Genomic DNA, 144,179 nt, shown 5'->3' with positions numbered 1-144,179 from the left:
ACATAAGTCATGTGGACCCCTCTTCTGGAGAGTTTGTCATCTATTGGTAGTATGTCTTGAATCACCCTCCAAAACAACTGAGGTTTTGAAGGCGGTGTGGCGGGATCACATATGATTTAGCTCTAGTGGTTTTCCTGAGTAGTACTTGTAACATCCTAAACCCCAACTATTAATATAAAAGATAAATTTCACAACTTAGGATGTTACTCATAACACAACATGCAACTTCATAATATTTTTCAAAAACTTCGCAACGAAACTCAAAATATCTCAAAACATAAAATAATTATTTAAAGGAGATTACTTATAATTAAAAATCCAAACACGCACTCAAAAAAAATAATATGATATGTCCTCGATGTTACATATCAGAGCATATAAACCACTAAGAAGTGATAAATGTAAATATAAACGAAGACAACCTCCAAGGCTATCTCCCGACTCACAAGCAACTACTGTTGTTGAGTGCCTAATTATTTGTACTCTAGAGGAGCACATATGCCACATCAACAAAAAGGGGCGAGAATACACCTTACCAATAATAATGGTAAAATTTATCAACATAATGGTAAATAATGACAATTACAAATACTTCATTCACACAAAACACAATCACAATTCAAACAATAATGCAAATGCTAATGCCACATACCTATTCATCAAAAATGCATTGGTACCAGGTTTTTGGGGTCAGAGGTATGTTACTGATTTCCCATGTCTCTGGTTTCCTCTTGAACCATTTCCCTCTCTAGACGTGAGACCACCGTAGTCCCTCTCTGAACCAGACCATCATTGGATCGAAGACCTAGCTAACTCTAAAATATATGCATACATGATCATGTATAAAAGAAAGCATGTATCTAATTAATCATCAAAACATCTTCATCATCCTCAAAAACATCATCATCATAAAAAACATCATCAAAACATCATCGTCATCAAAAACATCATCATAATAAGGTTCCACTCTTGAACCAATATATTGCGAATCACGGGTTGTCACTATAATCCTTCCAGATTACTATCGTACCCCAAAATTTACCCTTCATTTTCCTACCTTTTGCTTAGTTTCCTTTGCATACATGGAATCATATTATGCATCATCATAAGTTTAACATAGCTTTTGCATTAGGTCACTGGCTCACAAGCATGGTCGCATTCTTTGTTTAATCTTAACATTAGGGTTTTTCACTTTGATTCAATTATCAACTAACCAAAGAATCATAAGAGATGGTACTTATTTGTTCCTTTGTTCATGTAGGTAACTATACCTCAATTCAAGGCAAGACAAGGGTTCATTTTGGCCAAGAAAAATGCAAGTGTGGTTCTTTGATTCAAGGATGGTTCATGTGTTTATTTTCATACCATTTCATCCAATCATCAAGCCATCCTCAAGATTATTCAAGCCTTAATCAAGTTCTCTTCAAGGTATGCTCATTCCATCACCATTTTGGCTTAGGATGCAAGAAAACTTCAAGTTGGCACAAGTTTGGTTGACCTAATTTGCAAGTATAGCTCACTTTTGGTCAAAGCTCGATAACTTCTTCTATTTTCAACCAATTGATAAGCTTATTTGTGACAAATGTTCTTATTTAGTTCCTCTAAAACTTTTCTTCAAGGCTCAAGAAACAAATTAACCCCTAAGGACCTCAATTTTGGAAGCGGCTAAGTTTCCAAAATAGGCTAAAACCTTGTTATGACCCCCACTTGACAGCCATGCCATTTTCAGCTCAAGCACCCTTTTGATCTCATTCCTTTTTCACTTTATCAGGCTTATAACAAAGTTCATTTGGCCCAAGCTTGACTCAAAATGCACGAGGGAATCAAAAGTTATGGTATCATGAACTTGGAGCCTCAAGATGCCCAAAATATGCCAAGACTGCTTGACCAAATGCCTGACCTAAAAGGCATGTCATGACCTCAATTTTCAACACTTGCCATTTTCACCTAAGGACTCCTCTTGAGTTGGTTCTTTTTGAATTGAATTCATTGCAATGAGATGAAGAAAAGGCATAAAGAAAATCACAAAATACACAAGTGGATTCCATTTGGCCTGACTTCGAACATGGCATGTTGAACTCTAATTTGCATGAAGCCCAAAATTTATAATTGCAGGTCATTTCTCATCTTGGGACCACTTGCATATGTGCAACTTGTTTCTGATTCTAAAACGCGTGCAACCCAAAACAAAACGACCAGGTTTCATCATTAATTCACATATTTCATGCTTCACTTCACACGAGCACCATTTGCTAAAATGTCAACCCCAATTCACACGAGTTCAGATCTGTTTGGCATGTGTGAGCTTCCCATTTCATTTCCTATAAATAAAGGATCATTTTTTCTTGATTTGCAAGCTTGAATAGCCAGAAAAACCCTGCCTCACTTGAACTCGATATCACTCCAAAACCAGTTTGTGGTTTCTTTAATTCAAACTCTTTCAACCTCAAACCTTTGCCTATAAAGCTTCATCAGCATCATCTGAAGCTAACTGCACCATCACTTTGCCTTGAAACCTCTTGCATCGTGCTCCCCACTTTTGCCATTGTTGACCTTTAAAGCTTCAACTGGAAAGGTAGATACGAGTTAAATCCTTAAGCAAACAAGTTACCACTCTCTTCGCATTATTCCACTGATCAAAAGTTCCCTGCTACCATTAATTTATATTTTGTATTAGTAATTTAATTTTACTTTGAACACTTAGGGTTCTTCGTGTTCTTGAGAAAAATTCTCCCTGCTCAGAGCCAAGCAATGGCTCTGATGCAGGGAGACATGAACGATGATGTGTTATGAAGCTAATTCCATGTTTGGGTGTTGCTAAAAACACTAGTTCATGTGATCTGCAAAATTGAACCAAGGTTGAAGACAAAGTTTGTTTCGCGCGCCATGGAGCCAAACATTTGAACTTGTCCAATGGGAACCTGACACGTGTGTTTTTCCAACGAGGTAGCCATTGGCGCCTTATTTTGCATTTTATTTCTTTTTCTTTTATTTTCTTTTATTCCTTATATTTCCAAATTATTTTCTCACTCATTTTTAATTCAATTTGATCCAAAAATTGTACACAAGGTCTCTAAAAATATTTTGCATCACATATATTTTTCTCACATTTTTTAAAATCATTTTTGCGTTTACTAATATTTTTATTTTATTTTATTTTTAATTTCCTTTTGCAATTTATTTTTTAATCATTTCAAAATATTTCTGCATCCAACTTTTGAGATCTATTCATGTGTAATATTTGGGACTTTGTATAATTTTCTTGGCCATTTCTTCATTGTTTTTATGATAGTATGGGATTTTATCTTTAATTTCCCAATTTAAATCATTTTAATTCCTTTTTATCTTGATTTTTAATTCAATTTTGTCATGCCTTTGACTTGGTTGATCAATGCTTCTACATTTCAATTCATCCATAGATGGTCTCTTAGGTCGATTCGATCTTCTCTAATTCAATATTTTGATAGATGATCATTTGATCATATTTTTGACACTTTGAGTTAGTGATAGACCATCCTTAAGTTGTGTCATATGTTTGGGTCCCTTGATTTACTTGATAGTGGATACTAAGTCAAACACTTGAGTTTGCTTTCATTTTTCCTTGTGTTCTCTTCTTTCTTCTCTGAGTTTTGAACATTGTGTTTCATGCCTTAAGGGTTTGATTTTGTATCAATACTCTAACATGTTTGCCACATAGATTGATTTCCTTATGATTACTAACTTGTTACACCTAACCTCCTAACATTTACTTTATGCAATTTACTTTCGTGTCTTTACTTTATGCAATTTACTTTTATGTTTCATTATTCATCGTCTCACTTCATACATTATTCATCCTGTCTTATTCATCTTATGCTTCTTATCTTGTGTTTGGTTTGCTTGACAAACTCGATGAATCAAAACATGATAAAATGGATAGGCTTGATCCTTAAGATCTATGCTTGACTTTGAATGATGATGCACATGTTTGGACTTAGGACTTAGGACTTAGACATTTGCTTGATGTTAGACTCATTGACCTCTTGGTCACTTGTACCGTGTTCACCTGTTGAACTTTTTGATCTTGTGATCTTATGATCTTGTCTACTGTCCATTACCTTGTGCCTCTGCTTATCACATTCATTTATTTAGGTTAGCACACCTTATCAAATACATGTTTTTCTCTTGGTATGCCTAACAATGAGATCTATGCTTAGTACAATTATGCACTCACATGGCTTTCTCTTCGGCTACCTAACAATGAGACATAGGCTTAGTACACTTTTACACCCACATGGCTTTCTCTTGAGCTACCTAACAATGAGACCCTATGTTTGTTTTGTATGATAATGCATTATGTTTTATCCATCTCATTCCCCTTGATTTAGCTTGATCAAATTCCATTTGATCAACTAGATCTTTTGACTTTGCACACATTCCCTTTGTCTTTGTCAAGTGACCATAAGTATCTTGGTCACTTGATGGGACTTGTCTCTATTACCTTGGAGCTCAAGTGTCCCAACAAGTACAAGACCTCGAGCTCAAGTCAAGGCATCATCCGTCTACCTCATCCCCATATAGCATCCATGAGGACTTGTTTCAACAACTTGTCAAACATTTACAAGGATTGCATGTCATGAGCCTTAAGCAATAGAGAACGGGTGAGAGGGAGCATTGTTATCCTTATTCTGAATATTTTGGGTATGGGATGAATGACTCGGTTGCTCAGAGTATTCATCTCTATTCATAGAATTTAGTGCAATTTAAGTTAATTCACCGTCAAGTCTGCAACTAGCCATATTGCCCCCATGTTAATACTTGTTGGTTTAAACACCCACCCATTTGGTTTAAACACCATTTTCCTTTTCTCTTTGGTTTAAACACCACGATTTGAGTTGACACCTTCATGGTTATACACTTCTTTATTGGTTTAAACATTATTCCTCTCTCTTGGTTTTGACATCATTCCCTTACCATGTCAGTCTCAGTACTTTGGTAAGATCCTTGTCATGTTAGTCCCGGTGCTTTGACAAGTTCATGCTTTTTTCCCTTACCATGTCAGTCACAATGTTTTGGTAAGATCCTTGTCATGTTAGTCTTAGTGCTTTGACAATTTCCTGCTTTTTTTCCCTTACTGTGTTAGTCTCAGTGCTTTGGTAAGATCCTTGTCATGTTAGTTCCAATGCTTTGGCAAGTTCCTGCTTGTTCCCTTACCATGTCAGTCCTAGTGCTTTGGTAAGATCCTTGTCACGTTAGTCTGAGTTCTTTGACAAGTTCATGCTTTCTTTCACTTGCCTTGTTAGTCTCAGTTACTTAGGCAGACCTTCCTTTTGATTTAAACACCACAATTTGGGTTGACACCTTCATGGTTATACACATCCTTTCTTGGTTTTGACATCATTTCTCTATTTCTTTTTTTCCTTGGTTTAAACATTGTTTCAATCATTTTATAGTCTTTTCCAGTTTAAACACCACCCTTGATCTATCTCTCTTCCAGTTCTAGTCCTCTGAACTACGAAGCTTCGACTTCCTTATTGCACTATGAAGATACGTAGGCACGAGGATGTAAATCCTTGGTGAGCACTTTCCTTTCTTTTCCCCATTTTTCTATCTGGTTCCACGAACTACGAGACTCTCACTTCCTTATTGTACTATGAGGATATGTAGGCATGAGGGCCTCAATCCTCCTCGAACACTTTTTTTTCTAACCCCTTTTCTATTTTTCCGGTACATGAAGATAGCAACATCCATTTAAGCAAGATCAATCAAAACACTTCTCATGTAGTACCATGGATGTGACGGGTGCTAATACATTCCCCTTGCATAACCATCTTCTTTACCTGTTTCTCTCTTCCCATTGGGTTTTATCGATATTTTACATTCCCTCTTTTGGGATAAATAAAGTTCGGTGGTGATTATGTTGTATGTTCGATCGTACGACGCGTTCGAGTATATTTTCTACTAGTTTCAGCTACTAATATCCAAAACTTTCATTCATAAGTCGTAAGTGTAATCCCTCCGGATTACTAATCTCCAAAATGACCAATAGCAGGTCTTCACTGTAATCCCTCAAGATTACTAATCTAAAAATAAATAAATAAATTTTTTCCATATTAAAAAGAGTAAAGTTATATTATTACTTAACAAATCTAACTCATCGAAATACTCAAAATTTCTCAAAAATCTATTATGTTAATTTAACTCAATAGAGTCCTCAATAAGCTCGAAAACAGCTCAACATCTCTCAACTCTCTAATTAACTCTAAAGTATCCAACACTATTCTAAAGTATTCAAAAGTACTATAAGGACAACTTTTCACAAGTGATAACTCCACTAACTTTAAGGGCTGACAGTTTAACTCAATTTTAACTCTTTTGATTTACCAACCTTTAATAATAAAAATGTTACTCAAAAGGTAACCTTATAACGTCAACAATGCTTCAAACTCAATTCAAGTGTATCCTATACTCTAATCTCCAACTTTAAATAACTCAAAAGCAACTCTGACAACTTTATAACAACTCTAACCAAATAAAATAGGATTCTTAAACTTATAAAAAAGGTAACAAAAGGTCATTGCACTTAAAATTGCTAAAAACTCTGGACCTAACTCTAAAGTTGTCTCACTTCAAAATAACACCAAATATTATAATATTATGATAAAATTATGAAACTCTCTAGTTTGAAATTTATTTAAATCCTATTTCAAATTCATTTGATCGCACCTCAAGCGGAGTTACAAAACTCCAATTCTATTCATTTCAGTTCAGGTGTATCGCAAGAATTCCTACATAAACTCTAAAAATGAGTTCCTGACTTCAAAATATCACGAAAAATTATATACTCATGATAAAATTATGAAACTCTCAAGTTTCAAATATTACTAAACTCTTTTTCTAAGCAACTGATGGCACCCCAAAATGAATTACGAAACTCAAGATACGCGTGAAACATATTGACCAACGCAAGACTAAAATTGACTACACCTCTGGTATACAAACCATCAAACTGCTACATTTTTAGAACCCTTAGACCTAATTTCTCTACTTCAAAAGGAATATTATCGCATTAGCTTTCCAACATAACTGATGACATCCCAAAAGGACTTATAAAACTCAAGTTCTGCTTGAAATAAGACGGTTAATCCCCTTTTATGTCTACCTGCAATTCTTTTTTGTGTGTGTTTTTCTCCTTATTGAACAAATTTAAAACTCACCTATTTGAATCTCAACCGCCCCCAAATGCTCAACAAGTTCTATTCCTCTAGAAAAAAAAATCCAATTTTCAAATTGTAGTACCCCAAAATTTGTCCTCTCGTTTCGCTTCTCATCTGACTTATGGCTTGAGACTCATTCATATTTTGTTTATGAGCATCATTCATGCATAATCAACACATGCTAACAAACGTCATGGATTCGAGGTTGTGGTTAATGGAAATCAGTATTGGGCTTGAAGATTATGGTTTTCCTCATCAGATAGGTTGAAATCCTAATGGCTCGATCCTTTGGAACCTTAACTCCTGAGACTTGTATCTTGACATTCATCTGTGCACCCTACCCTAATCCTTGATTTGATCTTATGGTATCTTGTGCTTGACCTTGTGGGTATTTGACTGGATGTCTAGATCCTAATGGTGGGTCATGTGTTTGAAATGTTGCTTGAGGAGCTCGATGATTTGTCAAGGATAATTGGTGTTTGGGTACTATGACGGTTGACTTTTGGACTTGGGATTCATCAAAATTATGGCATTGACTTTTGAGGTTCATGAACCATGTAACCTGCATTAAGGTGTTGGAAACCCTAGGTAGGGTCATGGCGTTGACAAATTGTTTGTGTGAGCTGCTTCTTGGTTTAAGGTCTTGGTTGTGGCTTGACTTTAAACATTGACTGTCAAACCCTAGACCATGGCTTGTTTCAATTAGTCCTTAGGTTCCTGCTTGCATTTAGTGCATTGGGCTTTTGGTCTTTGGTTTACCTTTGGCCCATTGAAATTCTTAACCCATTTTAGGTCATTCGGTAGTCGTTCATCCATGCATGGTAATCCATTAAGTCAAGGTGAATGCATGGTTTCTTAGCATTTTGAACGTAAATCATAGATTCGTCTAAACCAAGTCTTCATTCATTCAAAATCACTTCCATTACATTCATATATATCATGTTACAGTGTCCACATTCATACAAAGAGTTTACAAAACAAATTAATTTTTTGATTGTATTGAGTTTGGTTTATAGTTGATGTGTTAATCAATTCCTTTGGTCATTCGTCACTTATGGATAAGGAGACATTTTTTATTCAATTTGAAGTAGAAACTAGGCACATTCTATTATAGAATTTGCATTCGTTGAAACTTACATGCACATTTTGAATTGAACCGAGATTGGTTAGAATGGATACAAAGCTTGCATTGCATTTGCAAAGTATAACAAAAGATCTACATGATTATATAATGCATGGCATGATACATGTTGCATTTAGATGTTAAATGAATGTGCTTCTTGCAACCACCATTTTCCTAGTGTACCAAGCCCAAACTTCCATTTAATCATCCATCCATAATCTCAAAATTCATTTCTGGTTCTCATCACCAACCGAAACCTAATTACATGTTCATAGATTTCCTATACATAAACAAAACAAGATTTCATAATATACATTACAACAACCATACATTCAATTCAATTTCCGATTACAAGCCTTCGAATCTCATACATAAACCATCAATTCCTACACATTGCTAATAATATTCATAGCATTCCATTTGATCAACATTGCTCCATGACGTCCTATTCCAGCTCAGAATAGGGTATCAAAAAATTTCCTTTGTTTTCGTAGCATAACAAAAAATTACTAACAACAGTAACAAAACCAGCTAACTCTTTCTTTAGCATAACTAACACCAAACAATTTCATTTAAGAGGTAACTCATTGAATTTAGATGGAATTTCATAACAGATTTTTCAAGCTAACTAATTCCTAACTGCTTGTGAGTTTCAATGAAATTTCATTTGAATTCCAATTTCCAACCGACCTAGCAATACTTAACTAACTGAAATGAATTTGATAACTAACCTTGAATTTGGAATGCATTTGAGTTGCATTTGATAACCGAATTGAGTCCTATAAAACCCCAATTTCATCACCATTTCTTCTCCCACTCTTCAATCTTCACCATTTCTTCAATCATTCTCCTCAAACCTTCCTCTTCACAAAGGAGATCTTCATGATGAATCCCCAATGCTTCAATCTCCCTCACTGCCAAGAGCTTCATGATTCTTCTTCTTCAACAGCTTCATGGTTCTTCAATAGGCCTCAAATTGTCATTGCAGAGCCTCCAATCTTCACTATCAAAGAACCAGAAATCACTTCACAAGCAGAAGAAAATTTTACCCTATACCCCTACAATTGTACCCCCTACATTAAATTTTTTTGACCAAAATACCCTCATATAAATAGGGTATATTTTCCCTTTCAATTTTTTTTTACCATTTTCGTTGAAGACTTCCGGAGAAGACAAATTTTTGGCGTTTTTGCACTGTATACCAGAACACTTAAGAGTAAGTCTTCCGGTTTGGATATTTGTACACCGGAACACTTCTCTAAAGAGTTCCGGTTTGTTGTCTTTAATGGACACTGAACCGGAAGTCTTTTAGAGAGTCTTCCGGTTTGTATACTTGTATACCGGAACACTTTCTTCAAGACTTCCGGTTTGGTTGATGTATACCGGAACTCTTTAAGAAAGTGTTCCGGAAGGCTTTTTGTTTTTTTTGCTAACCGGAACTCTTCTTGGAAGTGTTCCGGTACGTATTTTTTTTTATTTTTTTTTAATTTTAATTATTTTTTTAACATTATTTTTGCAGTGGTTCGAAGAAGAGGTGCAGATGGCCGGATTCCAGTCCGCACGTTAGACCGGGGTGCATCTTCATCTGCAGCTGAGCCGACTGGATATCCAGGAGGGCCGTACGATACGTCTCTTTTGGTGAAGTACGAGCATCATGTTGCTCGACATATATGGTTCGGTGAGGTAAGTAAACGGGCTATATTTGAAAATGAATAATAGTTGAATATTTTATAATTTGTTTTCTAATATGTGTTTTAATTGTTTTTAGGAAAGAGGACCAAAGAAAGAGTTGAAGGTTGCCGGACATGGACTGAAGTTGACTTCTAGGGTTCCATTGGCTCTTCCACCACAGATGGAGAGTTGGGTATCTAGATCCGGTTTAGCTTCACTGCAGAGAACGAGTCTGAACAAGATAGACACAAATCTTGTCTCTGCATTTGTGGAAAGATGGCATCTAGAGACATCTTCATTTCACATGCCGTTTGGTGAAATGAGCATTACTTTAGATGATGTCGCATGTCTACTTCACTTGCCCATTAGGGGTATCTTTTGGAGTCCTCAGGGTGTGACTGAAGAGCTAGCTGTTGAACTTGTTGTTGACTACCTAGGAGTGTCACAGGGTCAGGCACAGTCACATGTTCGGAGCTGCAGGGGGTCGTATTACAAGTTGGAGTGGTTATATGATATATTCGTACATCATAGGGCTGCTTCCAGCTGGGCATATGCGACTAGAGCATATCTATTGATGTTGGTGGGTTCCACCATATTTGCTGATAAGACCTTTACACTTGTAGAGGCACGATACCTCCTCCTGTTTAGGGACTTGGATGGATGTTCAGGATATAGTTGGGGAGCAGCTGCACTAGTTACCCTCTACCGATATCTTGGAGATGCGTCCATGTACAGTTGCAAACAGCTAGGTGGATATCCTACTCTCCTACAGGTATATAATTTAATTTTGTTAATTAAGTGTTGGATTCATTTTATAAAATATTGTAACTTAATTTGTTTTATTTATTATGTTTTTATTTTGTAACAGTGTTGGATTCACGAGTATTTTCCAACTGTTGGAAAAAGAGGGGAGAATTGGAATCCTGCTGGAAACTGTGGTCTTCCCCGAGCGATTTGATGGTCGTATAGACAGGGAGTCCTGAAGGTCGATGATTTACGACCTATTTTGGACGAGCTGACACCTACCGACGTCATCTGGCGACCATTTGAGGATCATAGAGCATGGCGTGTATTTGATGAGATATGTCTTTACAGGGGCTGTTTGAAGTGGGGTGAAACAGTTGTTCCATACTTGCCTGATAGATGTTTACGTCAGTTCGGGTATAGGCAGTATGTTCCATCCCCACCTCTGGATTGTATGATGGCGATGAATATTGATGTTGATTGGATCAGTTACCATCAGAGTGTTGTCGATGTGATCGGTTCATCTTCCGTGGCCACCACTCCATCTGAGGTAGTAGACGGTTATCTGGAGTGGTATTATCGTGTTTCCCATCCACGGTTGGTCCCTCCCCATCGTGACGCTCCTAGAGAGGTACCCGTTCCTGTATATGACGCCGGGCCATCTGATCCTGATTGGGCTCGTGTATCTACATTGATTCGTCGCTATCTGAGACAGGTTAATGCTGAAGAGGAAGATCCACAGTTTTCTGATTTATTTGAAGCTTTGCATATTTCTCGTTCACATTGATTATATGTATTAAGCTTTGAATATAATAGACATAATAATATAGATTTCATGTTTTGATTACATATTTATGTTTTGATTACATAATCATGCTAATACAGGTGTAAGTAATTGCCAATGTTGCATACGTCCTGCAAATCCTAGCATCCAAGTAGTTGCTATATGAGAACGAAATTTCTTCCAATCTAATGTGACCGGTGGCAATGGAAACCCCTCTTTCATGTTAACCTGATAAAGTAAAATAATTAAAAGATTAAGTCATATAACATAAAATATTAACTGAAATAATTAAAATATTTAGACATATAAATACGTACCTGAACCCAATGATTCTGGTTAACAAAACCAATGCAATAAATAGAGACATTTGGTGAATGTGAACTTGTCATCGGAAAGAAAGTGATGCACGGATTGCCTAAACAGACAAGTACAACATTATAACGATTCGCTATCAAGTAACCCATATCTGGTAGACTCATCCATTTTTCAGGTGGTTGTGAACCAAACGATTCTATCATCAAAGATTCTCTCACAGCTGACAACCGATTAGAAAATAACTTGTCATACAAAGTTGACCTATCCTTGTCTATTAATTCCAACCCCAACTCTCTGCGAACCATTGACCAACCATCCTCACCATATCCATGCAATGATGCAATGACTCTAAATCCACAATTACCATCTGATTCAACATTAACTACATCTTCAATGTATGACCTAATATGATTAGGAAATTGAACAATGAATTGTGGTTACTTCTTTGATAATTTGATCTTCTTCGAAGTCTGTGATGGTTGAGATTGCCTTTGTGAAGATTGAGATGCCTTATCAACATACTCATGATACGAAGGGTCCCTATAAACATCATAATCTGCTGGTTTTTTCCCTTTCTTCTTCACTCCTCCTTTGGTTTTTATTTTCTCAGGTGGTGGACACAATGTTGTCATTGTTGGGTATGCTAGTTCACATACCCTACTCCTTAATGCCCTTTTCCCAATAACATCTAATGACCTAAATCGTCTCCACAACTCATCCATTGCAGCCGTCATATCCACCTCTGATCCATCATCTTCACCTATCTCTAACTCAACTTCCATAGTTAGTTTCCTCCAATGAACATGAACAGCATCAATGGGTATCGGTATACCACCTACTCTGTATCTTCCTAACTCACAAGCACAAGGTAACCCATAAGATGTTCTAAGAGTACAACCACATATTTGCCTGTTAGTTCCAACATAATCAACTCTCAATAACTCTTCAGCAATACGTCTCAAAGCAGCTCGAGATACGGAACCACGCAAATAACCATAAAAGGGACTTACGTGCGCGTGCTCAACTTCGTAAAAACTCTTTTGAAATGAAGCTCTAATGTTTCCCAGTTGTAACCTCAAGTTGTTATTCATGGCTTCCCAACATTTGACCATGTCACCTATACTGTTTCCTAACATCTGCTTTAACTTCCAATGAGCAGATTCAACCCTAAAAATATCAGATATAAAAAATACCATTAGATATTGAAAATATCAAATATTAAAAATATCAGATATTCAAAATAACACATAAAAAAAACATAAAAATAATATCAGATATAAAAATAACACATACAAAATTATAAGACGTATCGATTAGTCGTTGTGTTACCCAAATGTAGGACTCGATTAATCCATGCTCCAACAAATCTATGCCTATGTGGAGTCAACCATGTGTCTTTCACATAATTAATAAATCCACTATAATCAACACATGCTTGCTCAAGTTGATGCAACCGCTGACCATACTCAACCTCATCACTAGCCCAGACAACTTCCATCCATAATGTGTCTATCGTCTTTTGCAGGTCATTCACCACATGTTGTTTGCATTTGGCACCAACGTTTTTGTTAATGTGAAATCTACATAGCAAATTAATCGAGTTGGGAAACACAACTTCAATTGCTTTCATCAAAGCAAGATCTCTATCTGTCAAAATCACTTGTGGACACATGTCTTTCTTCACAAACAACTCTTTTAATTTCTCCAGTACCCAGCAAAAATTCTCTGTTTGCTCAGACTCCATATACGCAAATCCAACAGCAAAAGTCAACTCAGTCGATGTCATGCCAACAATTTCAAACAAAGGTTGTCTATATTTTTTTGTCTTGTAGGTGCTATCCATAACTAACACAATCGGAAATATATTCAACAACTTAACTGAATCAGGATGTGCCCAAAATATCTCTCTCACCACTTCCGAGTCATCCTGTTTTCTACTCCAATACACATATCCTGCATCCTCAATAAGCTTAAACAAATGTTGTATCTCACTCCTTGGACCTCTTATCTCTTTTTCTATCACACTCTTATGCTTGTATACTTGTGTAATCCGAGTGACATTCTCAGGAAACTTGTCTTGCAAGGAAAGCAAAATGTTTCTAGGTGCTACATGTCTCTTTGCCAAATCAGCGACATGTTGCTTCTCATCTGTGGTCAACCTACCAATAAACGAATGACCTTCTAATCTATCAGGTAAACCATGATTATGTAACCCACATTTTACATCAATCTTCCAACCAGATCCATCTTTCGCCGGAGTCGACCTGATTTTAAATGGACATCCACATTTCTTGGAAGCACTTTGGGTACCACTATCACTAATCTTGTGTTTCCCACCTTTATCACAACCAAATATTATTTTGTTACTTCTCCCTCTCTTCCCCGTTTCAGTATCTGAACGACGGATAATAACAGTTACTTTATTGTCGATTCCAACCTTTTTAATCCATCTGATAACCTCTTCTCGTGTACCAAATCTTTCCATCGTCATAAACGCATCAGTAGTATCTACACATATTTTGGGAAGATTTTCCATTTCTGTAAAAAAAAAAATAAAAAAAAAAAAAAAAAAAAAAAAAACAACGTACCGGAAGACTTTAGGAAAGACTTCCGGAACACACATAATGCATACCGGAACTCTTTGGAGAAGAGTTCCGGTATGCAAATTTTTTTGAATTTTTTTTTTATATGAACCGGAACTCTTTCCTTAAGTGTTCCGGTTTGTTTTTTTTTTGTGTTCCGGAAGTCTTTCCTAAAGTCTTCCGGTTTGGAAAAATACATACCGGAAGTCTTCTCCAAAGAGTTCCGGTGCGAGGGGTGTGAAAGTGTAATTTTTGCAATTTTCAACAGAATGGTAAAAATGAAATGGTAAATTGGTTAAAACCAATTAAGGATAAAATGGGAATTTTTAAATTTTTGTAGGGGTATGGGATTAATTGTAGGGGTACAAGGTAAAATTTTCCAAGCAGAACAAGAGAAGAAGAAGATTGAAGGATTGGTTCGGATCCAAGGCCCAAACGACCATTTTGTTGTTCGCACACCGCCGTGATGCTTACACCCCACAATTTGCTGCTCTATTGCGGAAAATTTACCTTGGGCCTAAGGCCCGTCCGCTTGGCATGACGGTTCGTTACTCGCACCCCCCAGCATGACCAGTTATCCATTTCTATAAGGTAACGAGCCTCTGTTGTGAGGCCCATACAATTCTCTCTTCTCCCCATTTTGTTGGTCCATTAGGGACTTTTATTTTAGTAATTAGGATTAAGTTTTTAATTGATAGAATTAGATTAATATGATTAGGCTAATTAAATTTTAGGACTAATTAGGTTTTTAGGTTTTAGCTTAATTTCTTTAATATGGGTTTTAGATTTCAATTAGAATTTAAATGTGGTTTAATTAGAATTAATAAGGTTTGGTTGGAATTAGGTCGATAGAAGTTAAGCCAATTTTCAAATATTAGGTTGAAATAGTTTTAGAGTTCGATTAAACTTTAGGCTAGGAGTATATTTTGATTAGAACCTAATTTTTATCCTTATGTCAACATTATTATGAAATGACCATTTTGTTCTTATGGGGTTTGCTTTGATATTTTAACCATATAATTATATGTTCCCTTAGTATTTTAACATAAAATTTTAATCAAGAATTATAACATGCTCCCTTAGAATAGCTTGATTAATTTCTAACCTTTAGATTAGGCCTAATTTTAATTTCTAATTTGTTTCAAACCCTATGATTTAATTTTGATCAATTAAATCCTTTGAACTTGTATAATCCCACAATCTAATTTTAGTGACCAAAAGATCCTTGGTCACTTAATAATACTTTTTTCTCTAAGTTATGGAGCTCGAAGTCTCAAGTCAGAATCTTCAGTCAAGGCATCCTTAGTCACATCAAGCAGCGGATTATACAAGACAAATCAAAGGTCACCACTTGGTAAATACGATTCAAATTGTACGAAGCGAGCCTTAAGTAGTAAAGAATGATGAGACGAAGTTTCTCCTATCCTTGTCTAGAGAGACTTTGCGTACAGGGCGTAGGTCCTAGCTATTCAAAGTGTTTGCCCTTATTCATAAACTTTAGTGCAATACGAATTGAATAAACTACCAAGTCTTCTTCATACAAGACAACATCAATACAAGGATCAACAATGAAGATCCTCCTCCAACAACTTGTCAGTTAAAGTATCATGCGTCATGAGCCTTAAGTAGTAAGGAATGATGAGACAGAGTTTCTCCTACCCTTATCTAGAGCGACTTTGCGTACGGGGCGTAGGCCCCAGCTATTCAAAGCGCTCGCCCTTATTCATAGACTTCAGTTTGATTCCTATCAATCGACTGTCAAGTCTTCTATTAATTCATCCTTCATTCTAATATTTCCACTTAATCATTCAATCATTCTTTTGCCTCCTTAATCACTTTGTTTTCATCCCTAGTGGGCTGAACTACGAAAACTCTGATTTCCTTATTGCACTACGAGGATACGTAGGAAGGAGAACCTAGTTTCTTCGCGAGATACCTTATCTATCAAGCTACCTTATTTATTAATCAATCATTCTCCATTCATGCAATCAATACCATTTTTTGAGATCAAATATCATTTTTCCTTAGATTCCATTCATATCCTTTTAGGACGCCTAATGAATAGTCCGCCTTGTGAACCAAGAGTTGTTTGGATTGTCCCCAAACATTTAATTTGTTGTGACATGAGTGGGTATGCCTAGTTTCCTCCACACCCTAGTCAATACCTCTTTTGCTCTTCGGCTCACGGTTTATCCCTTCATGGATCCAAGATATTATTCTCCTTTGATCTCAAACTGTTTGTTCCCCTAGCAAGTGATATATTCTTCCTTGCACCCAACAATACTTTTCTTGTGGGTCTCATACTCATCCTTTTAAGACGCCTAATGAACAGTCCGCCTTGTGAACCAAGAGTTGTTTGTGCTATGAAACCAAACACTTAATTCATTTCTTTTTTGGTTGTTCCAATATAGTGTTATAGGCCTTACTTGTTGGTTGATACCATTTTTACTCTTGGGTTCGAAGCCAGTTATTTCTGTGAGTTCCCTTGATACCATTTTGTTGTGCAAGTAATACTTTTCATCACTGTATATCTCCCTCTCTATTCTCGTGGTTCCACGAACTACGATTTCTCTGATTTTCTCATTGCATGATGAGAATACATAGGTACGAGGATGTGAATCCTTGGAGAGCATACTTCTAATTATTCCTTCTCCCACCTTAGGGCACCACTCATATCTTTCATAATCCAGTATCTACCTTCGATCATAAACCGTTCACTCCAGTGACATATTGTTTCTTTGAAACTAAAATACACTTTCTTTGGAATTCCATATATACCCTTTTAGGACACCTAATGAATAGTCTACATTCGTACCTAGAGTTGTTTGGATTGTCCCTAGACATTTAATTCCTCCTTTTTGGCCAAGATGCTTGTTTCCCTCTATGATACGAATCCCATTTCTCCTATGGATTCCAATATACCTTGACTTTTGGTTTCAAACTATACCTTTACAGTCACTTGTTACCAAATATTTATTTATGTGACTTTGGTCACTTCACTCCGTTCATCTCCATGATTCATTCATATTATATCTCCATTCACTTCATGTGATATACCCTATTCTTTGATCCAAATACAATATACCTTTATGCTCCATCGCGTATCTCTTTGTGAATCGAGAGTTGTTTGTGCTATGAAACCAAACACTTAATTAAATCTTTCTTCGGTTGTTCCAATATAGTGTTGTAGGCCCTCACTTGTTAGTTCATACCCGTTTTACTCTTGGGTTCATATTTTCACCCCTTGTTGGAGTTCAAATCATATTATCCTTTGATTCAAACCATACTTTGATCATAAATTCTTTTCATCTCCCACCACTAGTTCTTTGAACTACGGAGCTCTGAATTCCTCATTGCACTGTGAGGATACGTAGGCATGAGGGTCATAATCCTCACTGAGCACATTATCTATTTCTTTCCTTTTCCCTAATTCTTTTGCGAGTAATCTTTAGATATCACACTCATTCGAGCGAGAACAATCAAAACGGTTCCCATGGAGTACCATGGATGTTAGGGGTGCTAATATCTTCCCATTACATAACCGACTTCCTTACCCATCATATCTCTTTCCCCCAAGTTTATCGATGTTTTACCTTTCCTTCGGGAATAAATAAAGTTCGATGGTGACTATGTTGTATGTTCGAGCGTGCGATACGTTCAGGTATATTTCTGCTATCTTCGCAAATTTTCATGAAAATTCCAATTTTTGAAAAAGTTAGGTATTTTTGACATTTGGGAAACTTTGGAAAATATATCAAGCTTTTGAAAATTGAGGTATACACATAGTAATATTTTTGGAATAATTTGGGAAACAGGACCAACTCTATTATGTTAATTTAATTTAATAGAGTCCTCAATAAGCTCGAAAATAGTTCAACGTCTCTCAACTCTCTAATTAACTCTAAAGTACCCAACAATATTATAAAGTATTCAAAAGTAATCTAAGGGTAACTCTTCACAAGTGATAACTCAACTAACTCTAAGGACTGACAGTTTAACTCAATTTTAACTTTTTTGATTTACCAACCTTCAATAATAAAAATGTTACTCAAAAGGTAACCTTATAACGTCAATAGTGCTCCAAACTCAATTCAAGTGTATTCTATACTCTGATCTCCAACTTTAAATAACTCAAAAGCAACTCTGACAACTCTATAACAACTCTAACCAAATAAAATAGGATTCTTAAACTTATAAAAAAAGGTAATAAAAGGTCACCACACTTAAAATTTCTAAAAACTCTGGACCTAACTCTAAAATTGTCTCACTTCAAAATAAAACCAAATATTATAATATTATGATAAAATTATGAAACTCTCTAGTTTGAAGTTTATTTAAACACTATTTCAAATTCAGTTGATCGCACCTCAAGTGGAGTTACAAAACTCTAGTTCTATTCGTTTCAGTTCAACCGTATTGCAAGAATTCCTACATAAACTCTAAACCTGAGTTCCTGACTTCAAAATATCACGAAAAATTATATACTCATGATAAAATTATGAAACTCTCAAGTTTCAAATATTATTAAACTCTCTTTCTAAGCAACTGATGGTACCCCAAAATGAATTACGAAACTCAAGTTACGCGTGAAACATATTGACCAACTCAAGACTAAAATAGACTACGCATCTGGTATACAAACCATTAAACTGCTACATTTTTATCACCCTTAGACTCAATTTCTTTACTTCAAAATGAATATTATCGCATTAGCTTTCCAACATAACTGATAGCACCCCAAAAGGACTTATAAAACTCAAGTTATGCCTGAAATAAGACGGTTAATCTCCTTTTATGTCTACCTGCAATTCTTTTTTTGTGTTTTTGTCCTTATTGAACAAATTTAAAACTCGCCTATTTAAATTTCAACCGCCCCCAAATGCTCGACAAATTCGATTCCTCTAGAAAAAAAATCCAATTTTCAAAATTTCATGAAAATTCCAATTTTTGAAAAAGTTAGGTATTTTTGACATTTGGGAAACTTTGGAAAATATATCAAGCTTTTGAAAATTGAGGTATACACATCGTAATATTTTTGGAAAAATTTGAGAAACAGGACCAACTCTATTATGTTAATTTAATTTAATAGAGTCCTCAATAAGCTCGAAAATAGTTCAACGTCTCTCAACTCTCTAATTAACTCTAAAGTACCCAACAATATTCTAAAGTATTCAAAAGTAATCTAAGGGTAACTCTTCACAAGTGATAACTCAACTAACTCTAAGGGCTGACAGTTTAACTCAATTTTAACCCTTTTGATTTACCAACCTTCAATAATAAAAATGTTACTCAAAAGGTAACCTTATAACGTCAACAGTGCTCCAAACTCAATTCAAGTGTATTCTATACTCTGATCTCCAACTTTAAATAACTCAAAAACAACTCTGACAACTCTATAACAACTCTAACCAAATAAAATAGGATTCTTAAACTTTTAAAAAAGGTAACAAAAGGTCACCGCACTTAAAATTGCTAAAAACTCTAGACCTAACTCTAAAATTGTCTCACTTCAAAATAACACCAAATATTATAATATTATGATAAAATTATGAAACTCTCTAGTTTGAAGTTTATTTAAACACTATTTCAAATTCATTTGATTGCACCTCAAGTGGAGTTACAAAACTCCAGTTCTATTCGTTTCAGTTCAACCGTATTGCAAGAATTCCTGCATAAATTATAAACCTGAGTTCCTGACTTCAAAATATCACGAAAAAGAATATACTCATGATAAAATTATGAAACTCTCAAGTTTCAAATATTATTAAACTCTCTTTCTAAGCAACTGATGGCACCCCAAAATGAATTGCGAAACTCAAGTTACGCGTGAAACATATTGACCAACTCAAGACTAAAATTGACTACGCATCTGGTATACAAACCATCAAACTGCTACATTTTTAGCACCCTTAGACTCAATTTCTTTACTTCAAAAGGAATATTATCGCATTAGCTTTCCAACATAACTGATGGCACCCCAAAAGGACTTATAAAAGTTATGCCTGAAATAAGACGGTTAATCTCCTTTTATGTCTACCTGCAATTCTTTTTTTTTTTTGTGTTTTTGTCCTTATTGAACAAATTTAAAACTCGCCTATTTGAATTTCAACCGCCCCCAAATGCTCGACAAATTCGATTCCTCTAGAAAAAAAATCCAATTTTCAAAATTTCATGAAAATTACAATTTTTGAAAAAGTTAGGTATTTTTGACATTTGGGAAACTTTGGAAAATATATCAAGCTATTGAAAATTGAGGTATACACATTATAATATTTTTGGAAAAATTTGGGAAACACGACCAATAGGGTTGCTAAAAAATTGCACATAACCTCTCAAGAACTCTAAGGTATGAACACAACATATATATGCATAATTCAACTGTCAAGGTATCACAATCAACAACAAATAATGTTAAATCAACAAACAATAGCACTACGGTGACCCTAGAGGATTTATCCCAAATCCCTTTTGATTTTCAGAGCAACTCGGACAACGATAATCATTCATCAATCATTGCCAATAGGGATTTACTCAAACCTTATTTGACCAAACAAATCATAGATCGTACGAAAATACGGGAAACACATACAATACTCATAACGCTGATGGAAGGGTAAGGAACTCTCACCACTCTGACTACCTAAATCATCCATCAATAAGAAAATATCTCCCTTACCTGGAAATTGAAGCTTTCAAACTCTTGGTTATGGCTTCCTAGCTCCCTCTTCCAATTCCTTTGTTGTCTCTTTTCTCCCAGTTCACAGTTACACATACAGTAATATATTCTCCCCTCAAACTTTCTTATTTATTTTACCATAATTTTTAAAATATTTTCTTATTACACTATTGGCCCAACTTACTCAATTTCTCACCGATCCACCTCTCATTCTCAAAATATTCCAGTTTCCACCAAACTCATGAAATTTTTATTTTATTATTATTTTATTTAAATAGAAATTTCATTTAAATAAATTTTTAATAAACTTCTCCAAATTTCTATTTTCTCAATTTATTAATAAATAAATAAATTATCCAATTATTCCTAATGATTCCAATAAATTTTATTTTATTTTCTTGCTCTCAAATTCTATAATTTTGGTAATTATTAAATTATCAAATTATCAAAATACCCCTAAACACCAAATAACACAATTAATTCGAATATATCGAATAACACGCGTATAAACACGCCAATAATGAAATAAAATATTTAATTAAAAATTGGGGTGTTACAGTACTTGCTTTGAAATAATAGGAAATTTTAAGAGTAAACGAGCCATTAGGTTCAGGACACCAAATGCTTTTGTCACCAAAGTCATCCATTATCATGATTGTATTTTGGATAGGGTTAGGAATTTGTTGAAAGCTATTAAGTAAATACTATGGAATCTTGATCATTTGATCTTTAACAAAATGTCCAACTGTGGATTTCAAGTTATAATGCAGATGGGAGGGATTTATAAAGTTAATGCCAAAGATTGCCCACACTATTTATCTAATCAAAAGGTTACATTATCTCCATTACATATGAGCCATATATAGTTGGTTTTAAATTTTTCATAGGTGTCCTTTATACCACTATAAATTGAAGATAATATGTGGTATATGATATTACCTCTAGGTCTAAGCACCGTGTTCCTCAAAATATTTTCCCTATGGTCTTGAGAGTTTGTCAAATTCCAACATTACATGAGATTGACGACTATGTTTAAAGTAGAAATAGATCTAATGCCTAGACCACCTTTAGACACCTCTTGACAACAAGTATTCCAAGCAACAATGACAATCTTTATCTTTTGAATATTCTCACTCCATATGAAATTCCTTGTACATCTTTATATTGTTTTCATAAGTAAGGTATGCCAAGAGTAAACTAGCATGTTATGCATTTGTGTATGATAGTTTTGACCAGTAAAACTTTGCTTGCAATAGAAAACAATGAAACCTTCCAACCAGTACCCTTAACTCTAATCTTATTTGCAATGAATTGAAAATGCCAAGGCTTAGGGTTGTCTTTAAAAAAATGGTTCACTAAGATACATAAAAGATAGAGGCCCTACCCTGAACCCCAAATATTTTCCAAGTTAGAGTGCCTTTGGGGAGACAAGGAACTTTCATACATGATGGACTTTGCTTGGTTTATGTAATAATTAGAGTATTCAACATACTACTTGAAAATGGAGTTGATGACAAAGATAAAAGAGACAATACCTCACCTCTGATGAACACCATGATGTTATCAACATAAAGAGTGTGTGTGGGAGAGCCACAATATTCTTAGTGGCCTTTATGAGCTTAATGATGTTATCAATAGCTAAAATAATAAGACATATGTTAATCATATCCTCTGATATGCAAAAAACAAGAGGTGAAAAAGGGTCACCTTTCCTAACTCCTCTATGACAATTAAAGTAATCTCTTAATTGATCATTGAGAATTATAGATATGGATGCAAAGTGAATAATGCAACTCGCCTAATTGCAAAACTTTGTGCAAAACCGAAACAACTTGAGCATTTAATGACGAATTCCCATTTCAAGGTGTCAAAGGGTTTTTATATGTCCATATTCATGGCAATATTACCCTTAAAAGATTGCTTTTGCAATAAGTTAAATACGTCAAATGTTAGACAAATGCAATCTTTAATGGATCTACCATGAATAAAAGGCTTTTTACTCTTTGGAGCTTATGGTTGGAAGAATCTTTGCCAATCTGTCTGTAATGATCTTTGTGCTTATCTTATACTTGAAATTTTCTATATTAATATGCATGTAGTGTTCAATAGATGTTGCACTATCAACCTAAGGGATGGAAACCATAGTAAACTACTACAAAATAGACTTTTCATAACACCTATTTTACAACAGGATTCTTGTTAACCATGGTAATATTTTTTTTTGGTGCTTTTTTTTGTATTTAATAAAAGGCATTTCACAATGGTCATAGGTATCAATCGTGGTGAAAAATGGCGTCTGGTCATGAGTTCGAATCATAGCACCTACAATTTTATTTTTATTTATTTTTAAGCCACTTTTCACCACGGTTGGAACTTCCAACCGTCATGAAAAGTGGCTGTGATACGGTGAACTGACTTTGTGTTTTTTGCTTTGAAAAGCAATGTTGCGGATAGCAAGAGTCGCCACCGACTTTTCTTTTATCCAATAAGGAAAGGCGGAAAAGAACAGGAAAGACCTTGATTAGATTTTGAGTTCGGGAGGTACATTATACAAAGGGAAGGTGTTAGCACCCTTTGTATCCATGGTTATCCATGGGCTCTTAATTGCTTAACTCACTTATGTTTTCCTTGTTTGAGAAAGTGTTTGAGAAATGTGGTGTGTTTAGAAAATATTTTGAAAGGAGAGTTTAACTTTGTAATGATTCTTGTACGAATGTATACAAAGTATTTATCTCGTTTGATTTTGTTAGTACCTTAAGATTGACATTAATTTTGTAAAACAGATAATGTACCCACCCCTGTTGTTTTAATATGTTGGGTTGAAGAAGTTCAACATCTGGACCAACATGTCATGTAAGATGTCACGACATCGGGACTGTGACATCTCACATGTGTATCAAACTGAATCAGTTAATTCTGGTTTCGTTTGTGATTAATTAGGAGATCTGGTGAATATCCTATCTCCTATGTGAAGATCTTTAAGATTCAATCAGAATATTTGGTGAATATATTGGTGAATATACAGTTTCTAAATATGAAGATATTTTAGGAACTAAAAGATTGATTGAAGACCTTGATTGGAGCAGAAGATTTCTGCCAGCTCTGTAACAGCAAAGAAGAAGATTTGCTGTGATTTTTGAAGGCCCAAATCCAGTTGGGTGGTTAGGTTATAAATAGGAGATTGTAACCTAGGTTTTGTAAGCCTCAAACAATGTAAAAATTAGGGGTATGTGTGAGGTAAACCTCCCAACTTGTGGGAAGGTTACCAAGTGTTTCTCAGTGCTTGAAAGCATGAGATTATTTGTAACTCAAAGCCAGTAGGCAAGAGTGGTTATGTTCTTGAACGAAGTTGTGAAGCAAGTTCAAGTTGTTTAAACATTACATGGTACTTGTAATGATGGGAATGGAAACTGGAGGTTTCTATCTATGAGTGCCTAGGTATAGATTGCACTGGGTAGGGATTAAGTGAGGAGTTGTAAACGGGGGAGTTTAACTCTGAATTAATACTGCTAATAGTGGATCTTCTTCCTGACTTGGTATGCCCCCAGAGTAGGTAAAGTTGTACCGAACTGGGTTAACAATTACTGGTGTTTTTACCTTCTGCACACTATATTTTGTTTGTTATAACTCAGTCTATTTTGAGTCTGCTTATGAAGGGAATAACAGACCTAACACATAGCCTGCAGTCTGAATGCAAAATAGAATGTTATGACATTCATCATTGACTGCTAATACTGATAGTCTGGTTGGTCTGTTACAGTTCACCCATCTGTAATGCTGGGACAGGTGATGTTCAAATCAATGTTGTGACATCATTCTGACAACTGGGCAGGATCAATAAACATAAGGGCTATGTTTGATTTCTACTGTGTCTTTGCACTAGATGGATAAAGCTGGATGTTCTTCTTTCCATGGTGGTATATTAGCAGATGTCTTGACATCTGTGACTGAGTGCATATGAGTACTAGGCTTTAATTGTTATAACTGTCTTGCTGTATTAGTAACAATGTTGGATCAGATGTCATGACTTCGTGAAGAACATCTGAACTCTGACTATACCAGAATTTCAATTGGTATCAGAGCAGGCATCATGTTCTGTTTCTGGATGAGGTCCATGGGTGATACTTTCTGGTATCTTGCAAGGAGTTATGCCAGTACTGTTGTTGGAACCTGTGGAAGGTTCTGTGATTCCCCTTAATGGTCCCTTGAAGTAGGTGGTTGGACTATTCATAACAGGAACTATGTGTACCTGTCTCCGGAGGTTGGCAATTGGCCTTTATGTGGAACAGCTGTGCTAGTATTGAAACATATTCAAACTTGGTATGTTCTTGGAGGCTGATCTGGTGAAGTGTGTGGTCATAGGTTGAGTTGTATTATGATTTCCGCTGCATAATACCTGGCAAAACTCAAACTCTGATGTAGTTTCCCCTCATGTGGATGAAAGGCAGTTGTGTTCAAGATTTCATCATAATCTACTGAAGATGTCAAAGATACTTGAGTCTCCTCAAGTCCACTCATGATGACGTTCTCACTTCAGGATGGTAAGAATCACCTGATCACTGATTCTTTTACTCTCTTGGGTAGTGTATATGAAGACCTTGAAGACTTTCAAGGAGGATTTGTTCCAAGGAGGTGGAACTAATGTTCTATGCGATGTTAGAACATGTTGTTCAACAAGTATGCAGCTACTGGTTGAAGAGCAGATGTTTTTGGGTGTCAAACAAAGGGATACTTGTGTTTGGAACCTACTCCTGACCTGGAAGAGGAGACATTTGTGGGAGCTAAGTTGACAAGGGTAGGGTCAACTATGAGTATGCTCAAGAAGGTCACTTTTAGAAGTTTGATATCTAGAAGTGGAGCTGGTTGAAATGTGACATTGTGCAACCTCATGCTGTCTGTCTTGGATAGTTGCTTCTGGAAGTACTATGTTGTGTTGGAAGACATGTCCCCTGGATGTTAGAAGTCAATAATGGGGCAACCTGATTTCTATATCATTTAGGAGGATTAGGACCATGAATCTTGTAATTCAAACACCACACTCAGAAGTGGCAGTTCTGTCAAGGAGTGAGAATATGAAGATTCAGAGATTGGTTGAGATAGTATGCTCTGGCAATGCATACCTACTATTGACGAGTGTTGTTGTCTTTCACCAGTACTTATGGTCAGTTGGAGTCTGATTGGTGTGATTGGAGTATGTAGAGGTTTAACTCAGAGAGTTAGTTGCCACCAATAAGGGTGATGTATGTCATAGTGAGACATTTGGGTACAATGCATGGATATTGGTGTGAAGTTTCCATGATTGTTAATTTGAGGGGGAGTTTTGGTTAACCTCCTCACGTATTGGTCAGCCTAGGGTCTGGTTGGCTGTTGACCTGTGTCACATGGGTTCTGGTAGTTGTGTGACACATTTGCAAGGAAGAATTCATCTCTCTCATTCCTAAGGGTGAATTTAATCAGGGAAGTTTTTCAAAACTGTTGACACTAGAAGAGTATTTTTAAAGTATTCTTATGGTAGAAGTATCTGAAAGGAATATTGGGAAAGGATTTAAGATCAATGTCTACTTGTGCCAAGTACAAGTATTTAATTGATTATCCTTGGAGCTCAAGATAACTGATGTTTTTAAAGATGTTGGAACATCTAGTCTTCAAGACCCTATGCAGAATCACAGGAAGGATAGTACACTGGAGTATGATCTATCACTTTGGTGGCAGCAAAAGCATATGATCTCTGAAAAGGTTTCCTGGCAAGAAACATGTTCAACCTTGACGTGTACAAGAAGAAGAAAACATCATAGTCCTGATGGTGGTTACTTGGATCAGTTTACTTCTGATCTAGGTAAGGAAGTGCATTGGCTAATGCACACTGTGGAGTTAAGAATAAGTGGCAGCATTCTTGACATCATGGAAACAGCTTTGCTTGAGGAAGTGGAATCCTTGGTATAGCTGAAGGGACAGTTTATAACTGGTCCTTCTGAAGACTCATACATCAGAGTGTCTGAGGTCTTTGGAGAAGAAGCAGGGATTCATCAAGGTGTGAGCTTGGATGACTTAACTGCAAACCTGCAGGATGGAGGATGTTTACTCAAACTTGGTTCCACAATCAAGTCTATGAGAACATTGAACTCTTGTTCTGTGAAGGGAGGAAGTTCTTTCAAGTGGCAGAAGAAGGAGCTGAATTCAATAGCTAGATGTCAAAACACAAGGTTATGACATTTGGTTCAACATCAGAATCTTAGTTGGTGAAGTGGCACATCAACTTGAGATAGAAGGGTCTACTGGGTTGTAGATTGGATACTTCAAGAAGCTTGAAGGTATAGTCTCACTTGGAAGGTCAGAATATCTTTGGGAGAAGTCTGATAAACATGGAGAGGTCAAAGAATGGCATTTGACTTTTTTCATATGAGGATTCATGAAGGAGGTAATCAACCAGTGGCAATTGGTCTATCTCAGGAGTGAGTTCGTAGGATCAAGACAATCAGCTTATGGCAGCTGATTATTCTTGAGGAAGGTCTGAAACAAACTACTTTGAGCAGTAAAGTAGTAAGTTGAAGACATAATGAGGTGTTTCCTTTTCATCTCTTGGAGCTTGTTGCTGGAGTTGAAGAACATATGCAAGCAGGATTGTTTCAGAATGCCACTTACAATGCTAAGGCTTCTGATATTGGATGTACCTGCTGGAGCTAAATTGGAAGACATATGTTGCAGGATTGTTTCAGTTGACATACTCATTGTCATGGTAACTGATATGGTTGTACCTGCTATAAAAGGAAACTGGATTATGCAGGATTTTTTCCAGATGTCAGACCCGATGTCATGACATCCTGTACACAGAACATTCAGTATGAATGTTTGGTGTTTTGTGATTGCACAATTGGTGGCAATCATTGGTTGATTGAAGATATGGCTAGCTGGTGCATTCTATCAGGGATATCAACAAGATTTATTTATTTTCCAAGGAGATCTTTACAACTGATATGAAAAGATTTGATTGGAAAATATATTTAGGGTTTTCAAGTTGTCCAATGTTTCTATAAAAAGGGACTCAGAAAACCTGTTTGTACACACAACCAATACTGAGCAAAATTTAGAGAGAGAGCTAGGGTGTGTGTCTGGTTTCTTGTGGATCAAGCTTGTGATTCAGTGATATCTGAAGAATATCAGATGGTGTTATGTTGTTTTCTGTTCTGGTTAGAAGAGAGATTGTCACAGAGTGTGGATGTGTTCATCCAAGAAGGTTGAACAGAGGGCGTGTTCTTGAAGACATGAAGATGCGTCTTATGTTTTTCATTCATCAAGTGGTCTGGGTTCTCCTTGAATCAGGAAGTTTGTAAAGGTCCAACCTTGGGGTGTTGGATATGTTCTTCTCCAAGTTTCAAGAGGAGAGTTGGTTGCTCATGACAGGGGGAGTTCTGTCTTTGCACTGCAAGTAATCATCAAGCTTGTGGTCTATGTGTTCTCAGATAACAAGGTATGGCACCTTGTTAGTTAGTGGGATGATAAGGTGTGTGTCAAGGCTGAGTGAGCAGAAGAATGTCTGACCGGATGTCATGACATTGCCTTGGACAATATTGTTATTTCCTTCTGAATCTTCAGTCATAAGGAAAATGGAAGAGGTGCACAGGTGGTGTTGATATAGCAAATGTCAGTGTGGCATTCTGAATGGTACAGGTACTGGAGTACAGTAGCTTTTATGGTTGGTGAATGCACAATTTTAGGGGGAGAAGAAGTACCCTTGTGCATTGTGCATTTGTGTGTCTTACTAGTTGCATCCATAACTAGTAATTCTGTTGATTGTTGCACAGATTTAGGGGGAGGAGAAGTACCCTTGTGCATGTGTGTATTACTAGTAGCCATAGCTAGTAATTGTTTTGCTTCTGCTGCTAATTAAACTACTATTTAGTGGTTTAACTGCTGATAGTTTGCCTTGTGAACAAAAAGGACAGAGTGTTCACAAGATGTCAAAGGAGATGTCTTAACAGAAGACATTCTATGTCCCTGCTGGAAGTTGTATAAGGACATGTGGATGTATGGTGCTAGATGTCAAGCTACCACTAGAGGTGAAAAAGTGGACTTAGGGAATGGTGACAGGGAGAATACATGGAGAATGCAGACAAAAGCAGTATCAAATGTTAAGACATAGCTTGTAACATGTCTGACAGCATTTATGGAATAGTCTTGGAACTGCTATTTCTGGAAACAGTCAAGAGCTGTAAAAGGTATTCAAAGATTGCCTGGGATATTGGTGGTGATTCTCTGACTGATTCTCAGCAAATATTTATGAATCTTGACCAAGCATTTACTCCTACCGTTAATTCCTAAGCATGGTCTGGCCCATTTAAAGGATGCATCAGCACTCATCTTCTCACAAGAGCGACATTCCATTCCCTCTAAACCATGGGGTTTGTTAAGATTTGGGCATACTGCTCCTGGATCTGGTTTTGTGAAGGTGTCATTTGTAAATGTTTAGCTAAAAAGGGGGAGAGAAACATGGTCTTGAGGATGGTCCTGAGGATGAACCAGAAGCAAGCAACATCTGGTAGCAAGGAGAAGATGGATTCAAACACAAAAGTCACTAACTGGGTATATCAGTTGTGTCTTGTGATCTGAGTTAAGAAGACAGTTGTGTCTTGTAATCTGAGTTACATTACATATGTACTCAGCATTACATATTCTTCAGGAAGCCCTACTGCTGAGGGGAAGGGCTGTGGTGGAGCTGATCCTTGTACATCTTCTCCCTCATGTACACCAACAGTGGTGGTGGCATTGGGGCTGTCAAGGACAAAGAGGAATTGCAGACCCATATTGGGTTATTTGGAAGAGACATTGACGCAATTCATGCAAATGTCAATGGCTAACCAAAAGAGCAATGACGCGGCCATAAAAAATCTAGAGACTCAAGTTGGGCAACTTGCTAAGCAACTCGCGGAACAACAAACCGGTCCTTCCTTTTCGGCAAACACGCAACCAAATCCTAAGGAGTATTGTAAGGCGATCACAACGAGAAGTGGGAGGGAGTTGATGAGTGAGAATAAAAAACATATTGAGAGAGAAAATGAGGAGGAAATAGTTGAGGAAAATATTGATGGTGAAGTAGGAGTGTGGAGTGATGAGGAAGAAGTTGAAAAGAACAAAAATAATGGTGAAGTTGAAAAGGAAAAAAGTGTGGAGATTGAGAAAAATACGAGTGATGAGGTAATAATAGAGGGAGTGAAAAAGCCTAGATGGAGGAGTTCTAGAGTTGCAAAGGGAAAGGAGGTAGTGAGCGCTACTCCAATCCAAAATCTTCCTTATCCTCATGCCCCGTCCAAAAGGGAGAATGAACGGCATTACGCCCGGTTCATGGGTATTTTTAAACAATTACAAATCAACATTCCGTTTGCCGAAGCCTTAGAGCAAATGCCCAAGTATGCCAAATTCATGAAGGACATACTTACAAAAAAACGGAGGCACACGGAACCTGAGACAATCTTGCTTGATGCACGATGTAGTGCCATCATTCAAAAAACCCTCCCAAGGAAGGAATCCGATCCGGGACGAGTCGCTCTACCGGTAACCATCGGAGACACCTACATGGGTAATGGCTTGATTGATTTGGGATCTAGCATCAATTTAATTCCACTGTCCATTATCAAAAGATTGGGAAATGTTGATATCAAGCCTGCAAAGATGACTTTGCAACTTGCTGATAAATCTACCACTGCACCATATGGAGTGGCTCAAGACATGTTAGTCAAAGTTGATAAATTCTTCTTCCCGGTTGATTTTATTATTATTGATATGGAAGAGGATGATGATGCTCCGCTCATCTTGGGCCGACCATTCATGAAAACCGCACGCATGATGATAGACGTAGATAACGGTTTGATGAAGGTAAGGGTCCAAAATGAAGAGGTAGCCTTCCATCTTTTTGAAGCCAAAAAGCATCTCAATGATAAACATGATTCTTTCCGAATCGATGCCACAGAGGAGAAGCTAGTGGAGGTCGCAAACCAGGTCCATATTTCTAATCCTTCCGAAAGACCTCTTATCGGAGTCTACCAACTTTCGACCAAAACTAAAGAAAAAAGATGGAAGCATGGTTGAATGAATTAGAAGCTTGTGGAGAACTTGTCTATCATAAAGAGACAAGGGAAGGCGTGGATATGACAAATATAGTGGAGGAGCCGAAACTAGAGCCACATTTGAAATATGTGTACCTTGATGATAACTGTGCTAAACCCGTGATCATTAGCAATAATTTGTCCACAAACGAAGAGAATCAATTGATGCGGGTGCTAAAAAAGAAGGAGGTTGTCAAATTAGTGGAGGCCGGGATGAATTGTTCTATAGCCGACGGTGAATGGGTGAGCGTTGTGCAAATAGTTCCGAAAAAGGGTGGTATTAGATTTTATCGAAGGTTCATCAAGAACCTCTTGAAGACAACAAATCCCTTGAGGAGGTTGCACGATAAAATGGATCCCGGAAGCTCTAAAAACAAAGTGGCCAGCAGAAGCTGCACAATTCCGCTTGATGCTCCTCTGTGAGCATCGCACCGTCGAGCTTAGCCGACGTTAAACAAGCGCTAGTTGGGAGGCACCCCAACATTGTAAGTATTTACTGTTTTTTGTGTTGTGTTGTGTTGGGTTTCTTTGTGCTTAAACCATGCTGTATGAACATGAATTGCTGCCTTTGAAAAGGCAATTGCTGTCATGCTCGCTTGCTGTTCGCTAGGTGAGGCAGTAGCGAGCTGATTCGCTAGCTGCTCGCTAGGCGAAGCAGCAGCGAGCGCTGCATGACAGTTTTTATTTAAATCTCAGCAGGGCAACCATTTTTGCCCTAACACAACTTTGCTGTCTTGCAACCCTGTTGAGAACATTTTTTACAGAGCTCTCCACAATCTCTCATTTGCATCTCTCTCACTAACACTCTCTTCCTACTCGGTCGATTGCAAATCCTACTCACTTCACATTTCCAAATCCGTGTAACTAAAGTTTGCCCTACTACATTTTTCTTTTTGTTTGAACTCTAAATTTCCAATTTGAATTGCAATTAGGATGAGTGGAGTATGGGAAACATTAGGTGTGCATGTGGTAATTTGGGTTTTGCAAATTGGGATTTTAGGTTTTAGAATTGGGGATTTTAGGTTTTGAATGCAAATATGTAATCCCCAATAGCATAGAACGGTTATTTACTTGATAAATCATTAGGTTCTGATGTTGGAACCATTTGAGTATGGGTTTTGGGGGAGAATCTCTGAACATGCTGAAAAACCCCAAAACCCGTAAGGTTCGCTAGCACTCGCTAGGCGAACCTGGGGCGAGCGTTCGCTGCCACTTCGCTAGGCGAAGCAGCAGCGAGCATGTCAGTCTTTTGAATATTGCTTTGATGTCTAATCTGTTTGTTTGGTGTGTGTTGTTTCCTCTCATATTTTGCAGATGGAGTCAAGGTCTGGAGCGCCTAAGAAAAGAAAGGGAGCGACTACTTCCCGGACTATGCCTATCTAGTTTGACCAAGATAAGTTTGTCGGCCCGAAGCAGGCCGCCAGGTACATTTCTCTGGAGAAGCAAAAAATTCTTCCAGAGAAGCGATTCCTGATCAACCCACAGGGCACTAACAGAAATTTTGCCGGGTTGATTGACGCGAAGAAATGGGATCGGTTGATTAATCCCTTAGAGCATTACGACATAGCTACAGTGCGGGAATTTTATGCTAACGCACTGCCTGACGACGACGAGCCCTTTACTTGGGTATCTAAAGTGGCTGGGCGTCCAATAGCATTTGATCGGGATGCCATCAACCGAGTCCTTGGGGAACCGCTCCAGCTGGGAGCTGAAGAGAGGGACACATACCATACAGATTTACGACTTCACCGGGATGTTCCGGCCATTTCTGCCGCCCTGCTCTTACCAGGGAAATCTGTTGAGCTGAACCCATCTGGGGTTCCAATGAGGTATCACCGGGAGGACATGACTCCCATGGCTCAACTGATACTGCTTTTGGTTCTGACCAACATACAGCTGAAGTCCCACACCTCTACAGTGTCGATCCCAGTGGCACATTTGGTCCATTCTATCCTCACCAACGTCGAGATCGATGTCGCGAGGATCATCGCAAATGAGCTGAAGTCCGTGATCGAGAGCGGGCTAAAGTCGGGGGCTCGTGTTAATTGTCCCCTAGCTTTCCTGTGCTTGATCATGAGTTTGTGCATTCAGGCAAGGGTGAGACTTCCGTCTCGGGGTCAGGTAAGGATCCCGCCACCTATCGATGACCGGTATGTGGCCAAATATTGTAGAGCGAAGAATGCTAGAGGCAGTGCTGCTTCAGAGAGTACCAGGGCTTCTGATGGTCCTAGTACTTCTACTCCTAGACTAGATCCATACGTCCAAGCTGTGTGCAATTAAAGTTTGGAATGGATGGCGGCATCCCAGAGAGCCATGTTAGATATGCACGACTCTATGCAGCGGTTACAGCTGCAAGGAAGTGGTGCTCATGCTTTGATGACGCGTGAGCAGTTTCTGCTTAACGCCAACTGGCCTGTGGACACGCCAGTGTATAGTGAGGGGGTGGGCGCTGATGATGATGATGATGATGTTGATGATGATGAGGCTACCGGTTCTGATGTCGGTAGCGAGGAGGAGTCCTGAGCCCTTAGAGGGTTAAGTTTTTGTACTTTTCAGTTTTTATGTTTATTTCTATTTGTATTTTCGGATTTTGTATCTTGATTTTGGTGTTGTACTATTGGGGTGTTTTGTCCCCCATGAACAAATTTATATTTTCAGTTAATGTTATTTATTTATGTTTTTAAATTTGTTTGTTTAATAAATTTTTGGGTGATTAAGTGGCAAACCTTCTAGATTGGTTGCTCCTCAAGAAGTACCCAATGAAGGTGCATCCGAGCTTGGATGGCAATGATAAGAATAAACAAGTGAATGAAGCTAAGGTACATGGTTACCTCCGGCTAGAATTTTAGAATGCATTAGGAACTTTACTCTTTTTGGTAAATTGAATATTGTCTTTTTGCAACATAATTGAATGAATGTTTCATCTAGAACTTAAAACCACAAATTGTGAGGAAACCTCCATTGTACACTTAAATGCTGGATTCTAATAAGTTTTGTTGATTCATGTGATTCATGCTTTGTCTTTTATTATTGTGAAATTGTGGAAGCAATTAGAAATGATCAAGGCACTTGTTTTCTTTTTAGCACAACTACATCCAAAAACAACTTACCTGTGAGCAGAGAGAGTATTTGTTAACCCCTTTGAGCTTAAACAGTTGAATCTCGGCTTGAAATAAAGCGAGATCTCAAAAATCTTTTTTTTACAACCCGGAAAATCTTGATTATTGTTCTTTTGCCGTAAAAAGTTAAGAGCATTCACTTAGGGTGAGGAAGAAATAAGTTGGGGAGAACGAAAAAGAATCGGTAAGTACCACAACTCTTGAAAAAGAAAAGAAAACCGAGCAAGCATAAAAAAATATATGTATAGAAAATATAGAAAAGAAACATCTGTTTTGTATATTTGATGTGAAAGAAAAGAACAAAAATAGAAAGAATGAAAATGAATGCTTGCTTGGAAGAAAAATAGTGAAAAATAAAAATTGAGTTGTGGAATATGTGTTGTGAAGGTTTCAAATAAGAAACAAATGAAACAAAGTCGAGATGTGTGAATAATACTATGAATGTCTCTTTTGCATCGACACTTTCGTTTCAATGGCCTTAGAAATGACCCTTGTTTGTTAACCTAACCAAGCTTCAACCGAAAAGCCCTTAGTGATCTTTATGCTTCCACAGTATCATTTATAATTGTTAGACATTGTATGAATCTATTTGATTTCTTCATTGTTTGTTAGAGAGTGAGATTATTCCCGCGGTTGCAAACGCGTAAAATCTTCATTCCTTATTCGAAGAGGAGAGATAGGATGATTCATTCAGAATAGTATTGTTGTAGATAGATAAATATTTTGCATTGCTATTTTAGTTTTAGTTCTTGTGTATTATTTTATTCGAACCGTTGGAAACTTGTATATGCTGATTTCGCTTGTGTTTGAGCCGTTTATCCAACTTCGGAGAAACCATTTTCTTAAAGCAAATCCTCTTGTCCTTCAAGAGGCATACTTTGCTTGAGGACAAGCAAGAATCTAGTTGGGGAGAGTTGTTAGATACCCAAAAGTGCTTATTTGAGCCATCAATTAAGGGTATCTTTCACTCTATTTCCTTGCTAAATTGTCAAAATCACCTTTGTTTTAGATGAAATGCATTACATTGATAAACAACCTTGGTGCCTTTGATTTGTGTGTTATTGTGCAGGAAGAAGGCATGAAATAATTGAAATTTAAGACACAAGAAAGTTGGCAAAGGAACCAAAGAAAACAAGCATTCATCAGCATGCTCGCTAGGCGAAGGCTGTGGCGAAGCCTGCTCGCTAGGCGAGCGCCCAGCGAAAAGCTCCAGTAATATGTCAATAAATTCGCCAGGCGAGCTGATAGCGAAGGTGGTAGCGAGTTCGTTCAGTTTTGGTGAAAAGCGCAGCCAGCACTCACTCGCTAGGCGAAGCGCTAGCGAGTCCCCAGCGAGCATTCCAGTAGCAAAACCTCTCAACCTCGCTGGGGCGAAGGTTGAAGCGTGTCCTTCGCTAGGCGAAGGTTTGTTCGCTAGGCGAACATGACAGTTCAACAGACCCTGTTTCTCTGGGCGCAGGTGCCTTTGGTGCCACAATTAGACCCTCGCTAGGCGAGCCTTTCTGCTCGCCTAGCAAGCATGACAGCCCAGTACTACTCTATAAGTAGCAAGTGCCACTTTTGAGAGCCATACCTAGTTTTTACAGCATTTTTCCACTTTTGTACTTTTGTTAGATATTTTTACAGCATTGTTCTTGGGAGCTTTTATGCCCTAGATTTCATTTCTCTTCATCTTGTAACCATCTTCTACAAAAAGAAGGTGGATTCCCATCCAACATCGATTATCCGACTTGGATGTTGATCAACCTTCTTCCGAAACTTGCCGACCAAGCTACCATGAAAATGAGTAGCTAAGTCATCCATTTGTCAAGGTTAGATGTAGGTGATTACTAGCTTTGTGTGTAAATGTAAGGATCTTCATGTGTAAACTCTTTAATGGTAAATATATGATGAAAACTTCGTTTCTATTTAAAACTCTTTGTGTTGGTTTATGATCGAGAGATGTTTACCAACTCTTGACCTAGGTTTTCATCCAATCTTGTTTGTTAGCTAGAGATAGTAATGAATGATTTTGTTCACCATAAGGTTGAACCAAAAAGTTGTCATTTTGATAGATTGTGTTCGAGAGAAACAATGGATCAAAATGGGAAAACTCACAATGTGTGTTCGAGAGAAACATATTGGGAGGACTTTGTGAAATGATTTATCATCTAAAGGAGTTTATAAGAGTGTTGACCGAACAAATACATGCAAAGTGATCATCGAACCCTAACTTTGGCAATATTTCTCATTTATTCAAACCATAACTTTTACCGCAATTTATTACCTTTTTATGCAAGATAACGTGACAACCAACCAAAACCTTATTGTTACATTGAGTTAGAATTAATACAACCATCGAACGGCGGTGATATCTTACAATCCCTGTGGATACGATAACAAAAACCCGACACGTAAATTTACAACTAACAGTAGGCAAGAGTGGTTATGTTCTTGAACGAAGCTGTGAAGCAAGTTCAAGTTGTTTAAACATTACATGGTACTTGTAATGATGGGAATGGAAACTAGAGGTTTCTATCTAGGAGTGCCTAGGTATAGATTGCACTGGGTAGGGATTAAGTTAGGAGTTGTAAACGGGGGAGTTTAACTCTGAATTAATACTGCTAATAGTGGATCTTCTTCCTGGCTTGGTATGCCCCCAGAGTAGGTAAAGTTGTACCGAACTGGGTTAACAATTACTGGTGTTTTTACCTTCTGCACACTATATTTTATTTGTTATAACTCAGTCTGTTTTGAGTCTGTTTATGAAGGGAATAACAGACCTAACACATAGCCTGCAGTTTGAATGCAAAATAGAATGTTATGACATTCATTATTGACTGCTGATACTGATAGACTGGTTGGTCTGTTACAGTTCACCCATCTGTAATGTTGGGACAGGTGATGTTCAAATCAATGTTGTGACATCATTCTGATAACTGGGCAGGATCAATAAACATAAGGGCTATGTTTGATTTCTACTGTGTCTTTGCACTAGATGGATAAAGCTGGATGTTCTTCTTTCCATGGTGGTATATTAGCAGATGTCTTGACATCTGTGACTGAGTGCATATGAGTACTAGGCTTTAATTGTTATAACTGTCTTGCTGTATTAGTAACAATGTTGGATCAGATGTCATGACTTCGTGAAGAACATCTGAACTCTGACTATACCAGAATTTCAGATTTTGAAAAATGTTTAAAAAAATATAACTCGGCGATGATTCTGGTGCGAATGTATGCCAAGTGGTGATTTTCTAAAAGATATTATGAAAAGTGTGAGGTGTGAAAAGTATTTTAAAGGGTGAGCAAGCATTTAAGAGTTATACCTAACCAAGGTCTTTATAGGTATTTCCTATCCTTAGGAGGGTAAAACTGTCCTCACTATTGAGAAGTAAGTAGTCTTATCCTTTGGATGTAAAGGGATATCGTGGGGTCGTCGATTGGTCATTGAAGGAAACATTTGTAAGGATACCTTAGCATTCGAATGGACGATCATCATTTAATCGTAGGCTACACCGAAGGGTCATCGAGGGACAAAGTCATATATTCGAAGGCAACGTTCGAGGGACAAGGTTTATCTCGTAGGGACATTGACCTTTTGATCGAAGGGACTATGACTTATCTGTTTAGGGGTGATGATGATTTAATCGAAAGGGTCTTTGCTAAGGGTATCCCCACATTCGCGGGACATGACCGTAATATCGTAAGGCAATAAAAAGAGGGATAAGATCACGTATTCGAAGGCAATGTAATTAGCCAAGTAATCAGAATAAATCTCCACAATGGTATCCCACAAATAAAGTGGAATACCGAGCTACCTCTTCAAGAATCATGGGAGCCCTTACAAAAACTCAGCAAACATGTTAGAATAACGGGATGGGGCGCAATCAAGAGTTGCACCGAACAAAAGAATCATAGCAATAATAGTGTCAGGCAAACAGCGTGTAAATGCAATAGAAAACATGTCAAACAAATACAGAACAGATCAGAATGCAAACAGAAAAAAAATAACTACTGTTCGCTACTGCCTCGCCTGGCGAGGGCCTGGCGAACCCTCGCTACAGGTTCGCTTAGCGAGGTGCTAGCGAACGGTTGCGGGTTCTGGGTTCTTCTTTGATATTGGTGCGATTTCGGAAACCCCAAACTCTATGGCATCCATTACAGAAATTACATGATCGAATATTCAAAGTATTGTTTTACACGTTTATGCACATATAAACCCACATGCAAAACCTAATGATATTCGCCTTTCCAAATTCAACCATAATGCCTCACACATTTAGAAATTTCAAATTGGGAGCATAGAGTAGTGGGAATAGGGCAAACCTGATTGGAGGGATCGGACGAAGTTGAGTTGCACTGTTGGGTTTACAGAGCAATCTTAGGGTTTATGCCTGATAGGGTTGGTGGAGGTAACCTTTGTGTCGATGAGTTCTCTGAATTAGCTTCTAGGGTTTTCCCCGTTGTTTTTCTCTGATCTCCCGTTGTCTCCCTTTTTCAAATGAAGTTCTGGAATTTATAGCTGATTTTTTGTGTCTTGGTGGGCTCAGACTGAAGGCAATTCAGGCCCAGAATTTTTGTATATCCGCAAGCTTCGCTAGGCGAGTGAGCTAGCGAAGGGTTCGCTAGGCGAACACTCAGCGAGTGTTCCAGCGAATGCTCCCAGACTTGGATGAAAGCATAGCTAGTACTTACTCGCTAGGCGAGCAGCTAGCCAGAAGGTAGCGAGCATTCCGGTAGCAAAATCAACAAGGTTCGCTGGAGCGAAGGAGAAAGCGTGGGCTTCGCCTAGCGAAGGTTTTGCTTGCTTAGCGAGCATGACAGTTCAGGTCATCTTCTGGATTTGGTAGCCTGTGCGATGGATCTTTGTTCCTTTGAAAAATGGATAGACCTTTGTTGACATTATAATAATTAACAGGCAAATTTTGGGGTATGACAGCTGCCCCTGTTCGATATTCTTAAACCGAGAGAATTAGAATGGTATGTACGCCATTCGTGATCTGGAGGTGGAAGATTATTGAACACTTAGAATGCCCCGAAAATTTGCACTTGTTAATTAAAGGATAGTCTTGATGGAGATGGGCTTAAAGATGCCATCCAGAAAGTTTGATGATGAGAGCTTCAGAGTGCGTCGTATATTAGACCATATCTGGAGACATGGGTGTCCCACTGAGTCGTATGCTAGACTGTATAATGAGTCATCCATTAGGTGATATTAGGGTGAGCTGAACCTGATGAGATAAGGATCAGAATGGGTCATACGCTAGACCGTATCTGAGTAGTAGAATGAGTCGTCCATTAGGCTGTATCTAACGATAAAAAGTAGTCGTACACTAGACTACCTTTCAGAATGTACCGTACGCTAGGTAACATCAGAGTAGTAGAATGAGCCGTCTGTTAGGTTGTATCTTCACTGGGGATGAAAGATCAGAATGGATCATACGCTAGATCGTATCTGATTTACAGAATGAGCCGTCCGTTAGGCTGTATCTAGAGAAATAAGGATCAGGATGGATCGTATGCTAGATCGTATCTGAGTAGCAGAATGAGCCGTCCATCAGGCTGTATCTGGAGAAATAAAGATCAGAATGGATCGTACGCTAGATCGTATCTGAGTAGTAGAATGAGCCATCTGTTAGGCTGTATCTGGCGAGTAGTCGTACACTAGACCATATTTCAGAGTGTACCGTACGCTAGGTAGTATCTGAGTTAGCAAAATGAGTCGTCCATTAGGCTGTATCTGGAGACATAAAGATCATAATGGACTGTATGCTAGATCGTATTTGAGTTGCAAAATGAGTCGTCCATTAGGCTGTATCTGAGATAAAAAGTAGTCATACGCTAGACTACATTTCAGAATGTACCGTATGCTAGGTAGTATCTGAGTTAGCAGAATGAGCCGTCTGTTAGGCTGTATCTGGAGAAATAAAGATCAGAATGGATCGTACGCTAGATCGTATCTGAGTTGCAGAATGAGTCGTCCGTTAGGATGTATCTGATGATAGAAGGGGTAGTCATACGCTAGACTACATTTCAAAATGTACCGTATGCTAGGCAGTATCTGAGGGGATGAATATCCAAATGGGTCGTACGCTAGACCGTATTAGAACAGTTGAAGGAACCATACGTTAGGCTGAATCAGAATGAGCCGTACGTTAGGCTATATCTGATAATATTTGTATACGTTGTATTTGCAATAAATGTCTGGGATGGGCTTAAAGATGCCATCATTAGGAGGATATCAGAATGCTTGTCAGAATGAATATTCATATGGATTATATCTGAAAAATGTATCTGAATCTTGAATGTAATTGATGAAGATCCGTCTGAACGAATCTTTATTTTGACTGTATCAAGAGGATAATTAACCTGAAAAAAGAGTTAGCTTCATGCCATGTTATGATGCATGAGATGTTTTATGCTCTTGAAAATAAATGCGAACATTGCATGCATGCACAAGCTGTGAAATGATGTATGAATGAATTATGTGTCTGAAATTTTTTGTGATGGGAAAATAAATCCCGATATTCTGGTTGGAGATATTTGTATTGATGACCCTTTCTTAGCTGGGGATATTTGATTTCTGTCTGATGGTAGACATATTCAACAGAACCTGACTGGGGATAACAAAGATGACCAGTCTGTCTAGTAGGGCTAATTTCTTCTAGGAATAACCGGTTGTGCTGGGGAATAGGATTTGCAACCGGATTTGTTGGAAAGCATGGTTAGACCTTATCCTCGATCCTAAAGTCTTTTAGTAATTGCTATTCTATTTTATGCATGTTTTTTTTCCGGCAAACATCAATTATATTCACACGCATATATTAATTCGAATAAAATCAATGGACGTTTATGCAAACAAAACGGAGAAAGTAAAACAAAAGTATCTTTTTGGAAATAAAATTGTATTGATTTTGAAAGAGGGCCTATAAACAGGCAATTTTAATACAAGGAGACAGAAATCCTAGTAAGAGGAAATTGTCAAGAAAGCAAAGAAAAAAAACAGCTATGAGAAAAAGTCCTATTGATTTAAATTTTGCTACTGCCATTATGTCTTCAAGCATCTCATCCCTTGCTGTCGGATAGAAGTGATTGGCTTGCTCAGTCCCTTTGACTTTGGTGAGGCTGATCGAGAACGGGACATAGTCATACGCTTTAATCCCAAATTTTTGCCTGGACCGCCTTTTCAGGTTTTCAGTCCACCAGGATACCCTTTTTTGCCCAAGCCGCCTTTTCAGGTTTTCGACTTGCCGGGTGTACATTTTTATATGTTTATCCCTAATTTTTGCCCGAACCCTTTTGGTTCGCCGGGATGCCCTTACTTTTGCCTAGATATGTCAACCTAGCGGGTCATTTTTATGCGTAGTATTTTTTAACTATATCCGCGTTCACAGGATGCGGGAAATCTTCGTCATCCATTGTAGCAAGCATCATGGCTCCACCAGAGAATACCTTCTTAACTACAAATGGCCCTTCGTATGTGGGAGTCCATTTGCCTCTAGGATCACCTTGTGGTAGAATGATACGCTTTATCACCACGTCGCCAATTTGATACACCTGTCTCTTGACTTTTTTATTAAATGCCTGGGTCATGCGCTTCTGATATATCTGTCCATGACAAACAACCACAAGTCTCTTTTCATCAATCAAATTTATCTGATCGAGTCGAGTCTGAATCCATTCATCTTCATCTAAGCCTGCATCTTTCATAATTCTTAAAGAGGGAATCTGAACTTCCACTGGTAAAACGACTTCCATTCCGTAGACTAAAGAGAACGGAGTTGCCCCTGTCGAAGTGCGTACTGAAGTGCGATAACGATGAAGAGCAAATGGTAACATCTCATGCCAGTCTTTGTATGTTATTGCCATCTTTTGTATAATCTTCTTAATATTCTTATTAGCAGCTTCTACGGCGCCATTCATCTTTGGCCGGTACGGAGAAGAGTTATGGTGTTTTATTTTGAACTGCGTGCAGAGTTCGGTAATCATCTTGTTGTTCAAATTAGTACCATTATTAGTGATAAGTCTTTCAGGAGAGAGCAGGTTTCCATCTTAGAAATTAATAAAGTGGTATGATTCAACATATATTATCTTAGTCGGCGAGCATCCCAAGCCAAAGCACAACAAGTTTTCTCAAGCAGTGAGTATCTTGTTTCACAGTCGGTAAACTTTTGCTAAGGTGGTATATTGCATGCTCTTTTCGACCAGACTCGTCATGTTGCCCCAGCACACACCCCATTGAATTTTCTAACACGGTCAAATACATGATTAGAGGTCTTCCTTCAACTGGTGGCATCGGAATTGGAGGTTCTTGGAGACACTCCTTGATTTTGTCAAAAGCTTCTTGACATTCATCATTCCATATTATCTCTTGATTTTTTCTCAGTAATTTGAAGATGGGTTTGCAAGTAGTCAAATGGGAGATAAATCGGGCAATGTAATTCAAGCGTCCCAAGAAACCTCTGACTTCTTTCTTGTCTACTTCAGTACCCAGATTTACAATTTCGATTGATTCCTCATGCGGTTGTATAGTCTTTTCTTCTTGCAATAACAGTCTGGAAAGCTCTCCAGGTACTTCGCAATCTTCCTCACTTCCACCCTCGGCTTGGTAGATCGGATTTTCAAAGGCATAATTAACAGTAGCAGCATCATTACCAACAGGATCCATAGTGGATATGGATCTGCAATTTGTTACGTGAGTGTGTGTAAGAAAACATAGCTTATTTGAAAGATGACAGGAAAGATAAAGAGCGTAATATTTGAATGCAAAAAGGTTCATTGGTTTATTGAATGTGAATATGCTTATGAAAATGACAAAACCCTTGAACAATTAGCTATTGTGCCCCGGGTATGGACACAATGCTTTAAAAAATTACAAAATTTGAAACACTAAAATAGCAATAACAGTTACTCCTGACTAAAGGAGATCGGGATAGTGTCTTCAGCCTTCCAATTATTGAGTCTGTCACCAATCGTTGGGAAAATCCAGTTATCCAAGTCGTAATCGCTATCAGTACCTTCTACAGCATTAACAGTCTTGTCATGATTAGGCAGAGGAGCGGTGATGACATTAGGAGTCTCTAGAGGATCAAAATCAATCTCTCCAGCGTCGATCATATCCTGAATCTTATTCTTCAACAACCAGCAATCGTTTGTATCATGCCCGGGGCTATCGGAGTGATATGCACACCTGGCATTGGGATTATAACGAGGAGAAGTAGTATTGGGATTTGCAGGAGGATCTCTAAGGGTAATTAAATTTGCTTTTAGCATACCCTGCAGTGCTTGTGCTAAAGTCATATTGATCTTGGTAAACTACCTTCTTGGCCTGTCTTGTCTGTGTTGGAAGTTTTGAGATGGCGGTGCTGCAATCGTAACTGCTCCAACAGTATGGTCACGATTTTTCTTGTTATGACCCCTTTGACCGTACACATCATTTGATTCATTCTTCCCCTGATAGGACTTTTTGGTGCTTGCAGAGGTAGCCGTTTGTATCTTTCCACTTCGAATGCCGCTTTCAACATGTTCACCTGTCAATACAAGTTTAGTGAAACCCGATGAGAAACTTCCCAATAGATGGCTGTAGAATGGGCCAGTCAGTGTACCCATGAACATGTCCACTAATTCTGATCGGTCATAGGGGGTTTGACTCTGCCAGCCAAATCTCTCCATTTTTGAGCATATTCTTTGAAGCTTTCTTTAGAGCCCATAGTCATATTTTGCAGCTGTAGCCGGGTAGGTGCTAATTCAGAATTATACTGGTAGTGCTTGTAGAAAGTTGTCGCTAAATCAGTCCAGGTGCGGATGTTAGAGCTCTCGAGCTGATAATACCACTCTAACTGTGTGCCAGACAGACTCTCTTGGAAGAAATGGATCCATAACTTCCTATCAGTGGTATACGGCTGGATCTTTCTCACATAAGCTCTCAGATGCATCTGAGGACAAGACGCATCATCATACTTAGTGAAAGCGGGAACCTTGAATTTGCGAGGAATGACCACATCAGAGACCAGACCTAAGCTTTCGAAATCCAGACGGGGCGCCTTCTGACCCTCCATAGCTAGCATACGTTCTTCCAGCAACTTATACTTATCATCTTTCGGAGAGTACTATTTATTTTCATAATTTTCATAGTCGTCCTCAGGGTCGAAGGGATCAGCATTCTCATCTTCCGAATCATTTTCTGTCTCATCTTCTTTATCCTTCGAAATTCCAATCCTGACTCCTGGAGCCTGTCCTTTAAACCTTCTTCCCGGGTTAATGCAACTCACGGGTTTCTTGTCTTTCTTCTTTTCGAGCAATAGAGTCTTCAGTTCCTCCTGCCCCTTGGATAAGTTCAAGATCATCTCCTGGAATTGAGCATTCTGAGCCTGGAGATCCTTGACAGTTTGTTCGAGAGAGATTTTCCTGATTGGAGTAAAACCGTGAGAACATTGATCCTTTTAGAGTACCTGTTATGCAATGTTATGTTATGCTATGCAATGTATGAAATGTTTTCAAGGACTTTTGGAATTTAACTTTGCGTAAACCACCAAAAAGGGGAACTTTTATTAATAATTTCTTTAATCAATGTTCATTACAAGAAAAAATGAAAGCTCAAGTCTCCCAGGGACGGCTTCTTTTTGGGCGGAGATATGCATTAAGACTTCGTTCCTCCTTAAGCTGGCTGGTGAGCTCTAATACTTTCTTCCTTTCAGCACAGAACTGGATAAGGAATGATCTTTTCAGCACAGAACTGGATAAGGAAATATCCCTTTCCTCTCTCAACTGGACCCAAGATTTCTTCAATTCTTCAACATTGGTAGGCAGATCTGGATAAGGAATGATCTGAGGGGTACCTCCTTCGACTTTTGGTTCAACAATCAGAGGTCCGATTACAAGATATGGCATGATAAGCACACGAGCCCTGGCGCGAACCCATCTGAGATAAGGTTCCATAGGAATAGAGTTTTTCTGTCCTAAAGTACTTCTTTTCACCATGCCCCAAGCTCGTACAAACCTTTGACGGAGTCCTTGAGAATCGTTGTCATAGTCAAACACAGTGCCTTGGATAATTATTTCATGTGGACCATCTCTTCGAGCATAACCAAACTTCCGTAGGGCTAAAGCAGGATTATAAGTAATACCTCCTCTTATCCCCAGGAGTGGTACGTTAGAGAATTCTCCACAACGGTCGATGATGATAACATTTTCTTTGGGTTGGGGACACCAATGGATGTCTGAATGGGAGAGCAACATTATCCTTTGAGACCATTTCAAATTTTGCTCATTCTTCAAGACTGATTGAGGAAGGTGCGAAATAAACCACCTAGATAATAAAGGTACGCAGCACATGAGAATCCCTTGCCTTTTCATAGTACGGGTGTGAAGGGAGTGCAAAATGTCTCCAAGCAAGGTGGGCACAGGGTTATGAGTGAGAAATATCTTAACAGCATTCACGTCTATGAATTGATCCGGATTAGGAAATAGCACCAACCCGTAGATTAGTAATGCTAGAACATCGTTGAAAGCGTGGACATTCATAGCTTTTAGGAATTCTCGGGCCTTATTTATCAGAAATTTGGCAAGTAAACCCTTAACTCCACTTCTTGTTACCCAATTAGTTTCAATGTTGGACTTTGTCATGTGTAAAGCCGCGACAACCTCTTCAGACCTCAGAATCTTTTCTAAACCACTCAAAGGTGTTTGGTCAAGGATAGGTATCCCGAGCAACTTGGAAAATTCTTCTAATGTGGGTACCAACTGATAATCTGGGAAGGTGAAGCAATGATGTTTAGGATCGAAGAACTGGAATAAAACTCTCATCATATCTTCCTTGAACCCGGTGGTAACCAATTTGAGGAGATGACCATGTTTCTGGATGAACCGAGCATGATCGGAAAGTTCTGACACTAAATCCTTGAGTTGAGGAGAGATCGCTACAAAATTGATCCGGATGGTCTTCCTGGAAGCCATAGCCTTACAAAACAGGATAAAGTTAAATCCCTAAGTCCTCGAAATGGTTAGTACAATGCCATGATGTCATGATGTTATGATGTTATGATATTATGATGTCATGATGTCATGATGTCATGATGTTAAGTAAGTAACAAACACAAACACGTCACACCGCAATTATTCCTAGGTTTTAAGGCTTGCATGAGTTCCATAGGTAAGTACCCTCCCCACTGAAGTTTGGTTGGTTCGACCTATCCTATAATAGTAACCGGGTTCTAGAAGGATCTCAAATCATTTACCTTTCCTTAAGTCCACTTCCGTGTAACACCAAGCAGTTGACCAAAATTTCCCTAAAGTCCAATCTCAAAGAGTGTAGTATCGAGTATCAACCAACCCCGGTCGGAACCGAAGTCAGTTATCTCACTACTTTCTAATGGCTAGGATGAGTCAATTAGGGTTCTAAAGGTCTGGTTAATGCTTTGATGACACCACGCAGACGCCAAATTTTTCCTCAAGTAAACATGAGGAACATCAGGACATCCAAAGTGTCACATTAACCGTAGCCATCATTTTAACCATTCCAGTATACGCCGGGCAGTCGCGATGATCTCTTGCTACTTACCTAAGGTACACTAGATCCGGGTGTAGGATCTTTCACTCAAGCATAGAATACCCAAACAATCCCTTAAAAGTAAATCAGACAAAGAAACAATTCAAAAACATAAGTGATCTTATCTTTAAGGTAACCTCTCTTTTTAAGATTCCCCAGCAGAGTCGCCAGTTCTGTGATACGGTGAACTGACTTTGTGTTTTTTGCTTTGAAAAGCAATGTTGCGGATAGCAAGAGTCCCCACCGACTTTTCTTTTATCCAATAAGGAAAGGCGGAAAAGAACAGGAAAGACCTTGATTAGATTTTGAGTTCGGGAGGTACATTATACAAAGGGAAGGTGTTAGCACCCTTTGTATCCATGGTTATCCATGGGCTCTTAATTGCTTAACTCACTTATGTTTTCCTTGTTTGAGAAAGTGTTTGAGAAATATGGTGTGTTTAGAAAATATTTTGAAAGGAGAGTTTAACTTTGTAATGATTCTTGTACGAATGTATACAAAGTATTTATCTCGTTTGATTTTGAAAAATGTTTAGAAAAATATAACTCGGCGATGATTCTGGTGCGAATGTATGCCAAGTGGTGATTTTCTAAAAGATATTATGAAAAGTGTGAGGTGTGAAAAGTATTTTAAGCGGTGAGCAAGCATTTAAGAGTTATACCTAACCAAGGTCTTTATAGGTATTTCTTATCCTTAAGAGGGTAAAATTGTCCTCACTATTGAGAAGTAAGTAGTCTTATCCTTTGGATGTAAAGGGACATCGTGGGGTCGTCGATTGGTCATTGAAGGCAACATTTGTAAAGATACCTTAGCATTCGAAGGGACGATCATCATTTAATCGTAGGCTACACCGAAGGGTCATCGAGGGACAAAGTCATATATTCGAAGGCAACGTTCGAGGGACAAGGTTTATCTCGTAGGGACATTGACCTTTTGATCGAAGGGACTATGACTTATCTATTTAGGGGTGATGATGATTTAATCGAAAGGGTCTTTGCTAAGGGTATCCCCACATTCGCGGGACATGACCGTAATATCGTAAGGCAATAAAAAGAGGGATAAGATCACGTATTCGAAGGCAATGTAATTAGCCAAGTAATCAGAATAAATCTCCACAATGGTATCCCACAAATAAAGTGGAATACCGAGCTACCTCTTCAAGAATCATGGGAGCCCTTACAAAAACTCAGCAAACATGTTAGAATAACGGGATGGGGCGCAATCAAGACTTGCACCGAACAAAAGAATCATAGCAATAATAGTGTCAGGCAAACAGCGTGTAAATGCAATAGAAAACATGTCAAACAAATACAGAACAGATCAGAATGCAAACAGAAAAAAAATAACTATTGTCCTGTTTGCTACTGCCTCGCCTGGCGAGGGCCTGGCGAACCCTCGCTACAGGTTCGCTTAGCGAGGTGCTAGCGAACGGTTGCGGGTTCTGGGTTCTTCTTTGATATTGGTGCGATTTCGGAAACCCCAAACCCTATGGCATCCATTACAGAAATTACATGATCGAATATTCAAGGTATTGTTTTACACGTTTATGCACATATAAACCCACATGCAAAACCTAACGATATTCGCCTTTCCAAATTCAACCATAATGCCTCACACATTTAGAAATTTCAAATTGGGAGCATAAAGTAGTGGGAATAGGGCAAACCTGATTGGAGGGATCGGAAGAAGTTGAGTTGCACCGTTGGGTTTGCAGAGTAATCTTAGGGTTTATGCCTGATAGGGTTGGTGGAGGTAACCTTTGTGCCGATGAGTTCTCTGAATTAGCTTCTAGGGTTTTCCCCGTTGTTTTTCTCTGATCTCCCGTTGTCTCCCTTTTTCAAATGAAGTTCTGGAATTTATAGCTGATTTTTTGTGTCTTGGTGGGCTCAGACTAAAGGCAATTCAGGCCCAGAATTTTTGTATATCCGCAAGCTTCGCTAGGCGAGTGAGCTAGCGAAGGGTTCGCTAGGCGAACACTCAGCGAGTGTTCCAGCGAATGCTCCCAGACTTGGATGAAAGCATAGCTAGTACTTACTCGCTAGGCGAGTGTAGTACCTCAAATTTTCACCTCTCATTTGTACATACATTTTCATTTTAGGTCATTAACATTGCATTGTTCATTGCATAGTCCACCAAGTCATCAGGCAAGACTGGTCAGGAGATTTAACTGTGCAAGCAAGCAAGTGCATTTTCCATTGAATCAAAGCCCTAGGATTGGTACAATGAGTTCATATGATTCAAGGATCATTTTGAAGTGGTTTGGCCAAAGATTGAAGGCTCAGAGTTCATCAGTCAATGTGCAAATCATCTGAAACCCTAAAAAGTCAACAGAAGTCAACTGTCAGTTCAACCATGGATTTGAAGGTGGGAGATGGTTAGAGATGCCTCATTCATGTGTAAACAAGTATCATTTGACATTTCAAACATCAACATTGAAGAATTTGAGGTCAGATCAAAACTTTCCAAAAATAGTAAGTGACCAGTAATTTGAAATTGCCAAAAATGGAAAGGTTTTCAACTCAAGATTACATCATCAAGAAAGCTTCAAATGAAATTTTGTCCAACATGAAAGTTGAAGATCTTTCTCTCCCATTTCCAAAAAGTCCAAGATCATGGATTTCTCATGTGTGGTTGAAAAGATATGGATCAATCTTGGCCAAGTGTGGTTTGAACTTCAAATGTGCATAACTTCTTAACCAAAAGTCCAAATTAAGTGGTTCTTTTTGCATTGTTCTTGTTTTGACCTATGCTTTCCAAATCATGCATTACATGCCATGCATTATCATCACATAATCATTTGGAAATTCACTTGATTTTTGGAGGGAAAATTAAAGTTTAAAATTGGTGCATTGTTCACACATTCTACCATGACCATTGGCTCCAAAATGACTTTTTGAGTGAAATTCAAGCCTAATTCGTGTACTGTTCATCATAATTCCATGCATAGAGGTGAAATATCCAATTTGCATATGCACCTTATTTTGGCTAATTCCAATTACCATTGCCTAAACTTGTTTAAGAGAGTGATTAGGAGGGAGTATATAACACAAATCATAATTGTTTTCAGCGAACAACAATCACAATTTTCAGATCTAGAAAAATTCATCAAACTTTTCTCTCAATTTTTCTTTCAAATTCTTCAAACCAAATCACAATCCATCACTTGATTCATCATCTGGAAGCATCTTTGAGCAAGCTTGAAGGAAGAACCAAGAGAATTCGTGCATATTGAAGCATCTTGAAGCTTGAACTCATTAATGGTGATTTGAAATTCTGGAGGATTCGTGCACAATTGAGCTTTGATCTTTCATCCAATCAACCATACAAGCATTGTAGAAGAACATTGGAGCATTGCAAGGCTTGAATCCATCAAAATCCAAAGCTGCACTTCAAGAGGTCACAAAATTGATTCTCTTAATTCTCAATTATGCTATGCTAATGTTGTAGATCTTGTTGTTGTGATCATTCTGAGCTTCGAATCATTAATTTCCATGCATTATCGTGTTAGATATGGTAGATTAAAGTTTTGATGATGAAATTTGTTTTGCTCGGTTCACTTGATGTGTGATGATCCATGCTTAATCAATGCTTGATTCATGATCTGTGATGTTTATGCTATGTGTACATGTGCTTATTTTTTAAAACTGGGAAATTTGTTCTTAAGTTCTTGATGATGCTCACTGTTCATGTATGGCTGCGTGAAGAAGACGAAGTACAGACTTTTGAGAACGGTTTTTGATCCATTTGCCATGTTAAAGTGTTGCTATAGGTGTTTCACTAGGGCTTGTACGCGATTGGATCATGAATTTCCCATGCAAGCTTCCTGATTGGCCGAGCGTATTGTTGACCTTGGTTGACCAGCCAGCACATTAATGAAACGCAGCGTTTCATGTGCTGGCGCCAAATTTAATTCAAATTAAATAAATTCCAATTAATCCATTTAAATTGTTTCATTTGATTTCATTTCATTTTGCAATCTTCCAAAATTCATATCAAATCCAAAACACATCCAAAAATTATGGGATTTTTTGCATCATGATCCTGATTCTCTCTAGTATTTTTTGATCATAAAAATAAAAATTGTGCATGGCTGAATATTTTTTGGTGCTAGGATACTTGAACATGAGTGCATTCTTGACCTTGCCTTGCCATATCATTTGTGAAATGCTTGATTCTTATCCAATGATTCTCAAATTTTGCATGCTATAACTAGACATCTTGCTGGATATTTTGGTGTTGAGTTTGCATTTTTATCAATTGTCATTTTTGGTTTATGATTTTTCTAAGTTAGGTGTGACAATTTGTGTCACACCTTGTGATATCCAACTTGATTGATGTGTTTACCTTGCCAAATGATCTCCAATTGCCTTGATTGTTTGTATGATGCATGCTATAGATGTTGTGAATGCTCATGATTTTTGTTGGAATTTTTGGAACTATTTCTGATTTAATTGAGATTTTTCATTCTGGATGGTCACATTTGAGCTTTTAAATTGCCTTGAATTTCATTTGATTGTGAAATGCTTGTTCCTTATCCAATGAATGTGAAACTTTGCACACTATTTCTAGGTATGTTGAGTGTTGTTTTGGCTTTGGTTTGAGGTCTTTACCATAATCCATCACTGTTTTATGCCTATGCTAAGTTGGTGTGACAATTTGTGTCACACATGAGCTTGTTGTGCTTGTCTTGACTTATGCTATGTGATTGCCATGCCTATTGATGTCCAATGCCTCTGATTTTTTGTGTGATGATCATGTTGTATGTCTTGTTTACTCATGAATTTTGCCAAAATTATTTGAATCATTTTTTATTTAATGTGCATTTATTCATTCTGATGTCACAATGGGGTTACAACTTGCATACCTTGCCATGTTTGGTTCATGAAATGGATTTGGTTAATGATATTGATATGGGACCTTTTGGATTGTGTTCTTGATTGATTCAAGTTGATTCATGTTAAATTTCATGTTCTGTTTTGAATGTTTGACCTGCTTTTGACCCTAGGCTTGGACCTAGTGGTTTGGACTTACCATTTGGGTTGTGGATTTCAGGTTAAAGAAGCACATTGCTATGATTGAAGTGGTTCACTCTCTTGAGTTGATTGAATGGTTAATATTGACTAACTTTGAGTTGTTTTGTAGGCTTTGAAACCAAGTGGCTTAATAGCTTGTGCCTTGCTCACTGTTGCATTGCTTGCTTATCTGCCTGATTGTGTGATTGACTGTCTGTTTGATTGTTTGACTTGTATACTGATTGAGTTAGATTTTTTTCAGGTACATAAGTTGCTTTGAGTTCTTTTTGAACTTGCTTTTGCTTTGCTTGGTTGCTTAACCATTTGAGGTATAACTCTCTGACTTCATGTAGTCTGGAAGACCTGTCCTGTTATGTGGGCAGACACCTGTCTGAAGTCCTCCTTAAGAGGCAATGCTTGTGATTGTTTATTTTTTGTGCCAAGCAGGAAAAGTCCTCTTATGAGGCAATTGGCAGATAAAAGAGATGTGCAATCCATCTCCTGTTACTCAGTGTGTCATCCACTTTGCTCACACACCTTGTGTTGATGCATTGTGGATATTAACCCAAGATCTTTGTTGTGTCAGTCATCTGTGGAGAAGAGTTCCTACTTTCTGAACTCCCACACCTTCATTTGTCTGAAGCTCTCCCAGGCCAGGGATAAGAGCTGTGAGGTCTTACCCTCACTTCCCATTTCATCTGCTTCACCCTAACTCTCAATGTTAGGGTTAAGAGCTAATTACACCCGATTCCAGTTGGCTTGTGTTTCACAGCCTAACCTTGTATGAGCCAAATTGTGTGCATATAGTGGGTGTGCTTGCTTTTTGTGCTTGTACGTTTTTGCTTGTGCTGTTTAGGATAGCTTGCTCCCCGTGCAAGTTAGATAGAAACCTCAACCTAGGACCATGGTGAATTTACATGATAACTATTAGGCTCGAGTTAGTCTCCCTTCTAGTTTGTCATTTCCCAGTCTCTGGTTAGGATAGTCCTTTTTCCCTGTGTAGGGGAACTACGTCGCCCTGATCCTCATACCAGATGAGGTACGTAGGCAGGAGATGAGCTGATCTCTCCGGGCGCCCTTTTTCTTTTTTTGTGTCGTGTTGGAGTCTGACATAAGTCCAGCGATTGGCAGTCGGTTTCTTGTGTGTTTGCTTGTTTGCTTGTTGGAGTCTGACGTAAGTCCAGCGATTGGCAGTTGGTTTCCTGTGTTTGTTGGTTCGGAGTCTGATGTAAGTCCAGCGATTGGCATTCGGTTTCCATGTTTACCTGTTTGTGTGGAGTCTGACATAAGTCCAGCGGTTGGCAGTCGGTTTCCTGTGTGGGTTTTGTTTGGTGTGCGTTAGCCGAGCTACGAGTGCTCTGATTCTTCTCCGGTCAGAGAATATACGTATGCATAGGATGCGACATCTTAGCGAGCACGTTTTCCCTGTCCCGAACTACGTCAACTCTGATGTCTGTGCCTGACAGACTACGTAGGCCCAGGATGCGATGTCCTGCCGAGTTAGTTTCTGTTGTCTTTCTGTGTCTCTTTCCAGCCTTGTGTGTGCAGTTTGTGAGCAGTTTTTTAGCAACCTTTTTTCTATTCTTTCGAGCGTGGATCCCGTCGAGTACGACGGATGCGTAGGGGTGCTAATACCTTCCCTTCGCATAACCGACTCCCGATCCCATCTTTCTCTGGTCGCGAGACCATGTCTTTCCAGGTTTACTTCGAGTGTTTCCTTTCCCTCCTTTGGGATAAATAATGCACGGTGGCGGCTCTGTTGTTTCGTTTTCCCGCCGGTTTTTCGCGTAATGCGACAGCTAGCGACTCTGCTGGGGACATCTAAGAAGTTGACCTCTTGCTGGTCCATCTTCCCTAAGCGAGTCTCTCCTAGCGCTCTCTAGAATAGGGTTTGGTTGCTTTTGCTGTTTCATTTATTGCGTTTATGATTATTATGTTGTGTATATATTTGCATAAATGTTTGCATGCATCATACTATCATTGCGTTGTCTTCTGTACAGGTGGTTTCTCTGATTTGGGGTGGGTGTTCTGAGTGGGGCTAAAACCCAGGCCCGAGTATACACCTAGGATTAACGTGGTCTCACGTCTCCTCACTTGCTGTATCAGCATGTTGTTGCGACGTGACATACCACAGCCGGACGAGGTTCATTTGAGAGAGTCCTTCCGTTTGGAGTTATTCCACTCAGGTTGGGTTATCTCATCTGAGCTGTTGACTTCGGTGACCGTTCTTTCCCGGATCTTTGGTTTAGATGATCTCAAGAGAGCTGCAACGGCACACCCGAAAGGGCAAACCCGTTAAGTATCTTTGCCCGATTGTCGAAACCATTATCCGCCTTAGGATGACCTTGTTAGAATTCACCTGTGAGGGGAGGGTTTGATTCTTGCAAGTACAGGTTCCGTCGGTGATTCTGTGATGGTAACTTTGGTTCAGTCGGACCTATGGATTTTTGGGACGCCGGAGGTTTGACTGTGGTATTTATCAACGGGTTCCGTTTATTTCGGATCCCCGGGTTGAATCCAAGGGTACTTGTTCAGAGGATTGTGATGTCATCCGTTCAGTGGATTCCCGGTGATAAGGGTGATATAACTCCCAGTTCCGTTTATTTCTGAACTCCCCAAGTTGGATTTATGGTTACTCGGGCCCTTAGATGACTGTAATCAGTTCAGAGACTGGTCCAGTACAGTTGATCCTCAGATGACTTGGAAGATGGCACAGTGACATGCCTGCATGCATTTGCATCATTCCCATTTCGCATTCATCTGCATTTAACCCATGTCTATCCGTACTCAGGGTCCATTTTTTGATTAAGATTCTGGTCGAGAGACATCCGGATGTCAGAATATTATTGATAAAATGTTATCCGTCTCGATGACGCCAGAATCAAAGGACAGAATATTCCTAGTACGGATAGACATTGCATGTGTGAGTCATATTAACCTGTTTGCTGTTTTGTAGGTGTCAGTATCTAACCGGTGCGCATAGCTCTTCCGTTCAGATATCCAGCCAGACTCAACAAATCCAAGCTGATGGATCCACCCAACGCCGACATTCTCGAACTGAAAGAGATGATGAGGGAGTTGTTCAGTGTTGTGCAAGGGCTCGCCTTGGGGCAGAAAGCAATGGCTGAGAGATTGGAAAGGATTGAAGGCTGGATGATAAAGGAGAAAGTTCAGGGAAAGGATCCGTCATCCGCAGTACAGAAACCCTCTGGCAATGGTCAGCTCAAGAAGGTCGAATCAGGTGGTGTGCCTGCCCGAAAGGAACACGGTAAGGATCGTTACCACCCTTATGCTGCCACTGTAACCACTCCTGTTGGTAATCCACCTGCACCACAGCAACAACCGCCGCCTCAACAGAAAGCGCAGAAAGCTAAGAGCCAAGTGAAGAAGGGGACAGATCGTCAGTTTGATAAGCCACCCATGACTTATGCTCTTCTGTTCAAGAGGTTGAGGGATCTTGGGTTAGTTCGGCCGAGGATATTGGTTCCTGTAGAACTGCGTCAGAGGCCTGCAAATTACGATGAGAATGCCAGGTGCGAGTTCCATTCTGGGGCACCAGGACATAACATTGAGGGTTGCAGAGCTTTTAAGCACGTCGTCCAAGACATGGTGGAGTTTTTAACTGTTGTGCGGCTGTCGCCACAAATGGGTGTGCAATGATGAGGGAGACAACTCCGAAGATGTCGGAAGTAGAAATGGACGGTGGAAAATTTGAAACACCAAGTCAGGCAGTTGAAACCGCCAAAGTGGAGAATGCCATTCTTGCTGAGAAAGAGAAGAAGCTGTCCATTTCTTCTTACAAACAGGCCATGGAAGTGGTGAAGAACGGAGAAGCCCTAGGCTGGGGGAAGATCATAGACATTGTGGTGAAAGCGGATATGTTTGGGGTTGGCTATCAGCCAGATCAAGAGTCGTCTAGACAAAACAGAGGACGTCGTCAACAGTTCACATTCGTCAGTGCCGGAATGCTGGATCCAGGTCACGCCTGTACAGTGGGTGAAGAGATTGACCGCGACCGCGAGCTTGAGTCATGGATAAAATCGTGCGTACCAAGGAACTGGAAGGCCTCAAAGATCATCACTGTCACTCATCCTGAAGTGTAGAATTTCTGTTTTTCAACTTTGTTTGCATGAAAGCCATACGTTTTGCCCGAAACGTAATGGTCCATTGTAAGGGCCATCTCATGTGTTTCATCGTGCAACATTTTGCATTATTAATAAATGGATGTTTTTATGATTAAAAGCGGTGTTCCCTGTCTTTCATTTATTTTTGCAGTTTAAAAATAAAAAATAAAAATGGCAATGTTTATTTTCATTTTTCTTTCCTTTTGATTCATCTTGTTCCGACCTCAAAGGTGACTATCCTCCTGATCTCATTGATAACAATTCGGTTACACCTCTGTATGACTTCGACAATCCGATCTATCATGCCAAAGAAGAAGGCGAAGAAGATTGTGATCTGCTGGAATTAGCCAGGTTGTTGAAATAAGAGGAGAAGGTGATTCAACCGCACGAGGAGCGATTCAAGATTGATATTCCAGGCACCGCCGAGGTCAGGAAGTGAAAGTTGGGCCGCTTCAGAGGCGAGTCGAGAGTAGAATGGTAGCCCTGTTGAAAGAGCATGTGGATACTTTCGCCTGGTCGTGTCAGGATATGCCAGGGTCGGATACCAATGTCGTTATATGCAAGCTACCATTGAAAGAAGACTGTCCTCTAGTGAAGCAGAACGCCGGTGCCACGTATCAGAGTGACTTTGTTTCATGATATGATTCATCATGAAATCGAATTCTATGTTAATGACATGATAGCAAAGTCCCAAACAGAAGGGGCATCCGGTAGACCGGGGCAAGTTGTTTGACCGGTTGAGACAACTCAGACTGAGGTTGAGTCCGAATCAGTGCACTCGTAAAGTGTTATCCGGCAAACTGCCGAGGCATATTGTGAGCGGATAGGAGGAATCGAGGTTGATCCTGCTAAGGAAAAAAAAGAGAAGAGAAAAAGAAAAGAAAAAGAAAAAGAAATACAAAGAAATGCCTGAACCGAAAAAGAAAAGAAAAAAAAGGGATCAAACGGTCAGGTGGATAATGATTGCCAAGGGGCATTGAAAGATAAAAGAATAAGTTGCAGGAACCTCTGATTCTGATGCCTCCCGTGGAAGGAACAACTGTTAATCTGGTACTCGACAGCCCTCGAGGGGTCTATGAGGTGCGTATTGTGTCAGCATGACGAGTCTGGTCGAAAAGAGCATGCAATTTACCTTAGCAAAAAGTTTATCGACTGTGAAACAATACATTCACTGCTCGAGAAAACTTGTTGTACTTTGGCATAGGCTGCTCGCCGACTGAGACAGTATATGCTGGTTCATACCACTTTGTGGATTTCCAAGATGGATCCGATCAAGTATGTGTTTGAAAAGCTAGCATTGACCGGACGGGTGGCGAGAGGGCAAATGATTTTGATTGAATACGATATTCAGTATACCTCTCAGAAAGCAATCGAGGGGAGTGTATTGTTCGATTACATTACCGAGAAACCCATTGAGGATTATCAACCAAGGAAGTTTGAGTTCCCTGATGAGGATATCTCGAGGTGCTCAAATCGAAAGATTGTGAGGAACCGATCCCGGAGGAGGGGCCTGACCCTGAATCTGAATAGATTCTGATGTCTGATGGGGTTAATGTGAATGAGTTAGTGCTGCTTTGGTTACGCCGAAAAGATCCCACATTCCTTTTGTTGCCTGGATAACATTTGAATGCACCAACAATGGTGGCTGAGTACGAAGCTTGTATCCTGGGTATCAATCTTCGGTGCGTACGTCTACTGGGGCAACGCCGCGCTCGCTCGTGTATGGGATAGAAGTGGTATTACCTACTGAAGTCTAGATCCCATTGTGGAGAGTCCTGAGGGATGAGAAATTAGAGAAGGCTGAGTGGATAAGGACTCGGTATGACGCGTTGAGCCTGACTAAGGAAAAGAGGCTGGCAGTTACTTGTCATGGGGCAGTTGTACCCAGTGAATGAAGCGTGTGGTTGACCGAAAAGTGCGACCTCGTGCGTATCATGTGGGAGACGTGTTGTTGAAAAGGATCCTTCCTCCTCAAGACGATCGTAGGGGCAAGTAGACATACAATTATGGATCCCATTCGTGGTCAAGAAGGCGTTCTCTGGTAGAACCTTGTTGTTGACGACCATGGATGGTGAGGATTTTCCATCCCTTGTGAATGCAAACGCAGTTAAAAAATACTTCGTAAAGAGACCCGCTGGACGAAAAGAATAAAAGAGTCCAGGCAAAAATGGGCATCCCGGCGAACCAAAGAAAAGAAAAAAGAAAAAAAAAGGTTCAGGCAAAAGTTAGGGATAAAGAAAGAAAAAAATTTGTACACCCGACAAGTCGAAAACCCCACAAGGGCGACTTGGGCAAAAAAGGGTATCCCGGTGGACTGAAAACCCGAAAGGGAGGTCCAGGCAAAAGAGGGAATAGAACGAACAACTGCGTCTAGCATGATCGTTTGTACTTGAGATATGACTTGGACAATCTCCGACAGAGATCGATCGGAAGCGTCTTGTTTAGAAGACAGAAAGTGCGGAAAGTTTTGAGGACATATGGGGTGTAACCGAGTTGGAACCCGATGAGATCACGGTTTCACATTGCCATTAGGATAGGTTTTTCCTTTTATGTGCAATCACCTCTTTTCAGGGATTGTTTCCTGTGTTGCTCGGTTATGAGCCACCTTTCTTCAGTCAATAAAAATGCATGTTCAGTCAAATAATTTTGTTTTTGTCTTCATTACCGCTTTGATTGCGAAAACATATGTTTATTTTTGATAAGAATATTTGCATTTTGAAACATAGAGGTCCCTTCCGATGCATGCTTATAAGATTGAAATCTGGAAATCTTATTCGGAAGTTTGAGTGACCTAGGTGTTGAAATGTTGGCACGCCTGGGGCACGCTTTTATCTAACGATCTCTTGTGCAGGTGCTGTTAGATGTCTTCATTCACTTGCAGTTTGTGATGGATAACCTTTTGACAAAAAGATCCCCGTGGAGTCCGACCAGGGGCAAGGGATAGAAGAACGGCGAAGACGGTGAAAAATTACGACGACGATCCTGGAGGGATAATCAAGAAGACTCTTCAAAGTCTGAGGACTGGGAAGTTTGTATGAATCCTAGGAGTTCGATCTCCGTGGAGTACGGAGGAGTCGGGAATACAAGGTGATGAATCAGAAAAGTCCAGACGAGTCTGGGAGTTCTCAAAAGTGGAAAGTCAACACTGTGGTGGGATGGTGAGTGCCAGTGTTCGACAAATCGACAGATGTTCCGTGTCAAATAAGACGTATCTCCCCAGTGGGTTTGAGAGTGTTATCTCCCTAGCAGATTCGAGATCGGTGTCTCCTCGGCGAGCCTGAAGGTTGCCATATCCCCAGTGGAAGCGTCGATGGGTAGATTGTTCCTAAGGGTTAAGGATGTATCCCCAGCGTGGTCGTGAACGCTTGTCCCCGGCAGGGTTGTGGATGTCTATCCCCAGTGTGGCCTAGTATATTATTTCCTCAGCAAAGTGGTGTAGGTCTTTTCCCCAACAGAGTTATGCATTTCCCCATCAGGATGTGGAGTGTTTTCCCCTAGTAGTTCTCTCGGCAGAGGTTGGCATTGATGGTTTTCCCCAGCGAAGTCCCCGAGCGGATCATGTTCGGTGAAATTATCCCCAGTAGAGTTTATTCTACTCATGGGTTGGCAGTTATCCCCAGTAGAAGTGAGCATTGTTTTCTTCCCTTAGCAGGGTAATCCCCAAGCAGATCGGGTTCGGTGGAGATCATCCCCAGCAAGGGTTATCTTTCCCCAGCAGAGTGGAAATTGACGTGGTATTGAAATCCTCAGCATAGTTCCTGGAGCTCCCCGGTGTTGTCTCTGGAGGAGATGTGTTTTTATGCATTCATCATTTAGATAAGCATAGCATATTGCATCATTAGTGCGTAGCATTTCTGTAAGACCCCAATTTTGTCCCTAAGATCCCTCATGGCATCATATCATACCATATCATTGCCTCAAGGATCTTTGTGCACCTTTGCTTCCCTCCTAGTGGGTGGGTTATCTTGTGAGTGTGATTCTTGATCACCAAGCATGTTTTGCATTTGTGTATCATTGCTTTTCATCTGTCTATTAACCAAAGGTACAAAAATGTTGTCATCTAACCATGTTACTTGCAGATGAAGCAAATTAGGTCAAATCAGTCAAAGTCAGCCATTGGCAATAGATGGTGGCCATTCTTGAAGAATTTGGACACCATGATCATTCATCAAGAGTTCATATGAGTTGTGACATCATTTTGAATCAAGATATCAAGTGGTAGGGGCTTGGAATTCATCAGAACATGGTTCAGTCAACCAAAACCCTAGCAAAGTCAACTGAAGTCAACTGAAGTCAACTGTGTATTTAATCAGTGATTTGATGGTGGGAATTGGTTTGAGAGGTCTCATTCATGTCCATATAAGCCTCATATAACATGTCAAACATCCACAGTGAAGAATTTGAAGTCAGACAAGAAATTTTCAAAAATAGAAAGTTGACCTGTGATTGGATTTTGCCAAAAATGGAAAGTTCTTCTCCTCAAAATTACTTCATCATACAAGCTTCAAATGAATTTTTGTCCAACATGAAAGTTGAAGATCTTGTTCTCCCATTTCCAAAAAGTCCAAGAACACTCATTTCTCATGTGTGGTTGGCAAGTTATGATCAAATCTTTCTCAAAACTTTTTGAACTTCAAAGTGGCATATCTTCCAAACCATTTGGCCAAATTGAGTGAGGTTTTTTGCTACAAGTCATATTTGATGTGCTCTATCCAAATCCTTCATCACATTTTACCAAAAACCATCCAATCAAAATGGCCTTTTTCAAGTGGCATGAATTAAAAAAGAGGAGGTGAAAAAGTGACTTTTTAAATTAACCATTTCCAATACATTTTACCAATTGCAAATGATCAGAAATCTCATTTGGGATGTGTTGCCTAAGCCCATTTCGCACTGTAGCACATGCACCTTGCAATTTGACTTAATTTCACTAATTGTCAAAACACTTCATTAAGCTAACTTCCAATTACCATTCCACTAACCAAACTTAGCATTGTTAATGAGAGGTATATATTTCACATTTCTGCTGCAAAAACCCTAGCCACACTTTGCAAAACAGATCAAAAATTCATTTGCTCTCAAAAACACTCATTTCTTCATTTGAACTTTTTGCTGAAAATCTTCAAAGAGCTCGAGCTTGGGTTGATTGTTTCATCATATGCCATCCTTTTGGAAGCTTTAGCAAGTGTTATTTCTTAGCTGTACAGCAAGAATCCATTACTGTTCTATTGAAGCATTTCCATGGCAGCTCTAATTTGGAGCTAGAATCAAGACAACTGAACTTGCAATACTTCTCCATTCATCATCTGGGACCTCATTGGACTTCTGTTTCTACTTGGCACGGCCAGAAAACCTCTGTTTCACCACTGCTCTTCAAATCAAGTAAACTTTCGATTCTCTTCATTTTTAAAATCATGTAGTGTTTCTTGTAGATCCTTTTGCCATGATTGTACTGAGCTTTAAATCGTGAGAAATGGTTGCATATTGAGAGAGATACAAGGATTCAAAGTTTGATTGTCAAATATGTTTGTGCTTGGTTCTTCTTTGTTAGCTCGAGTCAATGAAAATGATTGTTAGATTATTGATGTACATGGTTAGATGGTTTGAATGATGTATTTGTTTCAAAATTCTGGGAAATTTGTTCTTCGTGTTCATGAATGTGCACTGTAGCCATAAACCCTAATTTTATTTGAACCCAGAATGCATTTGATCTTCCAACCCGTGTTTTTGCATGATTTTCCCGTTTGTGGGCCATGAAGCCAATGGGCGTGTGACACCTCCTTAAGTGAAACACATCGTTTCACTTAAGGGACCGGGATATTACAAGTTTGTCATTCCCGGTTTTTATTATTTTATTAAATCATTTCTTTCTTCTTAATTATTTCATTTTGGCATGGCAACTTAGAAAAATCATAAGTGCTTCAATTTTAATCCAAATTTGATGGGATTTTTTGTGGATTGCTTCTCTTGATCTCTAGTTTTTTATGATGATTTTTCCAGATTTTTTGCATGTATGGATTTTAAAATGTGCTAGGGTTTGTTCATGTTGTCCATTTTATGTATGCCTTGCCAAATTGTTTGTGAAATGATGATACCTTATCCAATGCTTCTCAAATTTTTTGTGCTTAAACTAGACATATTCATGGTGATTTTGGTGTAGAGCTTGTGAATTTATCATTGCTGGTTAATGAGATATGATTTTTTGAATAGAGGTGTGACAATTTGTGTCACACCATTCATGTCCAACTTCATGATTTTCATTACCATGCTTCTTGAACTCAAAATGGTCCGGATTTTTGCATGAACATACTTATGGATATTGAGAATACATGTGAATTTTTCTGGAATTATTGATGTCATTTCCTATTTGTTTGGAATTTTCTCCCCTGTTTGGTCATTTGTTGACTTCTTGTGACACATGTTCTCATTTGATTTGTGAAATCCTCATGCTTAATTGGATGGACTTGAAATTTGACATGTGAATTGTAGACATCTTAAAGTTTGTCATGGTTTTAGTCCCATTCATTTATCATATGTTGTCACTGTTTTATTATTTATTGAAGTTGGTGCATGTTTTGATGCTTTGTTTGAGTTTGCTTGAACTTGCTTTGACTTTCTGATTTTCATTGACCTACTTCCTTTGATCCAAATGAGCTGAAATTTGGTATGCTTATCATGTTATGGATGATGTTTGATCATGAATTATTTGAGAATTTATTGAAATGTTTGTGATTGGTTTTGAATTGAATCATTTTGTTGACTTCTTTGAGGTTCTATATGACATGTTTTGACCTAATTTGTTTGTGAAATAATAATGATGAATGATATGAACATGAAACCACTTGGGTTTGTTTCTTAATTGTTTGAACTTGATTTTGAATATCTTTCACTTGCTGTTTTGGATTTTTTATCTCCTTTTGACCCTAGGCTTGTCCTAGTGGTCTTGTTTCTCATGTTTAAGTTTGCTTTTCAGGTTAAGAAGCAAATGCCTTAAGGAGACTTATGCAAGTTGATTAAGTTTGATTGATTATCATGAACTAACTTGTTTGTTTTGTAGGATGCTTAGCTCATATGCTTTGAGCTTTGTGCATTACACATTTGACTGATTCTGTTGATCCTTATCTTATATTGATTTTGAATTTGAGTTGTGTACTGATTTTACTTGATTGATTTCAGGTACCATTAGTTGCTCAGTTCTTTTAAGAACTTGCTTTGCTTTGCTTGATAGCATTTGCATTGAGGTAGAATCCTTTTTCTTCATGTAGTCTGGAAGACCTGGCCTTTTACTTGGCCAGGCAACTGTCTGAAGTCCTCCTTAAGAGGCAATGTCTGTGCTTGTTTACTTTTGTCCCAAGTAGGAAAAGTCCTTTAAATAAGGCAATTGGTAGACAAAAGAGATATGTAGCCTATCTCCTACTATTCTGTGTGTCACTCACCTTGCTCACACCACATGTGTTGATGCATAGTGAGTAAAAACCCAAGATCTATCGAGTCTAATCTTGTGGAGAGAGTTCCACCTTTCTGAACTCCCACACCTTATGATATTCAAAGCTCTCCCTGACCAGGGATAAGAGCATGAGGCACACCCCTCATATCCTTTCATCTGCTTCACCTTGGCTCTCAATGTCAAGGTTAAGAGCACCATTAACCCTATTCCAGTTGGCCTCAGTGCCTAACCCTTTTGTATGAGCCTTATTGCTTGGTTATAGTGTGTGCTGAATGACTTCATTTGATTGATTGCTTATTTCATATGCACATGTTTGCTTGTATGATTTATGCATTTATCATCATTAATTGCTCATTATTGCATGATCATTTCATTTATCTTTGTGACATATCTTTGTTGTTTGCCCATTGAGGACAATTGTAAGACCATTCATTGGCCATTGTTCCTATGATATGGAAGTGAGTATAAGACCATCTCATTGGCCACTCATCATCTCTTTGCTTGATGCATTTGTTTGTTGTATGTGAGGATACAATTGTAAGTCCGTGTAATTTGGCATTTGTTTTCCCATGATCATATGTTGGAAGTTAGAGTAAGCCCAGATAGATTGGCATCTGACATCCAAATGTCTTGTGTTTTTGTTGGAGATTGGTATAAGTCCAGATAGATTGGCATCCGGTATCCACTTTTTATTTCTTTGTTGAGGAGATTGGTATAAGTCCATAGAGTGGCCTCTGATATCCAGTTCTGTTTTAGGAGATTGGTATAAGTCCAGTGATTGGCATCCGGTATCCGCTTTTGTTGACTTTTCTTCTTTCGCGTTGCTTGTTTATTATTGCTTATTGCCTATTCCAAAGGACACACTTGAGTCATCTTCTATATGATTTCAAGAGGTGGACCTTCTAGGAAGTTTTACACTCCATCTTCATCCATTCATCCATTTTGTCCTAAACCTTTTCACACATTACTTTCAAAACTTGAGCTAGATATTATGCAAACATCTTCATGCTTTCAAATTAAAAACCTGGACCCCAAGTCCTTGACTTTTTTTCAAACTCCATTTCATAATACTTCTTTTGAATCAATCTTAATCATACTTTGACCCTCCTTTTGTGAATACTCATAATCAATTAACTTCACCCATTCAATTGTTTTGTGGTTTTGTCCATTCTTGTTAAGTTTTCATACATTAGCCATAGGTTTGATTTATCCTAGTTGGTTGATGTTAATCTCACCTATTTGTCCTTAGTTGATTGAATTGTAAGTCTTCCTTGCTTATTATAGGGTTAACCCCTCACTAGCAAGTTGAAGCTGTTCTCACATGGTGGACTTGTTGTTTGTATAAGGTTGAGTTTTCTCCCGTGGATAACGTAAGACCTTAGGGCTTGTGTTTAAAATTGAATCCACTAACTTTTGGAAATCTTTTAGCCGAACTACGGCGTTTTGATCCTTACCTTTGATGGAAGGTACGTAGGCAACAGGTTCATCCGTTCGAACATAAAAATAATAAAAATTGTATATTCTTTTCTCATCATCCCAATCATGTTTGCACAATAAATATTTCATAACAAATAACAATTTTATACAACAAGTGTGAAAAGGGCTCCCTAGGAGTACCTAGGACGTAGTGGGTGCCTAACACCTTCCCATTGCGTAATTTACCCCTTACCCAGACTCTCTGATCTTTTTATTAGTTTTCTACGCGTAAAACTTCTTAGGCTTTTGTTCGCTTTTTAGCCAGTCCTTTGGATAAATAAAAGTGCGGTGGCGACTCGAATTCATTGTATGCTTTGCTTATGGTTTAACCAATGAATCATATAGCGACGAATACACCGCTACAGAAAAGTGGCGACTCTGCTGGGGAGAAAGAATCAACACCTGCTGGGGATCATGGGGCATTGCGCTAAAAAAAACTCATGCATCAACATTGCAAACATATCCATTAGCCCTAAGCCGTGGTGACCACCCGAGAATGGGTTGTCGAAAAGAGTTTAGCATTATGCCATTGGATTGATTTCAGAATTGGGTTCCCCAGCATGGTTGAGAGATTGGTGTTTTCCCAACAAGTGACTCCTTAGTTGAGCGGGTATCCCCAGCAATGCAACTCCCCACACAATTGGTAGCATCTTGCAAGCTTGGATCGATTCCCCAAGCAGATGTGGGTGTGTCTGATCTCTCCATATAGAGTCGCCCCCTTAGGCAGAAAGTGTCTGTCATTTCCTTCTGCATTCCCCGCTGAGTTATATTCTCGTGGATGACGGTTGTTTCCGTTCCCTCCCTTGCACGCATAACGGGATGGGTTTTCCTTATTGAGTTCTTTCCTCATTAGGATGAGTCTTGATTCAGTCTGCCTGTTTGGATCGATCCTAAATTGGCTTCCTATTGGCTGTCTCTTGGGCTTCCCTGTGGTATAAATGAATAGTTGCTCACTAACCGGCACTCATTCATCTTATCCTCAGCGGAATTTGTTGGCTGCTACCTACAAATCGGTAGTTGTAAGTCCTATCTTTGTGGTCTTCTACCTACAAACCGGTAGATGTGAACCCTCTTTTCTCCCCTTTGCGGAGTCAACCCTTGTGCTCATCCTAGTCGATGACGGTTGCTTTTCCGTGGTTTTCTACCTACGAACCGGTAGATGTAATCCCCTCTTTGCGGTTATCATTATCCGGTTTTCGGTATTGATAATCCTGTTCCTTTTTGGATAATTGCTTTGATTAAGCAATCTTATCCCCCAGCGGGTCTTCCCCTTCCTTTTGGATATTTGCTCCGAGTAAGCAATTTTATCCTCAGTGGGTCCTCTTTCATTCACCGTTTGCCGGAAATGTTTGTGGTTTCCCTTTTGATTGGTCATCTTTGCATACCTAGTCTCGGTATCCCGATGCCTTTCTTTTCGGTCGATTTATCCTTTAACAACCTACAACCCGGTTATGGATAATCTTCCATGCGAGGGTATTATCTATGTTTTGACGGCTATAGATAATATATCTCATGCGCTATTTGGTTGAACCCTTTGTTTGCTCCCCCAACTGAGTAAGATTCGTATTCCTTGTGGAATAGAATGTCCATCCTCTAACAAGATTGCTTTTCTAGCCCTCTTCAGGATGATGAGTGTTTTGGAACACAAACCAATTCACGCCTTGGTCGGTCACCTGTTTTATGCCTACAACCCGGTATCCTTGGTGTTCCTTCCTGTCTGCTCCCTGTCGTGACCTTGATCCCCAGTGGGTCACCTTCTCCGTTGGTGTCAATAAACGTCGAGCTTCTCCCGTTCGTCCGTTGACGTCTGGTCGAGTCCTCCCAGGTCATCCGTTGATGTCTGGTCACCTTCTCCGTTGGTGTCGATAAACGTCGAGCTTCTCCCGTTCGTCCGTTGACGTTCGGTCGAGTCTTCCCATTCATCCGTTGATGTCTGGTCACCTCTCCGTTGGTTTCGATAAACGTTGAGTTTTTCCTATTCGTCCGTTGACGTCTAGTGGTATTCCTTTTTCCCATTCATCCGTTGATGTCGGGTCACCTCTCCGTTGGTTTCGATAAACGTTGAGTTTTTCCTATTCGTCCGTTGACGTCTAGTGGTATTCCTTCCTCCCAGGTCATCCGTTGATGTCTGGTCACCTTCTCCGTTGGTGTCGATAAACGTCGAGCTTCTCCCGTTCGTCCGTTGACGTCTGGTCGAGTCTTCCCATTCATCCGTTGATGTCTGGTCACCTTCTCCGTTGGTTTCGATAAACGTCGAGCTTCTCCCGTTCGTCCGTTGACGTCTGGTCGAGTCTTCTCATTCATCCGTTGATGTCTGGTCACCTCTCCGTTGGTTTCGGTAAACGTCGAGTTTTTCCTATGCGTCCGTTGACGTATGGTTGTATATCTTTTCCCATTCATCCGTTGATGTCTGGTCACCTCTCCGTTGGTTTCGGTAAACGTTGAGTTTTTCCCATTCGTCCGTTGACGTATGGTTATATATCTTCCCATTCATCCGTTGATGTCTGGTCACCTCTCCATTGGTTTCGGTAAACGTTGAGTTTTTCCTATACGTCCGTTGACGTATGGTGGTATATCTTTTCCCAGTTCATCTGTTGATGTCTGGTTACCTCTCCGTTGGTTTCGGTAAACGTTGAGTTTTTCCCATTCGTCCGTTGACGTATGGTTGTATATCTTTTCCTAGTTCATCCGTTGATGTCTGGTCACCTCTCCGTTGGTGTCGATAAACGTCGAGCTTCTCCAGTTCGTCCGTTGACGTCTGGTCGAGTCTTCCCATTCATCCGTTGATGTCTGGTCACCTTTCTCCGTTGGTGTCGATAAACGTCGAGCTTCTCCCGTTCGTCCGTTGATGTCTGGTCGAGTCTTCCCATTCATCTGTTGATGTCTGGTCACCTCTCCGTTGGTTTCGATAAACGTTGAGTTTTCCCATTCGTCCGTTGACGTATGGTTGCATATCTTTTCCCAGTTCATCTATTGATGTCTGGTTACCTCTCCGTTGGTTTCGATAAACGTTGAGTTTTTCCCATTTGTCCGTTGACGTATGGTTGTATATATTCCCATTCATCCGTGGATGTCTGGTCACCTCTCCGTTGGTTTAGGTAAACGTCGAGTTTTTCCTAGTCGTCTGTTGGCGTCTAGTTGTGATTTCTTCGTTCCCATTCATCGTCTTTCGATGTCTGGATGTGGTTCCTTTTTTCTAAAAAAAATCAAATCAAAATCCCCAGTGGAGTCATTGGTAAACATCTTGACTGGTTCAGTGACAAATATCAGATCCCAGTGGAAGCTCCCGTTGGTGAATTTTCCTTTCTTGGATCCCCGCAGAGTGCAAATTTCTACGGTTCTTCGGTATTCAATCCCTGTTTACCTTAAAGGTCCGACAGCCGTTGCTCTCATCCGTTCAGGTTCCCAGTTGATTGAATAGGGGCAGCTGTAGCACCTCAAATTTGCACCTCCCATTTGTACATACATTTTCATTTTAGGTCATTAACATTGCATTGTTCATTGCATAGTCCACCAAGTCATCAGGCAAGACTGGTCAGGAGATTTAACTGTGCAAGCAAGCAAGTGCATTTTCCATGGAATTAAAGCCCTAGGATTGTTACAATGAGTTCATATGATTCAAGGATCATTTTGAAGTGGTTTGGCCAAAGATTGAAGGCTCAGAGTTCATCAGTCAATGTGCAAATCATCTGAAACCCTAAAAAGTCAACAGAAGTCAATTGTCAGTTCAACCATGGATTTGAAGGTGGGAGATGGTTAGAGATGCCTCATTCATGTGTAAACAAGTCTCATTTGATATTTCAAACATCAACATTGAATAATTTGAGGTCAGATCAAAACTTTCCAAAAATAGTAAGTGACCTGTAATTTGAAATTGCCAAAAATGGAAAGGTTTTCAACTCAAGATTACATCATCAAGAAAGCTTCAAATGAAATTTTGTCCAACATGAAAGTTGAAGATCTTTCTCTCCCATTTCCAAAAAGTCCAAGATCATGGATTTCTCATGTGTGGTTGAAGAGATATGGATCAATCTTGGCCAAGTGTGGTTTGAACTTCAAATGTGCATAACTTCTTAACCAAAAGTCCAAATTAAGTGGTTCTTTTTGCATTGTTCTTGTTTTGACCTATGCTTTCCAAATCATGCATTACATGCCATGCATTATCATCATATAATCATTTGGAAATTCACTTGATTTTTGGAGGGAAAATTAAAGTTTAAAATTGGTGCATTGTTCACACATTCTACCATGACCATTGGCTCCAAAATGACTTTTTGAGTGAAATTCAAGCCTAATTCATGTACTGTTCATCATAATTCCATGCACAGAGGTGAAATATTCAATTTGCATATGCACCTTGTTTTGGCTAATTCCAATTACCATTGCCTAAACCTGTTTAAGAGAGTGATTAGGAGGGAGTATATAACACAAATCATAACTGTTTTCAGCGAACAACAATCACAATTTTCAGATCTAGAAAAATTCATCAAACTTTTCTCTCAAATTCTTCAAACCAAATCACAATCCATCACTTGATTCATCATCTGGAAGCATCTTTGAGCAAGCTTGAAGGAAGAACCAAGAGAATTCGTGCATATTGAAGCATCTTGAAGCTTGAACTCTTTAATGGTGATTTGAAATTCTGGAGGATTCGTGCACAATTGAGCTTTGATCTTTCATCCAATCAACCATACAAGCATTGTAGAAGAACATTGGAGCATTGCAAGGCTTGAATCCATCAAAATCCAAAGCTGCACTTCAAGAGGTCACAAAATTGATTCTCTTAATTCTCAATTATGCTATGCTAATGTTGTAGATCTTGTTGTTGTGATCATTTTGAGCTTCGAATCATTAATTTCCATGCATTATCGTGTTAGATATGGTAGATTAAAGTTTTGATGATGAAATTTGTTTTGCTCGATTCACTTGATGTGTGATGATCCATGCTTAATCAATGCTTGATTCATGATCTGTGATGTTTATGCTATGTGTACATGTGCTTATTTTTGAAAACTGGGAAATTTGTTCTTAAGTTCTTGATGATGCTCACTGTTCATGTATGGCTGCGTGAAGAAGACGAAGTACAGACTTTTGAGAACGGTTTTTGATCCATTTGCCATGTTAAAGTGTTGCTATAGGTGTTTCACTAGGGCTTGTACGCGATTGGATCATGAATTTCCCATGCAAGCTTCCTGATTGGCCGAGCGTATTGTTGACCTTGGTTGACCAGCCAGCACATTAATGAAACGCAGCGTTTCATGTGCTGGCGCCAAATTTAATTCAAATTAAATAAATTCCAATTAATCCATTTAAATTGTTTCATTTGATTTCATTTCATTTTGCAGTCTTCCAAAATTCATATCAAATCCAAAACACATCCAAAAATTATGGGATTTTTTGCATCATGATCCTGATTCTCTCTAGTATTTTTTGATCATAAAAATAAAAATAGTGCATGGCTGAATATTTTTTGGTGCTAGGATACTTGAACATGAGTGCATTCTTGACCTTGCCTTGCCATATCATTTGTGAAATGCTTGATTCTTATCCAATGATTCTCAAATTTTGCATGCTATAACTAGACATCTTGCTGGATATTTTGGTGTTGAGTTTGCATTTTTATCAATTGTCATTTTTGGTTTATGATTTTTCTAAGTTAGGTGTGACAATTTGTGTCACACCTTGTGATGTCCAACTTGATTGATGTGTTTACCTTGCCAAATGATCTCCAATTGCCTTGATTTTTTGTATGATGCATGCTATAGATGTTGTGAATGCTCATGATTTTTGTTGGAATTTTTGGAACCATTTCTGATTTAATTGAGATTTTTCATTCTGGATGGTCACATTTGAGCTTTTAAATTGCCTTGAATTTCATTTGATTGTGAAATGCTTATTCCTTATCCAATGAATGTGAAACTTTGCACACTATTTCTAGGCATGTTGAGTGTTGTTTTGGCTTTGGTTTGAGGTCTTTACCATAATCCATCACTGTTTTATGCCTATGCTAAGTTGGTGTGACAATTTGTGTCACACATGAGCTTGTTGTGCTTGTCTTGACTTATGCTATGTGATTGCCATGCCTATTGATGTCCAATGCCTCTGATTTTTTGTGTGATGATCATGTTGCATGTCCTATTTAATCATGAATTTTTCCAAAATTATTTGAATCATTTTTGATTTAATGTGCATTTATTCATTCTGATGTCACAATGGGGTTACAACTTGCATACCTTGCCATGTTTGGTTCATGAAATGAATTTGGTTAATGATATTGATATGGGACATTTTGGATTGTGTTCTTGATTGATTGAAGTTGATTCATGTTAAATTTCATGTTCTGTTTTGAATGTTTGACCTGCTTTTGACCCTAGGCTTGGACCTAGTGGTTTGGACTTACCATTTGGGTTGTGGATTTCAGGTTAAAGAAGCACATTGCTATGATTGAAGTGGTTCACTCTCTTGAGTTGATTGAATGGTTAATATTGACTAACTTTGAGTTGTTTTGTAGGATTTGAAACCAAGTGGCTTAATAGCTTGTGCCTTGCTCACTGTTGCATTGCTTGCTTATCTGCCTGATTGTGTGATTGACTGTCTGTTTGATTGCTTGACTTGTATACTGATTGAGTTAGATTTTTTTCAGGTACATAAGTTGCTTTGAGTTCTTTTTGAACTTGCTTTTGCTTTGCTTGGTTGCTTAACCATTTGAGGTATAACTCTCTGACTTCATGTAGTCTGGAAGACATGTCTTGTTATGTGGGCAGGCACCTGTCTGAAGTCCTCCTTAAGAGGCAATGCTTGTGATTGTTTATTTTTTGTGCCAAGCAGGAAAAGTCCTCTTATGAGACAATTGGCAGATAAAAGATATGTGCAATCCATCTCCTACTACTCAGTGTGTCATCCACTTTGCTCACACACCTTGTGTTGATGCATTGTGGATATTAACCCAAGATCTTTGTTGTGTCAGTCATCTGTGGAGAAGAGTTCCTACTTTCTGAACTCCCACACCTTCATTTGTCTGAAGCTCTCCCAGGCCAGGGATAAGAGCTGTGAGGTCTTACCCTCACTTCCCATTTCATCTGCTTCACCCTAACTCTCAATGTTAGGGTTAAGAGCTAATTACACCCGATTCCAGTTGGCTTGTGTTTCACAGCCTAACCTTGTATGAGCCCAATTGTGTGCATATAGTGGGTGTGCTTGCTTTTTGTGCTTGTATGTTTTTGCTTGTGCTGTTTAGGATAGCTTGCTCCCCGTGCAAGTTAGATAGAAACCTCAACCTAGGACCATCGTGAATTTACATGATAACTATTAGGCTCGAGTCAGTCTCCCTTCTAGTTTGTCATTTCCCAGTCTCTGGTTAGGATAGTCCTTTTTCCCTGTGTAGGGGAACTACGTCGCCTTGATCCTCATACCAGATGAGGTACGTAGGCAGGAGATGAGCTGATCTCTCCGGGCGCCCTGTTTCTTTTTTTGTGTCGTGTTGGAGTCTGACATAAGTCCAGCGATTGGCAGTCGGTTTCTTGTGTGTTTGCTTGTTTGCTTGTTGGAGTCTGACGTAAGTCCAGCGATTGGCAGTTGGTTTCTTGTGTTTGTTGGTTCGGAGTCTGATGTAAGTCCAGCGATTGGCATTCGGTTTCCATGTTTGCCTGTTTCTGTGGAGTCTGACGTAAGTCCAGCGGTTGGCAGTCGGTTTCCTGTGTGGGTTTTGTTTGGCGTGCGTTAGCCGAGCTAAGAGTGCTCTGATTCTTCTCTGGTCAGAGAAGATACATATGCATAGGATGCGACATCTTAGCGAGCACGTTTCCCCTGTCCCGAACTACGTCGACTCTGATGTCTGTGCCTGACAGACTACGTAGGCCCAGGATGCTGCCGAGTTAGTTTCTGTTGTCTTTCTGTGTCTCTTTCCAGCCTTGTGTGTGCAGTTTGTGAGCAGTTTTTTAGCAACCTTTCTTCTATTCTTTCGAGCGTGGATCCCGTCGAGTACGACGGATGCGTAGGGGTGCTAATACCTTCCCTTCGCATAACCGACTCCCGATCCCATCTTTCTCTAGTTGCGAGACCATGTGTTTCCAGGTTTACTTCGAGCGTTTCCTTTCCCTCCTTTGGGATAAGTAACGCACGGTGGCGGCTCTGTTGTTTCGTTTTCCCGCCGGTTTTTCGCGTAATGCGACAGCGAGCAGCTAGCCAGAAGGTAACGAGCATTCCAGTAGCAAAATCAACAAGGTTCGCTGGAGCGAAGGAGAAAGCGTGGGCTTCGCCTAACGAAGGTTTTGCTCGCCTAGCGAGCATGACAGTTCAGGTCATCTTCTGGATTTGGTAGCCTGTGCGCTGGATCTTTGTTCCTTTGAAAAATGAATAGACCTCTGTTTACAGTATAATAATTAACAGACAAATTTTGGGGTATGACAGTGGCGTCTAGTCATGAGTTCAAATCCTAGCACCTACAATTATTTATTTATTTATTAAAAGACATACAATGACGCTTGTTTAAAGTAAACGTTGTGTTAGGTCGAGACATACAACAACAGTTGTTTAAAGTAACCATTGTTATAGGTACAATTATTTATTTATTTATTTATTTATTTATTTATTAAAGTAAGTGTGTTTATTGAGTTTCTTCACCGTTCTTAAACAAATCTTTGTCGTCCATTTAGTGAGTATCAGCACTCAAGACACTACCTCCAAACATCTTCTTCCATATACAACTCTCTATTTCTCCACTATACCAAACTCGAAAACACAATTTCTTCCATAAACAAAACTAAAAAACATAATTTCTTTCATTAACAAATTTCGGAACTCCATCACCTCTTCTCCAACTTGAATGAGACAAGGAAAACATGGATTGAAGTTAGAAATGTTAGTTATTTTTGTTCTTATTGTTGGTGTTGGTGTTGGTGTTCTTTTTGTTGATGTTGTTGTTGTTGTTCTTGATGTTCTTGTTGTTCTTATTGTTGCTCTTATTATTGTTCTTGTTGTTATTATTGTTGTTGTTGTTGTTTTTCTTCTTGTTCTTCTTGTTATTGTTATTGTTGTTCTTCTTCTTCTTTTTTTGTTCTTGTATTTGTTCTTCCTGTTCTTGTTGTTGTTTTTGTTCTTCCTGTTCTTGTTATTGTTTTTGTTGTTCTATTGATGCATTTTTTCCATTTTATTAAAAGACATATAGCAACGGTTGTTTAAAGTAACCGTTGTGGTAGGTAGTGTGCTACTTGACTTATAATCACAGTTGCATGACTATGGTGGAAAGTGTCATACATACAATCACATCTTACCTCACAACGGTTGGTCTATCATGATGATATCCTTTTTCCAACCATTATGATATGTGTTTTCCGTAGTAGTGGTCTTTCCATTATAGTTTGGAAAACTCCATGTATCTCTAAAGAGTTGAAAGGTATAATTTATGACGTCCTCTTTGATTATGGACTAAAACGTTTGAAAGAAAATAGGTAAAAATCTATCAGGGTCAGTTGCATTATCACTTTTAAGAGCAAGAGTCGCCTCATACATTTCCTCATCATGAGATCATGATAAGCAGGTCATTTGTCTCCGACCAAATTAGGAATAACCTTTTCCACCAGGGGGTTATCTTAAAAAATAAGAATATTGTTAAGCAAATTATAATAATGTTTCAGCATATGTGTTGCAATAAATTCATGATCAGTTGTTATGGGTCCATTAATTTTCATGGATTAAATTCCTTTGGTTGAATTCTTTATTCTAGCTACCACGTGGAAATATATTATGTTCCTATCACCTTATGCAAACCATTTCACACAAAACTTTTCTTTCCAAAATATTTAATCAATAAAGAGGGTTAATTCTAGATTAGCTTGACCAATCTTTTCCTTGCTCCCAAGGTAGTCAAAATAACCTTGAGTAACAATGAGATTTTGCTCCTCCTATAGAGTTTCCCCAGTGTTCTTGACATTGCCATGCATGTTTATAAAAGTATTATTGTTTAAAAACTTAAGATTATGCTTCAAATGTTGTAATTTCTTTTTGATAAACACTGGGCATCCCACCACCTCACTTTTTCAAATTGAGGCCACAAAATCTTTAAACTCAGGATGTCTGGACCACATATGCATGTATATAAATTGAGAAGTAAACTTGCCCTCCTGACACTAGAATTCATAGAGTATGGGGTATTGGTCTAGCCTATTTTTGTTTATTGTGTATCAAGAAATATAGGAGCATGCATCTATCAAAGACTAAATGCAAATAACTCTATCCAACCTCTCTTCAGTATGGTGAATGCATTTGCGACCATTAGACCAAGTGAATGAAGAACTTGAGGTAGAGTGATGTATGAGTTGATTGGAGTCTATCTAGTTAGACAAGTATTCCTCATAACTCTTGTTGGTTGGTGAAAGCCATTATACTCACGAACACCACGGATTATGTTAAAATATCCCCCCCAAAAAATAAGGGAATCTGTGAATTAGCAACAAATTTCCATGCTTGCCAAAGATGACTTTTAGTTAAGTAGTTGGTGGAGGCATACACTACAAAAAAAAGTCTTGTTATTATCCTTAATTGTGAATGAGACTTGATGATCATAAATGTCCACCATAACAAGTTCTACATCAGTCTTACATCACGACCAAGGTTATCCCTTGGATTGACTGCAAAACCTTTCATGTTGATTCTATCAAGCCATCAAATAGGCGAATCAACTTGAGTTATCAAAGGTTCAGCAATGAAAACTAGCTAAGGGTTATGCTTAAAAATTATTCTCTTCAAAGCCAATTTTGTGGGAGGCTTGTCCAAGCCTCTCACATTCCAAAAAAAAAAATCTTCATGGAGAGGGTGTGGCATCACCAAACCAAATTTTGGTAATATAACTTATTTTATCTGTGATTCTTTTGTTTTGTTTCCTCCTTGTTTTGGAGGTAACCAATTGGAAACTATCATTATGGTTTTGGTCACCACTATCATTTTGAGTTAGGTTTTCATCTAACTCTAAGTCCACCATATTCGCCCAAAAGGTTTTAAGAAACTTCACATCTTTTCTAACCATTTCAGGTATGCAATCCTTGTTAATCCTTACCTCTTATAAAGCTTATTTAGTAGTATCCACAAATTTAGAATTCCTTGAGCTATCAGATTCCACTGGTTTTAGTTCAACAAGTTACAATAATTGTGTTTCCATAACTATTGTACCATTAGGGTGAATTTGCATGTCCCTAACACATTCAGGGGGGAAACCTAATACTGTTGTTTTGTTTCTTGTCTTATCGCTTTCGTTTTCATTTACTTTTGTTTATTGAGTCTCCTTCATAATTGCACATCTTTGAATCAAGTTTGAATCGATTCATTTTCTTAGCATGCATAAATCAATGGTTATATTTAAGCTTTGTCATTATGCTTTTAGTAAATTGTATGAGTCAGTGGAATAAGAACCATGTGTGTTATTTGCTCAAGTTAGGCGAAAAGAAAAATCTTAGAGTAATTTGAAAACCATGAATAATTGAGATTTTGTGTGCATGGTTTGAAACATGTACATATCCTGACTCGAATTAAATTGAATAGAGACATACCAACATTTTTCAAACACTCTAATTCAACTCAAAGTTTTAATTTCATTATAATCAGGCAGTTTTGTGATTCGAATCACAAGTTGTACTTGATTCGAAACAGACAGATTTTGGTCACCTATTCTTCATTTGATCCGGATCAAACTTTATACCTGATTTGAATCAGATAGTTTTTTCACATTTATCTTTTGGCTTTATTTAAATTGATTTGAATCAGTCTTTACACTTGATTAGAATCACGACCTTTCTGACTTGAATCAGACTTTGTTCTTGATTTGAATAAGACGAGAAATGGGTCAAAATCTTTATGTTTTATTGTTCCATGTCACTTTCTCTTTTGACTCAAATCATGAAATGTTCTTGACTCAAATATAACTAAATTTTTCCATTCACTTTTATGCTTAATCTCAAGCACATATAAATTCATTTTGTCATAATTTTAAAAAAAAACTCAAGTGGAAAATCATAATCTTCATTGTGATTTTTGAGAAACCAACACCCTATCTTTTTGAAAGTTAAAAACCTCTTGCAAACAAATCTCTTTCATCTTAAACCTCAAGTTTGAATTCAAATCTTGATCATGAGAGATTTGTAATTGATTGAGGGAGACGTCATCTTGAAACTAATCGTTCTTGAAGATTTGTTTGAGATTTTTCAAGTAGCTTGCAAGATTGAGGTTATTGTCATTGGTGTTGACAAATTTAAGTGAAAAAAGGAGGTTCTTCCATATAGACCACCTTGGTAGCGACTGCGTGGAAGGCTAAGGACAAAGGTAAAGTTCTTCTCAAATCTTCATACAGTTAATCACTCAAGAAATCGGTGGGATCAAGGGGTGATTGCCCCACATGAAGATTGTGAGCATATTAGTGAAGATGGAAGATTCAAGAAGTGTGAATCGACTACTTTACAAAAATGCCTTTGTGTTTTTGTAAACTAATGATCACTCAAACACGACCAGATGAGCTTTCACACTTTCTCTCTTTCACACTATAAAATTTCAAATATGTATGTCGAATATACTAATCATATGAGCATTTCACTTGAAACTTCTTATGGATTAGGCTTGGGGTACCTTCTAGTTAGATTCCATCATTAAAGGATATCACAGGAGATCATCAAACTCTAAATATTAACTTTATTCGAAGGAATAACTTGATTATTTGTCTTGTGCATCTTTTGTTGTTGTCATCAAGGCCACTATAATAGATGTTACATGTTAGGTGTTGTCATCATCAAAACCATTATATTATCATGGCTATGCATATCTATGAGCTTTGATCACTTTCTGATTAAACCTGCAAGCACATAGCTTTGCACCCTCATATGGGGGAGTTTTCTCAAAAGATATTGAGATTTTAAAGGTAAAACACTTGGTAGAAATTGAATTAGAAAACTCAGAGGAAACTGTCTAGCAAGTGGTCATTTTCATGCTTAGTGAATATTATTTTATCACTAACATATTTTTTTGTTTGAGTTTGATGTGTCTTTAGAAATATTGCAAATGCAAAAACAAATTGAAATATTTATCCAATGGGTGCGTTGCTGAAGAATGAGGGTGCTAAAAGTAATCAATCAAGCTAAAACTCATGTCAAGGCCCAAAAAGAGCAATAAAGGCTTAAAATAGTGTAAATAATAAATTAGACCTAAGGTGTATTCGATTAAAGGATATTTAAAATTGAAATTTCAAATTTCGCTTCAGATAATCGATTAACCCTAAGGTATAATCGAGTATGCCCTCTGAAATCATGCTCCCCCAATAAATCAAATCACTAAGGATTCTCATATTAAATGACCTAATCAATTATTAGGTGAGATAATCGATTAAAGGCAACATATGAAAGACACCTCACTATTTCTCTCTTCTCATCCCATCTCTTGCTTTCTTCTTTTTATTGCTTCCTTTTGTTATTGCAAATACTCTTGCAATCTTCATCATCATCATGGCTCCAAAGAGGATCCACACATCTAAAAGTTCTTCCTCTGCGACATACTTCTTATAATTTCATTTCATTCCAAGAGCAAGATGACCAATTCAATAGAGATTATGCCAGAAAATGCAAGAGGTGAAACAAATGATCTTTTACTTCTAATGGATACTTTTGATATTACACTCGCATTGCATTTGATGAGAAACACCTTACGTATTTCAAATGAATTGTCACAAGCATTGCAAAAGAAATATCAAGGCATCATCAATGCTATGAGTCTGGTTAACATCGTAAATGAATGATTATAAACTTCAAAAAAGGGTGGATGCGAGCCCTTATTGAAGGAGGTAAATTTCTTTTTCGATGAACACGTGATTCACATTTCGATATATTATTTCGTTGAAAATCAAAACATCGAGATGATGCTCCATCTATCATATCAGGGAATCATTATCACATTGATTTATTTATACTATTGCAGACATATAATTTTTTTAAATACAACGTAATTTTCTGAATATATATTATAATTATTAATATATCCGCCACTACTTCTCATTCCATTCACTTTAAATCAAATCAAACAAGGGAAGACAGAAGCTTATCTTTCTTTCCTTTATTTTGGTTCCAACCAAACACCTATACAATCATGTTATATTTTTGTTACAAATAAAATCTCATTTTTTATGTCAATCATTAAGTTGGTCTAGTGGTGATTGACATTGGACTTAGTAGGTGTTTACGCTGAAAAATGGTAAAAAACCCGAAGGTTTTCGACTACAGGTTACTTGCAGGATTAACCGGTGAATCCTAGGACATAGTTCCAAATAACTGTTTAGTTTTGTTGCTCTCGTTTTCACGTGATCGTTTTCGACTTGGTCAAAATAAGTTTCTAAGTACTTGTAAGAAAAAAGGGTAAAGCGTCGACTTCAACTAAACAAGGATGTTTAAAGGGATTAGTAGAAAAAAAATTAGAAATGCTGAATAAATGTGTTAAAAGCTATTGAAATTAAATTAAATGCAATAAGGATTGAGAAAGTAAAACTTAACAACTTTTCATTGAAAGTAAAGAATGGTAATTCAAATATTCTTACATTCTCTCAGCAATTTACACGTTTCTCTATGCGCTGATACTTTGAGTTTATTTAGTGATTTCTGTAAAATAATGAACACATCTAATTCAACATAATTAACTCCTATATATACCAATATGAAATAACTACTTCTAATGTCTCTATCTTCCAACTCCTCCATGTAAAGCCCTGCATGCAGCGCTTTCCTACGTTTACTCCACATGTCCTTTCGAAAAGAAACCTATAGGCAATTATTGATATTTTGAATGCAATATTGCATGCCCAAATAACCACCATGTCTACCACTTTGCCGCTGTCGCAAGGACTAAACAGCTATTCTCCTTCAGTGGTATCAGAGCCACTTACGAAACCATGAATCGGATAGCTGTTTAATTTCTGTATTAATATGATTAAAAGACAGAATGAATCAATTAATTAAACGGGTAATTAAATTTGGCATCATGAGTGTACGAGTTGGATGATTGATGTTGACTATGCTTCGGTACCGACATTAGTATGGTGAAGCAACGATACATCGATCGTCCATAGGTTACGCAATTGAGACCGATCAGCTTATATATGATATAAGTAATCCTAATGCAAAGTACGGTATATGTGATATACTGTTTCTGTTTCGTTCATTCAAACACTAAGTGGTTGTTTTCCTTTGAGCGATCAATGGTCATTTGCTTCGGAATCCGACATAAGTATGGTGAAGCAATGACCTGTTGATCAATCATACTGAATCAATAATTGAGGTGTGTTTGACGGTATGAAATTGGCGCATTAGGGTTGGTGACGGCGCAAGGGTTGTGCCGTCAAGGAGTTGTGAATTTAGGGTTTTTGGAACAGGTCTGTAGACTGTTTCAAAGTTCTGTTATTTTGGATGCGTAACGGTCGTAACAAGACGCGTGACGTTCGTAACAGACCCATGACGGTCGTAACAAGGGCGTGACGGTCGTCACGTGCTTTGTGACGGTCGTCACATTCACAAGTCCAGAAAACTAGGCATTTCCGTTTTTGGCCCTGTGACGGGCGTAACAAGCCTGTGACGGTCGTAACAAGCCTGTGATGGTCGTAACATGCTTGTGACGATCGTCACACTCGGGGTTTCTATTTTTGTGCCTGCGCAAGAGTTGTGTTGATGCAAAAACAATGTCCATTTCAAATGAATTGTTCATTAAAATTTTGGACAGGGGCGCTGCCCCTTGACCCCGTCCGCCTAACTCTGCGTAGTGTGATCGGTCGCCGAAATTTAATTTTGTTTTAATTAATTAAAGGAATTAAAATTAATAATAATAATGTGTTTATTATTATTGCCTTATGGTGATCAGTTATGGCCTTAGTTATCCTTTATTTTGTTTTGGGTTTTAAAATACGACCTGCGTGTCATGCCTCTCCTTTTGATCTCTTAATGTAACTTCTTTTCTCATCTCAAACCCTCGTATGTAAAACGAATTTCTTCTGGAATGTAATGTTATGAAGAAAGAGAAGAAGACAATGTTATGAAGAAAGAGAAGATTTCAATATCAAAGGAGGACAATCTTGAAGATCTTGCTTGGTGAAGCTTAGAGAAGAATTCAATATTAAAGGAGGACAACCTTGAAGATCTTACTTGGAGAAGCTTAGATCGTTATTAGGTTAGCTTAGGTTCTCTCATTGGCTTGGGAGAACAATTGTGCTAGGGGCCATAACTGTTTCATTGTGTATGTATGTTGATGCATGTGTATGTATGTTGATGCATGTGAGAGACGATTTATATGATAAATAAGCTGGTGAGATCATAAAATTGCAATTCCCTCAAATTAAATATTAAGTTTATGCTTTCCAAGTTTTAACACTCATCAAGACTAGTAATGGATAATGTAGGTTTCGCCTACGCGAGGTGCATGATCTATATATTAGTAAGGTGCAATGGGATAATTGTAATATCCAACTGTTAAAACAATGGGTCAAACTTAACTAAACAAATTATAATAAGATTATATATATGTTTAGAAGCAAGAGTTGGGAATGATCCATATGATGGATTGGAATAAGGAGTTATTCACCCAACTGAAATATTCGAGAGTTGTATGAGATACAATTGGAAGGAGTTCCTACCTAAATAACCTAGTTTTGTGTAATCCGCCTACGCGGACTTAGAACGAAGTGAAATATGGATCTCGACCCACTAGAAAATCTTCCAACGGGATTTTCCGAATCAAATGATGAGGGTCATTTGTTTTGAATAAAATAGTGGGAGCATGTTTAATTAAAGGCCTAATTAAATATGTCAATGATACTTATATTTTCATTAATCCTTATGTAGATAACCATGACAACAAACACCTCTAACAACATATTGCGATCAAACCTTGAGAAAGAAAAATTGTCTGGGACAAATTTTCTGGATTGGTACCGAAACATGAGGATTGTCCTCAAACATGATAAAGGGAAAGGCAAGGAAGTTGCCAAACCCAAACCCACTATTGCTGCTTTGAAGCCTAGTGGAAGCATAGAGAAAGAAGGCACCTGCTTCCATTGCGGTAAGACCGCACACTGGAAGAGGAACTGCCCAAAGTACCTGGAAGATAGGAAGAATGGAGTAGAGACTCCAACTTCAGGTATTTTTGTTATTGAAATTAATTTATCTACTTCAGCATCATGGGTATTAGATACCGGATGCGGTTCTCACATTTGTACAAATGTGCAAGAACTAAAAGGGAGTAGAAAATTGGCAAAAGGTGAAGTCGACCTACGAGTTGGTAATGGAGCAAAGGTTGCTGCCTTAGCCGTATGAACCTATGAATTGACTTTACCTAGTGGTTTAATAATTCAGTTAGAGAACTGTTATTATGTACCAGTAATTAGCAGGAATATTATTTCCGTTTCTTGTTTGGACAAGATTGGTTTTTCATTCATGATAAAGAACAATTGTTGCTCAATTTATTTGAATGATATATTCTATGCTACTGCACAAATGAGCAATGGACTGTATGTCCTTGACCTCGAAATGCCTATATATAACATTAATACTAAAAGGATGAAACCTAACGAGTTAAATCCAACTTACCTTTGGCATTGTCGATTAGGCCACATAAATGAGAAACGCATTTCCAAACTCCATAAAGATGGACTCTTAGACTCTTTTGATTATGAATCATATGAGACATGCAAATCTTGTTTAATTGGAAAGATGACAAAGTCTCCATTCACAGGAAAAGGTGAAAGAGCTAATGATCTTTTGGCCCTCATACATACTGATGTATGTGGTCCACTGAACATACCAGCCAAAGGAGGTTTTCAGTACTTCATCACATTCACTGATGATTTCAGTAGATATGGTTATGTGTATTTAATGAAACACAAATCAGAATCCTTTGAAAAGTTCAAAGAATTCAAGAGTGAAGTAAAAAACCAACTAGGTAAGAATATTAAAGCTCTTCGATCAGATCGAGGTGGTGAATATTTAAGCCTAGAGTTTGATGACCATCTGAAAGAGTGTGGGATCATATCCCAACTCACTCCTCCTGGAACACCCCAATGGAATGGTGTGTCTGAGAGAAGAAATCGAACCCTGTTGGACATGGTCCGATCCATGATGAGTCACGCCGATCTTCCAAACTCCTTTTGGGGACAGGCGCTATTGACAGCAGCTTACACACTTAACCGTGTTCCATCCAAAAAGGTTGATAAGACACCATATGAGATATGGAGTGGTAAGAGACCACATATGTCTTACATGAAGATTTGGGGTTGCGAAGTTTATGTGAAACGACAAATTTCAACTAAGCTTGAGCCCAAATCTGACAAATGATTATTTGTGGGGTATCCTAAAGAAACAAGAGGGTATTACTTCTACAATCCTTCTGAGGGCAAAGTGTTTGTCGCTCGAACTGGAGTTTTCCTAGAAAAGGATTTTATTTCCAAAGTGTCATACGGTGAACTGACTTGGGGTGTTTTGCTTTTTATCGCAATGTCGCGGATAGCAAGAGTCGCCACCTACTTTTCTTTTATCCAATAAGGAAAGGTGAAAAAGAACAGGAAAGACCTCAATAGATTTTGGGTTCGGGAGGTACATTATACAAAGGGAAGGTGTTAGCACCCTTTGTATCCATGGTTATCCATGGGCTCTTAATTACTGGATCACTTATATTTTTGTCTGAAAAGTGTCGGTGAATTGCTTAAAAAATGTTTGAAAGAGAGTTTAACTTTGTAATGATTCTCGTATGAATGTATACAAAGTATTTATCTCATTTGATTTTGAAAATGGTTTAGAAAAATATAACTCGGTAATGATTCTAGTATGAATGTATACCAAGTGGTGATTTTCTAGGATTTGTAAAGTGTAAAGTGTGAGGGGTGGAAGATGTTTTAGGTTATGATCCAGTAATTGAGAGTTATACCTTCCTGAGGTCGTTATGGGCATTTCCTATCCTTATGAGGGTAAAACTGTCCTTACTATTGAGAAGTAAGTAATCTTACCCTTTGGATGTTTAAGGGTCACCGTAGGGTCATCGATAGGTCATTGAAGGCAACAGTTGTAAGGATACCTTAGCATTCGAAGGGACGATCATCATTTAACCGTAGGCTACACCGAAGGGTCATCGAGGGACAAAATTGTATTTTCGAAGGCAACATCCGAGGGACCATGATTTATTTTATGATGATTTAACCGAAGGGTCGTTGCTAAGTGTATCCCTACATTCGCGGGACATGACCGTTATACCGTAATACCGTAGGGCAGCAAAGAGAGGTCCAAGATCACTTATTTAAAGGCAATATTTTAAAGTCAATTAGGTAATTAGGACGAGCCTCCATATTAAAATCAATACATTAAAATTAATACATTAAAATTAATACATTAAAATTAACACATTAAAATTAATTAAGTAATTTAGGGTGAGTCTCCACAAGGGTATCCCACAAATAAAGTGGAAGACCTAACGGCAATCTTTTCCTGGGACAGGTGAACCTTGGCAAAATTCAGCAAACGGGTTAGAATACCAAATCGGGGTGTAATCGAAGATTACACCGCAAAAGAAAATACAGCAGCATGAATGTCAGGCAAAACAGTGCATAATTAACATAGAATAGATCAGATACGCATAGGACATAACAAACAAAATATTAGCGACTGTCCCGTTCGCCTCTGCCTCGCCTAGCGAGGGCCTAGCGAATACTCGCTACATGCTCGCTTAGCGATGTGCTAGCGAGCGGCTGCGGGTTTTGAATTTCAGAACAGTATGACTTCAACCTGCGGCATGGCTTATGGCATCCAACACATAATTATACGGTTCAGCATTCACAATATTCAGGCACACTTAAATTCACATGCAAAACCTCAAATATGTTTATGAATTCAATTATAATATCACATGCAAGTTAAGAACATAAAGCGGTATCACATGCAAATTAAGAAAATAAAGCGATAATAGTAATGCAAACCTGTTTGCAATCGAATTGCAACCTTGAATTGGCGAGCCGGATTGAGTTGGGCGGTGGTAGCTTCGGAGCGGAGGAGCGGCCTTCAGGGTTTCTAAAGTAGCCTCCAGGGTTTTTGTGCCAGGGTTTTCGTCTGTCTCCCTCTGTTTTTCGTCCTCCCTTTCATTACTGAAGTGCTGGTATTTATAATGCCTTTTTCATGACCTAATGGGCTCAGAACGAAGCCCGAAATTTTTTGTTGTCTGTCAGCCTCGCTAGGCGAGCTGGTAGCGAACGTTTGCTTCGCTAGGCGAGCGTGTAGCGAACGTTCGCTAGGCGAGCGTGTAGCGAACGTAACGTTCGCTAGGCGAGCGTGTAGCGAACAGGCCAGTTTGGGCCATTTTCTGGATTGGGCCATTCGTGAGCTGGGCCTTTGTCCCTTTAAGATCAGTGCCATAAAATGAGTCGGAATGCCCCTGAAAAATGTCTTGAACTATTGATGGGCAAATTTTGGGGTATGACAGCTGCCCCTGTTCAATATTCTTGAACCGAGAGAGTCAGAATGGTATGTGCCGTTCGTGGTCTGGAGGTGAAAGATTATTGAACACTAGAATGCCCCAACAATTTGCGCTTGTCCATCAGTCTTGACGGAGATGGGCTTAAAGATGCCATCCAAGAAGTTTGATGAGGAGATTTCCAGATTGTGTCGTACGTTAGACGATATCTGGAGACATGGGTGTCACACCGGGTCGTACATCAGACCGTATAGTGAGTCATCCATTATGCTGTCGACTTCGTCGGGGAGTCGGAGTATGCTATATAATGCTGGGGATAAGGGATCAGAATGGATCATACACTGGACCGTATCTGAATAACAGAGTGAGTTGTTCGTTAGGCAGATGACTTTGCCGAGGATGAAAAATCAGAATGGATCGTACGCTAGATCGTCTCTGAGTTGAAGATCCAAATGGGTCTTATGATAGACTGTATTGGAGTTGCAGGATGAGCCGTCCATTAGGCTGAATCTGATGATAAAAGGGGGTAGTCGTACACTAGACTACACTTCAGAAATGTACCGTACACTAGGTAGCATCTGAGGAGACGAAGGTCTAATTGGGTCGTACATTAGACCGTATCTGAGCAGAATGAGCCGTCCATTAGGCTGAATCTGATGATAAAAAGGGGGTAGTCGTACACTAGACTACACTTCAGAAATGTACCGTACACTAGGTAGCATCGAAGGTCAAATTGGGTCGTACATTAGACCGTATATGAGCAGAATGAGCCGTCCATTAGGCTGAATCTGATGATAAAAAGGGGGTAGTCGTACACTAGACTACACTTCAGAAATGTACCGTACACTAGGTAGCATCTGAGGAGACGAAGGTCTAATTGGGTCGTACATTAGATCGTATCTGAGCAGAATGAGCCGTCCATTAGGCTGAATCTGATGATAAAAGGGGGTAGTCGTACACTAGACTACACTTCAGAAATGTACCGTACACTAGGTAGCATCTGAGGTCAAATTGGGTCGTACATTAGACCGTATCTGAGCAGAATGAGCCGTCCATTAGGCTGAATCTGATGATAAAAAAGGGGGTAGTCGTACACTAGACTACACTTTAGAAATGTACCGTACACTAGGTAGCATCTGAGGAGACGAAGGTCTAATTGGGTCGTACATTAGACCGTATCTGAGCAGAATGAGCCGTCCATTAGGCTGAATCTGATGATAAAAAAGGGGATAGTCGTACACTAGACTACACTTCAGAAATGTACCGTACACTAGGTAGCATCTGAGGTCAAATTGGGTCGTACATTAGACCGTATCTGAGCAGAATGAGCCGTCCATTAGGCTGAATCTGATGATAAAAAAGGGGGTAGTCGTACACTAGACTACACTTCAGAAATATACCGTACACTAGGTAGCATCTGAGGAGACGAAGGTCTAATTGGGTCGTACATTAGACCGTATCTGAGCAGAATGAGCCGTCCATTAGGCTGAATCTGATGATAAAAAAGGGGGTAGTCGTACACTAGACTACACTTCAGAAATGTACCGTACACTAGGTAGCATCTGAGGAGACGAAGGTCTAATTGGGTCGTACATTAGACCGTATCTGAGCAGAATGAGCCGTCCATTAGGCTGAATCTGATGATAAAAGGGGGTAGTCATACACTAGACTACACTTCAGAAATGTACCGTACACTAGGTAGCATCGAAGGTCAAATTGGGTCGTACATTAGACCGTATCTGAGCAGAATGAGCCGTCCATTAGGCTGAATCTGATGATAAAAAAGGGGGTAGTCGTACACTAGACTACACTTCAGAAATGTACCGTACACTAGGTAGCATCTGAGGAGACGAAGGTCTAATTGGGTCGTACATTAGACCGTATCTGAGCAGAATGAGCCGTCCATTAGGCTGAATCTGATGATAAAAGGGGGTAGTCGTACACTAGACTACACTTCAGAAATGTACCGTACACTAGGTAGCATCTGAGGTCAGAGAGAGTCAGAATGGTATGTGCCGTTCGTGGTCTGGAGGTGAAAGATTATTGAACACTAGAATGCCCCAACAATTTGCGCTTGTCCATCAGTCTTGACGGAGATGGGCTTAAAGATGCCATCCAAGAAGTTTGATGAGGAGATTTCCAGATTGTGTCGTACGTTAGACGATATCTGGAGACATGGGTGTCACACCGGGTCGTACATCAGACCGTATAGTGAGTCATCCATTATGCTGTCGACTTCGTCGGGGAGTCGGAGTATGCTATATAATGCTGGGGATAAGGGATCAGAATGGATCATACACTGGACCGTATCTGAATAACAGAGTGAGTTGTTCGTTAGGCAGATGACTTTGCCGAGGATGAAAAATCAGAATGGATCGTACGCTAGATCGTCTCTGAGTTGAAGATCCAAATGGGTCTTATGATAGACTGTATTGGAGTTGCAGGATGAGCCGTCCATTAGGCTGAATCTGATGATAAAAGGGGGTAGTCGTACACTAGACTACACTTCAGAAATGTACCGTACACTAGGTAGCATCTGAGGAGACGAAGGTCTAATTGGGTCGTACATTAGACCGTATCTGGGCAGAATCCGAGGACTTGACGGTCTAACTTGGTCGTACATTAGACTGTCACTGAGCAGAATCTGGTCTAACTTGGTCGTACATTAGACTGTATTTGATGACTGGAAGGTCTAACTTGGTCGTACATTAGACTGTATTTGATGACTGGAAGGTCTAACTTGGTCGTACATTAGACTGTATTTGGAGAATCTGACTTGAAGGTCTAACTTGGTCGTACATTAGACTGTATTTGCAGAATCTGACTTGAAGGTCTAACTTGGTCGTACATTAGACTGTATTTGCAGAATCTGACTTGAAGGTCTAACTTGGTCGTACATTAGACTGTATTTGCAGAATCTGACTTGAAGGTCTAACTTGGTTGTACATTAGACTGTATTTGCAGAATCTGACTTGAAGGTCTAACTTGGTCGTACATTAGACTGTATTTGCAGAATCTGACTTGAAGGTCTAACTTGGTCGTACATTAGACTGTCTTTGAGTGGTTGAAGGTCAGAATGGATCGTACGCTAGATCGTATCTGAGTTGTTGAAGGTCAGAATGGATCGTACGCTAGATCGTATCTGAGTTGTTGAAGGTCAGAATGGATCGTACGCTAGATCGTATCTGAGTTGTTGAAGGTCAGAATGGATCGTACGCTAGATCGTATCTGAGTTGAAGGAGTCATATGTTGAGATGAATCAGGATGAACCGTACGCTAGGCTATATCTGATAGTATTTGTATATGCTGTATTTGCAATAAATGTCTGGGATGGGCTTATAGATGCCATCGTTAGGAGGATGTCAGAATGAATGTTGTCATGGAGTGTATCTGAAAGATGTAGTTGAATCCTGAATGTAATTGATAAGGATGTCCGTCTGAATGGACCTTTGTTTGACTATGTCAGGAGGATAATTGACCTGAAAAATAAAGTTAGCTTCATGCCATGTCATGATGCATGAGATGCAAATGTTGTATGCATGCGTATGCTGTGAAATGATGTAATGAGTGAATTATGCGTCTGGAATGAATGAGAGCATTGTATACATGTATATGTTATGAAATGATGTAATGTATATGATGCGGAACGAAAATTGTATGTAGGTATGTGATGTGAAATGATGTAATGAATGCACTATGTGTCTGAAACGTTCTTCCAGGGGACTCTACTGGGGAAATAAATCTCAGCCTTCTGGTCGGAGATATTTGTATTGATGATCCTTTCTTAGCTGAGGATACTTGATTTCTGTCTGATGGCAGAGATATTCAACAGAGCCTGGCTGGGGTAGAAGAGATGACCAGTCTAGTGATGCCCATTTCTTTTGGGGAATAACTGGCTTAGCCGGGGAATAGAATCGGCAACAGATTCATTGGAAAGCCTGGTTAGACCTTCTCCTCGATCCTGAAGTCCTTTATTAATTGTCATTGTTATTTTATGCATGTATTTTGATAAACATTGGTCATATTCAAATGCATATATCAATTCAAGTTAAATCAATGGACGTTTATGCAAACAAAATAGAGAAAGTAAAACAAAAGCATTTTTTTTTTTGAAACAGAATTGTATTGATTTAGAAAGAGGGCCTATGAACAGGCAATTTGTGTACAAGGAGACAGAAATCCTAGTAAGAGGAAATCGTCAAGAAACGAAGACAAAGCTATGCAGAAAAAGTCCTGTTGATTTTAATTCCACTACTGTCATTATGTCTTCAAGCCTCTCATCTCCTGCTGTCGGATGAAAGTGATTGGCTTGTTCAGTCCCTTGAACTTGGTTGAAGCAGACAGAGAACGGGGCATAGTCATACGCTTTAATCCCTAATTTTTGCCTGGACCGCCTTTTCAGGTTTTCAGTCCACCGGGATACCCTTTTTTTGCTCAAGCCGCCTTTTCAGGTTTTCGACTTGCCGGGTGTATGTCTTTATATGTTTATCCCTAATTTTTTGCCCGAACCCTTTTGGTTCGCCAGGATGCCCTTACTTTTGCCTAGGTACGTCGACCTAGCGGGTCTCTTTTATGCGTAGTATTTTTTAACTATGTCAGCGTTCACAGGATGCGGGAACTCTTCGCCGTCCATTGTAGCAAGCATCATGGCTCCACCAGAGAATACCTTCTTAACTACAAATGGCCCTTCGTGTGTGGGAGTCCATTTGCCTCTGGGATCACCTTTTGGTAGAATGATACGCTTGACCACCAAGGCGCCAAGTTGGTACACCTGTCTCTTGACCTTTTTGTTAAATGCTTGGGTCATGCGCTTCTGATATATCTGCCTATGACAAACAGCCGCAAGTCTCTTTTCATCAATCAGATTTATCTGATCGAGTCGAGTTTGAATCCATTCATCCTCATCTAAGCCTGCATCTTTCGCAATTCTTAGAGAGGGAATCTGAACTTCCACTGGTAAAACGGCTTCCATTCCATAGACTAAAGAGAAAGGGGTTGCCCCTGTCGAAGTGCGGTAACCATGAAGAGCAAAAGGTAACATCTCCTACCGGTCTTTGTATGTTACTGTTATATTCTTGATATTGTTAGCAGCCTCCACGGCGCCGTTCGTCTTTGGCCGGTACGGAGAAGAGTTATGGTGCTTTATTTTGAACTGCGTGTAGAGTTCAGTTTAGTACCATTATCAGTGATAACTCTCTCAGGAGACAGCAGGTTTCTCAAGTAGATATTTGATAGAATCCATCTTAGAAATCAATAAAGTGGTATGATTCAACATATATTGTCTTAGTCGGCGAGCAGCCTAAGCCAAAGCACAGTAAGCTTTCTCGAGCTGTGAGTATCTTGTTTCACAGTCGGTACCTTTTGCTAAGGCAGTGTATGGCATGCTCTTTTCGACCAGACTCGTCATGTTGCCCCAGCACACCCTATTGAATTTTCTAACACGGTCAAATACATGATTAGAGGTCTTCCTTCAACTGGTAGCATTAGAATTGGAGGTTCTTGGAGATATTTCTTGATTTTGTCATTCATCATTCCATACCATCTCTTGATTTTTCTTTTTTGGTAATTTGAAGATGGGTTTGCAGGTAGCAGTCAAATGTGGGATGAATCGGGCAATGTAATTCGAGTGCCCCAAGAAACCTCTGACTTCTTTCTTGTCTATTTCAGTACCCATTGCAATTTCAATTGATTCCTCCTGCGGCTGTATGGTCTTTTCTTCTTGTAGTAACAGTCTGACAAGTTCACCAGGGACTTCACAATCTTCCTCGCTTCCATCCTCGGCTTGGTAGATCGGATTTTCAAAGTCATAATGAACAGTAGCAGAACTATTATCAACAGGATCCAGAGTGGATATGGATCGGAAAACTGTTACGTGCGTGTGTGCAAGAAAACATAGCTTGTTTTGAAAAAAATGACAGGAAAGATAAAGAGCGCAATATTTGAATGCAAAAAGTCCATTGATTTATTGAATATGAATATGCTTATGAAATGACAAAACCCTTGAAAAATTAGCTATTATGCCCCGGGTATAGACACAATGCTTTGAAACACAAAAATAGCAATAACAATTACTCCTGACTAAAGGAAATCGGGATAGTGTCTTCAGCCTTCCAATTATTGGGTCCGTCACCAATTGTTGGGAAAATCCAGCTATCCAAGTCATAATCGTTATCAGTATCTTCCACAGCATTGACAGTCTCGTCATGATTAGGCAGAGGGGCAGTGATGCCATTAGGAGTCTCTGGAGGATCAAAGATAGTCGCCTGTATCTTCCCACTTCGAATGCCACTTTCAACATGTTCACCTGTTAATATAAGTTCAGTGAAACCCAATGAGGAACTCCTCAATAGATGGCTGTAGAATGGGCCAGTCAGTGTGCTCATGAACATGTCCACTAATTCTCGATCAGTCATAAGGGGTTTGACTCTGCCAGCCAAATCTCTCCACTTTTGAGCATATTCTTTGAAACTTTCTTTAGATCCCATAGTCATATTCTGCAACTGTAGCCGAGTAGGCGCTAGTTCAGAATTATACTAGTATTGTTTATAGAAAGCAGTTGCTAAATCAGTCCATGTGTGGATGTCAGAGCTCTCGAGCTGATAATACCACTCCAATTGTGTGCCAGACAGACTCTCTTGGAAGAAATGGATCCAGAGCTTCTTATTAGTGGTATACGGCTGAATCTTTCTCACGTAAGCTCTCAGATGCATCTGAGGACAAGATGCCCCATCATACTGAGTGAAAGCGGGGACCTTGAATTTGCGAGGAATGATCACATCGGAGACTAGACCCAAACTTTCAAAATCCAGACCGGGCGCCTTCTGACCTTCCATAGCTAGCATGCGTTCTTCCAGCAACTTGTACTTGCCATCTTTTGGAGAGTACTGTTCATTCTCGTAATCTTCATCGTCATCCTCAGGGTTGAAAGGATCAGCATTCTCATCTTCTGAATCTGTCTCTGTTTCCTCTTCTTGATCCTTCGGAATTCTGATTTTGATTCCCGCAGCCTGTCCTTTAAGCCTTCTTCCCGGGTTAATGTAACTCACAGCTTTCTTGTCTTTCTTTTTCTCGAGCAAGAGAGCTTTCAGTTCCTCCTGCCCCCTGGATAAGTTCAAGATCATCTCCTGGAGTTGAGCATTCTGAGCATGGAGATCCTTGACAGTTTGTTCGAGGTCCATTTTTCTGTTTGGAGGAAAACCGTGAGAACACTGATCCCTTTAGAGTACCTGTTATGCTATGTTATGCTATGCAATGCATGAAATGTTTTCAAGGCCTTTTGGAATTTAACTTTGCATAAACTACCGAAAAGGGAAACTTTTTTTTTTGTTTTTGTTTTTTGTTTTTTTTTTTTGTTTTTTTTCATACAAAACAGAGCAAAGTTAAATCCCTAAGTCCTTGAAATGGTTAGTACAATGTTATGATGTTATGATGTCATGATGTTATGATGTTATAATGTTAAGTAAACAACAAGCACAAGCAAGTCATACAACCATCATTCCTAGGTTTTAAGGCTTGCATGAGTTCCATAGGTAAGTACCCTCCCCACTGAAGTTTGGTTGGTTCAACCTGTCCTAGAATAGTAACCGGGTTCTAAAAGGATCTCCAATCATTGACCTTCCTTCAAGTCCACTTCAGTGCAACACCAAGTGGTTGACCGAAGCTTCCCTAAAGTCCAATCTCAAAGAGTGTAGTATCGAGCCTCAACCAACCCCAGTCGGAACCGAAGTCAGTTATCTCACTACTTTCTAATGGCCAGGATGAGTCAATTAGGGTTCTAAAGGTCTGGTTAATGCTTTGATGACACCACGCGGAAGCCAAATTTTTCCTCAAGTAACATGAGGAACATCAGGACATCCAAAGTGTCACATTAACCGTAGCCATCATTTTAACCATTCCAGTATACGCCGGATAGTCGCGATGATCTATTGCTACTTACCTAAGGTACACTAGATCCGGGTGTAGGATCTTTCACTCAAGAATACCCAAGCAATCCCTTAAAAGTAAATCAGACAATTTGGAATAAGTGATCTTGTTTTTAAGGTAACCTCTCTTTTTAAAGTTTCCCCAGCAGAGTCGCCAGTTCTGTCATACGGTGAACTGACTTGGGGTGTTTTGCTTTTTATCGCAATGTCGCGGATAGCAAGAGTCGCCACCGACTTTTCTTTTATCCAATAAGGAAAGGTGGAAAAGAACAGGAAAGACCTCAATAGATTTTGGGTTCGGGAGGTACATTATACAAAGGGAAGGTGTTAGCACCCTTTGTATCCATGGTTATCCATGGGCTCTTAATTACTGGATCACTTATATTTTTGTCTGAAAAGTGTCGGTGAATTGCTTAAAAAATGTTTGAAAGAGAGTTTAACTTTGTAATGATTCTCGTATGAATGTATACAAAGTATTTATCTCATTTGATTTTGAAAATGGTTTAGAAAAATATAACTCGGTAATGATTCTAGTATGAATGTATACCAAGTGGTGATTTTCTAGGATTTGTAAAGTGTAAAGTGTGAGGGGTGGAAGATGTTTTAGGTTATGATCCAGTAATTGAGAGTTATACCTTCCTGAGGTCGTTATGGGCATTTCCTATCCTTATGAGGGTAAAACTGTCCTTACTATTGAGAAGTAAGTAATCTTACCCTTTGGATGTTTAAGGGTCACCGTAGGGTCATCGATAGGTCATTGAAGGCAACAGTTGTAAGGATACCTTAGCATTCGAAGGGACGATCATCATTTAACCGTAGGCTACACCGAAGGGTCATCGAGGGACAAAATTGTATTTTCGAAGGCAACATCCGAGGGACCATGATTTATTTTATGATGATTTAACCGAAGGGCCGTTGCTAAGTGTATCCCTACATTCGCGGGACATGACCGTTATACCGTAATACCGTAGGGCAGCAAAGAGAGGTCCAAGATCACTTATTTAAAGGCAATATTTTAAAGTCAATTAGGTAATTAGGACGAGCCTCCATATTAAAATCAATACATTAAAATTAATACATTAAAATTAATACATTAAAATTAACACATTAAAATTAATTAAGTAATTTAGGGTGAGTCTCCACAAGGGTATCCCACAAATAAAGTGGAAGACCTAACGGCAATCTTTTCCTGGGACAGGTGAACCTTGGCAAAATTCAGCAAACGGGTTAGAATACCAAATCGGGGTGTAATCGAAGATTACACCGCAAAAGAAAATACAGCAGCATGAATGTCAGGCAAAACAGTGCATAATTAACATAGAATAGATCAGATACGCATAGGACATAACAAACAAAATATTAGCGACTGTCCCGTTCGCCTCTGCCTCGCCTAGCGAGGGCCTAGCGAATACTCGCTACATGCTCGCTTAGCGATGTGCTAGCGAGCGGCTGCGGGTTTTGAATTTCAGAACAGTATGACTTCAACCTGCGGCATGGCTTATGGCATCCAACACATAATTATACGGTTCAGCATTCACAATATTCAGGCACACTTAAATTCACATGCAAAACCTCAAATATGTTTATGAATTCAATTATAATATCACATGCAAGTTAAGAACATAAAGCGGTATCACATGCAAATTAAGAAAATAAAGCGATAATAGTAATGCAAACCTGTTTGCAATCGAATTGCAACCTTGAATTGGCGAGCCGGATTGAGTTGGGCGGTGGTAGCTTCGGAGCGGAGGAGCGGCCTTCAGGGTTTCTAAAGTAGCCTCCAGGGTTTTTGTGCCAGGGTTTTCGTCTGTCTCCCTCTTTTTTTCGTCCTCCCTTTCATTACTGAAGTGCTGGTATTTATAATGCCCTTTTTCATGACCTAATGGGCTCAGAACGAAGCCCGAAATTTTTTGTTGTCTGTCAGCCTCGCTAGGCGAGCTGGTAGCGAACGTTTGCTTCGCTAGGCGAGCGTGTAGCGAACGTTCGCTAGGCGAGCGTGTAGCGAACGTAACGTTCGCTAGGCGAGCGTGTAGCGAACAGGCCAGTTTGGGCCATTTTCTGGATTGGGCCATTCGTGAGCTGGGCCTTTGTCCCTTTAAGATCAGTGCCATAAAATGAGTCGGAATGCCCCTGAAAAATGTCTTGAACTATTGATGGGCAAATTTTGGGGTATGACACAAAAGAACCAGTGGGAGGAAAGTAGAGCTTGAAGAAATTCAAGAATCACAAAGCATAGATACACCTATGGAGGAATTAGAGCAGGAAACACAAGAAGTTGTGGAAGAGCAACCTGCTCAAGTAGAACAAGACCAACGTAGGTCAAGCAGGATACGTCAACTACCTGAGAGATATGGATATCTCATAACTGATCAAGGTGATGTATTACTCATGGATCAAGATGAGCCTGTGACCTACCAAGGGGGCATAACTGGTCCCGAGTCTGAGAAGTGGCTAGAAGCCATGAAATCCGAAATAGATTCCATGTACACAAACCAAGTTTGGACCTTGGTAGAGCCTCCGGTAGGGGTTAACCCTATAGGATGCAAGTGGGTCTTCAAAAAGAAGACTGACATGGATGGTAAGGTACATACCTATAAGGCAAGACTGGTTGCAAAAGGATATAAACAAATTCATGGGGTTGACTATGATGAAACCTTTTCACCAGTTGCAATGCTTAAATCTGTTCGGATTTTACTTGCTACCGCTGCATATCATGATTATGAAATATGGCAGATGGATGTCAAAACTGCTTTCCTTAATGGAAATCTTCTTGAGGATGTGTACATGACACAGCCTGAAGGATTTGACATACCAGAGGAAGCCCAAAAGATATGTAAGTTACAAAGATCAATCTATGGATTGAAGCAAGCTTCCAGAAGCTGGAATCTTTGTTTTGATGAAACAGTAAAACAATATGGATTTATCAAGAACGAAGATGAGCCTTGTGTCTACAAGAAGGTTAGTGGGAGCATGATCGTATTCCTGGTATTATATGTAGATGACATATTACTCATTGGAAACAATATCCCTACCCTACAACAAGTAAAGTCTTGGTTGGGGAAATGCTTTTCTATGAAGGACCTAGGTGAAGCAGCCTATATATTAGGAATCAGAATCTATAGAGATAGATCACAAAAACTGCTTGGCCTAAGTCAGAGTACATACATAGACAAAGTGTTGAGACGCTTTAATATGCATGATTCCAAGAAAGGATTCATACCTATGCAACATGGCCTGTGTCTATCAAAAACACAATCCCCTTTAACTAAGGAAGAAAGGGATCGCATGAATAAGATTTCATATGCATCTGCAATAGGATTTATCATGTATGCCATGTTATGTACTCGACCAGATGTCTCGTATGCCTTAAGTGCAACGAGTAGGTACCAATCTGATCCTGGTGATGCTCACTGGGTAGCTGTCAAGAATATCCTTAAGTATTTGAGAAGGACTAAGGACTCATTCTTGATATATGGAGGTCAGGAAGAGTTGGCTGTAATTGGATACACCGATGCTAGCTTCCAGACAGATAAGGATGACTTTAGATCGCAATCTGGTTATGTGTTTTGCTTAAACGGTGGCGCTGTGAGCTGGAAAAGTTCAAAGCAAGATACAGTTGCTGATTCTACAACCGAGGCCAAGTATATTGTTGCCTCAAGTGCAGCAAAGGAAGCTGTTTGGATCAAAAAGTTCATTAGTGAACTTGGCATAGTTCCTAGCATTGTGGATCCCATTGGTCTCTACTGTGATAACAATGGTGCTATCGCACAAGCCAAGGAGCCTAGATCTCACCAACGATCCAAACACATACTTAGGCGTTATCATCTCATTCGAGAGATAATAGATAGAGGAGATGTGAAAATATGTAAAGTACCTACACTTGACAATATTTCTGACCCACTGACAAAGCCTAAGCGTAGCAGAAGCATGATGGCCATACTAGATCTATGGGTATTAAGGGTATGCCTGATTGGCTCTAGTGCTAGTGGGAGATTGTTGGTGTAAGCCCTAGAGGCCAATACTTTTGGTACTTGTATCGAATTATTTATTAATAATAAAAGGCATTTTCTTTATTATGGTTGATTAATAAAGTCCCTGGAATAGATAGTCCGTTTAATGTATTAAGTGTGACTTAATCATGAGAACACATTAAACATAATGACACTATTCTTAAAGTATCCGTAGTCGAGCTTTAGTGTGAAGTGGGATAACATTAAAGCATTAAGACTATTATGTTTGTAGACTGATGATCACATCTCATGGATCATGGATAAAGAGTTATCAAGTCTTAAACATAGGTATGAATATTAAGAGTAATATTTATACCGGATTGACCCGCTATGAGAATACTATATAGAAAGTTATGCAAATTGTCATAAGTTATTCTCATGGTGATAATGGTGTATACCACTCTTCGACCTGAAACCACTATGGATCCTAGATGTGGAGTCGAGTGCTTTATTGTTGATCCAACGTTGTCCGTAACTGGATAACCATAAAGACAGTTGATGGGTACTCCACAAAGCATGCTGAGGGACATGAGTGTCCTAGATGGAATTTGCCCATCCTGCGTAACAGGATAAATGTCTATGGGCCCAATATTGAACTGGACAAGGATGACACGGTCTATACCTTGTGTTCAATATAGACATAAGGGCAAAAGGGTAATTATACACATAAGTATTATCACAGAAGGTTTTGTCAGGTCACATGACATTTTCGTGTCTTGGGTAGCAGTGATGTGTTGCTAGATACCGCTCACTGTTTATTATGTTAAATGCGTGATTTAATATAATTGCCAACGTCACGAAAACCTACAGGGTCACACACAAAGGACGGATTGATGAGAGATAGAGTAACTAAGGAATACCGTAAGGTACGGTGCCCTTAAGTGAGTTATAGAACATCGTAAGGTACGGTGTACTTGAGTAGAATACGAAATATGGTAAGGTACCATGGGCTTAAGTGATTTTGGGCATATTATAAGATATCACTACGCCAAAAACTGGAATAGACAGCGCACCTTAGAGGGCGCTTTATTACAAAAGCGCACTCTAAAGTGAAGCGAAAAAATAAGGAGCGAACAACTGGAATAGACAGCGCACTTTAGAGGGCGCTTTTGTAATAAAGCGCCCTCTAAGGTGAAGCGAAAAAATAAGGAGGAGATAGAGGGACAACAATACAGGGCGCTTTTTAGAAAGCGCCCTCTAAGGTTACCCTTAGAGGGCGCTTTTAAAAAAGCGCTCTATAAGTCCATGTGCATTTCCAATTTATAAAACGCTTTTGGAAAGTCTTAGAGAGCGCTTTCATAAGCGCCCTCTTAGACCCCCTTTAGAGGGCACTTTTTTTCCACAAGCGCCCTCTAAGGTCCCCTTTAGTAAACATTAAAATTATAACATACTGCACGTTTTGTTATTTCACTCTCTGTTATTTTCGTTCTTTTTCACGTTAGGGTTCTCATTGCTACGATTTTCGCTACTTCTAAGGCGTTCTCCTTCCACCTCTGTTAGATCTACGACGTTTCCTCCTTCTATTAATTCGTTGTTAGCTGTTCGATTTTGACACCATAGGTATTTTTCTAATCTTCATATTACTTGGTTTCTCTTCTGACGTTCGCTATTGTTCATTTTTGGTGCTGTTCAGGTTCGACCGAAAGGAAACTAAATTTGTAACGCTCCAAATTTATCAGACCATAATCTGAACAATATTTACATGTCATTTAGGTTCTTGCTACGATTTTAACTTTGTAGTTAGCAGACAAATCTGGTCGCCGACTTTTACTTATTGTGAGTCTGAGCTTTTTCGATAATTTTTGCATTCACATTACTACTTGTTTGGAGGGTAATAAGAGATTAATCAAAATCTCCTATTGCAGGTTTCTTCATCTGCAATGGCTTTGAGTCTTTTGGTTGTTTCAATATCATTCTACTTGAAGGTAATAATAATTTTTTTGTTTGTTATATTTTTTGAACATTTTTTTTTTTTTTTTTTTATATATACATAATACATTAACTAGATATTACACATGCATTCATGCATAAATGTTCAGAAATTTGTAACACAGATTCACAGGATTATATATCAGTAAATTCTTCTTTATATTTTTGGTTTTTTATATGGATAATATATTTTATGTTGAATTTGCTCTCAGGAATATATATCACCAGATTCTGATTTATATGCGACATTGAGCCTCGTATCGGTGGCTGGAGTTGTGGTGTGTAAATACAACTTTATTACACAAATGATGGTTTCTATTGTTTGTTTCCCTAACTTCATTATTATAAACTTTCAATTTCTTTCAGGTCATGGTTATTGCATTCTCTCTGGGATTAGGAGCAATGCCATGGATTATAATGTCTAAGGTACAATTTTCTTCAATAATAATATGCATGACAACCCTATATGAACAAACCTTTGTTGTAATATAATGTGATAGTTGATGTGTTGAATATATTTTACATAATAGATTCTTCCGATTAACATCAAAGGCCTAGCTGGAAGTTTTGCAACACTTGCCAATTGGTTCTTTTCCTGGTTGGTTACATTAACAGCAAATTTGCTCTTGGATTGGAGTTCGGGAGGTTTGTGTGCATTGCCTATGTTAATTTTCTATAAATATCTATTGTTTCTAACCAGAAGCTTCCTATGTTTTTAACAGGAACCTTCACAATATATACTGCAGCGTGTGTTTTCACAGCAGGATTTGTTGCCATTTGGGTCCCCGAGACAAAGGGAAAAACTCTTGAAGAAATACAACAGTTTTTCAGATGAAGTTTCCTTTCGAGTAGCACTTCAGCTAGTGTTCACTCATGTATTCACATTCATATTTTTTTTCTGAATCAACTCAATTCATTTTTGTGCTCTTTGGTCTTGTTAAATATGAAAAATACCAAGGGGCAAGGGATACTTGAAAGTATCAATTGATATTTGTTTAGATGGAGATGTTCCATTGTCGTCAAGCCTCATTCGCGTAGATGATGATGCTGGATATTTGAAAGTATCCCTCTACGACAATGGAACATGTCCATCTAAACAAATATCAATTCTATCTTCAAAAGATAAGGGACCAAAAATATAAGGGGATTACGCAGCAAATCGAGTCAGTTGCATAAAAAAAAGGTATAAACACAATTATATGATATTTATGCATAGAAAATGTTAATTCTTGATCTTATACTTCACCTAACTAATTTTATGATATTTTAGGTTCATGCTATTGATATTGAACAAAAAGAGGTTGTTGCTAAGAAGACTGCTGCTAGCAAAAAAAACATACATCTCAGAGATGCTTTTGCTACTTAGTTTTATTTCTTTTTAAGTTATGAATTGGTCGTATATTTAGAATCTTTAGAAGTTAAACGATTATATATCAGTGGATTGTTGTATATGTATGGATTGTTGTATATAAGGCTTGTTGAATGCAATGTGTGAAAAAGGGCTTCAAATTATACAGTTTTGGGTGTACTGCTTCAATATACAGGTTGTCTAAAATAAATAAAAAAATATAGCGCTTTTTAAAAAAAAAATTTAAATAACCACCCACTTTAGAGGGCGCTTCCCAAAATAAGCGCCCTCTAAACCCTTTAAATTTCCACTTTAGAGGGCGCTTTCCAGTAAAAGCGCCCTCTAAACCCTTAAAAGTTTCCACTTTAGAGGGCGCTTTCCAGTAAAAGCGCCCTCTAAACCCTTAAATGTTTCCACTTTAGAGGGCGCTTTCTTTAAAAAGCGCCCTCTAAAGTGGCCCTTAAAGGGCTTAAAGAGCCACTTTAGACAGCGCTTTCACCAGGGAAAAAAAGCGTTGTCTTTACCTATGCCAGCGCCAGATTAGAGGGCGCTTTAAAGCACTGTTATAGGCTAAAAAAAGCGCCCTCTTTTCCCTTATTTGGCGTAGTGTATGGGCCAAAATACACTTAAGTGGGCTTTTTAGCTTGAAGCCCACACAAGTGGTTCTATAAATAGAACTCTTGTGCAGAAGCATTCATTGCGGTTGCATTATTTTCGTTTTCTCTCACTCTCTCTCTCTCTCACTCAAAGCCTTCATTCGTACCAGCTAGCACTGAGATTGAAGGAACCCGTTCGTGTGGACTGAGTAGAGACGTTGTCATCGTTCAACGTTCGTGATCGCTTCGTAGATCTGCATCAAAGGTTTTGATCGTCACAAGAGATCTGCACCAAAGGTTTCAATCGTCATAAGAGGTAAATATTCTATCACTGATCATGACCATTCGTAAGGATCTCTAAAGGAGAAAATTTTTAAATTCCGCTACGCCTTGGATGGCAATTCTCCTTCATACTCCACATGTCCTTTCGGAAAGAAACCTATAGGCAATTATTGATATTTTGAATGCAATATTGCATGCCCAAATAACCACCATGTCTACCACTTTGTCGCTGTCGCAAGGACTAAACGATCGACTTTTCCACATGGTCGAAATAACTTTTATTACATCTAGAAAACTTGCTAAGTCCAGATCCTAATCAAACCAAGACTCCTTTGACTTTTCCCCTGTGCACTGAGGTTTTTCACCTGTCGAAAATCACAGCTAACATATTTCCCCTAAAAAAGGTATCTTTCGACGTTTTTAGGAGATACGGTTATTTTTTTATCTTTCCACACGATAGTCACCTAGTGGGCTGATGTCACGTTCATCATGACATTTCTCTCAAACTTCACCTTGAAAATGTGCGTCTCCTACTTCCCATACCACTACTCATCATGACACCGAATTCATAGGGTAGTGTGGCTACATGAAATCAATCACCTCAGTTTCTTTTGGGGAAATGCCATGTGTCACTTCATTTTCTCCAACTGTTAAATTAAGGAGACTGAACAATCTCAACTCTTTCCATTATAAATACCCCCTCTTCATCTTTTCAACATTTTTCCTGAACTTTTGCTCTTAAAACCATTTCTTCTCTTCAAAATCTTCCAAAAACTCACCATTCATCAACAATGGCACCTTCGAACAAGAATGTCAAAGCCTCCAAGGAACCTGTTCCGCTAGCCTATATGTTGCACAACACCACCGTCATTGGGAATAAAGAGTATGTTTCGGAACCTCCTAACTTTGAAGAAAAACTTCGAATCTACAGATCTCAGGTACTAATTCCTTTCGCCATTTCTGGAAAAACCCACGCTCTTATGGGTCCTATTCTTGACCCTACAGAGGGTCTTGTTAGGTCTATGGATTTCTTTCCTGCTTGCCATAGAATGAAACTCGTAGCTAGTGCTAAAGAACCCATGAGCCTAGAATACCAAACCAACTCCCTATGAGTTTTTCATTCAGCTCCCCCAACCAAAAATGATGATTATATCTCATGGCTAGATAAAATAGAAGCCAAAATGAATGAAACCTAAAAGGAAATGGGCATGTTCGACCTAATTCAGCTGTCGAGGACTGGCCTTTCGTATTTCCAAAACCTTGTGGTCGTCTCCCTTTAATATTGGGAGAGTACGACCAACACCTTTCAACTTCCTTGCGGAATGTTGACGCCCATGCTCTTCGACGTGGCAGCCATTACATGCCTTCATCCTGATGGTGATAACTTCTATCCTAACGAGCAAGACGAAGATAACATTGAATTCGATAGTAATCATGTCGACTTCACAAAATACATTAAGGATTACCATGTCACTGAAACCACCAAAGTTACTGCTGAAGAACATATCGCCTTCTTGGCCTTATGACTTTCTAGATGCGTATTTGGTTGCAAATCCCTAAAAATGGTGAAGAGATATTTAACTCTTGCCAACCAGCTACACGAAGGAAAGAATGTATGTATAAGCCAACTAATCTTAGGATCTTTATATGTATCCATAGGAGATGCCACTTAAGATTTGAGAAACATCAAACCAAAAGATGACCTATTACTTGTTTTACCATTTTGGTTACTCCAGTTGTGGCTTAACGCCGCCTTTAAAACTTTGTTTAAAAAAATGCTCTGTCGCCGCAGATCCCATCATTAACAACCAACGAGTCGAAGGCACCCGATTGCACTTCTTAACTCCCACCGACAGTAGTAGGTCAGATTGAGACGCTTTCTGTTTCTAGTTCGTGATGTTCGCCAAACATTACTACTTTACTGAAAACATGGCCCCTTTCGTAAAGAAGACCCATAGACCATAGTGGTTTACTCAACCACTTAAAGGCAAAGGCGAAAAGGAGAAGGAATCCAAGAAGATCCGAGCATCATTTATAATATTGCGACTCTTCTCTATCCATCTTGAACCATCCAAGGATCATGTAAGGAACCTCAATTATCAGCCCAACTTGGTGGCCCGCCAATTTGGTATAAGCCAAATCATCCCTCGACCATTCTATCAAAAGAAGACCGAGTTATGTCTTAGAACCATTAATTATTCCAAAGATTATTACCTCCAGAGGCTAGCTAGGCATGTTGACCGCCAACCCATTCTTAGCCTCTTTGGCTTCGAGCCCACCTATTATTCCACTCAATATTTTGACACCTGGTGGAGAGCCTATCATGCTCAAGAATTTATGGATGTTGCGACCATAATTCAACATCTTATTGATGCTTTTTCTTGCTTGTAACAAAAATTCAAGAAAGGTATATCTAAACACATCAAGGAGATTCACGGCTTCCAGAGATGCTTTGAGACTGTATATGATCCAAATGACCTTAGTCGGACGATCTGTGAGGCGGTTGTGACTCTGAAGCAAAAGATGGAGGTGAAACTACCCGACTTGAAAACTCTTGGATATGTAAAAGATAGATATGACTTCGCCCTCAAATTTTATCCTCAGAGCTTCCCCCCTTTGCCAACCAGCGACATGGCCTTGGCATTCACACCTCTGTTTCCACGGTGGTTCGTTTATGGGGATTTTTTTGAAGGTTCACAAAAACGAGAGTCTAAAGCCTGCACAATGAGTAATTCTAACTAAGATGGATCTATACAGTTTCAAAAGTCACCTTCATGTTGACATTAGACATGTCAGGGTCGAAACTCCCATACATGAGGGTGAGGAAAACAGAGAATCTCTTAAACAATCTTCCTCATCTTCTACTTCCCATTCTTTAACCTGATATTTGGTTTTGTTTGATCCCAGTTGTCAAACACAAGAAAAGGACGAGGGATGTTGCCAACACTCAAGTGGCACTTACTGAGTAGAAGGTTGAGGTAGCCTCTTCCCAGCCTACCCATGTATGTATTATGGTGTCACACACAATTGTTCGATATTTAATATCTTATGTCTTTTTTATCAATCTGACATATCTTCCCTGCCTTTCTACCATACATGTTTCTGATACCACTGCCAAGGGAGGATCTGTCGCAACAGCTACTAAAACTATTGCAGCAGACGATTCATCCCCAAAGCCTCCTCCACACAAGAAGAATACCAAAGGCACTAGCACAAGGAAAAATCCAGCTAGTCCCAGAGTGGCTCTGACTCCCAAAACAAGACCAGGAAAGAAAATGATTACTAGTAAAGCTGCAAAAGTGAATGCCGCTAGGAAATTAGCGTCAAATGAGAGTGCCAACTCTAGTCCTGACGGAGAAACTCTAAAGGTAATTTAAACCTCCGTCTATTACTCATAATTTTTATATTTCCCAAATACTGACAACCGATTTTCTTGCAGGACAAACCGACGATGCAACCAACACATATGTTGATTGCTAAACCAACGCCAACCAACAGTTTACCAACACATCAACCTTCGGTCACTACAACTGCTATAGACAAAGTCGACAAGCCCATAGAGGTTGAAGGTAATAATTCTCATCAATCAACGGACCAAGCAATCCTTGTCGATTCTTCTTCCTCAAACTCAATTGACGAAGAAAGGACCCACATAGACATGGACAAGGTTTCTCCAGAAACTACTTTAAATAAGGAAAAATCTCAATAGACAGACCCTCTTGGAGATCCCCAACCCATCGAAGAGATTTGGCCACAAAAGAACATTGTTGATGTCTCTAAAAGTGTCGAACATCCTAACATTGCAACTGCTTCTTGCCTGGAAAAGAGAAATCCTGACGCGTCGAATGCTAAGAACACCAAACTGCCAATCAATCCTCTGTCCTAAGAAGAAATTTATACGCTGAAAAAATATGATCTCATGGCCTATATGAGAATGATGCTCAGGAGTCACGATAGCTCCACTGACAGATGCTTTAGTTCTTCAACCGTATCTGGCGATACAACTGGACCCAAGCCTATTGTTGAGACTCATAAATAACTAAAAGCCCTTGTTAAGGATGTCAACCTTTTAGAAACTTTGGAAAAGGATTTAATATATGGCTATAACATCAAAACTCTTTTGAAGAAACTAGACGTTCCTGATACTCTTGCCGAGGTGGTCGGCCTTTTAGTTACTTTTGGCCCTCTTTTTGACCATATTCAGGATGACTTTCAATACAAGCACGACGTCAAGACCAAGATGGTGCCCATAGTGACCGAGAGATCTAAAGCATGGAACTCAGCCAGCGAATTGGACCAGTGCACAAAAGAGCTTGAAGAGAGCCTTCACCAGGAAAATAATGCTAACACTACCCTGGATGCTCAAATTGTTAGTTGGAAAGAGGAAATAGAGGCTTTGCAAAATAAGGTGCAAGCCGCTGAAGCAGAAAAAACCAACCTCTAAAGGGTTAGTCAAATCTAATTGGACGAAGAGACTCAAAAAGGTATTCAAAACTTGGAAATAGTCGTTGCCCTTGACAACGAAATTTCAACCAATGCTTCAATTATTTCTTAAGTTGATTGTCGACTTAACTTTGCCAAAGTCAAATATGGGCGACTCATGCCTACTTTCTGTTTCTAGGATATCAATTTGATTTGATTTTTGTTGATTTGTCTTTTGTCTCTTGTGGAAACATTTTGATATTTGGGCATTATGTGTGCCTTTCATGACACTTTGACAATATTAGGCTATCAGTTTTCTGAAGCCTTTTGATTTTGTTAAATTTAATAATTATTCTGCGATTATGTGTACTTCCTGCAGAATAGGCTGATACCGCTTTAAGTACTTGCCATTTATTCACAGGGTTCGACCCTCAAGGGTTATCTATTCTATCTCATACGTATTGTTAAAAAATGTTTGCAGAATCTTAAAAGGTCCTTCCTAATTTGGGGACCATTTTCCTAATAACCTATCTTTTCGACCCATAGGCAATATGACCTTCCAAACTAGGTCTCCCCTATTAAAAGTTTTGGACTTAACTTTTTTGTTGTAAGCTTAACAACTCTCTCCTTTTGTCTTATCAAGACATCTAGAGATGCTAGCCTATTCTCATCTAACCGAGCCATCTCTTCGAACATCATTTCCCAATAACACTCAGTTGGGATCTCAGATTGCCTTTGAATTCTGATCGACTGCAGGTAAATATCCAAAGGCAATAATGCGTCATGCACATAAACAAGTCGAAAAGGTAGAGAGTTGGGTGATTATTTGGGAGAATTTCGAGATGCCCATAGAGCTTGGTTTAGGGTTTTATGCCAATTCTCTGGCTTTTGTCCCACATGTTTCTTAATGATCCCAATCACTATCTTATTGGCCGCTTCGATCTGACCATTGACTTGAGCATAATATGATGTCGAGGTTACAAGTCTGAACCCCATAATGGAGGTGAAATCCACCATTTTACACCCTGTAAAAATTGAGCCTTGGTCAGTGGTAATAGTCTAAGGTATCTCGAATCTGTATATGATATGGTTTTGAATGAAATTTATGACCTCCTCTTGGTCGACATTGGGTAAAAGGATAACCTTTATCCACTTAGTGAAATAATTTATTCCCACTAAAATATACTTATGCCCTTTTGACGAAGAGGGTTTGATTTCGACTATTATGTCTAAAGCCCATCCTCTGAAAGGCCATGGCTTTACTATCAAATGAAACTCGCTAGCAGGCACATGTTGAATATCTGAATACTGTTGAACTCTTGGCAACCTTTAGCGAAGGATATGCAATCTTTCAACATAGTTGGCCAGTATACACCCAACCGACACAACAACCACTTCATCTTATGACCAACCTGATGCGAGCCACATGATCCCTTGTGTACCTCGAATATTGCCAAGTAAGCCTCACTTTCTCCTAGGCACTTGAGGAGGAGTCCTTTTTAATAAATCGTTACCCATCATTGCATAACTAAAAGCTATGTACTTAATCTTTCTATCGATTGTTCCCGTTGGTTTTTGTAAGTATCCGCCTATGGGTTTTCACTAATATTTATCTGACATTAAGTCAATGGTTAAAACTTCATAGCTCATACCTCTATCAAATTCCAGGTCCTCTAGATCTTATGAATCTTCATGTTCATATGCCCCCTGAAGTTTTGACGTTAACGAAGTGTCTAGAACATTTTCTTTTGGGTCTAAATTTTCTTTAATCTCAACTAAATGTTCTAGCCTTTCTCTCTAAAATTTATAGCCATGGGCTATTTAAGCCAAATTATTATCCTTCTGATTCTCCAATCGAGGTATATGATCGACCAACACATGGTTGAATCATTTCAAAAGACGACCAACTCTGATAAAGTACAATATCAGGCTCTCTTTGATGCATTTGTACTCATTCTTTAATTATCGAATTACCAACTCAAAGTCTCCCCTTATTTCGACCTCACTTGCCCCCAAGTCCAATACAATTTGTAGGTCTGTTATCAAGGCTTCGTATACGATTTCATTATTAGAACATGCCCCCTGAATTTTATATCTGAACTTGATGGGTATATTCTCTGGGGACAGAATATAAATACCTACTCCGGAGCCATCTTTATGTTTGGAACCATCAAAGTATAACTTCCATGGTCTGGTTCCTACATATGCCTAAATTATCTCGAGCACTGAATGACTGATATGAAGTCTATGACAATTTATCCTTTTACTGCTTTCAAAGGACAATACGTCAATGAATATTCAATGAATGCTAAACCCACTTCTCTATTCTACTATGCATAATATGTTTTGATAGCATATGTTTAATAGCATCAAAATAAGAATGTACTTAAACTTCCATTGACTTAATATAATGCTTCAATTTAGTACACGAGAAGCAAAGGCACAAACATAATTTCTTAATTGAGTTATACCTAGTTTCCACAACTATAGGGATTCAACTGAGGTAATATATGGATCTTTCGACGCCATTATCATCCTCCTGCGCTAACATGCTACCTGTAGTCGAATCCGACGCGGCTATGTATAATTTCATGTTTCTATTTCTACTTGGAAGCAACAGTACCGGAGGCTTCATTAAATATTGATTGATGTTGTCACAAGCCTCTTGTTGTTTGACTCCCCAAACAAAATCACTATCTTTCTTGAGTCGAAGGAGTAGTGACAATGACTGGATTTTTCCACTTAGGTTGGAGTTAAATCTTCTCAAGAAGTTGATTTTTCCTAACAAATATGGGAGTTGCTTCTTTGTCGAAGGAGGCTTGATATCTATAATTGCTTTTGTCTTATTCTGATTGATCTTTATGCCTTTTTTGTGCACCAAAAAACCTAAGAAATCCACTGCACAAACACAAAAAACGCATTTCAACGGATTCATTTTCAATCCATATTTCCTCATCCTTCAGAAGGATTGTCGAAGATGGTCCAGATGACCATCTCTTGAGAAGGATTCAAGAATGATATCATCGATGTAGACTTGCATGAAATCTCAACGAAGTCATGGAATATAGAATTCACGGCTCTTTGGTAAGTCACCCCAATATTTTCCAGGCCAAAGGGCATTACTACCCACTCATATGTGCCAACGCGCCTGGGCATTGAAACACCATTTTGGATACGTCTTCTTCAGCTATAACTATTTGATTATACCCATAGTAGCCATCTAACATGGGTAGATATTCATGATATGCGGCTGAATCAACCAACATTTCTGCCACAGGCATGAGGTACTCATCTTTAGACGTGTCATTGTTTAAATCCCTAAAGTCTATACAAACTCTAAGTGTGCCATTTTTCTTTATAACTAGAACTATATTCGCTAACCATTTGACGTACTTGGCTGTTCTTATGAACTTTCTCTTGAGCAACCTTTCGATTTCTTCCTTGATCTTTGACATTATTTCTGGCGTGAACCTCCTCAGTAGCTGCTTCACCAGCTTCTTCCCAGACCGAATTGGTAATTTTAATTCCACCATGTTTCGACTCAAACATGCATTTCATCGTAGTCCCATGCGAAACAATCTTTGTATTCTTTGAGAAGTCCAACCAATTGCCTTTTCATGTTCAGATTAATTTTAGCATTGGTGTATGTTGGTCGCTTCACCGCTCATTTGCCCAAATCTATCTCTTCTAAAGGATCTTCGGCCTGCATTTTTTATTAGTTTCAAGCGGGTCTTTTTCAAACCCCAGAGGCTCGTTGTTATAATCGAGCCTCTGGCTTTTTGAAGCTGTTGTCTGGCCTATAGGGCCATCTCCAATGTTTCTGGAGCTTTCGACATTGGCCTTAAAAGCCAAATCCTGAGCAATTTCAACCTCTAGGGTCGATTTTATCCTTTTTTCACCCATGTAGGCCAAAATTCGAGCCAATGATGTTGACTCAGCAATCATCTTCGTTGATCATTGTCTACCCTGTGGGAGGCAAACTTCCCTCTTCGAACATGCTTACTCTCCACCAGCTCTTTGTCCCAGATAAACCCATAATTTGGGTGCAAGTTGAAGGAGTAAATAAAGTCTTTCTCAGAGTTATGTACCTCTTCTACAACATAACATGGTGGTATCTTCGCCAGATTCCTGTCAAAATCTTTCTTTCCAACCTTGCCTATTCCAGCTGTGTAATAACTCTAATCGGCCTCTATATTCTCAACAATGTTATCCTCTCTCCAAATGGCAACCCTTTGATGCAGCATCGAAGGCCCTACCCTAATCCCATGGATCCACTCACGTCCAACAAGCAGATTGTACCTCACGTTGGACTTGATGACCATAAACAAAGTTGGTCTGGATGTCGAACCAACTGATAGATCTACCTGGATCACGCCTTGGATATTGCTAGTTTTACCCTCATAGTTGGACAACACCATGTTACGGGGCCTGAGATCTTCGCTAGTCTTCCCAATCTCGCTAAAAATGGAATACAACATCAAATTGACAACGACACCCCCATCGACAAACACCTTGTTAACGACCTCATAATAGACCTTTGCTCTAATGAATAATGACTTCAAGTGATACATCATGCTGGGATCAGGCCTTTCAAAAACTGCCTATTGTTCTTGGACCACACCATTATTCATGAAGTAGTAGCAAAGAGGTTTCTGGTTGGCAGCCTCGTCTTGAATAAAATCTTCCTTGACCTCAGAAACTTCCGCCACCCGATCATATTCGGCTGGCAACACTGACACTATTCCGCAATTGATTTGAAGACCATCTTCGGATTCGTTGCTGAAGTTATCCTCGACCATCTCGTCGCCTGACCCTGGGGGTCTACTCTGGCTCTTTCTGTCTAGGTCGAGGAAAATGAAAAGGCACATATGCATCCTCAAAATGAATATAATACTCAGGATCTTCATCTTCCAACTGTGGAGTGTAATGAGGCTCTTCCCCCTCGACGTGATGGGTGAAATCTGCAGCTCAATTCTCTGGCTGGGGGGAGTATTCAGGAGTTACTTCTCTAACCATGGGTCTTCCTTTGACTGTGGGATGCTTTAAAGTCGCCTTCGGGATAAACCACATTCATTCCTCCTTGTTGAATCCTTGAGAGTAGGGTTTCTCATCGGGCTTCGATGCTGTCGCAATGCGCTTCTCCATTTGGGCCTCACGCTCATTTGTCGCAACTTATCTTTTAGCCTTCTTCCTCCTTTGATGACGTCTCCACTGCGTACGCGTCATAGGGTTCTTGCCTTTATAGGTCGGAGGTACCTAAAATTTTCCCTTCTTATCTTTCAAGGCCTTGTTGCTGGGCATCCCTGCCTTGGTATTAACCTCCTTCCTTTTTGAATGATTTGCCCCATTTGGTCGAGGGGTTTCACCCACTTACCTTTGGATGCGCTGGCAGGTGGCCTGAAGGTTTTCTGACGAGGCTGCTGAAACTGCCTCCTGTATTCCTCGTTCCCACAGGATCTACCCCATTGTTAGGACCTAACCTAATTACTCGACCTCCTCCCCGTCCATATCCGGGTTGACCCTTCGAGAGCTTTATAGTTTCTTCTCCGCCTCTTTGTCGAACACGACACTACACCATGGGCACAACATGGTTTTAGAGTCATTAAGCTTGCATCGCTCAAGGAAGTCAATTAATCCCTCTTAAGACTGGGGACAAACCTCTTAGTAGTCAGAATCAACAATGGGGAAGATCTGCTCCCCCTTGTCGGCATCCATGTTAGAGCCGTCAACAGCTTCCACCATCAGTATCTCTATAAACTCAGCATAATTGGCCTCTTTCATTTGCATGAGGTCAAAGTCAACTTTCAACAACGATTTTGGCTTCTCGGAAAATTGTAATCTTCCATCATTCAAAGATTTATGGACCAAATCCCTAAAATGTACACATTGAGAAGTTTTATGACCCAAAAAGTTATGGTACTTACAAAAACCTCTCTTCTTCCTTTGTTCCAAAGGAGGAATCTTTAAACCAGGGGGTACTAAAATTTGACCATCTTTGACTAACAAATAAAAAATCTCATCATATTTTGTAATGTTGAAATTGTAAGTTCTAGCGGCGAACTTCTCATTTTTGTTAGTTTTGACGAGATTTTTTTTCCGTTCGATGGTTTTAGTAATTTACACACATAAGAAGGTCCAGGCTTCAATTCAACCACATTTACCTCACCTTCTTCAGAATAATCATCACCTACGTCGGAGACATGCTCGTCTGCCTCTACGTAAGCGATGTTTTCCTTTTTATGGAATTTACTCGTTATGGCTTTCTCAACTTTTAGGCGTTCAACCTGGAGAACCCTATATGCGAGTTGGGACATGTCTCTCAGGTACTGAGTATCTGATTTCTTTCTAATTGGGTAGTCTAAACCGCCAGCGACCATTTCTACCAACTCATGCTCAACCTTTTAGGCGTTCCATTTCTTCCCTGTTCAGATGAGATTGTGGTCGCAACCCTTGGTTTTGTGCTATAGTGGTATGTGCCATGGCATTCTCAGGAGATTCGGCCATTTGAGCGTTCAGTATTTGTGGAGACGGTCGAACTTGTACTGGGGGTGTGCCAAAGAAATTAACGATACACCCCATCTGATTTACTAACACTTCATAGGCTTGACTCATATTTGTAATCAATGCGTTAAAAATAGTTCCCATTTGTTGGGTGAGGGCATTCACTAACTCTACATTACTCTCATCCATTTATTGCCTCATGACCATCATAGAAATCATATTCAAAGATGACATATTCTGAGGGATATAGTTTATCCCTCATAGTCAAGCCATATTATCGATGGTCGATGCTAAGGCATTATAGGGTTTGTCTAATGGCGTTGTGGCCATCACATTGTTATTAAAGGTTTTCATATTTGGGTGAAGGTTCGCCATCATGGACGTTGGCATACCATAAGGCTAGTCTCTACCAGGCGGTGACATTGATAACCCAAACAAAGGTCTCGCAATCGTAGGATTATTCAGAGAATTCCCCGACTGCGATGAGGGTGTAACTCCTTGGAATGGCATCGTTGCGATTGGCGCCGCTGATACCACCTTAGTCGTCGTTCTAACTGGTGTTGAGAGAACTGTCTCCTCAACTGCTGACACTGCCGGTTATTACGTTACATTTTGCAAATTATTCTGGGGATTAACGTTATTTATGGGAGGACGAGACATTATAGACAAAACCTTACCACTCCTTAATTGCATACAAAACACCCAAAATGATTCTTTATAGAAAAAGATAAAACAAGTCAGTATTTAACAAAGGAAAACAACATGAAAACTGTAAGAATTAGGAAACTAGCACATGCCCCACTAAGCGTGCCAATTTGTTTACGCTGAAAAATGGTAAACAATCGCTGGTTTCTGACTACAGGTTGCTTGCAAGATCAACCAGTGAATCCGATGACATAATGCTAAATAACCGTTTAATTTTGTTGCTCTCGTTTTCACGTGATCGTTTTTTACTTGGACGAAATAGGTTTTTAAGTAATGTTTAAAGGGATTAGTAGAAAAAAACCGGAAACACTGAATAAAGTGCGTAAAAAGCTACCAAAATCAAATGAAATGCGACAAGGATTAAGAAAGTAAAACTTAACAACTTTGCATTGACAGTAAAGAATGGTAATTCAAATATTCTTACATTTTCTCAACAAGTTACTCGTTTCTTTACGCGCTGATACTTTGAGTTTCTTTAATGAGATTTCTGTAAAATAATGAACACACCTAATTCAACATAATGAACTTCTATATACACCAGTACAAAATAATTGCTCCTAACACCTCTATCTTCCAACTTTGCCACGTAAAGTCATGCATGCAACACTTTCCTACGCTTACTCCACGGGTCCTTTCGGAAAGAAACCTACAAAAATTTATTCATATTTTGAACGCAATATTGCGCTCCCAGATAACCATCATGTCGACCACTTCGCCGCTGTCGCAAGGACTAAACGGTCGACACTTCCACATGGTCGAAATAACTCTTATTACATCCGAAAAACTTGCTAAGTTTAGATCTTGATCGAACCACGACTCCTTCGACTCTGCCTTTGTGTGTCAAGGTTTTTCACCTGTCGAAAATCACAGTTAACAGTAGGGAAGACCACAGTTCGATCCCCACAACTCCAATCGAGATGAAGTTGATACCACTTGAAGTCATAAATACCCCAAATCGGATTAATCAGTTCAATAGAATGGATCGTGATGATAAAACTAAAAAAAAAAATTCTCATTTTCTATTATATTTCTCTTCCATTTTTCAATTTTCTTTCCCCACTTTCTTTCATCATCCAAACATAATCTCAAACTTAAAATTTGCGCTTCATTTGGTATTTTCGCTTCGAATATAAAACTTATCTCACCTCGCTGGTTGCGGAACCCTAATTTTCAAATTACGCAGATTTCTCATTCTGCACCGTAGCTTTTTCTCAGGTACTCTCTCTCTTCCCTCCCTCCCTCTCTCCCCTCCCTCTCTCCTTCTCTCTCTGCCATCGCTATTTAGGGTTTCTGGAGAAAGAAAGGTGACATGTTTGTGCAATTCCCCTTCTTGATTTTGTTAAATCTTCGATTAGGGTTAGTGATGAAGGGGTCTTAGGGTTAGGGCATTACGTGCTATCTTCCTTTTATCTTATGATGATTTTTTTTTGCTTGATTTTTGTGTTGTTGCGCTGTGTGAAAAAGGTTTGATTTTGAAGGCGGTTTGACGAGGAAAAGATGAGGCCGATTTTCGCTGGGAACTTGGAGTACGATACTCGTCAAGCGGACCTTGAACGCTTGTTCTCAAAGTATGGCAGGATTGAACGCGTGGACATGAAATCTGGTAAAATCTTGTGTTTCTCACTTCTTATGCTCAGTCAAAGAACATCAATAGGAATTTACTTGTTTAATTCTTGGTGGTTTTTGTTGTTGAAGATTTTAGTTTCCTTTTCTTGGTTAAGGTTCAAGATTCTAGCTCAACTGTTTGATGCTTTTCAAGCATTAGGTTTTTTAATTAATTTAGTTGATTTTCCGTGTTAAAACCACCTGCATTGTCACCCAACTTGTGTCATTGTGGGTTTGAAGAACCGTAAATAATGGCTTTTTTATTATTAGATTAGGAGTCATAGATTGTGCGAAGTTATTGTGTCAGTGATGAGAAAAATTAGTTTTGTCGTCTCTGGTTTTTGAGATGATGTTCATCTAAAGGCGATTGCCAACTAGGGTACTGCGAACAACCATGTTCAGGAATCTGGATGCAGAGCTATAGACACGTTGCTGCTTTTGTGGCTCGAGTGTCTAGTTCTTATATCCTGGTGGAAAAAGAAATGGCAGATGCAAAATTGCAGTGCCTTTGAAAAAATCCTTTGGTTTTTAAGTGTTTCTTTTGACGCAGGAACTTCTACTAAGGGAAAATATGCTGAGCTTCTGTCTTGGCTTGCCAACTACTGTGCAAAATTTTTTTTGGAAGGAAACCTTCCGCTCTCCTTCTATCCACAGATCTGCATTTTCTCACGTGATCATTCGTCACTCACTTACCTCATCACTCATCACTCATCATTGACATTTCAATCAGAACTATCTTAGTGGAATCATCAATCAATTTATTATGCCATGCATAGCTTCACTGAATATAGGGGATCAATGAAATTCTTTCAAGTCATGCCCTTCTATTTCTGAAATCTCTTGTGCTGTCTGAATGGAGAATCATGCTTGGCAATTACAATCTCAGATCTGAATTTTGGATTTAAACCTTAAAATGCAATCATGATTTGTTTCCTCATTCAACGCCTCTACAGCTTCATGTGCATCAGCCCACACTTATATTCAGGTGTTGTATTCATATGTTCCTAACAGGGAAAATGATTTCCTGGTTTGGCTGATGTACTTGGTGAGGGATAACATGCTAATATGCCTTTTATCGTCGTATATGCCTCTAATTTCACTTATGTTGCAGGATTTGCTTTTGTTTACTATGAAGATGAGCGTGACGCTGAAGAAGCAATTCGTGCTCTTGACAACATTCCATTTGGTTATGATAAGCGACGACTATCTGTGGAGTGGGCTAGGGTATTCCATTTTTTTAACGATATGTTTTGGTTTTATTTACTTATCGATGAAGACATAGGAATATCACAATGCCCTGCCTGAGAATAAAAAAAGCTTCCTGTTTTGTTTTCATTTTTCAGGGTGAACGTGGGCGTCATCGTGATGGATCAAAGGCAAACCAGAAGCCCACAAAAACTCTATTTGTGATTAACTTTGACCCGATTCGCACTAGAGTTAGTGATATAGAGAGACACTTTAAGCCTTATGGACAGCTTCATCATGTTCGAATTCGCCGGAACTTTGCATTTGTGCAGTATGAAACACAAGAAGATGCCACTAAAGCCTTAGAGTGTACAAATATGAGGTCAGTGCTCAGTAATAAGATTTGTAATATATGCTATAATCCTCAAAGTTTCTGAATTTCTAACATGCACAATTTATAACAAGTTTCTGGTCTCATTGCTCTTGCAGTAAGATACTGGACAGGGTGGTCTCTGTAGAGTATGCTCTGAGGGATGATAGTGAGAGGGTTGACAATTATAGCAGTCCCAGAAGAGGAGGAGGTCTTGCTAGATCTCCCAGTCCAGCCTATCGCAGACGACCAAGTCCTGACTATGGCCGTCCACGTAGTCCTGTGTACGACAGGTATAGTGGACCAGACAGGCGGAGGAGTCCTGATTATGGCAGGAACAGGAGTCCTGAATACGGCAGATATCGCAGGTATTGTATTTGAAGTCAATTTTTTTTTTTATTTCCTGCAGTTATGTTCCTTTCTTGAACTTATTTATTCTGTTATTTATCTACAGTCGTTCACCAGTACGAAGGTCGAGAACTTAAGTGGTGTCTGGTTTGAGAGTAAGTAGCAGGGCTTCAGTGGCACTTTATTACTCTCTTGATGTTAGAATAGTAATTGGTACACTATTATGGATTAAAGAGTACTTTTCAGCCTTATGTGGATTGGCATGGTTTGGTTTGTGTCTTTGCTATGTAGTAATAGGAATTGAATATAAAACTGTTTGGAGTTGGAATTATTGATTCATATTACTGAAGTGATATCATGTTGTGCTTCGACGGAATCTAAATGGGTTTGAGAATTAAGTACTGAAAATAGTTAGATTTATAATTTGCTTACTGTGCTCGAGCATTGTTTTAGATGCAATACAAACACCTTCAGTATCCCCCTTGACGCACTTCACTCGGATGAGTAAGGATCATCTCCGTTTTTCAAAAAACTGAGAAGCTTATAGTAATGTAGCTCCACATTTCTTTGACGAAATTAGAAATGAGTTCTTCAAGCATACTCTAAAGTTGTCCATGTTATCCACCCAAATTTCAACATTGACTCTGTTCTTAAATGACTTTCCATCTTTTTAAAATTTTACAAAGCACATAAAATGATATACAATTACCATTTGATAATTTTTTTCTCTCCATTTCCATGATCTTACTACTTCTAACAGAATATTCATCTCGAAATAAAGATTTGCTTCTATTTCCGTTGAAAGTGTCTTTTGTGTATACAGTATCAGCTCCACTCCCTAATATTTTCTTCACTGAAGGTTGTATGATGTAAAGCCAGTTTTGGTGATTTCTACGTTACTCTTGTTGCTTTTAATCCGTTGCAAATTATAAAATGTTTTAGAGATTTCAGGTGAATCAAGAAACATAATCATTTTTATATGGAAAAGAGAAATTATACCTGATTTTACAATACCGTTCTTTATATATTATAAAAAGAAAATTTAGTTTATTTATTATTGGTAAAAGAGAAATTTTGGGGAGTAGTCTCCACATTAAATTTATAATAATCATTAAACGTAATGCTAACATGTGCCAGACACATGTTAACAAACCTACAATTAAATTTATCTTAAATAAAATAATTGGTAATAAATTCAATAGATATTTTACAACTTATAAAATTTAGACCAACAAAATTTACAACAATGGTAGGTGAGGAGTAATCACTTGTCATATGTGTATAATTATTGTCCTTGGAACAATGCCAACTTGTAAAAGGCTTAAATATACGTTTAGTCATTCTATCTTAATATTCTTAATTTTTTTGTACATTTTTAAAAAAAATGTTTTTTAGTCCTCATTATTCATATCGTTTGTTTTTTATTGGCCCCTCATCACAAGACATGATTTTAATGACGTGGCAAGCATTATTTTGTGCCATATGTTATAATGTAATGTCATGTTACTATTTATTATTAATTTATATTTAACAAATATTCTTGATAATATATACATTAAATTAATTAATATTTTCATTTTAAACTCCAACCTTAAATTTGGGTTCTCAACAATCTTTAGGTGTACTCATCTTTTTCATTCACGGTTAAATGTCACAAAGCTCGAAATCAAGTTATAGAAAAGTTATGCGGTATATTTAAGAAGAGTGCAAACGTGAACTGAAATCTCTATTGATGACTCCTGGACCGAATCGAATCCAGGTTGTCGTTTTTACGAATGTGGATGTTTAAGGTACAATGTTGTTTTCTTTTATTCATCTTCAATGCTTTAATTCTCAACGCCGTGAATATTTTCTCGGAATCTAGCTCTAAGGTTATAAGAGATGTAACCATTTTAGTTGATTTGATGAAGAAATGTCACCAAGAAACATAAAAGTAATATCTGATCTCAACCACAAAGTTGAGTGAGGAAAAATTTAATTAAATGCTGTCAAGATCAAAGAGGAGGAAATGAAGATTAAGATGAAGTTTATGAAGAAGATGATGAAGTTATCTGTGTCAATTGCTTTTGTTTTGATAATTGGTTTAGTTCCGTGTAATGTATTGAAGTAATAATGTTAGTGAGATTTATGAAGAAGATGAATGAAATGTGTAATGTTGTTGAATGATGTAATGTAAAGTTTAGTTATGTTATGAGTAATATTGTTGGTTTGGTGTAATATGTAACTTTAAATGTGGAATGAATATGATTTTGAATGAAGACTTATTGCAATTTATCGGGTTAATCAGATACAATTTATTATATTCAATTTTACAGAGTTGTACAAATTATGATACTTATTACAATTTATCATATTAAAAATCCACTAATGTATGAAAATGACAATAAGGTACCAAAATATCTGAAATAAGAGTAATGTACAAAAATCATCTTCATTGATTTAACAAGTTTAACATTACACTTATTCATGAAACTTATAAGACATAACAAAAAGAGGCATTTCACTTGTTCATGACACAATATATTACATAATAGAAAGAAAAATTGCATAAAACATCATGAAACAAAATACACATTATAAAATATAGAACATCATCATAAACTCTTCATTAATCTGTTCTTGAGTCGGTTGTGTAGGAGTTGGTATTTGTGATGAAGATTCATTTTCAATTTATGAATTTTTCTTTGACTTATTGTTATTGTTTTCAGCAGGGTTATGTTTGGACTTCTTGTTCTTGTTGCCACCCTTTAGTATAACCCTATCAATAACTCTCTTTTTCTTACAACTCCACTTGTTATGTTCCATTGCTCCACACCCGTGGCAAGTAACTGTTGCAAGTTTTCTTGGCAGCACATGTGAGTTTCTAGGCCTATCATTGGTCTTGTTCCTAAGCTTTTTAGGTTGATCAGTTTCCCTTTGCATCAAGGTTGGATTTACTGCTAATTGTCCATTTAAAGGCCAAAGTTATGGGCCATTTATTGAGAAAATGATATGTGCATAAGTCTTCATAAAAGTGGCTTTCCTACACACAGGCACAACACAATAAAACATATACATAACAAAAGTATAAAACATGGAAATACTGATTTTTCTTGTTATACATATAATAATCAGAGACATGATTCTCTGGTTTTTTCTTGTTATGCAAAATACAGGTTATGGCATGGCTGCAAGGGATGCTAGACAAGTCCCATTTCCTGCATGAACAAGTTTTATTTTTGGGGTTTACACAATATGTTTCAATGCCATTTGTTACTCAAAAAATGACTAACTCATCATCCCCATGCCAAGTAGGTGCCCATCCCCCTACATATTTCTTGGGAGGGACATCATTCATTTCCTTCCATGCAACCTCATTCAAAGTTTTAATCCCCAACATTGCTCTTTCCCATCCTGCAAATGTTGTAGATCTTGCAACACTACACATAGTTTATTTTAAATCCATATCAGGATACTTATCTTTCCAATTTCTATATAGGTGCTTCACACATAGCCTTTGCTCAACATTATCACTAATACCTTGAATTGTTGGGACTAGTCCATACAATAGAATACACAAATATGAAAGGTATAATGCATAAATATGAAAGGATAATGCAATTCACAAATATGAAAGGACAATGTATTTTATCTTTTACTGATTAGATATGAATGAATATTCTCTTTGATTGAATGCCTGCAAGTCTTCAATAAGAAGGTTAATGAACCATTCCTAGGAATTTTTAGTCTCAACTTTTACAACAACATAGGTAATTGGAAATATTTGATTATTTCCATCCCTTCCTATGGTTGCCATTAACTGAACCCCATAATATCCTTTCAAGAAAGATACATCTAGCCATAGTAGTGGCCTACAAGTCCTTGCAAACCCAGATTTGCATGCTTACAAACAAATGTAAATCCTTTCAAAGACAAGACCACTACTAGAATCAGAGCACTAGATTACAACAATATTGTTTGGGTTTGAGTTTAGTAATTCTTGTGCATAACTCCTTAGATGTGTGAATCGATCCCTACCAACCCCATGTATCGATTCTATTGATTTTCTTTTAGCTCTATAAGCTTGGTTATAGGGAAATTTAACTTCCCATATATCCATTGATTCAGCTTGTAGTCCAAGAGGTTTCATGTCAGAATTATGTCTTAAAATATGGGCAAATTTATTAGCCAACCATTCAATTTTTGCTTGTCTATTCTTAGGTGTCCAGTGACATGTATGATCATCAATTAGACTAACTACTTGCAAGAATTGGTTTCCAACCCTTTTACTTAACCTCATATAGAATTTGCAGCCAACTATACACTTAACCACCATCACCTTCCCATCATTTTTCTTCAAGAACACGACCTTCTTACTCTCCATGGCATATTCATTTATAACATCCCTTATTAACTCTTTACTGTTAAAAAACATACCCAACTGGAATTTGATGGCCTCACCACTTTTGTAACTTGGAAATGTCTCATACTCTTGCTCATCTTCACTTTCAACAGGTTTATGCAATTGATCAGAATCCTCACCATGATTCTGTTCAAACTCAGCTTGATATTTCACACATTAAGCCTGGGTTGTTTCAGTTTCAGCATGTAACTATTGTCCAATCCAAGTCAATAGAATCTTCACTGATATCAATGTCACTTTCAGACGAACCTTCACTTCCAACATAATAAGTATATGTATCACATTATCCTGCTTATCATGTTAACTTCAACATCATCATTAACTACAACATTATTCTCCTTATCATTGTTAACTTCAACATCATCATCAACTTCAAAATTATCCTCTTTATCATTATTAACTTCAAAATCATCATCAACTTCAACATTATCCTCCTTATCATTGTTAAATTCAACATCATCATCAACTTCAACATTATCCTCTTTATCATTGTTAACTTTAACATCATCATCAACATCAAATCCATGAACCGCCTCTACCTCATCTATTATGTCAGGGTTATCAACATCGTGCTCCACATACAGATTAACCAAGCCAAATCCACTAAGATCTTCAATGAGTTTCAACACATCAACATCACAATTTAGGGGTCCAAGTCATATACTAAAGTTAAACCTAGGGTTCCAATACCACAAACATTTTATGTTAAAATAACTCTCACTTTTAACCAAAGACTCCAAATCCATATAGGATAAATAGTCAACATCCGTCTTTTAGCTCATTTCTGTCACTACCCCACCCACATACCATTTTACAGGGGAGTGTACAAGTTCACCCTTGTGATGTAATCTTAATCTAATACTATGAGTCTTAGTTGGCATGTAAATCATTTTTAATATGTATATTAGATTAAACAGATGAGTCCACTAAAAGTGAAATTAAGGGTCCACTAACTAAGCATATGGTCAACATCTCAGATTAAACAAATATGAAAAATGGGAAATGTCGTTTGGACCAGATACAATTGACAGAAAATTAGGGTTCGTACATATGGACCACATTCAGAAATAATAACATTTACCTAGGTATCTAAAAGTGGGAAGAATAATACACATACATAAGACAAAACTTAACCTCTTTGTCTCTTTTCCATGAATGTCGTAGGTTGTTCTTCATTGGAGAAACGTGTCGCTGCAAACAAGACGAAAAAAGGTGATTAATGCTTCAAACTGAAGAACGACATTGATTAATGAAAAAATGGAGTTGAGAAATTGGAAGATACCGATACCTCACCTCTGATACAAAAATGGAAACTAGGGTTCATATGCAAAGTGAGCTGGAATAAAACTTCGTGGTGTTTGAGTTGAGTTTTAAGCTAAATCAATTCTTATCAAATCGAGTTAAAACAAATTTGACTCAACTCAATTCATTTTCAGTCATAGTTGGCACAAAAACAAAGTTGAAATAAAAATTTGTGAATGTTTCGAGTCGAGTTTTAATTTGAATTAATTCTTATTGAGTTGAACCAAAGTTCGAATCAACACGATTCATTGTCGGCCATAGTTGACGCAAAAGCATTGTTGAGATTTACCAAACAAGATTCCAATAATAACATCGCTAATATGCTAAGATTTTCTACTCAATAGCCATTAATATTGTTCCAGTTAGAGATCGAACTTGAATATTTTCATACAAATAAATTTCATGTGAAGGTCGTTAAACACTTGAATCCAACCGCTTAATTAAATATTAAATAGATATAGAAAGACTTTAATTTAAAAGAATCGTGATTGTTTAGTACTTTCTGAAAATTATATGGTGTAATTGATTATAACATTAACAAATGGAATATGCTGTTACATTACAAAAACCATCCAACATTATTCCTTTGACCCTTAACCACTGAATGAAGAATCAGACATTGTCATTTTCTCATACATAAAGCAACTGAATTTTTAGCTGAAACTTAACGCAACTACTTGTCCTTTAACACTGATGTCTGCAGCAGCATCGGCAAATAATCACAATATCAAAGAAATATGCTAATTCTGACTTTGATTAGTAAATATAAGTTTTTTTTTTTTTTTTTTATACAAAAAATAGAATATACTCTCTCAATTTTTATTATAAATCGTTTTGAATATTTTATAATATTAAAAAAAATAATGATTGTTCTATTAAAACGAGAAGTTCTGAATTTTTTTATAAAATTATTTTTCATTAACGATATGAAGATATAAATTTTACATAACTAAAATGAGAGATAATAATAAATTTTTATAAATAGAATAAGAAAAATATAATTAATTATTTATTGGTAGTATAAAGTGATTTATATTGTAGTATAATTTTTTACAAAATGACCTATAATGAAAAGAGATTAATTGTTATGCAATGTTAGTGTAAAAAGTTTTACACTGCCAATATATTACAATCATCCGTTTGTATTATTTTTCAAGTGATTAAAATGAAAATAAAAAAATTCAAATTAATCAGAGGTTATGATTAACTAATCATGTAAAATTTTTTTACACTGTGAATGCATATCAGTTAAATTCTAATAAAAAACGGAGGGAGTAAATAAAAAGAGTTAGGCAAATGAAAGCCACATCGAAACTACAAAGGCTAAAAAATACAAAGAGTGTCACACTTCAAAATCCAAAGTAGGAACAAAAGAAGTACAGGACCACAAAGCACAAAGTAGGAAGAACATTTCTTAACATATCTTATATGTTTCTACTGTATCACGTAAAATTTAAAAACTGCCCCATATTTTCAGAGATGCATCTTCGGACGCACCTCTTACATATTTAACAAAGACTATTCTGAGAGGCGCCTTATAAATTGGATTATTTTTATTCCGGAGATGCATCTCCGTAATAAAATGATAGGGTGCCGAATCAGAGATATATCTCTAGAATCAACACGTCAGTCATTGAGTGATCCATATTAATCTATAACTTCTATAAATTAAGATGCTCTTATGTTATATTTCACACAAACTCTCAAATGTCGCAACTAAACATTGACTAATATGTAGCAAATGTCTCGTTCTCCAGCTCTACAACCAGACACACGTTCAAGCTCAACGACTTCACCTCCCTCGAAGATATCAAAGGCATAATCCATTATCTTCTACCTTACAGAGACGATCGAAAGATTGTGAAGCTTGAATACCGTTCACCATCAATTGGCAACAGATTGAAGATTGAGTTTAGAAAATTTGAGCTCAAGACGCAAGCGGATGTATGAGTTATGTGGAATACGTTTTTCCGTTTCGAAACAAAAGTTCCGCTCGAGTTGGAAGCGACGATTTCAAGATCGGTCGAAGATATTCTAAAGATGTTGAAGCGTCCACCTGAATATTGAAGTGTAATGTTGCATTTTATGTTGAGCTTATCTATGTAACTCTAATTTTATTTTATGAATCTTAATTTCAATTTGAAAAAATTCCTTGTTTTTGGATCTGATTTGTCTGACTTACGGAAATGTAACTAGGGAAAATTTTCGGAGATGCATCTCCGGAATAAAATAAATCAAATAATAAGGCATAACTTTGAATGGTCTTACTTGAGTGTGTGCTTGGATGCGTCCGGAGATACATCTTCGGAAACAAGGGGCATTTATGGAAATTCGTGTGGTGCGGTAGAAACGTATATGGTGTGTTAAGAAATGGTCAAGTAGGAACCACCCATATCGGATCACAAAGCCCAACATAGAAACCAAAGAAATACCGGAGTGCAAAGTCCAAAGAAGTACCAGACCGCGAAGCCCGAAGTAGGAACAATCCCGCAGAGGAAAAGTTAGATTTAAGGGTGGCAAACGGACACGTCCGTCCCGCAAAAAAATAGGCCGAGGTAGGGCAAACATAGTTGAAAGTGAGAGTCTAAATTTTTTTCCTGTCTTGCACTAAAAGTGAGGGCGAGGCGAACCTACAAACATTGCACATTTTAAATCTAAAAATACAAAAAATATATTAATGTCAGTGTCCGCAAAAGTCTGAGAAAAAATGATACAGGACGAGACAAACATACTAAAGGATAAAAATTTAATTTATTAATTCACCCCGCACTAAAGTGCGGGGAAAACAAATATGTACAATGAACCAAGTTTGTTTTACCATCCTAACTAGATCTTAAATGAAAGAGCCACCACCATCAACAAAAAATTAGATCTCTCCATATACCGATTAAGATATCAGTCCGTATGCCAAATTAAGAAGATATTTTTGTTTTCCTCCTCGTTCTTTAGAGTATTAGATAAACTTTAAAACACTATAAATTATGGAGTTTTATATAGATCAATCTATTCCACCCGGAACCTTTTAGGGAATTTAGTGATGATGTTTATGAGGTTTTAAATTTTGAAATATATGAAGTGCATCAACAACGAGCACGGCGAATTAGGATAGTCAGAGGGTGTAGAATCGATGATCGATATGATCAACCCAATTGTCTTCATTAGTATTATTTTTGTTTTTTATGTAAAAGTAATTTAAATTAAATATTAATATTTATTATTTAGTTTTTTTTATGTATAATTTAGTGTTTGTATAAAAAAAATTACAATACACATAAGTGTCAGATGAATTGACACCGCCATTTAACTCTTGCACGCACATGCCAATTGGATTGACACCACCACATACAATTACTAATTCAATTGATGTCACAACTAAAATTTTAAGTGAAGTTGCCAATTCGCCAGACATCAACTTAAGTTTTAAGTTTATTTATTTAAAAATGCATTAGTTTGAAAAATATCTATAAAAAAATGGATATTATAGAAATTTATTTAAAAAAAAAAGGTAATTATTTGGGTAAAAATTTCTATTAACTAACATAATGAATAACACAAATTTTATAAAAACTTAATTTATTTTCACAAGTTCTCAAAAAAAATCTATCGGTTTAATACATAAACATTTATACTATAGATGTTTATATGTATCCATTTATATAAGTGTTTGATAAAGATTATTAAACTAGAAAATAATAGTATTTACATAATGAGCTAAAAAATGCAGGAAAAACATCCTTTAGAACAAACATGAGTTACACAATTTCCCACATATTTTTTTTTACTTGAATTGATCACAAGAAGGATAAAACAAAACTCATCTCAAAGATTCAATTTCTTAGCTGTTCCTCAATAGCTTTCTCCAACCAAGTTTCAGCATCTTGCATAATTTCAGGGCTAAGCCTAACCATCAATATACAGAACTCAGTTTCATTCAAGTTTCCATCACCATCAAGATCACCTTGTTGAACCATAGCTTCTGCATCTTCTTTACTCATTCCTTCCATACCAAGCATCGCTGAGTTTTTCCTAAGACTCTCACTTGTTATCAGACCTGTTTCTTGGTCTGCTAGAAGCCTAAAACCGTTACAGAGTTCGGATACAAAGGCTTCTACATCAAGTTTCTCTGCCATCACTGGTAGTAAATCTTCGAACTCGGATTCCATGGTTGTGGGGGTTGTTTGATTCATGTTCTTGTTGGTTTCCATTGTTAAGGGAGTTTATTTTTTTTTTGTTGTTGTTGTTGTAGTTGGTAAACGTGGGAAGAAGGGTGGATGAAGAAAATGACTTTGGAAGAGATGTATATTATAAAGTAATGGGAATTTAATGAGTGATTTCGTTAGGAAAAATGGGGCTTTTATATAGATGTAAAAGTCCTATGCTTCTTGGAATCACTCTCACCGTAGCTTTTGGGGGGAGTTAGTAAAAGTCTTTTTTGTCAATTTGAGGGGAAGAACTAAAAGTCCTCTTTTTTTTTATACCATTACGATCCTTAGTTAATTAGGTGTGAAAATGTGATTAAGTTAGTTAAATAATTGATTAATTTAATTTATAATTAAAATTATAATTAATTTAACTATATAAATTAATATTTTGTAATATCAATTGAATTAATCATGTGTTTAACTTAATTAACCTTATTTTTAGATATATTAATCATATTTCTATCTGGTACGGTATGACAGGTAAAGTATTTTTCTTGTTCTCTCGTCTTGATTATCTTGGTCTGTGCTAGAGTCGGGTGCCCATTCTAGGTTGTGCTTTGTGGTTAATGTTTACTCTAAGTGTTCCTTGGATGATAAAAGAATTATGTGGACCCGTTTGGTTTAGGTTAGGAATAAGGTTAGTATTGAGCCCAAGGAGTCTGGGTTGGTTGAATATCTGGACTTTAGGGTTTTTATTGATGATATGGAGTTGGTGGATGTGTCGTTACTAGGAAGAAGGTTTACTTGGTATTACTCTAATGGGGTGTTGATGAGTAGGTTGGACTTGGTTTTAGTTTCGATAAGTTGGGAGGAGGGGTGGGGGCAAGGTTGCTTCTGGGAACTCTCTAGAGATGTATCAAATCACCGCGCTTGGGTGCTTAAGTATTCTACTAAGGTATATGGGCCTAATCCATTTATGATTAATAACTTTTTGTCGGGTAATGCTAGTTTTGTATACGTGGTGAGGACTTCTAGAGGTTTCCTTTCTAAGGCAAGTTGAATAACTTGTTCTCTTAAGGATAAACTTAAAGATCTCAAAGTTGTTCTGAAAATGTGGAATAAAGAGGTGTTTGAGAATACTGAGTTTAACATTAACTGATGCTTTGATAAAATTGAGCACCGAGATATTGTAGCGAAGCAGGTAGATTTGACTTTAAAGGGGGTTGAAGGACATGTTGCTTGCTTCTTAAGAACTTCGAGAGCTCTTTAGGTTTTATGATTCACACCTCTTCCAAAAATAAAAGAGGATGTATGTATAATGTTCAATCAATTTTTTAAGAATGAGGTTCTTCCTAAGAGACCCACGTCTTTCTTTGTTGCTCTCATTCCTAAGGTAGAAAATTCTTTGGAGTTTGGAGAGTTTAAGCCTATTTCTCTTCTTGGGTCTTTATACAAGCTTGTTGCCCAAGTTATGGAAGTTAGGTTGGCTAAGGTGATTGGTAAGTTGATTGCTCTTGAATAATAAACTTTTATTAGAAAAAGTCAGTTGTTTGATTGGGTGGTGGCTCTTAATGAGGTAATTAATTTAGCCAAGGTTTTAAAGAAGGAATGCTTTTATATTTAAAGTGGATGTTGAGAAGGCTTATGAGTTGGTTAGTTGGCATTTTTGGACTATATGCTAATGAAATTAAGGTTTAATGAGAAATGGATGACTTAGATGAAAACATGTATTTTTTTCTAAAAGTTTGTCAGTTTTGGTGAGTTCCTGCACGACAGAGGAGACTAATATCCATAAGGGGATTAAGCAAGGAGATCCTTTAGCTCCCTTTCTTTTTCTTCTCGTGGTCGAGGGTCTCAACGCTACTATTTAGATGGCTGTTTTTATAGGGGTGTATTATGGGTTCAAAGTTGGTTCAACAGGGTTAGTGGTGTCTCATCTCAAGTATGCCAATGAAACAATTTGTTTAGGGGTAAGCAACACTAGATAACGTGTGGAGTATTAAGTTAATCCTTAAGAGTTTTGAGTTGGCCTCAGGTCTTAACGTGATTTTTTCTAAGAGTTGTATCTATAATGTTAATGTTGGGGGGGGGGGTTGTCTTTTTGGAGTATGCAAAAAGCTTTTTGCATTGTAAAGTGGGGTCACTCCCTTTTAAGTACTTAGGCCTCCTGATGGGTGCAAGACCAAAGTGAAAGGGTACTTGGGAGCCTCTTGTGAAGTTGGCTACTAAGCAGTTATCTTGTTGGAAGAATAGGGTTGTGAGCCTTTGGGGCTGAATGGTCCTCCAAATTTTGATGCTTAACTCAATTCCAATTTTCTTTCTTTCTTTTATAAAGATTCATGTGTCGGTTTGGAAAAAGATCGTGTTGGAACAAAATTGGTCTGTTCTATATATTTAAGATTTTGATGAAAACAAAGTATTTAAAGAACAATTAGGTATACTAACATATGTTCAAGTGTGAATAACCATAGTCTAAAATTTTTGATATAAAGTGATTTCTAATACTAAAAATGAACATTTAAAAAGAAGCTAAAAGATCAAGAATCTGAAGGATCAGAACCAAACTTTGTAGTCTTAGAATCTGAAGAAGGTCAACTTCTAAAGACCAGACTTTGAAGAAAATCAACCTCTGAAGACTCAAACTCTGAAGGATCAGAACCTGAGACTCTAAAGTTAGTCAACGCGAGGATCAAGAAGACTCTGATAGGTCCCTATAAGACTCTGAGGTCAGTCAATGCAAGTATCGAGAAGACTCTAATATGTCACTTTTGGACTCAAAGAGCAATTTTTCTTCTTCTGATCACGTGAAGATTTAAACAAAAGTCTTCACAGACAATTGGGATGCAACAGATAGTTCCTCTTGAAGCAAAGGGATTTCAAATATATTTTCAAAAGGATTAACCATATCAAGTAACATTCTAACGTCTCTGATCAAGCTTCTCCAAGATTCACTTGTGCTAGCTATTCTCTTCAACGACTCTTTTCTATCTCTCTGTATAAGGAGCTGAAGATTTGAAGAAAGAACAACTAACCATTGGGAATAAAATAGATGATACTCTATCAAACAAAAATCACAGTTTAACTTAGAATTTCTTATCATTTGTATATCTTACAAACTCTTAAGTCTTACAGAGTCTTATTGTGTTGTATTTTGTTTACACATTTGATTGTATATCAAGTGTAAGAAACAAACAATCTTTTATTTGTAAGTTAGATTGTAAGAAGTTTCTGGCTTGTGTGCTTGAGCATTTGATGTCTCTTGCTTAGTGCTTGAGAATTTGAAGTATCTTGCTATGTGCTTGAGCATTAGAAGTATATTACTTTTGTGCTTGAGCAAATTGTAATCAGTTGTGATTATAGTGAAATCTCTTGGAAGTGCAAGGGGACTGGACTACTCTCGGTTTCTAGGAGGAACCAGGATAGATCTTCTCGTGTCTCTCTTTATTTCCATCTCTAAGTTGAACAAGTTTTTATCTATTGCAATCACTTAACTCTGTATCAGATTTTAGACTTTGTGCCCAGATTCAGATAAGAGATTTTGAGAAAAGAAAGAAAAAAATAACACAATTCAACCCGTTTCATATGTTTTTCTCATCTTCAGATTGTTGGGTTGCAAAGAAGATTCCTTTGGGGGAATCTAAAGGTGAGATAAAGGTCACTAGTAAAGTGGGAGGATGTTTGTAAAGTTAAAAAGTTGGGAGGATTAAGGGCCAAGGATTTAAGACTTTTAAATTTGGACATTTTGAATAAATAGCGATGAAGGCTCTTAGAAGACCTGTCGTCGTTGTGGAAAGATATAATCATGGATATGTATGGTCCTTCTATCGCGAGTCTCTGCATGAGGACATGCTAGGGGTCTCAGGCGTGTCTCCACTAGTGGAATGATGTCTTTCTCCTTGGATCTAAGACTCCGGATTTTCCTTATTGGTTTGCCTCTTCCATCTTGAAGGTGGTAGGGAATGAGCTAAAGACCCAATTCTAGTATGGTTTGTGGGTTGTGACTGATCGCCTTTGTGTGCTTTTTGAGAGGTTATTTATTATCTCTTAGTAGAATTTTCATGAGATGGAAAGTACGGGGTCTTGGAAGGGTGACATTTTGGTCTAGGAGTTTAAATGGAGGCAAAGGTTGCTAGTTTTGGAAGAAGAACTTCTTGGAGCTTTGATCAGTTCTATTAATGAGGCGGTTATTGAGGATGACTGGGTTTTGATCCATGATCCTATTGGTGGGTTCTCAATTAGGTCAGTTTATGATCTCTGATCGCTCACCACTTGTGTTATATAAATCATCATTTGAATGTCAAAAGCATGTGAATTACTGTTGGTTTTGTAGTAGTTTAAGTATGTTTTTAGTAAATTTTTGTCATGTCTTGATTTGCTATGGTTTATTGTTTATGAGATATTTTACGCGTTTAAGGTAGTTATTTTTGTCTTTACAGGTCTGAAGAGACAAAAGGAAAATGATCATTGAAAAATCCATAAAAAATATATGAGTAAAAGGAAAAAAGAGAAAAATGAACATCTTCTGCCTATACGCGTATGAGGGAGCTCATACACGTATGGCCACTCCTCTCCACCATGTGCTATATGAGTAAGAGCAGAGAAGGTATAAAAATTAGTTCCTTGCCCATACGCGTATCAGGTGGTCCATACGTGTATGAGGGCTATCAACCCTGACCACCATGTCAAGAATAAACCCTTACGCGTACGGGTTCAAGCAGGCCATATGCCTTACCCTGGGCCATACACATATGATGTAATGAAAAAAAAGGTCATACGCGTATTAGAGAGGGAAATACGCGTATAACATGACCCAAATTAGAAAAAGCCCAGAATTTCCCTATTTAGTCAGGGAACACAAATTTCCAAGGGTTGGATGATTTTTCATTGCAAGAACACGTTTTAAAGGCTGGAGAACTCAAATTTTTGCGAATGATCAAGATTTTCATGAACCCTAAGTGATTAAATACTTAATTTCATCTAATTATCTGTAATCTCTACATATTGTATTCTGTTTTTCTTTGATATTATGAGTAACTACCCCCCAATGCTAGGGGGTGTCCCTAATTCAGATTTATTAATGATTTCAATTTGAACCTTGTTGTAACAAATTTTTTATTATATTTGATTTACTTTCAATTTGTTCTTAATGCTTTCCCTTTTAGAAAAATTAAGTATGATTTACGGTTAATCTTTAGGGATATCACCTAGGACTAGGGATACCATATGGAAACCAGATTATTTTTGATAAAGTAATGCTTAAAATATTTAATTCACTATGGACATAGGATTTAATTTGAATGTTTAAATGTTTTCTCATTAAGGACTTAAGAGTAAACACCCTAAGAACCGATAATCAATATTTTGAAATAAGTTGTTGCACGATCATGTCAGAATTGTTAAAGAATCCAATCATACACCTTTCTTAGCATGTTCACTCATATTACCTAAAACTTTTCATCTTCTCTATTTACTTTTATTTGCTATTTTATTTTCTAATTCTCAAACAACAATTTAAAACCCCTAAGTCTTTTGTTTAACTGATTTAAAACACGAACTCTGTATTGTCAAGCGGTCCTTGAGATCGATATTTGGGAGTTCTTATTATTACTATATTGGAAGATTAGTACACTTTCTAATTTATCGATGAATCTCCTTTTGTCCCCTATTGTTGATATGAAGAATAGGTAGGTTCAAGTCATTCAGGGGTTAGGTCGGTGTCAGAAGAGTTTGGCGCCATTCAAAGTGATGGTCTTCTCTTGGTTGTTGTTGTAGGGTAGGTTGGGTACTAGGCTTAATCTTAGTAGGCATGGTATTGTTCAGGATGGTAGCGGGTTGTGGTGTGCTATTTTTATGGTTCATATTGAGTTAATGGATCATCTATTTGTCTTTTGCGACGTGACATTTGTTATTTGGTATTGGATTTTTAAGTGGATTGGTAGGCCAATGCCTATTCTACTGTTGGTTTTAGATATGTTAATAGTGTTTTTCAGGCTAGGTAGAGGTGAAAGGGTGGTTTTAGGTCTAGCCTTGATCTTTCATGTAGTCGTCTGGACTATCTGGAATATGTGTAATAAAATTATTTTTTTGCACGAAAAGCTTATTGGTTAATCACTAGATGACCATAATTATTTGCTTGTCTTGGAAATGGGTCCACATTTGTTCACCAGGTTTTGATCTCTCTCTTCTAGACTAGGAGCATGACCATCTCTTATGCTTGGTATTTTAATGGTGTTGTTTAGCCAGTTATCTCTCAGTTTATTGGTGGTCTTTTTGCTTTCTCTTCACTTGTTTCTTCGGTGTTGTCTTGCTTAGATCTTCCCCTTTTTTAGAGCATCTTGCTTTTGGAGGGTTTGTGTACTATTTGGTAGTTTGTGTGGTGGATTGTATAGTTGTTTGTCTTTCTTTTTCTTTCTTTTAGAGTGTTGTGTGGGATTTAGAGTACTCTTGGGGCTTCTTGTATTCCTCTCACTCTTTGCACCATGTCTCTTTCTTGCCTTATATATATATATATATATATATATATATATATATATATATATATATATATATATATATATATATATATATATATATATATATATATATAATCATTTGAAAAAAATAACTTTAATAACTATATTTCAGTAAATAAAATATTTTTGGACTTTATAATCCAAACTAAGAATTGGAAAATTTGGCACATAAGAAATGATATCAAGTTTAAAATGGTAATGTTGACTTTGATATAGACATTCTTCATGTTAAATAATTGGTCTATATGACATCTACTTATTTTAAGGGGGTATATGCACTCTTTAATTCATGAGTTCACAATTATTAAATGCTTTAACATCAAATGTTGACCTCATTCCACACCTAGAACCATACAAGTTAATTGATATTTTCCTAGTTATAATTAGATTATGTGTAACACATATGAAGCTTCAAGAGGAAATTTTGGAATATTAACTTGTGTTGACATATTTAGAAATAATTTAAGAAGTTTCTTGTGAGCTTTCTTAACTAAGAATAGAGTTTGCACATTCTTTCAAGGTGGATTTCATGAAATCATGCTTGCTATCGAATATGCTAACAAGAAGAACTGAAACAATCTTTGGCTTAAAAATGACTCAATGGTGACCATTCATACATTTTCTAATTTGAAATTGTATCTTGACATCTTTTAATTAAATGGAATAATAATTTACTCATTATACACTCCTTTTGGATTCAAGATATCTTACATTTTCATATAGGAAAATACATGTCCAGATAAATCAGCCAATGAAAGTTTTTTTATGTTGATTATGACATTTGGTGGAATTCACTTCCTATTTGTGGTTTTGAAAGTTATTATAGGTCGGCCAAAGGCCCAACCAATGTCGATCTACTCCAAAATCACCCAAGGTATATAGTCATCACATGCGATATTCAAGGTACACTTTATAATCTCCACTTTTTACTTCACTCATCTCGAATTTTAAATTGAATTGGATGTTGGAGTGCTAACCTTGTATGTACACCCCTGTGCCGCCATATCAGACGCCAATACAACCGGTTCAAGATTCCTCACCATCAACATATACCTAATTATGGTTCTAGGATGGAATAATGATGTCATTTATGGGAATTGACTCCTAATTCCCATGAAATTCCACGAGTAAATCATCTTCGATCCCAAGTTAGATCTCTACAAGAAGACTTGGAGATAGAGACAATCACCTCCAATATCACACCGAAGATCTTCAATCAACCTCTCAATCTCATTTTACCTTAATTATCCGTCATCGAGGAGATCCATACCATAACAAATTCCAACGTAAATCCTCTATCGGAGTACTTCCTCCCTACAACAAGTAATCTCAGAATGATAAGTGAAGATCACATGATACTAGGATTCTTGTAAACAAATTCCCAAAGGCAGAGGTACCACTGATTATAGTAATTACCATTGCGAATCACACTACATATTAATTGGGTGAATTTTTTTAGGTTTTCTGATGCTATTCAGCCGTATTTGATTGTCGTCATTGAGATTCACGACATTGTGAAACCCGATGGCGATCCGTCACCAGAATACCTCTTTTGAATGACAGAGTGAAACAAAGTCAATAAACAAAGATCGAGGTGCACTAAGATACTCGAAAGACTAGAAGATATGAAGAATCTCGATTGCAGAGCTACTAGTTGTTCTAACAATCCCCACCGTTGGAAAAACAACCACAAGATACCTCATAAATGATGGATTCACCGTGATAACTTTTGTGGCGCAGTCGAATAATCTAATCTCCGCCAATTAGATACGAATACACACGATAAAGAAGATCCTTTGGCATTCGATGGTTTGATAACTTACTCTGATAGAGTAACGAAGACCACACCCTTGGAGATAAAAATTAGGCAAGAGGAAGGTGCCATAGGTTTACGATAAGCTCGAGGGGAAACACCATCTAAGACGTCTCTGCTCGGCCGCTATAGCAAGCTAAACGCCTGGCTTTGCCAATTCACTTGGAGGTAATACAACAGATAAAAAAGCCAGGCCCGATCCACACTGACTAGAGAGGGACTTAAATGAAAGGCTCTTAAGAAAGCTAATCCCCATTCGACAGTAGTCTAAGAGTAGGCCAAGTCTACCTTAAAGTAAAGGAACAAAAAAGACGCACTACTCAGCCGAACATTCATAAGAGATGACAGGGACTCTACAATCATGAACAACTAGCAACTACGAAGACACCAACCACCTTATAGTGCTTCTCGAGCAAAAGCATGCATACCAAACTCGTGGTCGATGAGTAGTTCCATCAGGCATATGAAAAGAAGAACATACTACCATTGTGAATTTCTCGACGAGATAAATATTTTATAAAGATTTTATGTAGTTTCAATAATTAATTTGCTAATTAACTATGAGATATTGCAACCACAAAGGGTCTTGAAATCCCTTGTGGGATGGCATAAACAGCTATTATGTGGAAGATTACACACTTGGTGAACACACTTCAAGCGTAGATGAAGCACCCATTCTTAGGAACTAACCACTCCAGGAGCGTATGTGGTGGATCTCGGAGACGCCCAACCCAAACTAGATATACCCTAGGGGCAGGGACATGAACCTTATCTTTGATTGGGGACGGTTGCTAGCGACGACGAAGAACGAAACTAAATCTTCCCATTCAGAGCTAGTGGCAACGAAACTCCAGTCAGGACTACAAAGTTCGATGAACACACCAGGCACTAGTAACACACACAAGGCGAACAAATTCAAAACCGCAAGAACCAGGAGCAAGTCCAGACGCAATAAGATCTTGCTAATCAATCCAAGGCATGGAGACTAGCAACGAATAAGGTGGACTGAACCTTCAAAAGGAAGAAATAAAATATTTTAAGCACACAAATCTAAATAAAGGCACCAAGCATAAATGTAAACGTATATTTAAATATTATCATTTTTTGTTAAGGCAAGAAAACCCATCTAACATTACAGAAAGAAGAAAAAGATAAAGGAGAAGAAAATCAAGCTTCCTCGCTCTGAGATGCTACATCCCGGTTGTCAACCAAAGCCCCATCTGAAGCAACCTTGAAGGGATCCAATTCTGCAATAGGGGTAGGAATGTCCGAGAAGAATACTTTAGCTTGATCTAACACTTGATCGAGAGCTTTGTACACATTCTTCAAAGTTTACTGAAGAAACTCCTAAACCCTCTCCTTCAGAGTGGAAACCTCACCCTTATGAGCTCTCCGATCCTCAACAAGAGACTCCTCAACGCGACAATTTGCCTCCATTACAACAATGGTTGACTCAGGATGTTGCTTCCTCTCTACTTCAAGGGAAGACTCCAGCTCAATGTTCTGGGCAGCCAAAGTGGAAGGAGAGCCGAGAGCTGTGGTCCTCCTTCTCCTCTTGAAAAACCTCAAGACGACTATTTTTCTCTTGGAGATCACCCGTATTCTTCTAGAATTTAGATCATTTTTGTTCCATGGCTTCACACTTTCTCTTGCATGTGTCCCTCTCCTTGGAAGGGTTACCCATAGCCATGACTTCACCCCGACCAACAAAAACTAAAGAGAATAAATAAGCCACCTAATAAGTGTAGTAAGTGGCCTTAAATAAAATCTGCATATCGCTCGCCCAAGAAGACCCTAGAAGTAGGTCAGGTCTTCCTAGGACATAACGACATCAACTTGCTTGGGAGTACGAGGGATCTGTGCAGGAAGAATTGCGGAAAACCTAAGAAGAGGGGTAATCGACCCAGAACCAACACCTCCTGAAAGACGAACCCGCTTAGGGGTATCTTCTCTCAAAGGGGAACTCTAATCCATATCCCGGTTTCTCTTTGCGGGAGCTTCATAAGGTCATGGGTGATCCTCCATAGATAGAGCGACACCGACAATAGTACGTTAATTGACCCCCACGAAAGTTGTAGTAACCTCAATAGCATATGAGGTTACATGAGTTGTAGGGGGTGTAGCAAAACTTCAAGTAGAACCAGGTTTGATGCCCTGAGCGGAGGCAATCTCGAAGACCATTTGAAACTTGTATGTTTTATCTACAAAGTGCAGGCACACATGTAAAAAAAGAAGAAAACTCAAGGACTCCGTCCTCACCAAAGATCTCTTTCCTCTTTGTGTGACCGTCCTCCCTCCGAATAACGCATGTATAAATTAGATTTTTCCTCTTAAGGGAAGAAGAAACTTCGCCAGGTCCGAACCCTTCTTCATAACCGAGACCTTAGTACAAAGACTCCAGATCCCTCCTCATCATATCTTCTTCAGCATAAAAGGAATCCAGTTCGACGTTGTAAGAATGAACTGTAGAGTGGAAATGTGTCCATGACCAGTACTTTAGAAACTCACTCATGCAATAATGAGAGGATTCATATGGGATATAGCAAAAGGAAAGATGAGCCTATAGAGTACGTGGTCTTACCATCATGAAGCGCCTCAAAAAATCTCCCTGGTCACCAGTGAAGGGGATGAGCCAGGAAGTTTTTGACGAATCTCAATAAGCCCATGATCCCGGATATCATTCTAGGAAGTATTTAGAACATAAACTAAGTTGAAAATAGCCAAAGAGAAGGTTTTCGAAACCTATACTCAGCCCAAAATCGAAACACTTTCATATAAGCCCAAGATCCCGACTAAATCTGAGAGGGGGCAACCTTTAAGTACTTTAATATGGCCACCTCAAATTCAGACAGGGGAAGCTGCAAACCTATCATGGTGAATATACACTTGTAAAATTGAACTGAACACCCGTTAAAGAGGCTGCATATCCTCTTTCCCAAGTCCACAGGAATGACCGACCAATCTAAAGGGCAGCGAACCACAATATTAGTTGCATCTATGGGTGCCTCAGTACTTAAAATGGAAGAGCTCCCTACTATTTATGCGGTCATCCAATTATATTTGATCGCGTCAGTCGGCTCCACCAACGTAAACCTTTTTAGGGAGCTCATCAACCTTAAAATGCTCTGAAGGTTTAAGCCAGGAAACTCCCTCAGGTTAACCCCTGCACTTCATATGGTCCTTGATGTCAGCATGTCTGGGGTCTTAATTGTATGTTTTTTTATATAAACTTGAATATAATATTTAGCACATTCCCTCCATAGACTAGCATTCTACATTTCCGAAGACGTCAAAGCGGAAGAAGTCGAAGCTTCTGCAACACGAGAAGAAGGAGGCATGTAAATAACCACATGATCACCCTTAACATCGTTGTCAGATAAAAGAACATCGAAAGAAGAATCCCTAGAGGAAGATCCCTCATCCTAGGAACCCATAGAGAACCTTTATGAACCTGAGTCATCGATTATAGATATGACCTCAAGATCCGGACGATCATAGACAAATGGGAATGATTTGAACTAAAAGATACTTTTGTTGTCATTACAGGAGATACATCACTCTCAGAATTTCTAGTCAAGCTAATAGGACTACCACTCCTATTGATGAGATAAAGGAAATGTTAAAGATGTTAAAAGATTGAGGTTATGAGGATACCTGGTAAAGCAGAAGATGATGAAAAAGCTAAGAGTAATATAGGAAAATGAAAGCTTTAAGCAAAGAACTGCAACTACTCTGGTAAATACTCTCAAGAAGGAAGAGAGGAAGACACTCGCAAATAGAAATTAATTCTCAAGGATTGCGAAAAGTTTCATCAACGCTTAACAACCCATATATATATATATATATATATATATATATATATATATATATATATATAATATATATATATATAGAGAGAGAGAGAGAGAGAGAGAGAGAGAGAGAGAGAAATGCAAGCAATATACCAGATCAACAGAAATGAGAGACTAGAAATTCTACGGCTGAACTCCTCCTTGAAAACATAAAAAACTCAAGTGTACTAGAGTGCACTATAAGCAACACCATGCCCAAACTAGTCACCTAAAGCCAAATGTCAGAAAGGAGCAACAAAGCATTTCGATGATGGGAGGACATTTAATGCACGTGTTCCCCACTACTTTTGCAACTGACCCAAGGTGTTCCCACTTCTTACCTAAATTGAACGACATCCTCAAAGACCGGCCAAGTCTGCTAAGACTTTTCTGGCTAATAATTGCCCGACGTGCCTTGGAGGCAACTGTTCTAGACCATCCAAAAACCGAAAATGCCAAGGCCCTAACCAATGTTGATCCACTCCAAAATGGCCTAAGGTATAAAGCCATCACACGAGATGTTCAAGACACACTTTCTAATCTCCACTTTTTACTACTCTCATCTTGATTTCCGAACTAACTTAGACATTGTAATGCTAACCTTGCAGTCCGCCCCACACCGCCGTATCGGAGATCAACATAACCTGTTCATGATTCCTCACCACCAATATACACCTAATTCTAGTTTCAAAACGAAACAAACGTTTTTTGAGAGATGGGTTGAACATGTCTAACTATCATTTTTACTAGTTTTTGATAAATTAGATTTTATGTCTACTCATCCTTTTTGTTTTTTCTTTTTTATTTAATAAAACACTTTAATTAAAAAAAAACAGAGAGTTCAAATTTTAAGAGCAACCACAAATAAGGAGAAAACATGAATAATATGTATTAAATAAAATTTTATTATAGTTAATAGAAAACACATTTAACTACCCCCATAAAATTGTAACAAAAAAACTTTGCACAATAAATATTATTAAATAATTGGTACACTTCTCATTCCTTAATTATAAATCACAAAAATAACTTTCGGTAATAGTCGATCGAAGTATATTTTTAAAACAAAGACATTAAATATGCTTAAATATATTAATATTTGTTTATATTTAACGTTCCAAAATATTAAGATATTTTTTATTTATAAAAAAGTTAGAAGGAGTATGAGAATTACTATCATTAAACAGTTTAAAGGGCACTTTAACAATTCAAATTTTAAATATATTTTTTAGAAATTAAATATTTTATTTCTAATGCATTGAATATCTACAAAAACTTATTTTTAAATCCTTAAGTGTGTATGATATAATATATATGAAATGATAAGAAATTGGATAATGATATAATATGATATGATTATAAATAGTGTGTTTGGTGCACATATGACGAGAAACATAATATTATTTATTTTGTTATTTTATGAGTCTGTTATAAACTTAATACTAACATGGTAAAATACACACCCTACTTAAACTACAAAATCATTTTTTTTAAATTATTATATTTTCTTTAAATTAATATTTATAATTTTAGATTTAAGAAATATACTAATTTTTTAAAAAAGTAATTAAGTTAATTTAGATAGCTTTTAAAAAATTGACTGAGACTACTACCTAATCAAATGCATATAAGGACGTTAAATTTTTTTATCACAATATTTTGTATAAATATACTAATATTTTAAATTTAATAAATATACTAATAATTGCACAATATTCCTTCAATTATAAATATAAGAAAACAATCACTAATTAAAAAATAAATTATGTATAATTAATTTTTTTATAATATGTACTATTAAAATAAAATTTATTATAATAACTTTAGTTGATAACCAACTACAAACATTAATATAAAAGTTAACGATTTTTATTTATATATATTATATATATATATATATATATATATATATATATATATATATATATATATATATATATATATATATAATATATATATATATATATATATATATATATATATAATTAAAAAATTGTAATGTATTTATTTTTTAATTTATATTTAAAATAGTTTTTTTTTGTGAATCAGATAAAATAGTAAAAAAAATTATAATTAATTCAATATATATAATAAAACTACTTATTTCTTTATGATTTTTCTATATCCAAAATTTTAAATTGATTAGATAGTAGTTTGAGATTAATAATATTGTGATAAAAAATTAGATCAACGTGGAGGTTAAAATTTTGTCATGTGAATATTTTAAAATATTATTTTTGTCTCATAGTATCTTATTTGAATTGTGAGTAATTTAAAAATATTATTAGTTGAGTTTATCTTAATGTTGAAATATAAAATATAATTACTAATAGGTGGATCGGAATGGTCGGAATACACTAATAAAAAATTTAAAAGAGAAAAATTACAAATGATAATTTGTAATAAAATACGAAATAAAAAATTTGAAATATACATGGATAGACACACGACAAAAAAAAGGAGGCAGAAATATCAAAATTTGGTCGATAGAAGTATGAGTGGAAGGTTCATGGAAGCCCAAGTCTGACAGTTTCAATCAATAAAGATAACATCTTACTAAGAATATCCTTATGTTCCCACCAAAAGGCACCTTCCTAGAAACTATCATGAATTGATGGATATATATAAACTCATTATTAAATTTAAAAATCAATGGCACAAAACTACATCTACTTTGTAAGTTGTAACATGACAAGACTTTCATCTCCAAAGATTGCTCAAGTTCTTGAATATGTACACACCTCACCTCCCTATCATGCTTAATAACCACACATTTTCTCTTGTGAACTTCCTCACAACTACAACAAGACTTGGAACATTTTTTGTGTGCACATTATTCTTTCTTTGTCATAATAATTGACAATCATGTGACATAATTGGTTATTGGTTGTGAAGATTTGGTTAAGGAGGGTCACAGTTCGATCCCATAAAATTCACAAAGAATTGTGTATATTATATACTATATAATGTTATTGAATCCGAATCTAGATTGATTTAGAATACGAGAATGTAATGATTTAGAAGGATCGAATAAACCTTTTTAAAAATTAACTGTTTTAATCAATTTATTTATTTAAAAATAAATCAAAGTTTTAAAATTATTTGCGCTGACAAGGAAAATAGTTTTATGGACAAAAACACGTGCGTACAAAGAATATTTATGGACAATATATACACACCACTTTAATCGGTATACAAAAATAAAAATGGATAAAACAAATAATCTAAATTAAAAAAACTAACTAGTATATTAAATTATAGATGTTTTACACGAGAAATGTAAGCATACAATTTCAATACAATGTAAGAATTATAGAATACAGTCTCGAACGCTTTAATCGACAACAAGAATATTTAGAAATTTCATTCTAATAAAATCTATGCTTATACACGAAATTGCTATCAAGACAGTAAATCTAACCACATGTGATTCTAAAAAAAGCAATAAACCTAATCATGCATTTCTAATTAAAATTAAAATAGAGAGAGAAGAAGAAGATAGTACGACATATGTATAGTTGTCTGACAATCGTCCTTGTTATGCTCACTCCACTCTCAAATGATTTTTATTGAAAATTTTGATGTTCTTCCATTTGACAAATATTACACATATGTGTTTATACAAGCATAACCCAAATAATGTTGCAAATTTAAAATCTTAGATATGAATCCTCGTTAACTTGTACACATGTCTGACTTTGAATCCTTGCGAAATCTTTATTGGAAATTGACTTAAATCTTCTCGCTCCAAGAATGCTGCTCCAAAGTCTCCGTCCTACATCAATCTTTACTCGATCCTACCAGTATATTGTGTAACACCTCGTTTCTCGTATTTTTATTTTTCATTGGATTGAAATTGATTTTATTCAATTATTTGTGTGTTTGGGTAATATTGTGGGTATAATTGAGGTGTGTAGAAATTAATTAGAACTTTAGTTAATTTAATTAATTAAAAATAATAGAAAATAGTGGATTTATGAGATTTGGGTGGAAACTAAGAATAGTGAGAAAATAAGGGAATGAGGTAAAATTAAGAATAAGTTGGGGTCAAGGTGAAATAATTAAAAAATTAATATAGAGTTAATATTAATATAGGGAAAATAGAGCTATTTTTACTAGTACGTACAATTGAAAATTAGGAGAAAGAGTTTTTGTGAGACAAAGACAAAGTCAAGAGTTAGAGAAGGAGAGAAGTCATAGCCAAAGCTAGGATTTACTGCTGGAATTTGAGGTAAGGGTCCATTAATTCACATATGATGTATAAATCCTGTCATACAATCTTGTTTTGATGGTAAATTGATCGTGTAAAATGTTTATCCATGTTAGAACATGATTGGGTAGGGTTTGAAGTGGATAGTGGATGAAGAAGATGAGTTAACAATGGGATTTTTGGAAAAATTCCAGACAACAATCCATTGGTTCTCCTGGAACGATCTATTGTTTCTCCAAAATGAGCGAAAAAATATTTTACAGCAAGCTCAGACCAATCGATTGGTCCACCGGCAACAATCTATTGATTCCCCTATTATTTTTGCCATAACTTGAGTTTCGTGACTCACTTTGTGATGCGGTTCAAAGCGTTGGAAAGCTAATGCATAATGATATACTTTGGTGATACCCTAAGAGTTTAATTATGTGTGTATGATTAATGATGATTTATAAAGGGATCAATTATTATGATTGTGTTATGATGATTATTATGTTTGCGTATTCGATTTGAAATTGTAACCGATGTAGCTTTATGATTGACCAGACTTGTTAATAGCGGATAGCGGAACGACCGATCCCAAAAATGGAATAGCGGGATAGCGGATAGCGAGATAAGTTTTATTAACCTTTTAGAAATGACTATTTTTTAGACTGAATATATAAATAATCTATACCAATAAATTATTTTGGGAGTATTAAATTAGTAACACAAAAGTTTTATAAAAAATAAATTAATAAAATAAAAATAGATTAAAGACTTAATTATTTATTCTGATATATGTTATTATTATTTTTATTATTAAATGTTATTATATTTATTAATTTTAATTTTATTATATTTATTAAGTTTTATTAACATATTATAAACTAAAGGGTTAATATGCCTTTTTTAACATATTACTCTAAAGTCTATTTCAGGCCCATTTCAGTTTTGTATTCAGTTAAAACAACTTTTTTATTCTTAATCAATCTATTTGATTACACACTCAAATAAAATCCTAACCACTGCCTTTCTTCTCCCTTTCTTCTCTGTCGTATCTGTAAAACAACGCATCTGCAAAACAACTAGAGAAACACAATCGGAGAAAAAAACAAAAGTAGATAAACCGCTCCATCCAGGGTGCGAACCGTGACCCGCATTTGCGGCGATCTCGGTCACATTTTCAAACGGTGCTCCGCCGCCCTCTTATCGCGCAGCTGGTGACCGCTTCGACTGGACCGCCCGAGATCGCGCCTTTCACGGCCACGATCGATAACTCTGTGATTGACATTATTATGTTGTTGTTTACTTGCTGACATTGGTTCAGAGAGGAAACCTATAATTCGTGATGGCCTTAGTATGATAATAATGATGTTGATGTTATTAGTTTAGTGTTGTAACCAAT

General features: G+C 37.9%; 5 protein-coding genes across 8 annotated transcripts; 3 read left to right on the top strand and 2 right to left on the bottom strand.

The window, feature by feature from the left end:
• Positions 1-9,909: 9,909 nt before the first annotated feature.
• On the top strand, positions 9,910-11,583 carry LOC127076108 (protein MAIN-LIKE 1). Its single transcript, XM_051017675.1, has 3 exons — positions 9,910-10,002; positions 10,088-10,762; positions 10,859-11,583. Exons 2-3 carry the CDS (start codon positions 10,172-10,174, stop codon positions 10,946-10,948), a joined length of 681 nt encoding a protein of 226 aa, XP_050873632.1. The 5' UTR covers positions 9,910-10,002; positions 10,088-10,171; the 3' UTR covers positions 10,949-11,583.
• Positions 11,584-31,158: 19,575 nt separating this feature from the next.
• LOC127137957 (sugar transporter ERD6-like 6) lies at positions 31,159-99,941 on the top strand. Its single transcript, XM_051064362.1, has 6 exons — positions 31,159-31,434; positions 99,034-99,069; positions 99,159-99,218; positions 99,435-99,500; positions 99,589-99,648; positions 99,753-99,941. Exons 1-6 carry the CDS (start codon positions 31,159-31,161, stop codon positions 99,939-99,941), a joined length of 687 nt encoding a protein of 228 aa, XP_050920319.1.
• A 14,183-nt stretch (positions 99,942-114,124) lies between these two features.
• On the top strand, positions 114,125-116,982 carry LOC127076106 (serine/arginine-rich splicing factor RS31). 4 transcript variants are annotated; one of them, XM_051017669.1, is made up of 6 exons: positions 114,125-114,291; positions 114,541-114,679; positions 115,793-115,905; positions 116,025-116,248; positions 116,356-116,604; positions 116,691-116,982. In XM_051017669.1, the coding sequence occupies exons 2-6, from the start codon at positions 114,574-114,576 to the stop codon at positions 116,719-116,721; spliced, it is 723 nt and encodes a 240-aa protein (XP_050873626.1). In that variant the 5' UTR covers positions 114,125-114,291; positions 114,541-114,573; the 3' UTR covers positions 116,722-116,982. The 4 variants fall into 4 exon arrangements, with proteins under 4 accessions (XP_050873626.1, XP_050873627.1, XP_050873629.1 ...); XM_051017670.1 differs by having other exon boundaries at positions 114,158-114,291; positions 114,555-114,679; XM_051017672.1 differs by having other exon boundaries at positions 114,239-114,380.
• A 3,539-nt stretch (positions 116,983-120,521) lies between these two features.
• On the bottom strand, positions 120,522-121,732 carry LOC127137956 (uncharacterized). Its single transcript, XM_051064361.1, has 3 exons — positions 121,708-121,732; positions 121,292-121,596; positions 120,522-121,112 (listed from the first exon to the last, which is right to left on the bottom strand). Exons 1-3 carry the CDS (start codon positions 121,730-121,732, stop codon positions 120,522-120,524), a joined length of 921 nt encoding a protein of 306 aa, XP_050920318.1.
• A 4,157-nt stretch (positions 121,733-125,889) lies between these two features.
• LOC127076107 (calcium-binding protein KIC) lies at positions 125,890-126,730 on the bottom strand. Its single transcript, XM_051017674.1, has one exon. The coding sequence runs from the start codon at positions 126,491-126,493 to the stop codon at positions 126,116-126,118; it is 378 nt and encodes a 125-aa protein (XP_050873631.1). The 5' UTR covers positions 126,494-126,730; the 3' UTR covers positions 125,890-126,115.
• Between the last annotated feature and the right edge of the window lie 17,449 nt (positions 126,731-144,179).

This window comes from Lathyrus oleraceus, chromosome 4 (genome assembly GCF_024323335.1).
Source record: "Lathyrus oleraceus cultivar Zhongwan6 chromosome 4, CAAS_Psat_ZW6_1.0, whole genome shotgun sequence".
NCBI lineage: Eukaryota > Viridiplantae > Streptophyta > Magnoliopsida > Fabales > Fabaceae > Lathyrus > Lathyrus oleraceus.
The sequence above is the reverse complement of the archived record's forward strand: the minus strand, read 5'-3'. Positions and strand labels throughout refer to the sequence as shown.

What these genes read in the sequence shown, in the direction of transcription:
- LOC127076106 (XM_051017669.1), top strand. Translation starts at nt 114,574, where the DNA reads ATGAGGCCGATTTTCGCTGGGAACTTGGAGTACGATACTCGTCAAGCG. An exon ending in TATCTGTGGAGTGGGCTAGG is followed by an intron (nt 115,906 to 116,024) that starts GTATTCCATTTT and finishes TTCATTTTTCAG; the next exon opens with GGTGAACGTGGGCGTCATCG. An exon ending in GAATACGGCAGATATCGCAG is followed by an intron (nt 116,605 to 116,690) that starts GTATTGTATTTG and finishes ATTTATCTACAG; the next exon opens with TCGTTCACCAGTACGAAGGT.
- LOC127137956 (XM_051064361.1), bottom strand. Translation starts at nt 121,732, where the DNA reads ATGGATTTGGAGTCTTTGGTTAAAA. An exon ending in TTTGGAGTCTTTGGTTAAAA is followed by an intron (nt 121,597 to 121,707) that starts GTGAGAGTTATT and finishes AACTCATTGAAG; the next exon opens with ATCTTAGTGGATTTGGCTTG. An exon ending in TAGTTAATGATGATGTTGAA is followed by an intron (nt 121,113 to 121,291) that starts GTTAACATGATA and finishes GAGTTTGAACAG; the next exon opens with AATCATGGTGAGGATTCTGA.
- LOC127076107 (XM_051017674.1), bottom strand. Translation starts at nt 126,493, where the DNA reads ATGGAAACCAACAAGAACATGAATCAAACAACCCCCACAACCATGGAA.
- LOC127076108 (XM_051017675.1), top strand. Translation starts at nt 10,172, where the DNA reads ATGGAGAGTTGGGTATCTAGATCCGGTTTAGCTTCACTGCAGAGAACG. An exon ending in GATATCCTACTCTCCTACAG is followed by an intron (nt 10,763 to 10,858) that starts GTATATAATTTA and finishes ATTTTGTAACAG; the next exon opens with TGTTGGATTCACGAGTATTT.
- LOC127137957 (XM_051064362.1), top strand. Translation starts at nt 31,159, where the DNA reads ATGGAAGCATGGTTGAATGAATTAGAAGCTTGTGGAGAACTTGTCTAT. An exon ending in GTCGCCGACTTTTACTTATT is followed by an intron (nt 99,070 to 99,158) that starts GTGAGTCTGAGC and finishes CTCCTATTGCAG; the next exon opens with GTTTCTTCATCTGCAATGGC. An exon ending in CAATATCATTCTACTTGAAG is followed by an intron (nt 99,219 to 99,434) that starts GTAATAATAATT and finishes ATTTGCTCTCAG; the next exon opens with GAATATATATCACCAGATTC.